Genomic DNA, 144179 nt, shown 5'->3' with positions numbered 1-144179 from the left:
TTAGAGTATATCATGATAAAACAAGTTTACCCAAGAATATAAAGATGTGTACATTAGAAAATCTTTTTATATCATTCAATATGTTAATAACAAAAGGAAAAAAAAGTAAGCATCTCAATTAGTATATAAAAAATTTTATCAAAGTCAATATCCATTCATAAATTAAGGAAATGAGCAGTAAATTAGCAATAGAAAGGTAATTCCTTAACCTGTTAAAGAACATCTATCCTAAACTCATAGAAACTGCCATACTTTATGGTCAGATTTTAGAAGCATTCACATTAAACTGAAGACAAGAAACTTTACTATGTAGCAATTACTGGCAGCTCTAGCCAATTCAAAAATGTAATAAAAATAAATAAGTGATATAATTATTGAAAAGAAAAAGGCACAATTGTTATTTGCAGATGGTATCATTGTTTGCATAGAAAATGCAAAAGAATTCACAGACAAACCATTTAAAAAAAAAAAGTTCAGAAAGATTGCTGGAAATAAAATCATCATACAAAAATGATTAGTGAGATTTTATTTAACAGTAATTGGAAAATAGAAAATGTTATTTTAAAAAGATCCCATTCACAATTCTATTCAAATTTACACAGTGCCTAGGGAAAAAAAGATCTAACAAATGGTATTTAATGCTTTTATGAAAGAAAATTATAAAACTGTACAAGGTCAAAAAGAATCTTGGTTATGAATACGCAAGCTCAACATCATGAACATACAATTTAAATTATGCCTCACGTTGATCTATAAATTCAATGTAATTCCAATAAAAATCCCAATAAAATTGTTTTTCCATGGAATTTGATGAACTTATTTTAAAATTCCTGTCTATGACTAAATGTTCAAGAGTAGGCAGGAGAGTTATGAGAAAGAATTAAAATAACTTACTCTCCTGAATAATAAGAAATATTTTAAAGCTGTCGTAAGTAAAATAGTGTGGTATTATAAAGGGTTAAAAATATATTAATTAGACAGACTTGAGAGCTTAAAAATAGACCTTGGGGGATATAAGAATTTGATTTATGAGGGAGGTGGTCTCACAAATCAGAACTTATTAAAATAATTACTCATCTGCATGGAAAGAAAGAAAATTGAGTTACCTCTAAGTAAAAATAAATTCCAGGTAGATTAAAGGCTTAAATTTTTTATAAATAGTTTTAAAATATAATATGAGAGGACAACTTTATGACTCTGTAAAAAAAATGTTTACATAGAAAAAAGCACAAATCATAAAGAAAATTGATAAATTTGCATTAAAATTTCAAATATCCACATGACAAAAGTTAACAGAGCTAAGGACAAAGACAATTTTTGCAACACAAAAAATAGAGAAAGAATAAACACAGAATATATAAAGAACATTTTTTCACCTATAAGATAATAGTAATAGCTAACATTTATTAAGCACTTACTGTATGTCAGGATCTCTTCTAACCGGTTAATATGTAGGAACTCTCTTAACCACCATAATAATTCTGTGAGATACTATTTTTATCTCCATTTTACAATTGAGGACACTGAGCCACAGAGTGATTAAGTCACACACCCCAAGTACACATAACTATTAAGTGACAAATTTGTAACTACTTATGCTGACCAACTCCAGAGTGTTAGCTCCAAAAAAAAAAAAAAATCATGCAATTGAACAGAAGGCAAAAGATTTGAACAGGTTATTCATGGAAGAGAAAGCCAGAATTGCCAATAAAGATGAAATTTGCCCAATCTCACTAATCAGAGAAACACAGTTTAAAACTTCAATGAGGTTTCTCACTCATCAGATAGGCAGAGTTTTTAAAAGCCTGAGAAATACCAAATGTTGACCATATTTGACAAAAATAGAAGTTCGTGCATTCTGCTGAAGAGATGTAAATTGGCACACACACCTTGGAGAGGTGGGCAATGTCTGGAAAGTCGGCACAGCACACACCTGATGAGTCAGCAGTTTCACTTCCAGGTATGGTCACGTGCAAAGGAAACATGTATAAGGATGTTCAGTGCAATTTCTCATATAAACAAACAATTGGAAAGAGTTTAAAGAGTGAGGAAAATAAATTGCAGTATCTTAATAGGATAGAATTCTCTTTAGCAATTAAAATTAATGAATTAAATTTGTATATATCAACTTGGGTGGGTATCTAAGACTGCACTATTGCATGAAAGAAGTACCAGGTAGTCCGTATAGATATGTGGAGTATGACACCATTTATGTAAGCTTCTAGGGCATAAGAAAACACTATGTGTTGTTTACAGTAAATACAAATACATGTTTACTCAAATGTACATAACTACATGAAGGGGAGGGCACACACTCACGTCACGATAGTGGCTGCTTCTAGAGAGGGAGGGAGGTAAATGGGACTGCAGAGGCATCCACAGAAGATGTAGTCACATCTTTAATGTTTTATTACAAAAAAAAATATGATGCACCTGTGACAATTTACTAATTCTCATGGTGAGTGCATCCGTTGATTACTCTCCATACATTTCAGTATATTTCTAATAATGGAAACAGAAAAAATGAACAAGAAAGATGGTTAGGACATAGTCCTTACTCAAAAAGAACTCGTTCTTCATTCTGACACAGAGCTCTGTAAGTAAACAGTACCCTTTTAAATAATAAAGCCACGAACTAGAATAGCGCTTCCTGCCTACCAAACTTGTATTCCTTCTTTCGGGTTTCTGCTTTTGCCTACAGTTGGGAGCTAAATCAGAGCCAAGGCAGGACCCAGGGATCATCCAAGCTCCTCCTGGAATAGACGAGAAAATAGCTCTTCAATGGGAGGACTGGCCAAAGATCAGAGATTAAATAAAGCTAATGAGTCATAGAACTTAGACCAGAACCCAGACCTCAGGTTTATAAAGCAGAGAGCACAGACTGGATACCAGTAGGACAAATTAGGCCCACAGATAGGTTTTGTTTGACCCATATGTGGTCTCATTATTTTTTAAAGAAATGTGAAAATTCTAATACACTGTGTGTATAGTTAGCCACAATCTCTCTGACTACCTATGTGGGCACTTTGTACATTGATGTTAGCTGCCTGGCCCTTAAATCTATTTGCATTTGTGATCCTCATCAGGGGCTCTTTGACTTGGAAGGAATCTTAGAGAAAGAAGTGTCACCTACATTCTCATGTAGCAATTGCCTTGATGGCATCCCTGACAGGGGTGATACTCCTTTGCTTGAACACTTCTCTATAGGATGCTTAGCAACTTTCACCATAGCTCTGCTAATCTTTGAGCAGCTCTGACTATTAGAAAGTTCTGCCTTTTATGGAGTCCAAATATGTGTGCTTGTGACTTCCCGCTCATTATTCCTAGTCCAGCCCTGTATAGGTGCATGAAATAAGTCTAATTGCTATTCTGCAAATATTTGAAGACAGCCATTGCTATTGAACTAACTCATTTCTTCTCCAGGAAAATCACTGTTGATTCTTCTAACTCTTCTAGAGTTGCTTGGTTTTCAAACTCCTAGCTAACTTATTCGACCTCTGGAGCTGCCACATTGGATACCTTCTAGCTCCTTCCTACCAGAAGGTGAGGGAGAGAGATTGTCCAGGGTCATCCCTGTCAACACTGTTCATCCGCTGCCTAACCGCCCTGCAGTGTAAGTAGCTTATTTATGAGCAGGACAGCATGGCTTCCTTCCTCCTTACTTCTCCAGCCTTTTCCCCACTTATTCCATTTTCCCTTTTCTTTTCTTTCCTTTCCCTTTACCCCTTGCTGTAGTCGCACATTATTTTCACTCTAGCAACAAGGAATAATATTTGAAGTTCCCTAAACAAAGAGTGTTATATGAAATAATGATATTATTTTATTTCATATCCTGTTCTCTCCACATGAACTATTTCATTAATAATTTCCCCCTAGACACTCCTATTTCTTCTTCGAAACCCAGCTTTAACACCACAGTCTGTGTGAGGCTTTCCTGTGCCTTCAACCCTCCCCTTCTCCTCTTTCACACTCCAGTTTAAGTTAATGCCTCTCTCTTGCATGCCACCTCTCGATTTTACGCACACTTTACGTATTATAATTTCTTGGAGGGAAGGGGCTGTGTCTGAATCCTTTTTGTAACTCCAATGCTAAGCACATGACTGGCACATAATAGGTGCTCAATAAATCCTTGGTGAGTTGAATGCAATTTGGAGACCACTGTATATATTGCACAGAGACAGTTTGTCTTAAGGGCAGCTTGAGTTTTCTCCATTCTCCAATTGGAATTGAGTTGCTTGAGCACGGGAATCATGTTTGATTTTTCTTGCTTTGCTAGCACCAAGCCCAACTCCCATTGTCACTCAGATGATTGTTAAATGAATAAAGATGATTCGGTGGTATAAGGTGTGCTGTAAGCATAGGAAATAGTGGTGTGTTTGGGTTTTTTTTTTTTTTGCTTTTCATTGTAGAGAAGGAAAAATGTGTGCACGGCATAAAGATTAAATTTGTATTCCTACATACATGCACACAAATATTTGTATACAGCTCCCACTGTATACATGTATAAATAAAATAGTACTGCCTTTGTACATCCCAGCATATATACATCTTCTGAATTGCAAAGTGCACTCCAGCTTATTTGAAGTCCTGCACAATATGTCTAACCTCCCAGGCAAAGTTTCTTGTTAATTTCCTTTGCCTCTATGAATGTATGATTTATTTAACAAAACTGCCATGCAGCAAATTAAACAACATTTGTTCCACCTAGGGGGATAGTTCCCCAACATCACAGAATTGACAGGCCCAGCTACGGAGTCTACGTAAGAACAGTGATCTAACTCAGAATCCCAAGTACAATGGCATTTTCCAGCCTATTCTCACTAGACACATCCCAGGGTCTAATTAGCCCAGGGTGGAGGGGATGAGGAAAAAATTTAAAACAAAACTCAAACTGAAGTCCTAACAATGCTTATGGTTGTTAAATTTTTCCACATTTTTTTTTCCTCCTTTGTCCTTAGTCCCCATCACTTCATAGGGATATACTCAGAAAAAAACTAGTGTAATTAACTGGGACTCTTTCTTTCTTTTTTTCTTCCTCTCTTCCCTCCATCCCTCAAAAAAAAAAAAAAAAAAAAGTCCCCATATTTTTGTTGTTTAATTAGTGAATACCAAACAGTTTGCTATCTGTTTCAAAATTTTTCTGTGGAAATAGACCTTGAGCCATTTCAGTCTGAACCTCTGGGAACCCCTCCAAGGGAGAGGAGAAATGCATCATACCTGATCTTTGCTCTGCTTCTTTGCAATCCCAGCCCAAATTAAAGAAATCATAAAATAAACTGCAAAGTAAGGAATCTATACATTATTAAATATCAACAATTAACAATCTTTTTGCAAATAATATCACCCCGAAGCAAAGCCTATTTCTAACCAGCAGAAGGCAGATTTGTTTAATAAATTCTGATAATATTTTAGCTTTTATTCCCAGTTTCCCTGGGGCTCAGCACCTTTAGAGATGTTCTGTGTTGGGGGATTTATTCTTAGCACATACAACATCTGGGTTGGACACGTTTATTTTTTTGTTTGTTTAAGTATATGCATTCATTCATAAAATCAACATACATCAAATGTAACTGGCTTTGAGAATACAAGCATGAATGGTATGGTTCCTATCCTTAGTAGTATTCCAGTTAACTAGTGCTTTATAATGAACCACCCCAAAGTTCATGCCTTATAGGTTTTGCTTGCAGATTCTATGGATCAGGAATTCAGAGAGGGTGTGGTTAGAGTAGCTTGACTCTCCTCCATGATCTCTATGGCCTCAGCTGACAAAACTCAAGGGTGGGAGTGACCAGATGGCTAAGGGCTGACATCACCCGAAGGCAGTCAGCAAGTCTGCAAGTAGGTTCTGTTGGTGGGTCGGGAAATCGGCTGGGGCTGTTGATCAGTGTTCACGAAACCTCTTCCTGTGCTTGGGCTTCCTTGCTGCATGGCAGCCGTGTAGTAGTGGAACTTCTTCTACGATTCTGAAGGAGAATGTCCTAGCTATAAGAAAAGTTGTGTCAACTTTCCAGACCTTTTCTGAGAAGCCAGTCAGCATACCTCGAAAGCAAGTCACAACTAGAGTCCAGGGAAGAGGACATAGATGTCATCTCTTAATGGAAGGCCTGTCAAGGTCACATTGTAGAAGAATAGGTATGATAGGAGATATTTGCATGGGCATCTTTGGAAAATGCAACCTGTCATGAGTAGCTTACGGTTTAGTAGGAAGTGAAACATGTAAACAAATCAGTTCAAGAAAGGCTTGTAGTGCTATAAAAGAAGAATTTGCGCAGTGCAGCAAAGTACCTGGTCAGTCATACCTGGAGAAAATGAGTTCAGAAAAAGTTTTAAAAAAGGAGGTGACTCTTAAAGTGGGTAAGTTAGACACAGTGGTACACATCTTGGTGGAAGTTGTTGAATTTGGGGGTTTTGAGGCACAACTTATGTAAAATATTCTTTTATCGGTAACACATACACAGTCCTTAAAGCCTGTCTTATGTTATTTAAAAAACAAACAAAAACCCAAACCAGAAATTCCCTTGTACTCTCCAGTGCCTTTCAAAATCCCTTTGGTAGTTGGGGAATGAGCTTGAGATGAGGTGACAATACCCGCAAAGTCTGGTGGCCCTGGGGCCGCAGTGAGCCAAGGGCAAGATGGGAAACCACAGTGTGCCAGGCCACACCATCGGGACAGCCCGTGGTCCGTGCGGGAGCTCCCGAAGCTGTAAGGGCCAGCAGGAGAGTGCTGGCCAGCCAGGACTTACACTGTCCTCTCCGGGCACATCCTTACTCTCACAGAGCAGATGTTACCCTACGCGTCACCCAACCCACATTGCCATAAGCTTGGTGTCTTGTCTACTTTCCCCAGGTCTTGGGACTTGATAAAATTGCGGATTTGCTGAGGCTTCAGGGATTCCCAAGGGATTCGACCATCTTCTGACTTTAAGCGCAAGGTCAATCCTTGCAGCTTTGAAGTGGCACAAAGGCAATAAGGGAGTGTCCAGTGTCCCTAGGTAGGAGGTAGGCAGAGCATGTGCACACGAATGTCTCCCAAAGTGAACTGGAAAACCTTCTCTATGTTTTATTTATTTTGCGTTATTAAAGGAGCATCACTGTGTCATCCGTGCTGAGGCCGAGCTTCTAAATTCAGTGGAAATGAAATTCCAGCCCCGTATGTGCTTAACTTCCCCAGCACAGTAAATCCATTTCTCTTTTTGTCTCTGTCTCATCTCCCCCTTTGTAGTGAAGAGAGGTACAGTGCAGCGCTGACGTCTGTCAGTGGGAAAACACTCTGGCAATTTCTGAGCGATGTCTGAAGAAACGAATGGAGCGCGCTTGCCTGGGGCGGGGACACAAGACAGACTATGCTTTTATAGGCATTGCTGGGTTTGCGATTTGCTGCTTATCTATGCAGATTCTTTTCTGTTCTGACACATAAAGAAAAACATGCCCAGCCAGACACTCTCCGGCTTATCACTCCATATCAGCCCAGGAGCAACGTAGGTTTTCAATTTCTCCATTTGCAAGTGCAATTGGAAATCGGCAGAGGCCCTGCATGGGGGTGAAATAGGCAGGGGTGCAAACTGGCCCGCACAGACAGAGATGGCATCCGTGAGATGGTGGGGAGGGAGTGGGATATCGGATCTGGGAATCATCTCACCCATATTTGATGGCTGGAAGCCCTGGCTAGCCATATCATGCTTTGTGTTTCTGCACTCGGGCTGGCTCTCTTCTGCTTCCGAGCATTTGCCCGTGTTATTTGCCTCTACTCGGAACATACTCCAGTTCCACCTTGTCCCCCATCTCCCTCCACGCTCCCTCTTCATCTTCCTGACCTCACCTTGCCCTTCGCATTTCAATTTTGACATGACTTGTTCCTGGAAGCCTTCCCTTCCCTTCCTATATTGGGTTTGGCTGCTCTGCTGTTGTGCTTCCTTAGTCCCCGAACTTATTTCCTGTAAAGCCTTCTCATGTGATATTATAATTTCCTTCTTTTTTTCCTTGATTTCCCCACTAGATTATAAGGCACTTGAGAGCAGGAAACCTACTTTTCTCTGCTGTTCTATTTCTACGCACCTAACACAATGCCCACTGCATTGTAGGTGCTCAAACAAAATTGTGGATTAATAGAGAAAGATGCTGTAAGCTAGAAGTTACAGGTAAATGTGTGGTCACACAGTTAAAGTCCAGATGGATCAGTTAAAGCATGGAAAAAGGAATGAGGTTTTATAACAACCAGGTTTGAAAACAGAAAATATAGTGTGTATTATTAGTCAGGTTAGACTGCCATAATAAAATACTGTAGACTGGGTGGCTAAAAAATAACAGATTTTTTCTTTTTTTAATCACAGTGTGGGAGCCCAGGAAGTCTAAGATCATGGTGCTGGTAGATTTTGTTTCTGGTGAGGGCTCTTTCCTGCCTTTCTGGTGGCCGCCTTCTCTCACTGTATTCTCACATGATAGAGATAGGTAAGCTCTTCTGTGTTTCTTTTCATAAGAGCACTAACCCCATCACTAGGCCCCACCCTAATGTCCTCATTTAAACCTGATTATCACCCAAAGACTTCATTTACAAATAGTATCACATTGGAGATTAAAGCTTCAACATATGAATTTTGGGAAGACACAATTCAGTCCACATAGCACAGTGGCAATAATGGTGAGATCTTGGTGAAATTTTTATATACATTCAAATGGCAGTAATGCTACAGTAGTAGGATATTTTTAGGAAGAAATGCATCAATGTGAATCAAAAAATCCAAAATATTTATAGCAGTTGACTCTGTAATCTTACTTCTGGCAATATAACCTAAGGAAATGGTCTCAAAGAATTAAAAAGTTGTATACATGAGGATAACTCATTGTAGCATTGTTTACGATAGTGAGAAATTGAAAACAATTAGGAATGTATAGGAATAGTTAAATAAATGACAATATTATGCAATATAATGCTATATTATGCAGCCATGGAAATGATAAATTTGAAGCTTATTTTGCATTATAGAAAATATTAATTATATAATTTTAGGTTAAACAATAAAATCATATCTATATTATGGTTTAAATTGTACTAAATTATGTTTTTGAACAGGCAAGGAATACATTAAAATAGCTATATTTACTGGAATGGTTAGATTTTTGTGCAACTTTTAGCTTTCTTTTAGCTTTTTTAGTGCTGTAATGTTATATGCACGACTTTAAAACCATTTTTCAAAAGAAAGATCTTGACGCAGCTACTGAGAGCGGAATCATAGGCTGGTAGGCTTTTCCTTTAAAGCATCTACCTGGGATTTGCTTCAGATGATCTTGGCTAAGGGATGCCAAGTGTCCATTTTCTCTTCTCAATGTGGAAACCTCAAGATTAAATCAGAAAGATCCAGTATCTGGGTGTTCGGATGATTTTGCTTCAATTTTCACCTTCTAGTGAGGCCAACCAACTACAGGTTAAGAGTTTATCTTTCATTGTCAAACAACTATTTGTCCAAATTCAAGGAACTGCAGATTTACAAAGGCAATTATCACATGACCAACCATGGATCAGATATGCAGCAGTCCCCAAACTTTTTGGCACCAGGGACCGGTTTCATGGAAAACAATTTTTCCATGGATTAGGGGTGGAATGGGGCATTGAGGGGGGTGTTGTGGTTGGGGGTGGGTGGTACAGAGCTCAGGTGGTGATGCGTGGCCCATTTCCTAACAGGCCACAGACCGGTACCAGGCCATGACCTGGGGGTTGGGGACTGCAGAGCTATAGGATCCCATTTTATCTCTTCCTCCTTGTTCAAAGGTATTTTTGAGCACAGACATGAACCTTCTCTAAACCTTCATTCAAGAAAGAATGCATCAGAGATACTTTTATCTATGTTCATTTGAATGTAGAACAATCTGACAAAGAGTGTGGGAGGCAACTTGGGATAGTGGAAAGACAGTGTCTTTAGAGATATTTAGCTTATTTAGGAATAGGACTATGGGCGATTGATTTCCTCATCTGAAAATTTGAAGATAAATACTTACCTTATATGTTTCTTATGAGATAATGTGTTTAACACAGCCTAATATTTGCCATACAGGAGCTGCTTCTTCAGTGCAACAAACATTTATTGCGCGCCTACCATATTCCAGACTAACTGGGAAATGTATAGTATTGATGCTGGGCCGACTGAACCAACTGAACACTTCATGTTGACTGCTTTGTGTTCATGACAAAGTCAGGATCTCTTTTTATGGCTAAATTGCAGTCAAAAGGCAGGCAAAGATAAGTTCACTATGGATGGGGTTCTCCATGCTGTTCCATGGGTCTGTTTTAATGCCAGTACCATGCTGTTTTGGTTACTACAACTCTGTAGTATAATTTGAAGTCAGATGATGCTACTACTCCAGTTTCATTCTTTTTGCTCAGGATAGCTTTAACTATTCTGGGTCTTTTGTGGTTCCATATAAATTTCAGGATTATTATTTCTATTTCTGTGAAGAATACCATTGGATTTTGATGGGGATTGCACTGAATCTATAGATGGCTTTGGGTAGTATGGACATTTTAACAATATTGATTCTTCTAATCCATGAACATAGACTATTTTTCCATTTTTTTGTGTCCTCTTCAATTTCTTTCATCAATGTTTTGTAGTTTTCATCATACAGATCTTTTACTTCTTTGGTTAAGCTTATTCCTAGATATTTTATTTTGTTTGTAGCTATTGTTAGTGGGGTTACTTTTTTGTTTTCTTTTTCAGATTGTTTACTGTTGGCATATAGAAATGCTACTGATTTTTGTATGTTGGTTTTTTTATCCTGCCACTTTAATGAATTTGTTTTTCAATTCTAGTAGGTTTTTTTTTTTTTTGAGTCTTTAGATTTCTCTAGATGTAAGATCATATTATCTGCAAACAAGGATAATTTAATTTCTTCCTTTCCTATTTGGATGCCCTTTATTTCTTTCTCTTGTCTGATTGCTCTAGCTAAAACTTCCAGTACTATGTTGAATAACAGTGGTCAAAGTGGGCATCCTTGTCTTATTTCAGATCTTAAAGGAAAGGCTTTCAGTTTTTCTCCATTTAGTATGATACTAGCTGTGGGTCTGTCATATATGTCTTTTATCATGTTGAGAAAAAAGGTTCCAAGAACATATACTGGGGAAAAGACAGTCTCTTTAATAAATGGTATTGGGAAAACTGGATATCCATATGCAGAAGAATGAAACTAGAGTCTTACGTTTCACCATATACAAAAATCAAATCAAAATGGAATAAAAACTTTAAGACCTGAAACTATGAAACTACTAAAAGAAAACTTTGGGAAAATGCTTTAGGACATTGGTCTGGGTGAGAACTTCTTGAGTAACGTACCCTAAGTGCAGGCAACCAAAGCAAAATTGGACAAATGGAATTTGTGTCTAACCTTAACACAAACTCATGTCAATTCTCCCCCAGGAATTCAGTAACAGACCTTACACTCTGTGTTTTCTTCTCTTCAAGCCACAGAAGTGCATGCTTCTTTAATACTTGATTTGTCCTGGTTCTCTTTTGACATAGACACTCTGGCCACTTCCTGTTTCCTCTTGTGTCATCTCACTTCCTTTCCCTGGCTTCTTGGGATCCCTGCAGCTCCTCCACTCCAGCCTCTTCCCCATCCAGCCACACTCTTGCTCCCCTGCTCTCCCAGCACCTCCTCTCTCCTCAGAGCGTCCCTCAGAGCCTCTTGGTCTGGCCCATCACAGTGTAGCAGAACCAGCCATCATAGCTGAGCAGCTTTCTTGCCATTGTTTTCCCTTCCTGCTGCTGGTTGTAGGGACTCAGGCATTGTTCCGTTCATCTTTTAGGAACACCACCCTTCTGGTAGGGCACTGAAAGGTTGGGCAGTGGTTTTAGAGGCGTGCTCTCTGATCCATCACTTCTCTCTCGGTGATGATTTCTTTGTTATGATTTCTGAAAGTGATGTGCACAAACCTCCCTCTTTGGTCGTGCAGATGGAGTCATAAAATCAACTCTCATGACAACTTGGAAAAATTAATCTTCTTTATTTTGTCTATAACTCCTGCAGCTTTCCTCTCAAGCCTCCAACTTGCAGAATAGAAAGAAAAAATAATTTTGTTCAGCCTACGGTGGTCTAGAAAACCAAAAGTGCCAGCTTCCTAACCAAGCTTCCCACCCTCTTAGTATGGCTGTGACCAAGATTATGACAGGGCAGGTTAAGGGGAATGGGGAACAGAGCAGAGGGTCCTGCTGCCTGTTCTCACCTTATCCTCGTGGTCTGATGTATCTGCTCACTCCAAGCCTCAGTTCAGAAAGCGGGAATGCTGACACACCCACAGTCATCCTGCTCCCTCCCTCTTCTCCCTCCCTTTGCCATCCCATATTCAGGGGCCTGATGTGGGTCTGATGGGGGAACTTTGCCCCCTTCTTTGAACATTTGTATCGTTTATGGCTGTCCAGCATCTTTGAATGGTATTGTGTTTTTGATTTTGTTTTTGTTTTTCTCTCTCTACATTTCCCACCCTCTGTCCCCAGAGCAGAAGCCAAAACTTGATCTTCCAGCCTCTCTTCCATCTAGGGCAGCAGCCCATGACCTAGGCTCAATGCCCAGGTGCACCACTGGTGTGAAACCTGGGTTTGCAAGGCAGAGGTGTGGTGAGGGAGGTGCTCTCTGCCATGGTTTCCTGATGAGCGTGGGAGACGCAGTGGAGAGCCACTGAGTCACAGGGGCCTGGTGCACCTGCTGGCACCTCTGCTCTGTGACAGTAGGATCACTCTTATGCACACTCTGGTGGTAAGGGTTGTTCCTGGAGAAGCCACTTCCAAGCCTGATTCTCTGGCCTTTCAGAAAATTCCATGAACTCTCTACTATTCTTTAATAATTCTGCTTTAAATGGCCAGAGTATAATCATTCTAATATACTAATATAACACCCCTCCATCCTCACATACGCACTGACCTGGCTACCCAGATCACTCTTATGTACAATTTATGGTTCTGTTTTGATTCTTTATGTATGCTAACCAGTAGCTTATAAATATCTGGTTTTCAAGCTTAGTCTTGCTCAGGGAGTTAGTTTCCTGTCCTCTCCTGCTATGTAAATAGAGTAGTTTTGGAGGTAGAAGGTTGCAAGGCAAAAATATTTTGAGAATAATATTAAAATGCATCATTTGAAAACATATGACCCCATTAAATATGCTCTCTGGGAAATCTATGCTTTCCTTTTTCCCCTTGAAGGTCCCCTTTCTCTGGGAATTGCCTAAAGAATTCAATGGCACAGGTAAGTCACATTCCCAGAGCTGAAAGAAACATTTCGTGTCTGAGGAATGCCAGTCTAGGCAAAAGCCCTTCTTCCTTCAAGGTATCTTTTTGTATTTTCCCCTGCTCTGTGTTCTTCCTCATTCCTGCGCTTTCACTTCTGTTGTCCCTGCCACCCCGCTAGGAAATCCCAGCCATGCCCCAGATGGTGCCTACCAAACCACCTGTCCTTCCCAGTGATGATACAGTGTCGCATCCACTTGCAGCTTCTCTTGGTAACTCTAATTTCCATTGACTTCTGTCTATCCTGGTTTAGCATTTACAATAAGTGTCACACAATTTAGCATGTAATTATTGCAATCTGCATCACACCCTGGCAGAAATAAACCTTAAGAGAAAGTACTCTAAGACATGCAGTTTCTCTGTTGTGCCCAAAGTAGATTCAAAATCTTGATTATTATAGATAAAAAGAGTCCACTCAGCCAAGTGTCATATATTATAATAAAAATAGCATGAGGGGGTTTGGTTCTTCATCTTAGAACTCTAGACTTTGTATATCTCCATTTGGATGTCTTATAGGCATTTGACATAATATGTCCAAAACTGCACTGCTTTTCTCCCCAAAACCTGCTCCTCAAGTAATCTCCCCATCTTAGTAAATGGCAACTTTGTCCTTCTGGTAGCTTTGGCTAAAAGCCTTGATCTTATCCTTTCTTCCCCCCTTTCTCTCCCAACCATACTTAAGCCACTTAATGTCCTATAACTATATCTAGAATATGTCACTTCTCACCAGCTTCACAGCTACCATCATCTCTCTCCCGGGTTATTGCAAAAGCCTCCTCAATGGCCTTCCCAATTCTGCCTTTGCTCTCCCCCAACCACAGCACATTCTCAACACAATCCTCAGAATGGAACTTTTGCAATGTATGACTTGTCGTGGAACTTCCCTCTTCAAAAGCCTCTATTGATTTCGCACATCACTCAGAGTAAAAGCCGAAGTTCTTCCAATGGCTAAAAGCTCTTATAAGATGCAGCTCACGGTGACCTTCCTGACCTTATCTCTCACTCTCCCTGGCTCAATGCTCCAACCATGTCAGCATCTCTGCTGTTCCTCAACTAAAGAAAGCCTGCTGCTACCCCAGAGTTTGTCTTTGCTTGTCCTTTTGTTTATAATGCTTCCCCCCAACCCCACCCCACCCAGATTTCCAAATAACCACTTCCTTCCTTCCTTTGAGTTTACTCTAATGTCACCATGTCAGGGAAACATTCTCAAACCAACCTGTTTTACCAGATAGCTATTTAGCTTTCACTGGTCCTCCCTCTTCTCCTAATTTTCTCCATAGCACTTATCATTATCTGATATACTATAAAAATGCTGGAATATTTATTTTCTGTCTGTCTCTCATTAAAATGTAAGCTTCATGAGAGCAGAGATGGGAATAGTGCCTTGGGAACAACACATACTGAATTAATAGTTCTTATATGAATGAATGAATAAATAAATGAAAGAATAGGGCCAAGTATCATCTGAGAATGGCTGAGCCTGTACTTTGCTATACTCCAGCAAGAAATCATGGAATTTTCTACATAGTTAACTTTGACATAAATTTTTAAAAACCTATAAAAGCTATAGTGTGTAATTTTAATAACAACTTCTAGTCTCTCCTCACTAAGTATATTAACTTGAGAATCCTTCACAACTGTGGCCAAGAGAAGAGTCTCAGATTTAGATAGATTGGATGCTTCCTCCTGTCCTGTCTGGGGTATGCATGTGTATTTTTTTTTTTTTTAATCATTCTCTCTCTCTGCCGCAATGAGAATACTTCTGGTACATCTGGGATTGTGATGACTGATGCCTTCCTTGGAGGACCTGATTACAAAGTCCTGTTCGTATTGGCTTACATAGTTGGTTTATGTAAATTTTTATGAAAGCTTTATATTTCCCCTGTAAGCTCTGTACAGTGCTTGCTGCCTGTTTTGTGCATTCCCCTTGGAATGCGCGCTCTCTCGCCCTCTCTCTCTCTCTCTCTCTCTGTTAACTGTGTACATTTTTATTTGCATACTCTGGCTCCTGCCAGACCTTCAATATTCTCTCCCTGTAGCATTCCCTTGCATTTCCTCTGGTATTCTAGGTGGAAGGCAAAAGTTTTATTTTATTCCCGTTAGTGAAAAGAGTCATTTGCTTGTTAATGTCCAAGCTGAAAAAAGATTCTCTTCCCTATGTAGCCTCATCAAACATCTTTCTGTCTGCTGAAGTTGGAGGCCATTACTGGGGTCTAAACTTGACCCCAGTCCTATGGGCTAAAAGATACTGATATATAGTTTGGTGGCAATCTTGTTACCTAACCTAGCTTATAGATTCCATAAGGACTTGGGAACAAATATCTGTTTTTCCCATATCACATAGTAGAGTTCTGGGTATATCACCTGATTACTTCTGTTATCTTAGTCAGATGGGAAACAAGGCCATTACTTGAAGGTGATAAGTGGGGAGGAGATAATAGAAGTTTGAAGAGAGAGAAAAAAGTGTGAAGTGGTCAACTAGAAAAGTGGGACGATGAGAAGATTAGGGAAATATTGTCTGGCACAACCAAGGGCTTATTTAAAGTCATGAATGTATTGAGGAAAATTGTTTTTCTCTAGACACATTGAAATGCTTAGGTGAGAATTTGCTGGGCGATTATGGTAAAGAGAAAAAAAAGATAAGAGAAAGTCAGGTGTTAAAGTCCTATACAAGCAAATGATTATAATTATTCATCATGGAACGTATGCCCATGTAAAGGAAATGATGTCGTGAAGGGAGTGAAATGGTTGTGGGATTGGTAGATTTTGGGGAGAGAGAATTATTGGAGTTGTGGTATCTAAAGGGAGTTGGAAAGACAAGAGGTGCTGGTAGGATAAAAGGATGCTTAAAATAGATATTAGGGAGGAGATGCTATTGGTAATGGCAAGGTCTAGGGAATGACCATGGGATTGGGTGGCTGAGACAACAGAAGAGAATAAGTCATGGACAGGAGGGGCCAGGGTATTGAAAGGATCATCTTCAGACATATGGAAATCAGGAAGACTCGTGACGGGAGTTATACTAGAGAGAGTGTCAATAAACCAGGAGCCGACCACGAAGGAATGAGGAGGCTTAATCCATCCTGGGATCTATAAATGAAAAGTAGGGGTGTGGCATGATATGATTTCATGGCCTTACCACCAAAGTTGGAGAGGAGAAAGAGGGAGTTAGGTAGGTGTATGGGCTAAAGATCTGGTAGTGGCAGTAAGAGGCATGGAGCTGAGATACTCTGCCTCTAGACGATGTTACTAGTGGTGTGGAGGCCTAAGGTTTTCTAGAATTTTCTAAGTTAAATGATTTGAGAGGGCTACAGGGAAGGCAGTATCTTTGGCAAAGAGCCAGGTGTCAGTCAAAGCAAAACGTTTCGAAGAAGAAATGGTATATATAGATGTTTTTGCTGATGACTCCAGAACATTTCAGAATATAATTAGTGCCTCAGAATTATTTAAATTTTGATGGTCATTGTATTCTAGATATGCTTAAGTGGTAGTTAATAGAGAATTCTAAATAGCCAAGTTTACTGTGTTATCATTTTGCCAGTTCTGGGCCTTTATCCCATAAAGAACATTGCAAACACCAGACCCTTTCTTGTGTACACTGCAATAGGAATTGTCTTTGACCTTTCATTCTAGAAGAATGACCAATCTTTTCCCCAGAGCATCAAGGCTCTGGGAACCATGTGTCATTTCCTTTAGACTGGGACCTCAAGCAAAGACTAAAAACAATCAACTTTCAATTTTCTGTGCTTGTTTGCTTTCTGCCCTGAATACACAGAGAAGGCATTTGAGCAAACTTTTGGGTTAAGTTTTTAGGGCATCTTTCCATTTCCAACTACAAAGGATTTGGAAACCAATTGCTCTAGGGCCCCAGGAGTTTGTTTTTATTATTTAAATGTGGGTGTCTTCACAGCAAAACAACCTCAGAAATTCAACCCAAGCCCCTCAACCCACCATTATTTGCTAAATGAAGCAAAACACCATAATGGCCTTAATGATGTGAATTTATCTCTTAACTGTTGTTTTGAGATCACAACAAATCATTAAAATCATTAACTCTTCTAGCTAAATTAGAGTACAGATCTTCCAGAGCGTGGGCCCCCCTATACCCCCTTTGCTTATGCTTCTCAGATTTACTCCATGCAGAATGAACTGGCTTAATATATTCCAAGTTGCACTCTCAAATAGCTTTGTTACTTCTCCCATGCTCTTTCCTCCCCTGTGCCCAGAGCCACTTCCCTAAGAAATGCGGGCAGCAGATAGCTAAGCTAAGGGGTTTGGATCCATGCTGACTCCAGGAGCTTGAACAACAAACTGTAAACATCCGGTGGAGTTTTGGCTCTCCTTACTCTCCTGTGTAAGCAGTAGCCCTCACCACTAGCTCTGGCAAAGGCAGAGGAAATTTCAGCAGATCCCACTCTTAGAATGAAGACCAAGCAGGGTTTGGATTCACTCTGTTTCTTCTTAGGTTTAGTTACTTACCGTCTCCCCGGCTCATTCAGTCCTACAAAAATAGAAAGCACACCCTCCGTTTCTGGCCCAGACAGTGTGGAGGGCAGAAAGAATATGGATCATGTGGGTATTGAATAAGTGGGTGGGCTTCTCAGATCTACCTATGTTGGAGAAGTTCATACCCATTCTTCTAGAAGATCCTTATGGAAATAGAACAATGTGGTACTCAGGAACTTGGGACGACCATTTATTCATGTCTCCTCTAGGTAGAAAGAAGGGAGGGATATGTACCATGCAGTGAAGAGCTGGTTTAATCCATCAAGTGCTTAATGAAGATAGTGAATTAAAAGGAGTGTGGGTAGATTGGTTAAACACAGCTGGATAAAGCAATTCAAACTTACGTTACACTAACTGATGAACTAAGTTACTGTTAAACAGTAACATAGCTCAGTGTTGCTCAGGCACCGGAAGATATCCAATTAATGTTAGCTGAATTAAAGACTATATGTAACAATCCTCTTTGGGGGCCTACTGTTTTTTTCTCAGTTAAACTCATTTTATAAGGAGGTTGATTTTTTTTTTAATGTGGTCACCAGGGTGCCCTGTAGGCCTGTTACAAAGCTGGCTGATGCAACTTCCTCATAACTCAGTAATTTGAATTCGGGTGCCAAAGTTATGTTTGAAATCTAAGTTTTCTGATTTACTCTCAGTTGTGTATGTTAAAAGGATTGGTTAATTACTTTTCTTAGGAAGGTCCTGCCTTGGACATCTGGCTACCCCAGATGTGCCTAGGAAGCCCAGCCCTAAACTCCTGGGCCCCTTTTAGGTTGGTCAGCCTCCTCAGACTATGCTTGAGAAGGATCGTGATTTAGAAAGGGGATTAAAAAAAAAAAAACTGCTGGAATGTAGAGAAACCCTCAACTGTCTTCCATGGTTGTAAGTTCTACATGCTTCTTCTCTATTGGGTTTCTAGAAGAACCAGAGTGGCCATTAAAGCTCTGTTATATTTTAATTATATTCTGTGAATTCAAGTGTGTGTGTGTGTCTGTGTGTGTGTGTAAAAGTCCACTTATCTCTAAATAGAAGAACGTGCTCTAAGCTCTATCTTTGGTACTAGAAAATTAGTCTTTTATCAGGCTAATTCAAGGGCCAAATGAAGAACTATAGAATATAAAATCAATGACCTTTTGTAGACAGACAAAGTCAGAGGATAAAAGGCTTTAAGCTGGGCAAAAGGAATACATCTCTGCTTCAAGTTGCTGCTTGTAGGAGAGAAAAATGTAGGGTGATGTAAAGGAAAAAGATTTCCTACATCACGGCAGTTCTGTGCTCAGCCTCCGAGGGTGACGTCTGGGTTCAGTACACGCACATGAGGTCATTCTCTGGGCAGCCTGGGAGCTCTTGCTCTGGACGCATTTCCACTGTGGGCAAGTGTTGTACAGCGTGGCCCTGCCACTTCACTCCCAGACCTCAGACTGTCTTGTCTGTGCTTTCTCAGTGCAGTAGCTGTGAGAAAGGGAGTAACGGGAAATAAAAGCAGGACAAGCAATCAGGCCTGGTCCAGATTCTAGAATATGGATTATTGCCACAGCTGGGATCTCTTCTCCCTCCATTCTAACTCCATCTTGCATTGAGATACTGTGTTCATACTGGGCATAGTGTATGGCAGATAGTAACAGCTTATTGAATATTTCCATCCAAAGAATCTTTTCAAAATATCACTTCTATTATATCACTGTTTTGATAAATTTATAACAGCTCCCTGTCTCCTGCCTCAAAGTCATGCACATGACCTCTACTCCACCCCTTCAGAAACCAGGCAAGATGTACTACCTTCCCTGCTACCTCCACATCTTTCTCCACAGGAGCTCTGGCTGGAATCCCTCCTGCTCCTCTTCCCCAACTCCACTGGCAGTCTTTCCTCACCATTCCAGCCCCCTGGGATTTTCCCCTGAGCTAAATTTCTAAGCATTTACTGTCTGAACAACTCTAGGTACTTAACTGCATATTATCTTACTTTGCTACTTAATAGTTTCATGGGTAACTCTTAATTGTGAAACTATCGAGTACCAAGACCATAAAGTAAATGTTTTATGTAATACCTAGAGTGTTAGCCCAGTGTTAGGAATATAATAAAAAATTTAAAATATTTTAATTAAATTAAAATTCTAATCAGAGCTTATACAGTATGTTATTCATCAATCTTGAATGCATGAACACCTTTTAGAGAAAAAAATATTTCTCATAAACACCTAATATTTATTTTTATGTCACTTAAACATATAAACATAAAATTAAGTATAAACTCCTAGTAAAAGCTTAAGGTTTCTAAACCACTATAAATCTCAAATGCATTTATAAAATTAAATATAAAAAATAGTATGAGCACTACAAAATTCAAATTACAAGTGTAAGTTTTCATGATGTATAATAGTTGCCAAAACCACACCACATCACAGATATGGAACTGCTATGATCCAAGCTCTTCCAAGTTTTTGAGCTTGGCATGCTTCATTTCTTAAAGCACTCTCTTCTGTTCATGCACAACACGGCAGAACCTTCATTCCTGTAGGTGGTACCAGGCCAGTGGGACCCTACTTAGCAAAATGGCATCATTATTATTAAGGCAGCTCTTTTCTCACGCTGAGTCAAAGTCATGATGTGCTGCAATCACTGGGCAGTATTTGGATTTATGTGGTCATCCAGAAGGTCCACATATGTCTCTCTTAATTTTTTAGAATTATCATTAAAATTACAAATCCAAATTAAATATTCTAAAAAAAATAAATAAATAAAACCAACAACATTTGGACCATCCAATTCTATTTGTAGATCCCTGGGATTCATGGAGTAATATTGTCAACACAATAATGGGAAAAGAATTATTTAAAGGAGAAAAAAATAGAATTGTTTTCCCCCCTTTCCAGGAGAAACTGTCAGTCTTATTTTTTCTCTTACTGAATCTATTCTTTTCAGATTATTACTAAAATCTATTTCCTTACAAGAAAGCAACACACATATAAAAGTCATTTATAATCTAAGAAAAGAAATTAAGGCCCCAGAATTATACCTTCCAAAGATAACCACTGATGGTCCATATAATATTAATAGTACTTGATTTCCTTCTATTGCTACTAACAAACACATCAGCCACTGTTAGATAATTACTACCATATGCCAGGAAATGTTCAAAGCATTTAATGTATATTAATTCATTTATTCTGTACAACCACCTTGTGGTGTAGTACTTTTGGTATTTTTATTTTACACATAATAAACTGAAGGCCAAAAACTTAAGCCTTGAGTAACTCTGAAACACATAATTAGTAAGTTGTAGAGCAGGATTCTAATTGAGGTAAAAATATAACAATATAAAAATAAAACAAATTAAATAAAATACAGGATCACACAGAACACGGAGTTTGAGGTTCTGCTTATTTCCCTTAAAAATACCAGAAACATCTTTTTGTTTCAGTTAACCAATAATGTTTGTAAGTATCAGATAGGTATATTCCATTATATTAAAAATACATCACAGTACTCAACCAATACTCCATTGCAAGCCTTCTAGGTAGTTTTCAATCTTTAAATATTATAAAGTTGATGAACATTCTTTTTCAATCTGAACCTTTGAGCACATCTTTACTTATGGAAACATTTTTATTTCTTATGTGTTACTAAACAATCTAAGAAGAAAAGTATACAAAAAATCTCAGCATGCTCAATCTAACGTTGCTGTAACTGCTGATTTTATTCACTGGATAAGTACTTAGTTTCACACAATGTTCAATTATATGTATTTGTTTAGCATTCAATCAAATTTTAAGTTTTTCCCAATGCTAATAGGTGCTTTCAGCTTAAGTACACATGGGAATGAGCTAATATAAAACATACAGTAACATTTTAAATTATGTGTCCTAAATTTTAGAAATTAAAAGCCTCTATTCAGTTGTTCTAAACTAGAAATTGTTGTTCCCCATGGGTAGATAGCACTTTATTAGGTATTTTTTAAACCGTGTTTTAGCTGTTTACTTAGGGGGAGGAATTTAGTTTTTAAAATAACTACAGATCTTTGTGCTTTTGTAAGCCTAACTCTAAATCAGTCTTTGGAAATTTTAATTTATTTTATCAAAACAATGCATAGATATAAAGTTAAATACTCCTAAAAGGGTTATTTGGCGGGGGTGGGGGCTGGTGTCTCCTCACCTTCCTGCTCTGCTCTTTAGAGGAAACAACTTCTATCTCCTTTTTGTTATTGTTTTTTGGGGGGTTACTTGTTCTTTTCTTCTCTTTCTTTTCCTCTTTCTCTTCCCGACCTCTCCTCCACCACCTCCTCCTGCTTTTAGGGTTTAGAGAATACAGCATTCTTAAAATACCTCTTGTTCTTCTCCCATCTTACCAGTATAATCCTATCACAATGCTTAATTGCCTCATTTTTTCTTTTACTTTGTTTTTCCTCAAAATTTTGACTATGTCTTTGTATAACCTCCAATAGCCTCTGAATACAATTTTTTGCATAGTTAAATGTATCAGATGATCTATAAGTTCCTTTACTATTACTTGTTTTCTGAAAATATCCCTTCTGGATCTTTTCTGAACTGCTGCTGTAATCTGGACAAATTAGTCTCCAAGCCTGCTGCTATCCAGCCACCATCCCAGGTATTCCGTTCACTGTCTTCCTTGGACCTCCCCTTCACCTCTCCCCTGTGGTAGAGTCTCTGTTTCCTGGCTTCTGCATATCCTTCTTTAATTGTTTTCTTTCCTGCTTTGAAAGAGCCCATCTTCTAGAATGTTCCTGATAGAAAGGATACAGGAGAAGCAACTTTTTTGAAACCTTGCATATTTTCAAATGTCTTTATTTGCAAATGTCTTTATTCCACCTTTATACTTGCTTTGTCCTTTAGCTGCGGTGAGCATTTTGAGTGGAAAATCATTGTCTCTTGGAATTTTTAAGGCACTGCTCAGTTTACTCGGACTTCTGTTGCACTTGAGATGTCCCATGTCATTCAGATCCTGTATCCTTTGGATATGATATTTTTCCCTCCATCTCTACAAGTTTATAGGGTCCTCTTTTTCAGTGTGGTAAAATTTCATCATGCTGTGACTTGGTGAGATCATTGTTCATTCACTGGTCTCGGCATATTTTTTCAATATAAATAAAAACTCCTTTAATTCTGGGATTAATTACATTATTTATTTCCTTATTTCTTCCCTACTGTTTCCTCTGTTCTCTGTTCTAGAATTCCTTACATATTTACTTTGACTTACCTCATTAATCCTCTTTTTTAATTTTATCACTCCTATCATCCATATTTTTGTCTTATTGTCCTATGTTCTTATAGATTATTTGAACTCTATCCTTCTATTTACATTTTTTATTTTTAATTAGCTATTATGTTGTTAATATCTAGGAGCCTTTCTTATTCTAGGATTCTTCTTTTTCCTCCACCTTTTCTTTATCTTCTTCCTCTTAATCTTTTTTAAACCTTCATTTCAGCATCTGTCCTGGTGTCTTAGAAAGCAGTATCTTCCTTTTTTACTCTGTGAATATTAATTAATTTTGAGTTGTTCTTCTATTTCCTGATTTATCTCTCTTTCTATTGAGTTTTTTTTTTCTGCTTATTTGTTCATGAGTTTCATGTTAGATGATACTTAGCTGTCTATTCCTATTTATGATTGAAGCACTAAAAAGCTTATTTAAAAATGATGTATTTTAAAATAATTGTCCAAGAATTTGATGCACATGGGTGAGATGCCCTATTTTAGGGTGTCATATATTAAGGGACATCAAATATTAGTAGCAGGAGGTCTTTATTCTGAGACTTTAGGTTTAATCAAAAGAAGAGTCTTCTTATCTTCTGTCATGGTTGAAGAAGTAGTTGATTGGCTTGGCAGGGTCAGGATGGGGACCTAGCATGGAAACAGAATTTCAATGAATCGCCCTGATGTATACCCCCCACCTTATTCCAGTTCATTTTCTCTGTTATCTACCATTCTGAGCTTTTCTAGGTTTCTGGTAGGTGGGAAGGCTTGCCTCTCATTGGTATACCTGTCTCTGTGTAATTGAGTTTCAAATTTATTATTATTTTCATTCACTTCTCTTTTTCACGTATTTGGTTTGTGAGTTACAGGCGTCTGTCCTGCATTCATGGAATGCAGAATTTATGTATCTGCCTGTTGTTTATTTGTGTAGGTGTTGACATCTGACATTTTTATCCACTTACATCCAAAATGTGCTCTTACTTTTTTAAGGTTTCTGCAAGGGGGAAAAAGAAACCTATTAAGAAGACATTTCTGAGTCAGGACTAGTGGTCCATGATGCTAGACCATAGGAAAAATCTAGGCAGAGAATAGAGTGATTAATCACTTCATGCGGTAAAATTTTTTGCCTCTGTGACTTTGCTCTGTATCCAATCATTACGTGTATGATTTTTACCTATATTTTAAATCTTTGATGAAATAACATCTCCTCCATGAAGCTGGCCCTGATAATTATAACTAATAATAATCTCTCCATTCTCTGCACTACAGGACATTTGATCGTTCATTTTCTTATGGTGGTTATTCATTTTATACCCAGACTTGTCATTATGTGTGCATGTCCCCAGCAGGAGCATTTTCTCATTAATTTCTTACTCCCTCTATCTTTGAGGATTGGATTCATGTCTTATTCATCTTTGAATCCTAGCTCCTAGTGCAGTGCCTGGAAAAAAGCATGTACTTAATAAATGTTCAATAAATGTGTGAATGTATACAGGTTGCAACAGTTCTTGCTCCTAGAAAACACAGAAGGCCCATTTTGAGGTCCCCTATTTTGCTATCATTCAGAAAGTTTACAAAGAATGAGGCAAATATACTTCTTAACTGTAAGTTCTTGTGTAAGACATGAGTTAGTGTAAACTATTACACTGTATTGCAAATTTCCTCTGAAGTTCCTCTCTGAAATTGTTACCTTCTTAGGAATAATTACATCAAGGAGCTGGACAGGAATCAACATTGTTAAAATGTCCGTACTACCCAAAGTGATTTGCAAATTCAATGCAATCCTCATCAAAATACCAACATCTTTTTTCACAGATCTAGAAACAATAATTCTATGCTTTGTTTAGTACCAGAAAAGAGCCCCAAAAGCCAAAGCAACCTTAAGCAAAAGGACCAAATATGGCGGCATCACTTTATCAGACTTTAAGCTATACCATAAGGCTATAATAACCAAAACAGCATGGTACTGGCACAAAAATAGAGACATAGAACAATGGAACAGAAAAGAGAACCCAGATATAAAACCATCCACATGTTGTCGTCTGATCCTTGACAAAGTAGACAGCAATATACACTGGCAAAAATAATCCCTATTCAATAAACAATGCTGGGAAAATTGGACAGTCACATGTAGAAGATTGAAACAGGATCCATATCTTTCACCACTCACAAAAATTAACTCAAGATGGATAACAGACTTAAATCTAAGACCTGAAACCATAAGCACTCTAGCAGAAAATGTTGTAAAAACTCTTCTAGATAGCGGCCTCAGCAAAGAGTTTATGAAGACCACAAGGGCAATCACAGCAACAAAAAATAAATGGGATTTTATTAAATTAAAAAGCTTCCGTACAGCCAAGGAAACAACTGACAGAGCAAATAGACAACCTACAGAAAGGGAGAAAATATTTACATACTATACATCAGAGAAAGGGCTAATAACCAGAATCTATAAACAACTCAGGCAAATCAGCAAGAAAAAAATCAAACAACCCCATTAAAAAGTGGGCAAAATACATGAATGAAAATTTTTCAAAAGAAGACAGACTAATGGCCAAAAAACATATGAAAAACTTCTCAACATCACTAATCATCAGAGAAATGCAAATCAAAACCACAATGAGGCCGGGCGCGGTGGCTCACGCCTGTAATCCTAGCACTCTGGGAGGCCGAGGTGGGCGGATCGTTTGAGCTCAGGAGTTCGAGACCAGCCTGAGCAAGAGCGAGACCCCATCTCTACTAAAAATAGAAAGAAATTATATGGACAGCTAAAAATATACATATAGAAAAAATTAGCTGGGCATGGTGGTGCATGCCTGTAGTCCCAGCTACTCGGGAGGCTGAGACAGGAGGATCGCTTGAGCTCAGGAGTTTGAGGTTGCTGTGAGCTAGGCTAACGCCACGGCACTCACTCTAGCCTGGGCAACAGAGTGAGACTCTGTCTCAAAAAAAAAAAAAAAAAAAAAAAAAACCACAATGAGATACCACTTAATCCCAGTGAGAATGGCTTTTATCAAAAAGTTCCAAAACAATAGATGTTGGTGTGGATGCAGAGAACAAGAAACACTTATACACTGTTGGTGGACTGCAAACTAGTCTAAGCTCTATGGCAAATAATATGAAGAATCTTCAAAGAACTAAAAATAGACCTCCCATTTGATCCAGCAATCCCACTACTAGGTATTTACCCAAAGGAAAAAAAGTCATATCATTAAAAAGACACTTGCACTAGAATGTTTATTGCAGCACAATTCACAATTGCAAAGATGTGGAATCAACCCCAGTGCCCATCAATTCATGAGTGGATTAATAAAATGGGGTACATGTACACCAGGCAGTACTACTCAGCCATAAAAAAATGAATTAATACCTTTCACAACAATCTGGATGGAACTAGAGACCATCCTCCTAAGTATTGCAAGAATAGAGAAACAAACATCACATGTTCTCACTATTAAATTGGAACTAACTGATCAATTCTCATGTGCACAGATGGAGGTAAAACTCAACAGAATTCATACAGGTGGGAGGGAGAAGAAAGGGTGAAATCATACTTAACAGGTACAGTGCACACTGTGTGGGTGATGGGCACACGTATAACTGACTCAAGCAGTACAAAAACAATCCATGTAACCAAAACATTTGTACCCCATAATATTCTTAAATTTAAAATAAATACATAAAGTTTTGTCTACAGAAAGTTACAAGCTGCCCAGCTCCTTTATCAGCTTCCTGCTGGACTCTCTTCCTCACCTTTTCCTAGTCATCAGGTGCCTAGAACTCCTTTGGGAGATCCAGTGTCTTGAGTTGAACAGACCAGGGTTTGAATGCCAACCCTGAGAACAGGTATCTCTTCACCAACCTTTCTCCTCTTTCCTGAAAGCTGAGCTGCCCCCGACTACAGTTCACTAACAGTGTGAGAGGAGCTTCTCCCTTTCTTCTTTCTCTCCTCTACCTTCACATGAGGAAAAAAAAAAACATATATTCTCTTGGAGAGAAGAGATAGCTTTGTCACCATCTAGTCCTATTCCAGAGTCACCAGATTGCAGACATGAAAAGCTCAGGCACCCAAGGATTCCACTTGCTGTCACGTGTGGCTCCTGTCACCACAACCTCAGAGTGCCCGAGAGAGAAAATCCCCACTCAGGATGCATCTAGGCAGCTGGAGGCTGTGACTGACTTGGTTCAGCAACATGCAGACCTTCTCTGTCTGGGGGTCCCACCCCCATGGAGCCACTTCTCTTGTCCTTTTTTGTGAGCTAAACTGCTGAGCTCTGGTCATACAAATGTATGGAAGGCATTCACCGTACTGCCCAGCTGCTGGTGGCACAGTTAGAATTTCTCTCGTGTAACCTTTAGAAAACACCAAACCCTGGTCACATCTGCCAAGCTCGCAGATGTGGTTCTCCCTGGTCCAAGCTGGGCTTCAGTAATGGATGCAGAACATCAGCTGATCTTTTCTGGTTACCTTGAGCCAGGCATTGGCACAAGGCATTATTACCAACAAATGGGCATGTTTGTGCCATTTATGAAAATTAACTTCCCTAATTAACTTACTCATACAAATGCATTCAGGATGAAGACATTAGGATGATTACCTAGAAAATTACTACCTTGGTAGAGTCCCCTGTGCCCCCTTTTGCCTCATAAATGTGCCAAGAACAAAATTGCTCTGATGACATTGTCAGATCTCCGAGAACAAATAACTGATGAATGAAAGAATGATGCCACATGTTGGCGACTTTAACCCTAATTTTAGCTCGTGGATTCTGCTCAACATGGAGTGGCCAAGAAATGATATTCCCCATCCAGAGGGGAGCACTGGTGGCAGCAAAATTACTTCTTGGTGCATATTCAAGCACCTTCTCAAGCACCGGGCTACACAGCAATTATGGTTTAATGAATTTTACATCAATTAGGACAGGGACGAGGGTACGCTGGGGGGACCAGTAGGAGGTCTACATTTCAGAAGCAAGAGGTTCTAAAATTCTATTTGTTTACTCAGCCTGCAAATGCAACTTTATTATATTTTTCTTATAAACCTAGAAATTCTCATGGACAGCCTCAGCAGTATGAAGTGTTTGCAGCTCTAGGAAATTTTACTTCCTCTCTTTGAAATTCTCTGTGCATAAGTGTTTGTCATTCTCATCAGGATCAAAAATTTCTGGAAAATTTTCATTTTTTTATTTCACTTCACTGTACCATGAGTTACTCTCGAAACAAAATGTATATGTTCTCCAAATGTTCTGTGTGGAGCCTAAGAAATATTGATTTATAGAAATGCTCCATATATTTTTAGGGACAGATATGATTTCAGAAGTCAAGCAAGGCTTTGCCCTAAAGGAAAATGTAAACGTGTTAGTTCGCATGTCAAAAGCTGCCTCGCCTCAGGAGGGCATCTCAATGGTCAGGAGCAGCTGCTTTCCAAGACTATGCTGCAATCTGGGCCTATGGCTCTCACCTGTTTTGAAAGACAAAGCCTAGAGCCACGGGATGCCAGAGCTGATCAACCAAGACAGGCCACCGGAGATGAGAGCTGATCATAAGATATGCTGATCATAAGATATGCTGCCCAAGCCAGGCCCAGAGGGAACCATGCGGTTAAAGTAAATAGCATAAGAGACAGCTCATGCTTGACTTCTGAAATCTCTGTTCTAATACACAATAACCAGAGCCATGATGTCTCTGTTTTTGCTGAAGTATTAGCCTTATCATAAAACTTAGAAGTTTGCCCTAAGAAGATTTTATAACTCATTGTTCACCTAGATAGAGTTAGTTGAAGGATCTGTAGTAGCCTTTTAGAAGACTGTGATCCTAAACCAAACTACCTATCATTAGGTAAATCCCATTGCCCTTGGCAACCGAGAAACTGTATCTGCCCTGTAAGTATCTGTGTAAAACTTCAGTCTTGGTTGCATTTCTGCAGGAAGAGATGTAACCTTCCTGGCACCCTGTTTTATCTTTACTTTAAACTTTAAACATAAATCTTTATAAACTATATCTTTGGCTCTGTGTATTATTTTTATTTCTGTTTCCTACTATTTTTTCATCCTTTGCAATGACCCCTGTCTGAGGGACCCAAACTTTTTCAGGGAGCGTAGCTAACTCCCCACATTAATCCTTAAAGTGAGAAAGTATACCCTAAGCCTGAGCCTCATACATTAGCTTATTCCGCTATTGTCACACAGTGCTGCAACTTAGAAAGGATTGAAATACTTTAAAGGAAAAAATTAAGAGCTCCAACTCAACTCTCGAAGCAACCTTCCTTCTGTAATAAGGCCACATTCATATGCCCTCGTCTGGCTTCTAAGTATAGCTTGGGAGAGAAGACTCCTTACCTATCATACTGACCCATCCTGTCATCTTCCAAAATCAATGACTGGGGCACTGCAAAATGTAAATCTCAGAGTGCTCAGACTTTAAGACAGGTGAAGTTGCACCATCTGCACTAAAACAATGGCACGTGCCCTGGTGACTCTTTTCCACACGAACACAGCTACCATGTCCTTACGAGGGACTTCACGCAAAGTCCACCAGCCCCAGCCCTTCTGTATCACTGAAGGACTCTATGACCACACAGAGAGAGCCCATAAGCTTAAAACCAAAATGCAATGTCCTCTTTTTACTTCTATTCCCCTAAGGCTCTTACCTAGTTCCTGTCTTTTACCGCAACAATAGGTCTTTATTGGCAATCAGAAAAAGATTAATAACTTTAACAGGAAAAGCTGATCACTTAAACACTGTTTACCAAGGACTTCTGCTTCTGACCATAATTGAAAACCTTAAATCAGATTTATCCTCCTGCCTTAAACAGAAAAACAGACAAAATATACGGAGAAAAAAAAAAAAAAAAAAAGATTTTTAGTCACTGAACACACATAGCACAGAACTGTGAGTCCTTAGAGGAAAAATATAAATAATTGAGGTGGCCCCTATGATTGCACAAGATTACTGCCTGAAAGCAGTCTCCAGGCAACTTTTCAGGGAAAGGGAACCCAACAAAAGTCTGATGGTCTTGCTGAATGGAAGAAACGGAGATTAGAGTTCAGGGAGACCAAATTAGCTAGAGTTTTCAGGAAGAATATAGTAGATGAGATACTCACAGAGAGAGATTCAGAGATCTGAAGAAAGGTCCCCTCAACTCTTTCTTCAGCTAAGTACTGTTATGAGCATGCATGAAAGAAAACTATCTGAAGCTGGGGAAAGAACCACTAGAAAATAGAAGACAGAGTAACATCTGGAAATCAAATAGAGATGGGAATAATTTATTCTCACACCAGCCAGAATGGAAAGATTTCCAATACACAAGACACTGGATAAAGTCCTACGAATAAAATTGCCTCGATAGTGGAACTAAATTAGCAATATTCCAAAAGCTGCTCTAAACCTGACCTAGAAAGTTTAAGAGCAAACCTTATAAAAATCAAACTCATCTGAAGTAACTTACATGCAAGCCAAAATAAAGTATGATGCTTTTGAAAATAATGTAACAAAATCCAACATCCCAACATAAAAAAAATTTACAATATCTACATTCAATCAAAATGTGCAATGAAGTAGAAAAATATGAACCACCTCCAGAAGAAAATTCTATTAATTACAACAAACCCAAATAGGACACGTGATAGAATTAGACAACAAGGATGTTAGAACAGCTATCATAAATATACTTCATAAGTTCAAAAAGGCAAAGGACAACATGAGCATAATGAGAAGAGAAATTGAGTTCCTATCTGTTGATCTATCTGTCTGACCCCAGAGGGAACTTCTGGAAATGCAAATGTAGAAGTTAGAAAACTTCTCTTTATGCTCAGGGGAGGTTAATTAATAAAAAAAAATAATGGAAATGTTTTCACTTGACTCTAGAGAAAAGAGACAGGCTAGAGTGTTTCTAAGAGCTGAACTGTTCTTACCCTAACTTTAAGAATCCAAGTTAATGAAGTTTGACAAATATTTATAATCATAACTTGCCTCACGGTCATGACATAGATCATTTTTGTATACCCAGAAGTTCGCTCCTGCTTCTGTAGATGCGGCCAATACGTGCATCTATTTCCAGTATCCATCAATGGATCAGCTCTTTGCCACTATTATTTTGCCTTTTCTAGAATTTCATATAAATGGAATGATACAGTATACAATCTTTTATATCTAGTTTTTCACTTTGCATAATGCTTGTGAGATTCATTCATGCTTTGCGTATAATAGAAGTTCATTTTTTAACTTGTTGAGTAGTCCTTAATTGTATAAATATGAAAAACACAATATTTGTAACGAAAAAGACATTGGGTAGAGCAAATAGCAGATTAGACAGAGCAGAAGAAAAGATTAGTAAATTTGAAGATATGTCAATAAAATCTATTCAAATGAAGCAGAAAGAATAAAAAACTTCAGAAGCAAACAGAATATCAATGGTTGTGGAATAATGTCAGTGCGCATAATAGTAGTCCCAGATGATAGGGAGAGGGGTAGAAAATGCTTGAAGAAATAGTAGCCAAAATTTTCCCAAATTTAAAGAACAATGTAAACACATAAATATAAACTCAAAGAAACTCAAACAGAAAACCAGAGAGAAAAGCAGACTAAGGTGCATCATGATAAAATTTCTGAAAAACGGTGATAAAGAGAAAACCTTAAAAGAAGTTGGAGACGAAAAACACATTATGTACAAAGTAACAAAGATAAGAATTACAGTAGATTCATCATTAGAAACTATACAAATAGAAGATAATAGAATGACATGTTTTAGGTATTGGCCAGATTTAAAAGACTGAAAACACAGAGTGCTCGGGAAGATGGGGAGCAACTGACACACTTGTGCATTGCTGATGGAACATGAAATGTTGCAATTACTTTGCGAAACTATTTGGTAGTTTCTTATAAACTTAAGCATACATTTATCAACACAATCAACCCTTTCACTCCTAGATCCATCCAGAAGAAAGGAAAACATATGTACATGCAAAGACTTGTCATGAATGTTTAAAGTAACAATGCTCCAGCCCAAAATCCCCAGAAACATACCTACAGCTGAACCAATGGGTTATTCATTGCACTGGGGGGGAGCACATGCCATGGCAGTCCTGGGCTATCTCAGTAAGAGGGCATTAGTGAGAAACTATTGTAGGATCTGGACATTGGTTTGATGATTTGGGCAGGGGTTGAGGTAGCCTAAGGAAGTAAGAGTTGACTCTAGATTGGGGCTGTCAGAAAGTGAAGGCCATTGTATGATTGGGTATGTAAATAAATCTCATCTATAGAGACCATAGATGAGCACGCAGCTACAATTAGTAAAGAAGTAGTAGTTATTCATTTCAGTTACAAGGGGAGGTTTTAGTGTTTTGTGGATGGCACGGTGACATTGCTTGTGTCTGTGCTCAGACGAAATTAGGAAGTAGACTTGCTTTGTCTCATGTTACCATGTCTCAGAGTAAACCTATATGAAGTTTGCCTTGTGTGAGATTGAGGAAAATAACACGCCCTTTCTGTGAATGCCAGCCCAGCTTTCAGACGTCAGGGGATGGGCCCAGCACAAAATCGTACCTAACGGGTACAATGCACACTATCTGGGTGGTGGGCACACTTATAACTTTGACTCAAGCACTACGAAAGCAATCCGTGTAACCAAAACATTTGTACCCCTATAATATTCTGAAATAAAAATAATATATAAATAATAAAAAACATATGTTAGGGTGGTCATCTTTTTTTTTTTTTTTTTTAAGTTTAGGTCAAAAACTAGAAACAACCCAAATGTCCATCAATTGGCAAATGAATAAACCAACCGTGATATAAGAGGGAACTTTTGGGTGCATGAAAATGGTCTATGTCATGATTTTGATGGTAGCCATGACTATAAACATTTGTCAAACGTCATCAACACAAACGCTTAAAGTGGTGAGTTTTACTTTATATGAATTTTATCTCTATAATTCAGACTTGTTTGGTTAGTGTTTTTTAGCCTCCTCTTGGGGTAAGAACAATTCAGTTCTTAGAAACACTCTGACCTAGCTCCTCTCCAAGAGCCAAGTGCAAACACGTCCATTCCTTCTGATTAGTTAACCGCTCTCCAGAGCAGACAGAGGTTTTCTAAAACAGGGTGGAGAGGGGAGTTGATTTCTTACTAAATCACTTCAATGAGCCTCTGGTCAAGGAACACCTCACTGCTTTTCTTTCCAGAACTGACGCCGTCAGTGGCTCCCATGTTCCTATTTTCACAGCCACAGTGAGCACTACCCTGGCTCTTAAGAAATGAGAGTCAGCAAACAAAACTCTGGCAAATCACCTCTCTTCTCTTGACCTCAGTTCTCGTCCCATCCAGATGGACGGGGTGGATACAGGGAAGTCTCAGGGGACTTCCAGTTTAGAAATATTTACTATGTGAGTTTTACCTCCAGTGGTCAAGTTAGGTAAAAACTTACCTCTCTGTGACGTTCAGTATGTACCTGTGTGTGCGCGTGTGCCTCTGTCAGGGACAGGAGAGCAGGGATGCTTCAGAGTCTGCGGATTATTGCATCTAGCTAAAACAGCCGCAGTCTGAATGATTTATGAGAATTCTTGCGAGTGTATAATGCTTATTAATTCAATAAAAATGGTTATTACTTATGATAATGGTAACTACCTAATAAAAATACGATGGAAATATCCTTAACGTAATAATTTGGTGTCAGCTCTGATTCTTCTCACTTGAACTTCTCTGGTCAAAACTCCAGTGAGTCACTAATGCCAGTGCTACCTGTTGACCCCTCAAGAGGGCTCTCTACCCTGAGCCCTGTCCTTTAGAGGGCCCCTTTCTGTCCCACTCTTCCAACTTCTCTCCACCCCGTGGAATAAGAAGGCCATGGGGCAGAGAGGACGTGCCTACCCAGAGTCTGTGGTCCCTGCCCCCGTCTATCTAGGCCACACTCAGAGTACCTAGACCCCCACAGTCCCCTGCCCCATCAGCCTGGGGTCACTGCCAGCAGCCAGGTAGGCCTCCTCCCAGGTCTTTCTGTTTTCCTATCCCTCGGGTTAAGGGGAAGAAGGAGGTTTGGTGGTGGAGACTGAACAGAGCTTGGATGTGCAGGCGATGGTGCTCACCTGAATTCTCACGGGGTCCTCGAGGTGCAAGTCAGAGCCAGGAGTGGAAAGGAGGAGGACCACAGGCCAGGCCTCCCCAGGCCCCCACACTACCACGGTCGCAGCCAGAACTCTGAGGAGTCCAGGAATTATGAATGCAAATCTGGTCTTCAGATTGCTACTTCGGTATAATTAGCAATGTAGACATTTAGAACATTGATATTTGATTTAGAGTGTTTAGATATATAGACATGAAGTATGTGAATCTCCATTTGGTGCTTTTGCCCTGGGGTTCTGTAACCATCAGGAACAGGCCTGTCCAGAACCCACAGACAGGTTGAGGGAGTTCGTTCCCAACAGAGCAACTTAGCTCAGACTGAGCAGACGTCGAAACGTCTGGAGGCTCCCCGTCTCCGTACCACTGACTCCCGCCTGCTCTTGGGTGGGAGAATTTAGACCACGATCCTCCATGCACACAGTCTCTTCTATTTATCATTCCACTCAATTTAAAATAAAACCAGTAAGTAGAAGGATTCTCATTATAAACTCTGATTAGTGGTATATTTAATATACATTGACCTTAATTTCCTACCAGAGAGATTAGTTTAGGAGAAAGCCAAGCCTAGCATGAATATACTGGGGAAGGGGAGGTGTTTTAAAATGAATTAAGAGAAACTGTTAAAAGTCATTTTGAGCCATACCCCAGTAAAATTTCTAGCTAGGGAAGGAGGCAAATCAAACAGAAAATAAGCAGAAAATGAAGCACTTGGAGAGCTTATGGGATGCAACATAGCCCAGAAACAGAAGAAATATGGGTAAAAATAAAAGAAAGCAAGGACTATTTATTAATAGCTGTGTAAGGCCAGACTTGATTAGTTCTCAGGCTTCCCACTAGAGGGGTGAGCATGAATGTGTGCAGGAGGATGGGGAAGGGCACAGGAGGGAAAGTCCCTATAAACAGCTCCTTATTTTGTGCAGAAAGTGACCTGACCCATCCGGTTATTCCTCATGGTAGACATATTTTCATTTAGCTTTTTTGCATTGGGGGGGAAAAAAACAAAATCTCTCTCAGAAGGTACTCTCAGCCTCCCTCGAACTCCTGGTGTCATCAACTTGCCTTGAAAGTCCTGCAAGGTTAAGAAGGAAGTGTGGCAGTCTTGTAACAGCAGGGAGAGCTTATGATTCACCGTGGGGTTGACAGGTGTCCTGAACACCCAGGAGTCTTGACATTTTGATGTCAAAATAGACTTATCGGAAGCAGGTATGTGGATTTAAGAGATGTGTCCATATGGCATCTGCTTATTTCACAAGAGGAGTCATTTTTATCATCTACAGAGAGTTTCTAGAGTATTTACGCCATGAGTCAGAGACCCACTCAGACTGAGCTGGCCAGTGCAGAAGCCCACAGGCTGGGATAGGTCAGGGACAGCAGGCTTAAAGCCTTTGGAACTGCAAGATCCTGTGTTCTACGGACCTCATGGGGCATTTAAAAACCGTGACACATTTCATTAAAATCAACTTTAATTTGATGGATAGGAGATTTTGTGGATGATATTAATCCGCTCAACCGATGAGTGTAATACAGTGGGAAAGCACCAGGCTGGGATCAGGAGCTTTGGCCCCACCCGGAGGAGCAGGTCACTTTCCTGCCCCATCCCCCGCCACCCACCTGGTGCTAACTTTGGATGACACTCAGGCGTGCCCCCAGGAATTGAAAAATGAGGGAAACAAGAGTAGCTGTTGATAACTATGAATTCCACACAAAGTGTATCAGAGTAGAATTTTTTAAAATGATCTTAGAGAGTCTGATTTCCAGGATAGTGTAAATTTAAAAGATGGGCAAAGGAAACATAGAACATGGAGAAACAGAGCACTTCATCTGAGCATTGTCCAGGGGAGAAAGTGCTCTGAAGGGTTAAACGAGGATTTGCTGCACCTGGCAGGTGTACCCCTACTGTGGACATGCAGCGAGACACCAGACAATATTAGACTTTTACACCACATAGATGCTTCCTCCTTCTGAGGCCAAGCTCCACAAGAACACTTCGAATTACTGGTTGGCTTCCCATGTAGTTTGGAGGAGGAGATTATGCTTGCCAGAAAATGCAAGTATAGTGTCACCTTGGAAGTTCTAGCTGTCATTGTGTACTAATAAAAATTCTACTCTTATGCCTTACTCTTTTATAAATTTATTCTGACCCTACCACTTACTAGCTGGGTGTCCTTGGGCATGTTACTTTCCTCTAAATCTCAGTTTCTTTATAGAATGGAAAACCTTGCCATCCTCCTGGGCTTGTTGTGAGGGATAGGGATTAAAGCATCTAAAAGTACTTAGCGCAGTGCTGAGCACATAGTGCTGTTAGATAAATGTCAGCTAGTACCGTCCCTATGTTGTCTTCCCTGACTCCTTCTCTCTTCTTCCTGCTTCTCATCCTTCCACCCATCTACTCCTCACCCCATCTACTCCTCACCCCATCTACTCACTCATCTACCAAGCCAGCCAGCCAGTTAGCCAACCATTCAGGCATTTAGTACTCATTTACCATCTAGAAAAATGCATTAGGGACCAGGCACTGGGCTGGACACTGAAGCCTCAGCGATAAATAGTACCCGGATCATTTCCCCAAGGGCTCACTCTCCCCAACACTGGACTCTGCCATCCTCTAACATAGAGAAGGACAGACAACAGGTACAGTTGCCATGAACACTCTGGAGTTATTATTCATGGTGAGCATCAGTCTCCCTGATGAACTCTAGGATACTGACAAAATTGAGTAGACCTTGATGCATTCATCCAAGTCTTACTAAGCTTTCTAGAAGCCAGGTCTCCCTTGGTGACATTCCTCTGCATTTCCTTTTATTATATTTTCTCCATTATAACTTTGACACCATGTGGTATGATTCAAGACGTCTGCATGTAATAAAACCTAGCTTTATGATAATAGAATACTTGATGTTGGTACCACACCCCCTTGGGCCAAGCAGTCCAAGTCCTATGAACAACATTTACCCAAGTCTTATAATACACTGTATTTGTTCCCTTGAGTAAGTTTGCCCTTAGCACTACTTTCATGCCTGCCCCCCGCCACTGCCTGTCTAGAGGACTAGAAACCACAAAACTGCATATATTCACTATAAGGTATGATTAGGACTAAGTTAGAGCATTTGCCTTCCTGCAAAGATATTAAGATACTCAAAAGTCCTTGAAGAAAAATATCCCAGTGGTCATCACCTTTACTCTTATTCCTAGACTCTCTGAAAGATGGGGTGGGAAGGATTTTCCATGACTATAAGTGGATTTGAAAACTCAGAGAAGGAAATTATCTGTCTCTACAGACAGCCAGGGTGACATGACAGATAATTAGCGGGACGACCTGTTTCTCTGAGCTGGGAAGCTTAGCCATATCAAGGACGTAAAGCCCCCAGCCCTCCTTATATCCCCTAGTGAATTCCGCTCTGCAAACAGCCAGCCCTGTTAGCTGACAGTGACTTTCACCTTATATCCTTCAAAGTCACCTTTCTTTGAAAATCCCTTCACTGTGACACAGAATAACAATAGCTTTGCCGTCTTGGTTGCAGTTCATAGGGTACGTTGAGGTGGAAGCGAGTTGAACCCCAGAAGACAGGATCATGCCTCGAATATGGATGGGACTCACATAACTGTCTTTGTTGATGTGCAATTTCTCATTTCCCCCTTTAGAGCATGGGGCCTGAGGAACTGGGGTGTTCCCTGGATGTGTATTTGAGGGGGAAAAAGAGTTTAGGTCAAAGTGGGAGGAAGGTTTCTCCCCTGGTATGTTATGCTGATGTGCAACGATGCTTGGTGTAAGAGGGAAAAAGAAAGCAGTGCTGAATAGGGAAATGGTTTAGAAAAGAGGTGAGAAAAGAAAAGAACTTTTATATGAGAAATACAAGTCCTTTTGGACGATCAGGCCCAGAGACACATTAAAATGAGACAGCAATCTCATCCTACTCCCCTCTTTGAAGTATGTATTTGTCTCTTGAAACTGCTTGCTATTGCCGTAAGTAACTATAACCTAATTATGCTGCACCAGACACTATAACACACACCCTACAGCTTAACAATGTACAGCCAATCACTAATCAATGTTATTTCTGTAAACCAATGAGAATTCCTGACAAATAACTTTGTATCAGTCCACTCCCCGCCCCCTTTTCTGTCTTTAAAAACTTGCTTGTAACAAAGGCCAAACAGAGCTCAGATCCAAGGATACTCAGCTCTGAGTCTTCTGGGCTGCTGTCCTCACTTTGGCTCAAGTATACTCTTTAAATCATATTTTGTGCTTCAGCCTCTTCCTTTTAGGGTGACAGAGGCAAGTTACCCAATCTATTTCATGAGACTTGAGCTGATGGTTACTGAATTTCAAGGGTGTTAACAATTCGTAAGCCACAAACTCTCCCTTAAATGGCCTTTGGAGCCCATTGTTAAAAACATGCCTCTTGGAGTCAATTGGCATACACAGGAAATTCTCTTTTCACTTTCCATTCCAGGAAGTGGTAATTTCACTTACCCATAGTTCTCATTTACATATTAATCAGTTATCAGACCCCTCCCAGAAGTGGGTGGGTTACAGGAGGAGGACAAAAAGCTTCCAGAGAATTTCACAGAAGAGCCCCAAGAACCAGGAGACCCACGAGGATGAGGATGGGGAAACGTAGGAGGACTGGCGCCTGCAACTGGAGCAGCCGAAGCAGCCGCCACTGTGTCTGTCCCTAAATTTGAATTTAAAGCTGATTCTCTTGACCAGTTCCCAATCCTTTTTCCTTATTGTTCAGTGTCCTTCCAGAATTGGTGAACAAGAGATTGCCAGCATATCATTTTCTATCTCAGTATGCTTTAGAACATCTCACTCCACCAGAATATCATGAGGCCCATGTAAGCTCAGATGACTGAAAGTGACATGCAGTAAATCAGGCAAAGAATTGGTACTGTTCAGGCATCTGCTCCATGACCAAGCCATGAGCGCAGAGGGCTTAGTCTCTGCCTGGCAGGGTGCTGAGTGCTATAAATAGGTCCGGCCATCTCTTTCCTTCGTCCTTTCCTCCTTAACTCCCCACCTTTTGCTACTCCTACTCTCCTGTCCCAATAACAATAATAGCTAACATTCACTGAACACAGTACGTGCAGAACATCTGCTGAGCACCTCATGTATTGTCTCATTTAATGTCACCAAGCCCTATAAATAATTTTCATCATAATTAATAAACTATTTCCATCATCACCATCGTCATCATGGAGAGGTTTATAAACTTGCACAATTAGGTGAGTTAGGATTTGAACCCGGGCAGTCTGATCCAAAGCTCACACACTTCACCACCCTACCAGTCAACATGCTGAGGCATGGGCCAACCAAACCAGTTTAATTATTCTGGAAGCTATAGGTTGGTTAAAAGCATTGGGTTTTGTAGTGATAAACTAGAGGGAAGTAAATGGAATTGCAGCATGAAAAATGTAGGTTAGCAATAAAGAAGGATTTCTTGAAGGCAAGGCTTATTTAAGATTGCCATCCCATTATCTTTTTGGATCAGAATAAGTCATGAGAAACAGAGCATTTATACCTGTGTTTTCAGAGTTGTTTGGGCAGTCATTCCTAAAGTAGAAAATCAATAACTGGCGCTTTCCAGACACATTAAATTATTGGTGAATGAATTTCTGGTATTAGCCGTTTCCGGCTCTTTCGTTCCACAGTCCATGGAGTGAAGTACTCCCTTGGCCCATGAGTCCACCGCTTTTACTCATTCATCTCCTCGCTTTTTGTTGACTGAGAATTCTCAGAAAATAGAATGGCTTCCCCTAAGTGCCAGCTCGAAGATCAGTTGGTAGCAGCTGCTCTGTTGCTGAACCACGAAGGACTGGCAAGCCAAAGAATGCCAGGACCCCTTCCCTATGCCTGCCACGCCCCGGGGCAATGCATTTGCCAACCGTGCAGAGCATAAGTTGCCCCCCTGCGGAATGTGCAGGGAACAGAAGGTGAGGTAATGAGCACCGAGGCGAGCTGGGGGCCGTGCAGCGGGAGGTGAGCGGAGTGTCGAGGGAAGAGCTTCGGAAGCCAGACCACCAAGGATCCAAACCCCTCCACATCCTGAATTAGCTCTGTGGGACCTTAGATAAATTATGGAAGCTTCCTGAGCCTCAGTTTCCACATCTTAAAAAAGAGAGTTGATGTATCTCTACAAGGGGAGGTATACAATGAAAGTGGTTATTTTTATTGTTTTTAAATAAACTTCCTTGCCCGATTTTTAATCATAATCTGAACTTATTTTATTTTTCTCTGTGTATTACTAAACTACTTCCTGTGTTGTAGGCAAATTGGACTACTCAAGGTAGTACTTTCTTTTTGCCTTATTTACAATGTTTCTCTCACTACACAAAATCCCCTCCTATTATCATTTAAATCCCATATTGTCTAATAAAGTTTCCCCTCCATAGTGAAGCCCGCCTCTCACTCCTTTAAACACCAAAAGCATGCAAGATTCTTTGCAATCCAGCCCCCATTCACTTCCCCAGCTTCGTCTCCTGCCATGCATCTCCCAATTTAGGCTTCAGAAATGCCAAATCACTTATAGCTCCAGACGTCACTGTATTGTTTTATGTGTCTGTTTTTTGGAACATGTTTGTCTATAATGCCTGTCCACCTGGTGAACTCCTACTCATCCTGTAAAACCTTACAGTGGTATTGCTTCCTGTACATGACGTGTGCCCGAAAGTCCCCTCCCTCTGGCTCATCGAAAGTCATCACCCATATTTGTGCATTCATTTGGCTACATGTGCATTTGTTATTTTTGCCTTTATCATGTCATATTATAAACCACTATTCACATATGTCTAGATATGAACTCCTTGAGGGTAGAAACCATGTCGTGTGTATTTCATATGCTTAGGCTCTAGCACAGTGCTCGGCATGTATTTAGAAGGTGTTCAAAAACATTTGAAGACTTGAACTAAATATCACACATATCTGAAATGCTATTTTGTATTTGGTTGTGTATTTTCTCAGTCTGTTGTTATGCCTGTCTGCCTAGACTTCCCAACAGATTGTAAGTACTTTGGAGGCAGAAGTGGCCTTGGTTTACTCTCGCATCTCCTAGAAGGCTGAGCATTTACTAGGTAATTATTTGTCGGGTGCGGAATGGATTTGTAGTAAGAAGTGAGTCCCTTACTGTTATTAGTCTGGTGACAACCCTCCCAAACACACGGGACAAGCACACAGGGCTGACCACATATTGGTCCTTCTAAGAGGGCTTGGAGAACTTACTGGTAAAGTCAAATTCATACTTAGGGGTAGATCGGGAATAGAGAGGAAGTGCAAGTTCTGAAGTTTAATTCAATTGTTATAAAGCTCTCCCTACCTCCCTCATAAACACCATTGTATAACCCTCGGGAAAGGTATTTGGCTTTCAGCAATTATACATATTTTGCAAGTGCTAATAGTTCTGTGGTGGAAAAAAAAAAAAGAAGGCAGAAGGGGAAAAAGAAAAACAAAGAAAAATGAGAGAGAGGGGAGCTGGTTTGAAGGGATTTTATCTAATTTCATTTTAATTAGATCCTTTTTCTAACTGAGTTTCTAATTTTTCAATTAGCAATTAGCAGCTGCAACTCATTCTGAGCATCACGAGGTGCCAAAGACACTAATTACACCACAGGAGTAGGAGGCTGGAAATGAGAAATAAAATTATCCATGAATGTTATTAGAAGAAAGGAATGATTACTCTCCGTAATAATATACTGATATGAACCTAATTAGATTGAAGGATTCAGAGGGAAAAAAATGAGATTTAAAAACGGATCACATTTAGATGCCTCGAGGTCATAATTTTGCTATAAATATTGCTTTAGAGCATCTCACTTGAAAACAGGTTTGCAAGCCTGATGATGTTTATGTCAAGTTGTTCGGCAATGACCCACATCCCTAGCATACAATAACCCAAAACATCAATGACTTCTGAAATACCAATACGCTTCCTGTAAAATGTGTGTCTGAGATTTCAAAAATAAACACTCACACACATGCACAGACATAAACAACGCAATAAAAATAACACCCAGGCCCTGAGAGATACTGAAGCAAAGATGCCATTTTTGGCATTGAGAATCAGGGGTGGAGTTTTTAGCCACGAAATGGAAAGTCGTGCGGCTGCAGTTTCCAATCTGTTGGTGCCATTAGTTTCCTTCCTCCTATGACAGTGTCGAGCCTGTGTCTGTGTTGCAGGGAAGAGAGATGCAGGCTGATGGCTCCTCCCTATCTAGAAGCTGACGGTTTGAAAAACACTCCAGTCAAGAAGAGCGTGGCTTTCTGTTAGTAAAGCAGCCACACAGACCATCCGTATTCTCAAGGAAGAGCTAATTTTCTAGCTCTGGACAAAGGGAATCAAAACTATCGCATTGATCCTCAAGAGTGATTCCTAATTAGCTGCAGAGTAATCTCCTAGATTCCCCCAAGGCCAGAGTGGCTGACCGTGGCTTTAGGGGACTGGACAGAGCCACCAGCCTGGCCTCTCCCCAAGTGCCATGGAGTGACTGGACGAGGTTTCCTAAACACTCTCAGAATCTCTGTGCACAGTAGGTTGTTTCCTCAGAGATGGAGCGAGCACTGCCTTCCCCCTTACTATCCTTGGGAGAAAGGTAAAAAGATTTTCAAGAGAAGCAGAAATTTCAGTGAGCAAGTTAAGTCCAAGCATCCACTTCACCTTCCAATACACTTCCTGAAAATTTTCCCTCAATTATCTTCTCTTTTCTCATTCTATCCAGAGTTCCTCAAGTCTAATAGCTTTTCCTCTTTCCTGTGATTCAAAATGCTTTGACCCATCTCCTGAGCTCTTAACTTGGCCATTTTTACCATATAAGTGGCAGTTTTAGCTGTAGGTCTTATTAGCAGCTTACAATCAGCGTTAGCATATCACATTCCAATCCAAAGTGCCCCAAAGCTGCATTCTAAAGTTCTGTCAATGGCCCGGCTATGCTCCCAGGTTCCCAGATTCCAATCCTTGAAGGAATCTTTGATTCTTCCCTGACCTCATCCCCAGTTCCTGCTAGCTCTGCCCCGCAATTCTCCCCAAATGCTTCTTTTCCCACATCCAATGCCCTACTCTAGGTGTCTCTTGCTTCTTGCCTTAGCTTCCTAATGAGTCCCCGCAACAAATGTCTTCTACCCTGTACCTCCAGCCTTGTCTTTCTGCGAAACTGCCTGGATCATGTTATTCCCAACCAGGCCTAGTCAGTGGTTGCTCCTGCTTTGGCACAAAAGCCAGAACTCCCGAGCCTCCTTGTCCTTGCTTCAGCCTTCATTTTGGGTATAATAGTTTCCTCTTCCTCTTAAATATTCTATGCTACAGCCAAATTAATGTATGAGCCCAATGCCTTGCTTGTGCCCTTTAACTGCTATCCCTTATACCTACATATTTCCAGAAAGTCAAATTGTTCCTGTTCTGAAAGATCAAGCTCAAATGGTGATAATATTCCTAATCTTCCTTTGCATGTATATAGTGCTTTTAAGTTTCAAAGCAAGTCCACATTCACAGGGTTTATTTAAGCCTCACAGAGCTCCAAGGGAAGCAGGAAGGATAGGCATCCTCAGCCCTCTTTTACAGAGGAGGAAGCTGAGACACAGGCAGGACCAGACATAGACCTGCTGATTTTCAGCGGATGAGCTTTCCTTCAAGCACTGGCAATGCCCAGAGCGCGCTTGCTTTTGCTCTGCAATCACTTGGATGGAGTCTTGCAGTCAAGCAACTGCCCTCCTGATGAAACCTGGAAAAATTGATGAGCTCCCATTCCTTGGGTGGCCTGTCTTTATAAATCTCAGCACATTTGCCACTAATTATATTTCTCTTTATAATCTGAGCTCTGCAGTTAAGTAATGTAATTGATCACTCCTGAAAAATATCACTAATTCCAAAATGGCCCAGAAGTATTTTGTCATGCTGTTTTCTTTTTTCATTTCTCCATCCCGGTGTTAGAATTATTACTATGTCATATGCATCAGAAGAAAAAAAGCAATACAAAGGACCTAGAAATGCAGTATCTTCCGAGTTAGAGGAGAGAAGGAGTTAGAGAAGAAATCTGATATTTTGTTTTCTTTTTAAGACAGAAAAGGCAAAAAATAATTTGAAATACAAAGTAACAAAAGGAGACTGAAATCCTTGTTAATCTGAAGCTTCCAATGGATATAGCATCTACAAAGAAGAGAAAGTGGGGTACAGCCCTTGCTCTATAAATTAATCAATGTCTTCTAGATGTTCCGGTCACTGCTGAAAGATTGCAACAACTTTGCCCAAGAGCACAAAGTCAGGATGAGGGGGGAGATCATGCCAGATTGGGAGGAGAAGAGGGTTCATCTTAGAATTCCCCCATCACCCCAACATCCAGTGCTGCTCTACTCTCCTCTATTATTTCATTCAGGAGGGTAAAGCCAATGAACCAGCCCCACCCCCATCCCCGCCCCCATCCCTGCCCCCAAGCTTCCATGGCCAGGCTGAGGTAGGGGGTATGACTGTCACATCTCTGGGGGGCTGGTTAGAATGCAGAGTGGTAGTGGAGGCTTGTGTGTGTGTATGTGTGCTTGTGCACTTGTGTGTATGTGTGCGCGCGTGTGTGTATGTGCGCGCGCGTGTGTGTATGTGCATGTTCTCCCATGTCGTCCCCACTCATTCTGGCAGGAAGCCAGGTAAAGTAGAGAAATGAGAACAAGAATGAAAATCCTCAGGACCTCTCTGCCCTCAGCTTTCCTCTTCTTTCCTTAGAGTCTTAGTTTTTGGCTTCAAAAGTCCTCTTCTAGATCTTACTGTTCTGTTCTTACTTAGACAACTTTTTGATCTATAGGGGCTATTTGGTCTAAGTGAGGACTAGAGAATCACATCCAAATCAGCAGTATGGACAGAATATAGACAGAAAAATACACAGAATACAGACAGAATGCCTGTAGGTGCCAGTTATTGAGTGCCTACTATGTATCAGACAACATGCCACAGATCTGCCTTAGCTCATTTAATCCTCATAACACATGTTAGGATGGGCATGGTTACTACTGTTGTCATAGAAACTGAGGTTCTAAATGACTAAGGACATAGCCCAAGTTCCTAGAGCTGACGAATGATAGATCTAGAGTTCAAATCCAGGTCTGTCTGATGGCAAAGCTCTGGCTTCCCACTGGACGACTTGCCCTACTGCTCTGAAAAGTGTCACCTTGTCCATTCCCGGGAGTAATGAAAGAGCATGGTGGCTACAGAATCATACAGATCTTGGTTCAAATCCTGGCTCTACCACTCACATACTGAAGAAGAATCATTTCCATCCTGAATAACTATTTTATGAATAAGAACTAAGTTAGGTGGAGTAGTCCCCAGTACATTATCTGGTAAAGATGAGACAATCACTTTTATTAGTACCTGCCCTGCCCCCATTCTTCTACCTCGTATCTGAAAGGTGGGACCACATAATGGAAAGAACATGAAATTTTACGCTAAAAAAGAAAACTAGGTTTGAATTTCACTTATACCACTCTGTAGTTTTGTGATCTTATGCAAGACACAATCTCTCTAAACTTTAATTCCCTTTGTAAAATGGGGGCTCTAACATTATATATCTTGCAAGGTTGTCATGTGAGTCCCAACAAATGTGATAATAGATAAGAAAATAACTTTATTTTTAAAATAAAAAGTATTCTACAAATATCTGAAATGTTATATAAATATTTCATTTATACATATAAATGTGCATGTGTGTATATATATATACACACACACACACGCACACACATGCACACTCAACGAATATGTACTTGCCCGTGTATTGCAACATATGCTTAAGAGAAACTAATTTACTCTTCCACAGATTGAGAGTTTCTTTTTCTAAGTCCTGCCTATCTTTATCCAGGTAGAAAAACGCCTTAGAAGCCTTAAGTCAGATCAAGAGATGTTCACCAGTTAATGCAAAGAAATAACTAAATGGCGCTTGATGTTCCTCTTGTTTCCGGGCAGGGGCGGGGGAGGAAGAAGGCTTTAATCTTCTGAGCTGTGGGATAATGGGCAGCAGAGAGATGCTCTCTGACTTGGAGCATGCCGTGTGATCTTCCAGGATGAAAAGTTCTGTCAGAATGCAAGCAGGGATGATTTGCTAATCAAGAATGAGACAGAGCCAGTGGCATGCCTACCAGGACAGGGACAGCCAGGCTGAGGCCATCCCCCTGCTCTTGATTTCTATGTCTGTTCAACATTCTGAAATGTGGGGAGCCCATAACCTTCCAGGATGACCGTTTCCAGCCGCTGGTGGAGAGGCATGTTACAGGGGTGACCTGGTCTCAAAACCTCAGGCCCTTCTCTCCTGCCTCTTCCGGCCCCCCCTCCCTTTCCCCCTCCCCCTCTCCCTCCCCCCGCCCTACCCACTAAGTTGCCCAGCGTGTTCAGGGAAGGCTAAAAGATGAGGGAGGCAGGAGGAAGCCCGAGGCCCTGCTCGGCTCAGTCTTTCTGGGTTCTGAAGCACAGTTTGCTGGGTGTGCGACAACATTCCAGGCCTGCAGCTCGGGTGGCAGCTGTCCAGGGCAGGCCAGACTTTCCAACATCTCACCAGAGCGTTCCTTGTCTCGCAGCCCCCACCCCGAAGCTAACACCCCTTTGTCTCCAGCTAGCTGTTGGCCCCTGCTGTTGTCATGTGTGATTTTTCCTTTCCCCAAATGCGGGAGTTACTCCGAGCTGGGCAGCCGTCCAGCCGGTCCGGCACGACCGTTCTCTTCCCCGGGCTGCCCGCGCCTCTCCGTGAGGATGCTCGCCGGGCCTGCTTCCTCTCTCCATCTGCCGCGCGCCGCCGCGCGGGCCTGCGGGGCTGGCACTGGCCGGGCAGGGCGGCCAGCGAGCCAACAAAGCCTCCAGGGCAGTGAACCCGGAATCCAGCCTGCCTAGGTTTTTCTCTGCCAGTCTGTGTCAAAAAGACAAAACACCTAGAGAGGTTTCAAAACATTCAAGAGGAGAAAAAGCAAACGCACAGCATGCGAGAGCTTTGTCCAGCCAGCACTTTTACTCACAATAAATCTGCTTTAAAAATGTATAAGGAAATAAAGGGGAAAAAAACTGGGTAAATCGCTTTGGTGGAAACCCATTTCTCCCGGGCTCAGCCATTTCCCTGCATCAGCTCTTCGCTTTCCCAGGGAGAGCCGCCAGCCGAGGAAGACAACAGCATAAACAAAACTCACCACTGGCCCAACCCCAGTCTCCCGCAGGGCACAGACTGCCGGGCCGGCAGAGCCCACCGGGTGTCCGGCTTCGTGCTGACCCTTGCAAGAGTGCTTCGGCTGGAAAAATCACAGACCGATCCATCTCCATGTTGCAGCCCCCAGGGTTCAGGCCGTGGCAGACAAGCCCCTAGTGTCTCATCTTCCCTGATCCCGAGGATGGCAGTAGGCTTCCTGGAGGGGTCCAGCGTGACCTCAGCCACTGCCAGGAATGACCGCTTACCACCCAGGAACAGAGCCTGCTTTCTGCAGCAGGATCTATCTACAGAGGTCAAAGGAGTCTGCTGTAAAAATACTATGTTAAGCGAAATAAGCCAGGCGCAGAAAGACAAATACCACATGATCTCACTCCTATGTGGAATCCACAAAAGTTGGTCTTAATTAAAAGAATTCAGGAAATGCCACCCCAAAACATGCCATTTTGGACTTAAATCTGAGGGCACTTAAAGAACAGCAATTGTAGAGAAGGGCTTTCTCTAGACTTCCCTAATCTACCTAAACACAGATCCTCCAAAAGGACTGTAATTGTCATGAATCCCCTCCTGGGAATCTCAGCCACCAGGGAAGATTAAACTCAGATGACAGCACAGGAGACTGGAGGTCGATACCAGGACCAGACAGACGTTGTCACAGGCTGTCACCTGTTCTTCTGGAGGGCCATTCATCTTTCCCCAAAACCACTTACTCTCCCCTAAATTGACTATATCCCTCTCCCCTCTCTTCTATGATGAGGGTACATAAGCTTCTAGATTTCACTGGGATTTGCGGTATTCCCTTTCCTTCATGAGATGCCACTGAGCACATAATAAACTGTGCAGTTGTCCCCCATCATCCATGGGGGATACGTTCCACAGCCTCCAGTGGATGCCTGAAACCTTGGAGAGTACTGAACTGAACCCTTGTATACTGGTTTTTTTTTTTTTCAATATAGTAACAGGCAGGTAATGTCTATATTGGATGAAAGAATAATTCATGCACCTAGTGGGATAGAGCTAGATATGTCAATGGTGATGGTGTGAGATTGTGCTGCTCAGAATGGCACATAATTTAAACCTTATGAATTGTTTATTTCTAGAATTTTCTGTTTGGTATTTTTGACCATGGTTAGCTGAGGGTAAGTGAAACCTCAGAAAGCAAAACTGAGGATAAGGGGAACTACTATATACCTTTTCTCTTGTTAATCTGCCTACTGTGAGTTTATTGCATAAACTCAAGTATTGAACCCTCAGACGGTAAAGGGAAACCTCCCTCCTCTACAATCTCATAAAGGTAGGGAATAGAATGGTGGTTACCAGGAGCCAGGGCGGTGGTGGAGAAGGGAGTCAGAGAGATGGTTAGGCAAAAGTTGCAAAATTATAGTCCAATAGGAGGAATAAGTTCAAGGAATGTATTGTACAACATGGTGACTATAGTTAATAAAACATATCATTGAAAAATGCTAAGAGAGTAGATTTTAAGTGTTCTCACCACAGAAATGACAATTATGTGAGCTAATGCACATGTTAATTTGTTTGATTTAGCCATTCCACAACATATACATATTTCAAAACATCATGTGGTACATGATAAATATATACAATTCCACCTGTCAAAAAATAATAAAATAAAATATGCCTGCATTAGCCTTCAGGTATTCATCATGAGCTATGCAACTGTGGAACTTCATGTTCTTACAAAATAAAGGAGATGTGCAATGGGCAATGCTTGTCACATGTTTCTGAATGCAGAGCCCTGTGCTAATTTCCCAGGACAAGGCTCTCACTCATCTGCTGTGTAGGTAGCCACTGACCCATCTATCTTTGTGGTTGTTTGGGCCACACCTCTGGGCCCACATGCTGTTTTTGCCACTCCAAGAAAACCATGGCAGAATCAGAATCCATGCCCGCCATGCAGCCCCAGTCTCTAGGAAGTTCTTACTAATTGTTTTTGGAGTTAGAGTCTCAGCGATCACATTCTGCCCTGGCCTGATCCCAAGGGCATAAGCACGTAGTAACCCGGAGGCAGATGTGTGACCCCAAAGGGAGTAATTATGTCCTAGCCAATAAATAAATAAATAATCACTGGAACAATTAGTGCTCACCCTTTGGAATTTGCATCTCACCTCAAGACAGTCCTGCTCTTCGATCTTGTCAATACATTGATATGTTACAAATAAGTGGTTTTACTGAGGATGAGATGCAAGCTATCTTGAAGCTAAGTAAGCATGACTGAAGTACACCATCCCTCATCTCCCAAGGAAGACATTTGCATTCTGATGTAAAATGATGCTAGACTCCTAAACCTCACCATGGTCTTCAGCAGCAATAGGGACCATTCATACACAGTGATATTATAAAATATATATTTGGTCCCCCACTTCATATTTTCTGGTCCACACCTCCTAAAACCTTTGGAATCTCTGTAGTAATGAGTGTCTTTTGTATGCTAATAAGATGACTGGTGGCTGGCACAAATGGACTGAGACAGGAGGATATACAGGTAAGACTCAGTAGAGAACTATTCACTGCGTTAGGTGGTCCCTCTCTGTGGCAATTTTTGCCCACTTAATTAATAATTATTTAATGCTAATAGATTTAACTCCAGTTTTAGGCAAAGCCCTCTAGAAATCCTCAATGGTGGGATACAGAAATGAGCCAGGTACATAGTTTCTGTTCTCAAATTGCATACAATTCAGTTGGGGCTAAATTATAGACACAAATACCAAGACCACCAGTTGGATATTACTACATTTACCATAGAGGTATACATTAGAGTTTTAAAGAAGAAGGGGTTCTTAGCTAGAGGTAGGAAATTTCATGGAGGAGTTGGAATTTGAGCATCATCTAAACTAAACAAATATCCTCTTTCCTAGAACTAAGGAATTTTTCCTTTCTGAGGATTCATGGTAAGAAAATACGGTCCTTGATCTCAGAGGACATTGTGGAGTAAAAAGACAGATGAGTTGATAATGAAATGTAAAACTGCTTCCAGGAGGTTCTAGGTGTAAAGTTCAGCCACATGATGCAGCTACAATTGTGCATCTCACTCGTTCCCACGTTGTCTTCTGTGTCCATTTCTGGCCCTCTCCACAACTGCCCTAAGCGTTTAGAGCATCTCCTTCACTGTAAATGCCACAGTTTATGCCCATAGCTCTGTGTTTCATCTCTGCAACAAATCTGATTGCTCCCTGAGAGTAAGGATTAGGTCCCAGAGCCTCACAGTAAGGCACAAAAGTGGATGTACACGAATGTCATGGGACTATTATCCCTTACGATGCACACGCCACATAGTTAAGTGAGGAAACAGAGGAAGGTACAGACCAGGTGACTAAGGATTTAAGAGAACACGAGGATCCAGCATGGATCAAGCAAATCCCATCAGACTTGGCTCTCAGACCAAGTCTCAGTCTGTCACTTGTTCCTTGTGTTGTCTTAGGCAAGTCAATTTACTTCCTAGGAAACCCGCTCCTCATTTATAACAACAAACCAGTTGGATGTCATTAGTTCCCAAATGCCGTGGACTGCCTGCAACAAACTTTCCTGAGAGCCTGTTGAAACACAGATGAAAAGGCCCTTGCTCCAACTAACAGAATCGGAGCCACAGGGGGTGAGCCTGAATGTCTACATCTACAACAAGATCCCCGAATGGCTCTAACAGAGAGCGGTATCTGTAAATCACAGGACCAACACGCAACACTGTAAGATTCTTCCACCTGTTACACGAACACTGAAATTGCCTGGTTATGATGTAGAAATATGGTTATGTCTCCCTTCTGAAAGCCAGTGCATAATGAAGACATGGACTATTTCACTGGTTAATTTTTTTTTCATTTTCCAGATGTTTCAGACCTTCTTGGAGGACAAGTTTGGGGGTGGGGCAGGACCAGCAGTTAAAACTCAGGATTTCTTTGTCCAGCTTGGCTGCGTAGCCACCTATGACCCGAATTAAATCTCAGCGTACCAGGCCACCCAATTAGTCTGCACTGGCCCCATAAACATTGGGCTGCCAAGTATCAGGTGAAAGGTTCTTGAAAATAAGACCGAAAAATACCTTCTTTGCCCTCACCCCCTGCAAGGAATCCTCCATTCCCCGGGATATTATTCCTTCCCAGGAAACACACATTAACTAGCTGCCACTAATGACCTGCAGACTAGCACAAACCCATTTCCCCTTAAAACTAACCTTCTATTCTGAATCTAAACAAGGTTTAATTGGCCCCAAACACTGGCGAGTTAACTGGAAGAGAAGGCTGTAGGAAATTAAAACAAGGGGATAGCTTTACTGATGAAAAAAAAAAAAAAAAAAGGAAGAAGGAAAAATAGCGAAAAGCCGTCCTCCAATTATCCTCCTTCTAACCTCCGCCCCTGGTCCCTTATCCTGAGGCTTCATCTGTCTTCCTTTCTACAAACCTTGTAAAGGAGTCTGCTTTTCAGACAAATATTTTTCCCATCTCATTTGACACCAAGAAGGCAGGAAAAATATTGCCCATCACGATAAATATCAGTATAATATTCCAATTTTCCAGCATTTGACAGCAATCAAGGGAAGAGTAATGTGTTCCCTCTGTGACTAAATCATTTACAGACCAAGGTATTCTGTCTCATTCTCATTAGGAAAAAAAAATATTCCGATAATCTCATTATCCCAGTGTGAATAACAGTAAAAAAGCACCAAGACTAATGACTTCTTCTGCGCTTGCCTCCGCAGATACCAGCCCGGGCTGTGCTTTTATGGGCTATGCTTTGGCAAGGGAGGTCTCCCCGAGCAGCGATCCGCCGGCATCTGCTGCTCTGAAAGCCCTGCCTGACACATCCCGCGTTGTCTGCAGCAAGGTTTACACATAGCCCTGCACGCCAAAGACTCTTTTTATGTACTTTCTTTAAAAAAAAAAAACCTAACTCCAATGGAAAAAGAATGTGTCATGGCATGTTAAACTTTATGGAAATTCTTCTGGAGAATAACATAATTTCACGGTGCATTACTCTGAAATGACCTAGTACTTGAACAATTAATTTTTAAGGTGTAGCATTGACTTCCCCTTGCTGTATTTAACCCGTATCTGAAATTGTCAACAATGCCAAAGGTTGGACAATGAGTTGTGAGAAGAGCAGGAGCCTGAAAATTACTCCCCGTCTACTGTGTTTTCTTTCATCAGACATAATGCTTCGCTCTTTGGTTCAAAATGAAAGGAGAAGGGAGCAGGGACTCTAATTAGGAACACTTCACAGACAGCACAGCCTGGCAAGGAAGCAGCCCGATCCTGGAGACATGAACTCTACTGCTTCCCTTTTTGCCACTAATTTACTGTGTAACCTCAGACAAACTTCTTTTTCTCTCTGGGCCCAAGATGGGAAAAGGAGGGTTTTGCCTATTTGGCACCTAAAAGGAATTCTGTGATGGTAAATAACTAGATTTATAATATGTCCTCTGATTTCCTTAGCATAAAAGCTCAGAATTTCTTCTAATTCTTTTTTTTTTTTTTTTTTTTGGCCATCCTTTCTACAGCTTATTTTTTCTTTCTCCCTGCTCCCTTTCTTCATTTCCCTCTCTACACGCTCCCTCTTCGCCTTGTACACACAGATAAGTGGAGTATTGGTATGCAAGCGCACCTTCTCAGACTAGCATGAGACGCTTGAAATTCATAGGGAAAAGCCATAGAATGGTAGAGTTGGAAAGAATCTTACAAAACATCCCTGTGAATTCTTTCATGTTGGGGAAAATAAGACAGAGAGAGGAAAGATTTCTCCCAAGGTCACTCACACAGTTGTTTATCGGTTTATAGAACCACCAGTTTCCAGTCCAACTCTTTGCCCTCTAGACCGAGCTAGTGACACTATGTTTTCTGTTATACTAAGCCCAGAGTTCATGAAAGCAACACTGGACTTACATATACAAGCATCACAATAAAAGGATTTTAGGGTTGGAAAAAATCCTTGTAAATCACCAAGACTGGTCTGCTGGGTAGGTGATCAGTTTGCCTCGGACTGAGAGGGTGTTCAAAACATGGAACTTAAAATCAAGAGAGCCCCAGGCAATCTGAGATGAGTTGGTTACCCTAACCCACCCCCAAATTATGCTTAAATTTATTCTTCAATGCTTAGCATTCTAACATGAATCTTTTTAGCACTAGAGCATTTATGACATTCTCATTTAGTAAATTGCATTGCTGGAACTGTCACCTATAACTATAGGTCTTTATTCTGCCCTGTGAGGTCCTACTGACCAACACAGAGGATGGGATTGCAGACAATTGGCCACGGCCATGCTAACAGGGGTCATCCTCTCTCCTATGTTAGAATCTGAGAAGACAATGTAATTAAAAGCTACATGGACATAGCAATGTGTTCTAAAAATATTTTTTCTCTCTTAGCCTTTGTTTGATAAGAGCCACCACTTCTCTCTTCCTGCCTACTTACTGGAAGCCTTATTAGGTGACTGTAGAGCAAGGTTTTTGCTTTGTTTTTTTACTTATCTGAGATTTCAATGTCCCAGATCTCATTCTGGGACAGTGTTCCTTTTAAGGGTTGGCCTCAAAGTGATCAGATACCATGTTGGGGACAGATTTCTGAGGCATTAGAACAACACAATGGGAGAAGCAGAGCTTTTTGTAAACTCTTTCTGCAACCCAGATGACATTTGCAGCCACATATATCTGATAGGACAATAACCCCTTCCAAGCCCTTCCAAGATGAGAATGATTTTTTTTTTCTTAGCACTCTGATCGGATGGGTGACTGCTGCAACCTCACCATTTATTCCCTTGGAAACTATCTTGACTGGCCATTAGTTCTGTTCAAGGGATTGGTAATTACCTTCTTCCCATAGGACAATGGCCATTGGGTGATTTTTCAGGACATGAAGGCTGATAGCTGAGTCCACAAAAAACAATTGCAAGAAGGAAAAATTTTTGTTGGGGCTTCTCTCCTTCCAGTCCTCAGCTTTTCCCCACCCTTCTCACTTTTCGGGAAGCAGTGTCTCCTGGCTGCCATTCAGCGACCCAAAGCTTCCCCACTCTCTGATTGGATTTTCTCTCCTAAATACCACGTGCTCCAAGTTACTGCCACCACCCCAAAATTTTTAATTAAAAAGAAAAAAAAAGATTTTTAGTTTGTGATTCTGAGATTAAGTGTTCAAAAGAAAGCAGTTTAATTATCTGATTAAAGAAGTTTACATTAAGGTGAGACTATGAAGTTTATCTTTCATAACGGTTTTTCATCTTAAAGGAGGAGCTCATTAACCATAAAGCAAGTTCCTAATTGATGTTCAAAACGTATGGAGAACATACTAAACCTGGCCTCCCCTGGCTAACACTTCCCCCTTTCATCTTGCCCCATTGAAAACTTTCCATTTATATACTGAACAAGAATGGAAGCTGCCAGCTCATCTGGCTGCTTCTAATAAAAAAAAAAAAAAAGAAAAGAAAAGAAAAGAAAATCATTGTCACATACAGCCAATTACCTTGGAGAATAACCCTCAATTTGGATCTGTTTGATATTTCCTCATAATTACAATCAGCTTATACTTTTTTTTTTTTTTTTGTAGGAACATCACAGAAGTGATGCTGTGTTCTTCTCAGTGAAACATACCAGTAAGCACATAATGGCTATTTGTCCTACTACTGATGATATTAACTTCTATCTCTCAGTTAAAATGGAGTTTACCAGGTAGCTCCAGTGTACAGTTAATTGGTAAGTACTTTGTGCTTATTAATTAATAACCAAATTTGGGGGGAGGTGTTTTGAGAGTACAAAAATATTTTGTTCCTATTTAAACTTTTACCCACAAGTTTTAACATCCATTGGGGATTCCTGCATGAGTCATTTAATGCTATGATGGCTGAGAAATAGTGATTTTTCTAATGCCTGTATTACTTCAACATTGATTAGTTAGCATGCTACTCTAAGGTAGAACTTTCCCTTCTCATCCATTCATTCATTTATTTATATTAGTATGGAATCATGGATTCCTATTTTATTGAAGAGGTCATAACTCATTATTTACTTTTATGTCCAAATTGTCCGAGATTTGGCCAATGGAAACTCAAAGAAACAGGTTCTTCTATCCTTCTGTCATAGCTCCATCACTCTGAGCACTTTCTTACTTTCCCACACATAAAGACGCTGCAGACTCATCTTGCACTTTCCATAACCCAGTTCAAGAATCAACTATTTCTTTAAGAAGTCCTGGTTTCTTTTAGTGGATAATGGTATTTAGAAAGCAAAATGTAGATGAGTGTCACTGATTCTAGGTCCTTTCAATGGGGAAAGCCAGGAAATATATGTCTATACACCCATGCGTCTATATTTATTTCTATTTCTGTATCATCATGTATATTTTTAAATAGGTAGGTGGGTGGGTAAATAAGTAAATAGACAGACAGACAATGAGCTCACACCAATACCTCAAATTCCAGCCCAAGACCAGAGTTTATTGTGGCCTCCCCTCTTTCCATGTTTGTAACTCTCTTCTTTAACAGTAAGAAACTGATATGCCACTATACTTAAAATATTTACTCATTTGCTCAATCTCCCTTCAGCTAACCAGTCTCAAATTCTCTCCGGGCCACAGGAATACTGGTTCTAACCACCCAAAATCACCTCCTGGGCCCAGCCCTGTTAGCAAATGTGAATTCTTCACACAGGTTGATTGTCACACTAACCCTATATATTGTTATAAGTTTTTGTGTTAACTGTCAATAGTCCTTTAGGACAATTTAAATATAAATATATTTTGTATTTGCCCACAGTTTTACTCTTTGCCCTCTTTGTATTTGCCCACACTTTTACTCCTCTTCAAGGAGGTTATTCCTCCTTGAAAAACCAGGTTTCTGTCTGGTATCAGATAAATATCATGTATCATTTTTGTGGTTCAGGCCTGATGAAGAGAAATTATCTCTGCTCTTATCTGATTGAAAAAAGCAAGGATAATTTTACTGAATACACAATCTAGAATTCTAGATTGATAGTTTTTTTTTTTTTTCCCCTTTCAGCACTTTATAAGTATTGGTCCATTGCCTTCTCTGTCCATTATTTCTGATAAGAAGCCAGCCATCATTCCAATACTGTTCCACAGGACGTAATGTGTCATTTTTATTTGGCGACTTTTAAGACTTAATTTTTATATGTAGTATTCATCTGTTTGATTATGATGTATTTGCGTTATTTCTTTGCATCTATTCTACTTAAAGTTTGCTGAACTTTTAGGATCTGTGAGTTGATGTCTTTCATTAATTTAAAAAATTCTACATCATTACCTGTTTAAATATTTCTTCCGCTCTGTGCTCTCTTCCTTCTCACCTTCTGAAGCTCCAATTATATGTATTCTTGACCTTTTGATATTGTCCCACAGGTCTCAGATACTCTATTTGTTTAGGAGTCCCCCCCCAACCCCGCTATTAATTTTTTTTCTTTGACTTTTACTTTGAATAATTGTATTGATCTATTTTCCAATTTACTGATAATTTCTTTTGCTTTTTCCAGACTGCTGTTCAGGTCATTGAATTAATTTTTTAGTTCTGATGTTATAATTCTCATTTCTAATATGGCCATATGGTTCTTTTTTATACTTTTAATTTTTCTGCTAAAATATTTAATATATTTATAATGGCTCATGTAAAGTCCTTATCTGCTAATTTCAATATCTGAACCATCTGTGGATCTCCTATTTGCTTTGTTAATGTAGCTCACATTTTCTACCTTCTTCCTATGTTTTATAATTTTTATTATATATAAGACATCATTTGTAAAAGGACAATAAAGCCTGAATTAAATGATATTTATTCACAGAAAAAAAAAAGCGTACCTCTTCCTACCTTTCCCTATACCAGGCTGATAAGAGTTTGGGAACAGAGTGAATCTATAATCTTCCCTTGAGATGGATTGGAATTTTGGCAGCTTTAGTTATATTTAGCTTACTAATAGTTTCAATTCTTTTGAGGATGAGATCAGATCTTTCCTTCAGCAGGGCTCAGAATCTGCATACTTGTATAATCTGGAGATCTCTCAAGGCTATTTTCCAAATTGTGAACTATCTCTCTTTTTGACAGTCTTTCTGACAGTTTTTTGCATTACTGAGTTTTTGTTGTTGTGGTTATTGTTTTGTTGTTTGTTTTGTTATCAAGCTCTGATGTTGGCTCCCTGTATCTTAGAAGAAATATGTATTCTGCAGGCCTGTCCCCAGCCTTCACTGGGCCACTATACTTAGCAAAGATCCACTGGAATGTCACCTCTTCTTCCCAGTGCCCAGCTGGGCCCTGCCTTTCTCTTATACAAGACCCTTCACAGCAAGGGGGAACTCTCTCCCAATTCTTCTGCCCTTCTCCCGGCTTATAGGACACTGCCCTGGTGTACGCAGGGAAGGTCCATGGGGAAGGGTCAGTGGGTGTGTGCAGACTCTATGACCGGGACTCTTCAAAATTCTCGCCTGTCATGCCAGTCCACATGCAGCCATAAAAAGTGCACTAAGAGTCAGACTGGCTTCTCATTGCTCCTTTCATGGTGGCTCCACTCCTTTTTCCACCATACCCGCAGCAATTAAAGCAGCTGTGAGGTTGTCCTCTCTTAGAAAGGGCTCATCTCTTTCCAGATTTAGTTCAGTTAGGATACATTAAACCCTCAGATAAATGATGGATTTTTAAAAAGAACATTATGCTTTTATAGTTTATCCATCTTGTCTTCACTGTTAGAATGAAAACATGTGTCTCTTGTGTCCAGCCCTATTTTTGATACTTTTCCTTTTCTTGGTTTCTACAACTGTAATCTCATTGACTTTCTCTGGCTTTTTAGTCTCTCCTTTTTTGTCTAAATCCTCTTATATAAAGCCTTGAGAAGGCACAACTTGTGAGATGCAATTGCTTTTTTTTGTATTTCACTATTTATTTATACATTTTTATTGGGAGATATCTTTCCTATTGTTACTAGATAAAAAACTTAGGTAGTCACTCTTGGGAAGTAAATAAAGTCAAAGAATGATTTAAGTCATAGAGTCTTAATTTGGACATTAGAAATGTCTAGTTCAGTACATTAATTGTCATTTCAGTCTTCATTCACGATTATAAAATAGCTCTTCAAAGGCATATGCCCCTATTCTTCTCTTCACACCCCAAATAGGGCATGATTGAAAGCAGATTAACTACCTCCAAGAAAGAAGGTGTGATTGACTTTTGCTCTCTTTTTTTATCTTATCTCCTCCTAATTGCTGTTTTTAAACCTGCCAGGGTTGAATTGCAGAATAGAGGTGGGAAGAAGAATGCAAAAGTTCTCACTTGGCTGGTACTGATTTAAGGTAGTTCTGTTATCTCAGGGCCTGGTAGGAAATGTGAACAAATTAGTGGCTTTTTGGAGGCTCCTCTATGGAGCCTCTAAAAAAGCCTCTGGCAGAAGTTTTCTTGGTCAAGATTAACTTTTTAAATGACACCACACTAATATTCTTACCATGAGTTCCACATCCCTTCTCCAGAATTGTACATCTTGGACACGCTATCAGAAGGAAATGCAATAATCTCCACTATACTGCTACCACTGGCCAGTTCAGGTGGCCTTGCCCTCACTTTGCAATTCCTTAGGCATATGTTAGAGACCAATCGATAGTTCTCCCACTCTAAATACAAGGTGTGCATACCAAGCTCTCCAAGTGATCTCCTTTGAAGCTCCTTCTTCCACAAGACTTAAGTGAAAAATACTAGGATCACAGAACCAATTTTTCCCAAAGAAGTCCTCATTATAAATTCTTCCATCAATCTCTACAGACCCTTTCATATTTTTTTTTATTGATGTGAGAGCTAGGAAAACATTTTCAAACACTACTGTTAAATTTCTGCCTGGTGATCTGATAGCTCATTTGCAATTTTTTATATGTATTGTATCTTGACGTCTCAAAGAAAATTTTTAATTTAATATCCTATTTCTTCTTCCTTTCCCCCTCCATTAAATATTGGTATTCCACGGGTTTCTGTCCTTGGGCCAATTATTGCTTCACTCAACACATTTGCTTTCTCTGAGCAGGTTTTTCGACCTCTCGGCAACACTTAAGTACATGCAAATTACTTCCAAATCCTTGTGTTTGGTCCCATGCCCTCACCTGAGTCTCTGACTTCTAATCCCAACTGCTTACTGAATAACAACACTCTGGGAGTCCCAAGGGAACTTTGACTATAACAAGTACCACACAAGTTTACTGTATTCTTCATTCACTCTTTCTAACTTGCACATCATATGCCTTTACATCCTCTCTTCTATCTTCTTGGAATGCCCTTGCCATCCCCCTCCTGTTTTACTTCTTGCTATGCCTAAAGAAACCTACTAATCTCCTAGCTCAGATGTCAACTCCTCATTTCCTACACCCAGAAAAATCAACTGCTTGTCTTCCAGGTCCTTCAGATTATTCTTTGCTCCATTGGTGGCATTGCCTTCCCTATAGTCACACAGGTCCTGTCTCTGTCTTCATAACTTGGGAGGTCCTCAAAGGGAGGGACATCGTCACTCATCTCTGGATTCCTGGTGCATAGTAGGTTCCTACTAAATGTTAGTCTTGTGTTAATTTCTGTTTATATGTACACTATATAATTTGATTCTTACAATGTATCATTAGGAAAAAACTACTGCTATCCCCAAATTCTAGATAATAAAATTGCAGTTCAGATATGTTAAGTCACTAGAAACAAGGTCTCATAGGTAAGAAACATGATACAAGCATGCCTAAAGATGTTTCATTCCTAAGCTCCTATTGTGTGTTTTTTAGATAAAAGATGTGTGAGGATTCTGCCTCTGTTCTTCTGCTTCCCCCTAATTCCTTCCAAAGAACAGGCCTAAAATACAGTAATCAATTCATTTTACTAATTGATGTATCATAGGCTCTCTACTTTATTTCCTCATGATATCTATAGAAGCTGTTTCCAACACCAGTACGATGCCACTTTTATGCTTCTCTGCCTCTTTTATTTACACAAGCAAGTCACCTACAACTTGGCCTGCTGTTAAAAAGGCATTGCAGAGCCATGTATCTCCCCAAGAGCCAGGTGTTGTGGTAAAACATACTCCAGGCTGTTTTATCCCTAGGCCTGGCCTCTGACTTATAAGTGGGTATAGCAAAGAGAGACTAAGCTTTATTTTATTAAAATGTTTTGATCCTGACTACAATTTTCTTAGCTTTACTAGCTAATACAGCCAGCACATGCCTTAGCAGAACCAAAGATAGGGATTGCATGCAGATAATTTATTCTGGGAAGCGATTCTACGAAACTGAAGTCAAGGAGAAGAGAGAATAAAATTGGGACAGGTGAAAAGCCGGTACAAGGGTATATTATCGAGCTGTTCACTCCTGTGGACAATTGGATATTGATTTCATTGGGCCCCTCTGAGGAGCTGGTATAGAATACGCTTCAGAAATGTCTACCCTCAGGGGACCATTTATCCCAAGTTCCCATTTTGCATTGGTCAAAGATTGTTCCATGGGTTAAAACTCCCGATCACTTCTAAGATGTACATGTAGATGCCAATAAATTGTTGTAACATCCTCACCACTGGATGATCCCGAGACAGAAAGGAAGGAAGATGTCAGGTTGCACCTGTGTGATGTTGGCTGGGCTAAGAGGTGGGCTGAGCAGATGTGAGATGATGCACATGAAGAGTCCGGTATACTACATGTGTCTAGGCCTGACATCCTGGTCTCCAATGACAGGACCACACCAGAGCTCCTTTGGGAGGAAGTGGAATGGAGGGAGGGGAGTCAGCCTGTCCACGGGGGTGTGCGAGAGCTTCTGAGAAGCCAGCAGCCCCGGGGCCTGTGCTATGGACAGGCAGAGTCAGAGGACTGGGAGGGCTATCACAAAATGGCCAGCAAAACAAACAGATGGTTAGAAAGCTGTACATGGAATCAGCAGGTCCCTCGCTCCAGTATTCTCCAAGTCTTGCTTTGCCTTCTGCAGCTAGCCTGTCTGGGGCTGGACCAAGTGCCACACACTCCTCAGGCAAGGTGAGTGCTCCAAAGATCAACCCCACGCTGTGCTCCGTGGGCTTCCCAGGCAGAATCAGCCTGGGCACATGGAAGAAGGCAATGCCATCCTCCAACACCACTGCCTCCAGCTGGGGCTCTCTAGCTTTAAAGCCTCATCTCTCACACACTCAGGGACCAGCGCCCTCCTGCCTCTCTCTTGCCCATGCCCCCACCGTGGCATTCTCCCAGGCATGGCTTGCCCCCACGTCTCTTCCCTCAGCCCCTTTTAGAACTTCCCTCTTGTGTTGTTTGAGCCTATGATAGGCTGAATAATAGTCTTTCTAAAGTTGTCCATGCTTTAAATCCCAGAACCTGTGAATATATTACATGACATGACAGAAGGGACCTTCAGATAGGCAGATTATCTTGGATTATCCAGGCAGGCCCGGTCCAATCCCTTGAGCCGTTAAAAGCTGAGAAATATCTCCAGATGGAGTCAATGAGACAGATGTGACAGAAGAGAGGCAGAAGTAGAGGACAGAGAGATCTGAGGAGTGAGGACTTGACTCACCACTGCTGGTTTTGATGACAAAGGAAGACATGACCTGAGAAACATGGGTGGTCTCTAAAGGCCGAGGACGACCCCCAGACAACAACCAGCAAGAAGCAGGGATTTCAGTCCCCTAGACACGTGGAACTACCAATGGCCCGAAGGAGCCTAGAAGCGGATTCTTCCTCGGAGCTTCCAGAGAAAAACACAGACATCCTGATTTCAGCTCCATGAGAACCATTTCAGATATCTGAACTAAAGAAACCATAAAATAATAAATTTGTGTTATTTTAGGCAACTAAGTTTGTGGTAATTTGTTAAAGCAGCAATAGAAAATTAATACGGAGCCCTAAGTGCTTCAAAAATAACTATTTAATTTGTCTCTGATGAACAGGTGGATTTTAAGATGCTTTAGACTGGCTCTGTCACCCTTCTCAGGAGAAGGTGCATTTTGAAACTTGGGAGCAGTATGGAAAATGGAAGATTTTGAGACATGGGCACCCATCCTGAAGGAGGTCTGCTCTCCACTGTCAAACTTAAAACCATGGGATTGGCATTAGCCACACAAAGGTAAAGAGTAAAAATCATCAAGGAATTCCTAGTTCATAGGATTAACATCACCTTGACCACCCATCTACCCTCTACCCTGTTGCTTGGAATCCTGAAAAATATGCTCTAGGGAAGCCCCAGCCAAATGTACCCCTTCCTCCTAGAATCCTTCACCATTATTCTGTCCCTAAGGTCTGGACTGGCCAGATTTATATTTCTCCCTTCCCTGTCCCCTTATTTCCTCTTGTTCTGCTTCCTTTCTTCTGGTTTCTCTCTAACTCTCTTAAAACATTGCAGGGCACTTCCTCAGCAGATGGCAGGCTCTGCTCAACCCTCATTCTAAGGGAGAAGGGGAAAAAGGAAGCCAGCAAGTAATGAGAAAGGCCATAACAATCTCTATCTCCCAGGAAAGCATTCCCTCTCCAGCGAAGGAGGTGCAGGGGGAAACTATTCTGTGTTGTGTCCTTTGGGTCATTTTGTTCATGACCCTTATCAAAGTCCCACTCTAAGATTAGAAAGAAAAGAGGAGAAGGGAAAATAGATGTGGTCAATACAAGCAAAGCAAGAACAATGACAGTCAAGCTCCAATTATTCATCTCTTAATGGATACACCATCCTCCATAAATAATAATACCTGCTTAAACCAACGGTTTCTCTGCTATTACAAAACATCATGTTGATTGGCTAAAATGTGCCTCTGCCAAAATCCTCACATAATCCTTCTTCTCAAGCATCATTTCCTCTTTAACACACTCTTCATAGCATTTAGGTAGTCCCAGTCACTCTTCTTTCTGACATTTAACCTCCTATCCATATATTCAAACAGAGGAGTTCTTTTTATTATTTCACATGCCTTTAAGTCATATGTCTTGTCCAAGTTTCCTCTATTTCTTTGCCAGTGAGCCATTCTGGTCTTAACTCTGGCTGACAGGTGCATCTAGGTTTCATCTATACATTTGATTCATATTTTCAAATTATACTGTATGCTGGCATGTCACCTTTCTACATCAATTCAAACTCATCTATCAAATCTCTCTTCTGTTTTCAACCTAAACTACCCTATATTGTCACTCTGTTACACCAGGAAGAATGTAAAAATCTGGCCGGGCGTGGTGGCTCACGCCTGTAATCCTAGCACTCTGGGAGGCCGAGGCGGGTGGATCGCTCGAGGTCAGGAGTTCGAGACCAGCCTGAGCAAGAGTGAGACCCCGTCTCTACTAAAAATAGAAAGAAATTATATGGACAACTAAAATATATATATATATATATATACAAAATATTAGCCGGGCATGGTGGCGCATGCCTGTAGTCCCAGCTACTCGGGAGGCTGAGGCAGGAGGATCGCTTAAGCCCAGGAGTTTGAGGTTGCTGTGAGCTAGACTGATGCCATGGCACTCACTCTAGCCCGGGCAACAGAGTGAGACTCTGTCTCAAAAAAAAAAAAAAAAAAAAAAAAAAGAATGTAAAAATCTGACACCATTCTCTCTCTCCAGAGGATGTGTGCTTTATAAAAGGTAAAACAAATGCAAAGCAACCAATGGATGCTAAAATTAGTGGAAAAATACATGGAAAATTACATGGAAAAATACCACAGACATGATATGCTCTCTCAGGAAATCATATCCAAGAGTACATGATGTTGATATGTTTCATGACTGGTGAGGCTGACCTTTATCACTAACATCATCATGTAAATAAAAAGTAAGGATATTCTATAAAATAGCTTAGCCACAAGTCTCCAAAAGTCATGAAAGACCAAAGAAAACTAAGGGACTATCACAGATTGCAGGAGATTAAGAACACATAACAACTAAATGCAATGCGGGATCCCAGATTGGATCCTGAAATAGAAAAAGGAAATCAGTGGGAAAACTGGTGAAATCTGTAGTTTAACAGTATTGTACCAGGGTTAATTTCTTAGTTTTGATTATTGTAATATGGCTATATGAAGTGTTAACATTAGGGGAATCTGAGTTATAGGGACTCTGTGCAGTTTTTGTAACTTTCTGTAAGTCTAAAATGAACTCTTCCACAGGTAACCTATATGATCTTGAAAAAACACCACCAACCTAGAATCCTATATCCAGCAAATTTATCCTTCAAAGGTGAAGGAGAAATAAATATTTTCTAAGAAAATTGAGGGAATATGTTACCAGTAGACTTGCCTGCAAGCAATGGTAAAAGAAATTCTTCAAAAAGAAGGAAAATGATAGGTCAAAAATTTGTATTTACATAAAGAAAGAAAAACTGCTAGACGAGAAATAAATAAGAGTAAAATAAAATCTTTTCTTTTTCTTATTCTTACTTGACTAACAGATAACAGTTTATTCAAAATAATAAAATCCATAATACATTTGGCGATTACAGTTTATGGATAAGTGAAATGAATGACAGCAATGATAGGGAAGGATTGAGAACACCCCATTATAACAGTACTTATACTTGTGATGCAGTATCATGTTATTTGAAAGAGGACTTGGATTAATTGCAAATATATACTGCAAACTCAAAAGAAGCCACTAAAAAAAATTTTTTTTTAAGTCTGAGAATCATCCAGAATTGAGGGAAGACACCAATCCATACAAATAAGATACCCTACAAATTCTATGTAAGATAAGTTTTTTAAAAATCTACATCACACATATCATTGTGAAACTGTAGAAAACTGTAGGCAAAGAAAAAATGCTAAAAGCATTCAAACCAATTTCCAAGACATACATTTTAAATGTGCATGATAAATCACAATAACAGAACCAGCAAAATCCAGAATGTTGGAAACTTTGTAGTACAAGCAACCTATTTCTTCAACAAATAAATTGCAAGAAAAAAAGCAGAGGAACCTGTGGGTATAGTTATGGATGAAACATGATGGGTGTGAGTTGGTAGTTATCAAAGCAGGAGGACTGGTGCATGGTTTATTATACCACTGTTCTACTTTCATATTTACTTAACATTTTTCATGATAAAACTTTTTCCAAGAGAAAATGGCAGCCTTTAAAAAGAAAAAATGGTAGTGTTTAACAACTGCAAAGAAGTTAACAGTAAGACTAAGAGGTAAAATTTTCAACAGCAACAATGAAAGGTAGAAATCTGTGGAACGAGTTCTTCAGTGTGCCAAACTAAATAACTACCAACCTACAATTCTACCCCTTGCAAAAATATCTTCTAAGAATGAAGGCAAAATAAACACATGTTTAGGAAAATATAAATACAAATTCCCTAAAGGAAAATGATCCCAGATGGCAAATAGGGAAGATATAAAAAGGGATACTATTAATATATGGAAATCTGAGATGGAAGAAGGAATGAAAAGAAAGTGGATAAATATATTTGAATATGACAGGTATAAAACAGTAATAATACTGCCAAGTGGAGTGATTTTTTAAAAAGGTAATATTAAAATACTTCACAGTAACAACAAAAGACCCATAAAATCCATGAGGAGCTTAAATGGTATTAAAATGTTCCAAGGTACCTGAATTATCTGGAATGTAAGTAAAGGTATTAATTCATTTTAGACTTAGCTAATATATATGTTGTAAATTCTAAGGTCCCTAATTAAAGAAAATAAGAACTGTGTTTTTAACATCTAAACTTATAGAAGTGAAAAAATACAATGATCAAAATTTATCAATCCAAAATTTAGCAAGAAAGGAAACAATCAACTTAGAACAGGTATAGCAAAAACAAAACGCAAAGCTGAAAATAAGATGCTAGATTTAAACCCAACTGTTCCAGGAACTATATAAGGTATAAATGGACAGAATATTTTATATAAAAGGATGACTTTCAAAAAGTATAGCACCGTATGTTATTTAAAAGAAACACATCTAACATTTAAAAATACAAAAAGGTTTTTTAAAATTTATTAAAAACTTTGAACAAAAGGAAGCTCATGTAGCCATATTAAATGTCAGTGAAAATGGACTTTTAGATTAAAAGAATAGCTACAAATAAAGAGAGATACTTTATAATGATAAAAGCTAAACTTAATCAGGAAAATGTAACAATTTTATATTTGTGTGGACCTAATAACACAGCCTCCAAATATGTAAAGCAAAAATTCACGACAAGAAATTGCTAGAATAAGAAAAAATCAGTAAAGAAATGGAATATTTGAACAAAATTAATAAAATTAAGGTCATAGATATATGTAGAAGATTCTACCCAACAGCTACAGAACATACAGAACATTTTTAAAATAATTGTATACTAGAACATAAAGCAAATATTAATTAGTTCAAAAAAACTTTACAGAGTATGTTCTCTGACAATGCAATTAAGCTAAAACTCAATAACAAAAAAAAACTTTACAAAGCCCTACTTTGGGAAATTAAGAAATACAATTTTAAGCAGGTCAAATGAAACATAAGAGATTTTTAAATATTTGTAATTGAAAAATAACAAAATATATTCTACATTATGACCTGGGATGAAACTAATGACATATATGTGTATATTTATAGCCACAATTATTTATATTAGAAAAGTAGAAAGATTGAAAATCAAGGAACTAAACATTCTTTAGAAGTTGGAATACAGGCTGGGCGAGGTGGTTCACGCCTATAATCCTAGCACTCTGGAAGGCCGAGGCGGGAGGATTGTTTGAGCTCAGGAGTTCAAGACCAGCCTGAGCAAGAGTGAGACCCCGTCCCTACTAAAAATAGAAAGAAATTATATGGACAGCTAAAAATACATATAGAAAAATTAGCCAGGCATGGTGGCGCATGCCTGTAGTCCCAGCTACTCGGGAGACTGAGGCAGGAGGATTGCTTGAGCCTAGAAGTTTGAGGTTGCTGTGAGCTAGGCTGACGCCATGGCACTCTAGCCCAGGCAACAGAGTGAGACTCTGTCTCAAAAAAAAAGAAGTTGGAATACAAAACCAAAGTGAACCCAAATAACATGGAAGGAAAGAATGAATTTGAGAGAGAGCTAAAATTTATTTTAAAAACATAAAAGAATACTGGAGAGGCTCTTTATGTACTCTTTTGAAACGATGTCCAAAACAAACTGTTTAGAAGGACTTAGAAATAGCGTGTGCAGTCTGCTACCATTTGTGTAAAAAGAGGACTAGAGGGTAGGTACATAGATGCCGCACTGGAATACAAGGAAGACGTCATTGCCCACTCGTTTACTGATCTTAGATTAGTGAAATAGTAGTGCTTGTGGAGATGGGGATGGAGGTGATGATGATGATGGAGGTGAAGGCAGTGGTGGTGGTTCAGCAGGGATTGACTGTGATAGCAAAACTCTTGGAGCTCCTCCAATAAGCTGTAGAGATCTATTAGCCAAATTCCCTCGAGGCTTACACTTCCCTTTCGTAGAGCACCTTTTCACCCTCATTGTTTTCTTTGCTGTGCAGAAGCCTTTGTGTTCTATTTAGAGCCACAATATTCGGTACCCTCATTAGGTCTCAGCTGGGATTATATTGATTGTCAAAAGGTGAATAACTGATCACCTAGGAACTGTCCATATAATGTAAAGTGTCTGAGAAATGTGAGCTATAAGACACTACTTGTGATTAGTATTTGCATCATAGAATCCCAGAGCAGTTACCCAAAGGGCAGTTAGTCATTTTATGCCTTGAGAAACATCTGCTGTGTGTTCAAAGAAGTCCCTACACCTTGTGGTTGAAGGAAACCTGAGAATCGGTCTTTGGAGGTGAAGGCAAGTCCCCGCGCGGTTCTACAGTGAGGGTATGATGACCCAACTGCTGTGAAGGGAGATGTTTAGTAACCTCAGGAGAGAAACCAAGAACCTCGCATGGGCCGCGGGAGTTTTACTATTCCTTCTCCCTGCCAGAGGTCCATCGGCGCTGGGTCAGAGGTGGGGAGACTGAGTGAATTCCCATCCTCAGGGACGAGATTGCCTCCTGCGAGGAACCTTTATCCCCCCATCACCAGCCAGCAACTCCAATTTCCCTTTAATCATGCCCCTTAGTTGATTGGAGCAGAGGGGGCTGATTGCTCAAAGGCTTTAAAAATGATGGACGAAAAGCAGAATCCTTCGAATAACATTTATCCACATTCAATCAATCAATCGTTTTTTGCTCTCCACTTGCCACAATCCACATTTAGGCCACAACACAGGGGCTCTCTGATTATCTCACTAGGTTCTACAGTAGGCTCAAAAAGTTCTCAAAATCGATCTGTCTTAATTCACTTATTTAAAGAGGAATGCAGAGATTGCATTCCACATGACGGTGTCAAGGGGAGAAATGCAGCTGTAATCATTGAACAAGCAACTGAAAGGGGAAAAGGAGGGGAGAGGAGGGGAGAGGAGAGAAAAGAAGGAATGGAGGGAAAATAAAGGACACAGAGAGGTAACGCCCCAAAGGTCTGAGACTCACTGCCTTAGGAAGGTCGGGAGAAAATTTCTGCTCCTCACTCATTTGAAGGCAAAATGAGCACCACGTGAAAAAGCAAAACTGAAGAGGTTCTGTCTACACAGGACTAAGCTCTGTCAAGAGTAATGGTAAGTGACATTTACTGCTTTTTCGGGAAGATTTTGTTGTTATTATTAATAACATGATTGTTATTCCAATTTATTCCAGGTCCCTTCTTTAGCATCACAAAAGTCCCTGAAAATGACTTCTGTCTTCTTTGATCCTTTCTGTACCCTTTCCATTTTCTTTGCATTATAATACACAGGCTAACAATACAGTGTACTATAATTTTCCCTCATTGAAATGTACCATCTCCTCTTTCCAAAAAATAGACTAGTGTGATTATTGAGTAGGTCTGGTTACTTTGTGCTTCATCTTTTCCTGCTGTAACCAGACAGCCCTTTTTTATTCTTATGATAACTGAAACATTTGAACAATCATTGTCCTACAGAGGAGCTGATCTTGGAGCAATTGTGCTTTGTACCATTTCATCCCCTTTGGGAGCAAGATCATTTTTACAATAATGACTTCTCCAGCAGTTTATTACCAGCCCGAAGTCATTTTCACACCTCAGAAGTGAAAGCTTAATGAGCAGGGAAATTAAAGAGTAAAACTCTGCTAGTGTCTTCTTAAATGGCAGCATTTTGGAACCTTAGTAGAAGATGCACTTCGAAAGAGGAGCCGCATCACATTCATCTTGTTCTCCAAATGACCTCTAGGTAATGAACCTCAACGTTTCCTCCTCCCTGCCCCACAGTTCATCCCCTTCTTTTCCATCTTGTAGGAGATGTCTAGCTGGATGATCAGGTGGTGAGTAATGGAGTTGTGCATAATGAATTTACCTAGTGCAAGGCTGAAAACACAGTAATTGCTCAATAAAATCTTCCTGATTGAGTAGTGGCCACACACCCCCACGCCCTCACCACCACACAACTCCCTACACAAGTTGCAAATTCCCAGGCATCTTTTCGAAACACGCTCAGATGCCAATTGTTCCTGTAATCCTGTCTCGCTCTCTTTTCAGTGTTTCTAGCCTGCTTGGTTCACATGTCTATTATTTGTACATATTATTGTGATAATTGTGGTTCTAATAGTCTATTTGCATGTCAATCTTTCCCTTTAGGCCTTGAGTTCTACAAAGACAGTTACCAAGCAGTGTCCATTTTTATATCTCTGATGCCCATTACAATGCTTAGCAAATGAGCTTAGTAAATACTTGGTGAGTGAATAAATGAATGAATGATTCCAAAGATTCTTTTTAAATAGATGATAGTATCAGCAATTGCATTCTGTCATTCAAAATAGAGCAATAAAGACCAGTGGGTAGATGTAGGGATTGACTGTGCTCTGCACATAAATGCCATGATTAGGTTAAAGAAAGAGGATTCAGCAGGCCACATCCAAACTCTTCAATAAGACTTTCCACATCGCTGCTATAATACAGATACCCTGGGAAGCATTTATGCAAATCTATTAGCTTTCCCACCTGCCCTGGAAGGGTCAAAGATCTCATGTTTGAATCCTCCTTCCTAACAACTGTCATCTTTGGGGATCTATTTCTGGCTGAGAAATATGCTGTGCAGGTATGATCAAACTGCCTAGAGTAAGCAAGTCAGATTAATGAAGTAGTAGAAATTGGTCTATGCAAGTGGCTGCCGAGCCAGCATCTGTCTACCTAATTGCATATCTTGCGTGGTTGGATTTGAGATTCTTATTGATATTTGAAATGCTTTTCTCTTTCTGTTAATATTGGCAAATAGAGTATTGGATTTTGATTTCCAAAGCTTTCATTCATTTCTTCTTTGTGATAGGAAAAGCCATAGAGGAAACAAGTGAAGATAAAATGATTATTTGGGGGTGAGAGAGAATATTGGGTAAGGAGGGGAAAAGAAAGAATATGAGAGTCTTACCACCAAGAACACTTGGGTAGGTTGAAATCATCTCCAGATGACCAGCACCCAATGCTACTAGGGGATATGGAAAGTCTTTTGAACCAGTACCAGATTACACATGTTATTTGTTGAGTGGGACTTACTGTCATCAGAACTAGGAGATTCACTCCTCCTCTGCAGTAGATATGAGAGATAAAGCAATTTGCTTTAGAAAAGCCAATGGGATTAAGCTGGTGTTTACTGTTTCATAAAGGAATAATGGACAAATTACCTAGCTAGACTGTACTGGGTAGAACTGTTAGTTAAAAGTGACAACCAGTTCTGTAATTTACACTGCACTTTGGAAATTTAAGCTGGGAGGCTCAGAGCTCTCCAACGTGCATTGTAAAGCTTCTTTTGTACTTCTGGCTCATTTTGTGCTGGGAATCATTTAGCCATTGACTTTAACTGCTAATACAGTTCCATCGAATACCAAGTATAAATCAAAATTACTGGATCATTCAAAATCTGTCCTCAGAGTTGTTTATATGTATTTTTTCCACCATTAGTTCAGTATAGTTACAAGAGAAGCTGCTAAATTATGATATATTGTGCATGCCTTGTTGCCATCTTATGAGAGCCTCTTGCAAATAAAATGTAATCCATGACAAATTATTTGTCTAGTTATACAAAACATAAATAATGATAATAAAAAGGGAATCAAATTGATGAAAGATGAAGAAGAGAGAGAGGAGAGAGGTTTCAAATAAATAGCTCTGCTTTTGGTCCTGGCTGTCCAAAACAGGTAAGAAGATAAAGGAGGAATTTTTAAACTAACTTCACCACACAGAGACTTAAATTCCTTTCTGTCTAGCCTAGCCTACTGGAGAATGATAGAAGACGCTCACTGGTCACGTACATAATCTTTTGTTTGAAGCTGGTTCTACTCACTCTCAGCCTTGTATACAGAATCTGCATGCATCATTTGTAAAGTCATTCTACTCAAATACTTGGTGTGTGCAGATCATCATGGATCTTGAAGACAACAGAGTGAGAAGTCCAACATGGTGATTCCAGGTTCCCTAATATCCATACTACGTCAATGGGCCCCAGATGGTGAAAAATCACGACAATATTCAATCTAAGAAAATCTGCCATGCTACCTTTATTTTATGTGTTTTTAAGTTGTAGTTCAGAGGATAGTCAGATAAATAAGTTAGCATTAGATTTATTCACGGTGGCATAAGAAATATTGTAGCAGGAATAAATTGCTAATCTTCTAACATGGTCTCTCTGCCTCTCCCTACTTTTACTTCCAAAACTCCTACCAGGCATGCCTGGAGAACTGTGAAATCCACCTACAAATGTCAACAATGTCTTGTTAATTGAAGGCCCTATCTCTATCCTCTACTGAAATCATTATTGTCTCCCCTTATGCCATAGATATCGTTTGTAGATCTATGTGATATTGGAAGACATAAAGAAAGAAACAAATCAAAAAATTCTATTTCAAATCATTGTGGTCATTAATCTTACATTAACACACTAAAATAAAAGATTTCAGAATGAGCATTTATCAAATCATACCATCTCCCTATTGGTATTACAATACAAATATAACTGTGATGGATGAGGCACTAGCTGGGCTCTCAAACAGAAGCATCAACAAGAGCCACTAGAATTATATCATAATAACAGGACATATTTTCTTCAGACTCCTGAGTTCAGGAACATCTTTTTTTGAAAGAGGTTTTGAAAACTGTTATGAGTCTTGTAAATTTAGATTGTCACTGCTGTATCCTCCCAGGCATCAATAATCAGCCAGTAACACAGGATGCTGGCTCTCTAGGGCCCCAGATCAAATCAGCACAGCAGTTTAGAAATCTAAAGAGAGAGAAGAGCCTTTGCAATTAAGGGTGTTCTGCCCATTTACAGAATCAAATTTTCCAGGAACACAGCTTAGTATAAACCACGTTTCATGAACATTTTAACATAATATAACGAACACAAGCGTTTCAATAAAGCAGATAGCAGAGCAATTTGTACTAGCAGATGGTTCACCCTGGGATCAGAGCAATTATCTTCTTACTCTACATACAGGGGCAGCCAAAGATTCAACAGTTGACTATTCAAAACAGCTTAGCGATACAAGTGAATTTCTGAAGTATTAAAACAAACAGGATTTTCATCCTCCCCTCTTCACAAGCAAGTTCTGGAGAGTGTTCAAAAGAATAAAAGATGATTTCTTAGCAGTGTATGCATGGTCAGCCTGCTAAGTTATGCCAGGGAACTGGATTCAGAAGATGCAAGGGCTCAGCGAACTCCTCGCAGTGCTACACCTGGAAAATGTGGGCCTCTCTTCTTGTCACCGTTACCCAGGAAAATGCCCTCTTTTATCTCCCCATCATGTCATCCTGAATCTGTGGACAGATCAAACTGCTAAGACAAAAAACAATTACTAAAACAAAGCTTGCATTTCAGGTAGTGAAGAAATATGATTTTATACGTCATTTTCTGATATGTAACTACAGAATATGAAGCCAGCATACCCAAACCTTGAATAGTGCTCAATATATGTTTATTAGGAAAAAAATGGTTAACTGTAGAAAAGATAGATACATAATATTTGCCCAGATCAAAAGATTAGTTTGGGTCACCTGAGTTGTGAATACTTCCATTGATTTCCTTATGTTGCAAACACTCCCAAATATGAGATACCTGCCTGATTTTGGCAGAAGTAATTATAATATAAATATAGAATTAAACATATTATGTATGGGCTTAATTACTTTTATATACCTAGGTAAAACAAAAGCTAGAATTAAAATAAAACAAAAAAAAAATTGGTGGTAGAGGATTAGAGAAGAAAATGATAAACCAAGCCATTATACAGATTTGAGACTTACAGGGAGACACCCACCCAGAAAAGATGTGAAACAAAAAGGTGTTCATAACATTTATGTCTTGGGAAAAATAAAACAAATTTAAGAAGATGGTTAGCCATGGAAAACCAAGGGAGCAGGGACACTTAGAATGTTGAAGGCTACCTGGATTACATGTCAGTCTCATAGAGTGGTCAAGAAACTAGATATCCCAGCTTCCTCCATCTTCACACAAAGACAAAGAGATGGCCTCTAGTTTGGAGCAGAGGTAAAAGCCATAGAAAAATTAGGACACAAAAGTGAAAGGAGACTACCCTGAAATCTTGAGCCTTCTCTTTAGCAGAGTGTTTCTGGATTCAATGACTCCCAAGTCTACAAATTACTACCACGTATGACCTGCTGCCCTGAGATGAATAAAGTAGCTTCACATGCCCCATGGTTGACTTGGCAGACCTTAAGTGTATTTTCTGTTTAGGAGGAAGGCACCAGAGAGATGTATAAGGGAAAGTTTACACAGAGACAAAATGGGGGCTGGCACAACCACTCCCTGGGCCTTGAAGACTGAGTTAATTTTATCACCTTAGATGGGAGAAGTTGCTGAAGCACTGCTTTACTCTATGATGTCTACTTCCAGAACATTTTCAGAATCTCCGCAATCCCGTGCCTACTCTGGTCCCACTGATAAAAATAAGAGCAAGAACAAGAGCAAAAATTCAAAATAAGTATTTTTTTAAAAACACTCAGACACCAAGTGCCAAGCATTGTGCTAACTACTGTGAAGATATTTAGTTTAATCCTCCTATATTCTGTGAGATAGGTCTTATTATTGCCATTTCCACATGAGGAAACCGAGGCTGTTGTTTTACTCTTTGGATTCCAGACTAAAAGCCTGACTGTCCTTTTTAATATATTTTTATTATTTGACTCAAAGACACTTTGGTCACTATTAGATCACCCAGAGAGACATGTGTGCCTTTTCACTATTAGCTTTCATTTAAACTATAGTAACTTAACCCAAGATTATCAGGATAAAGAAACCACATGCTGAGATCTATAGTTAAGGTAGTGGGATGGAGATGAAGAGAAGGAAGGAGGGAAAAGGGTTTACCAAGCACCTCTGCTGATTATATTTAACTGACACATTGGTTTCATTGCCTAGGAGATATGCTTTTGACCCCATCTGTTGTAATGACAACAATAAAGAAAACAACATCAGCAACAACAAAACACATTTGTAGAAGGGCTTGCTATGTGCCGGTCATTGTTCTGAGTGTTCAATGCATAATATTTAATAAATTAACTCATTCACAAGAATTAGTGAAGCATTCTCATACAATTATCATTTCTATGTTCTTTTCTTTTATCTGAATAGTCACAGCTGAAAGAATTTACCATACAATCAAAAACTAGTAATTTTTTTAGGACAAACATATTAACGGTTTTAGATATCTGAAATGCAAGTTTTGAACATGTTTCACATAAGAATTCTAGGATTTATTTTCTTGACCGCTCCAGGAAAAAGATAGATTTTTCCCCCTATTTTTCTGTTGAGCTAGAGATATATGAATCACTTTATCGTACAAGACAAAATATCTGAAATCTGGACCTGCCCTGTTTTCTACTTTTAAATTCCATCATTTAGAGAAATTTCTATAACTATTCTAAAAGGCCTCTGGTGGCCCTGATATGAAATGAAGTAATGTCATCTTTTTTAATGATTTCAAAAGCATCAGGCATCGGGTTTTCTTGCCAGCTCACTAAACCTCTTCCTCATAATGATATTGGTTAAAAGTAGAACAGATGCAGAACAGCTGGCTCATGAACTTCCACATCTCAGCCATTTCTTGGCACCACTATCAATGTTTTTCCCTGAATACCAGTCCTAATTGGTTAGCGTTATACAACTCTGGGGTTTGAAGTCTTAAATACACTACTTAGTTATCGATTTTCAAATTATAATTCACACAATGGGTGGTGGATAGTTAGACACTTACAGTTCAGCATTGCTTTATTTTCCATGAGCATAACTTATAGGTTCTAGGATTTTTCCTTAATTAGTTAGCCTGCAAACAGTCATTTCTTTCCTAAGTTTTATCCAACAGTATAATTTTTTATAGTTGAGTTGTAAAATCTTTGCAATAGGATTTTATAATAGGAAGCAACAAATTCTAGCTGCAGTTCAACCATCTGCCTTTAATAAATACATGCTCCTTTACCCCTGAAAACCCTGACATTTTCTTCCCATGACCCAAGGTCAACAGAGGGAGGGAGAGAGAGAAAGAGAGGATAATTAAAAAGAAATAGTTAGTAAATCAACACTGTGAAAAAGTTATAAATGAAGCACATGTATCTCTAAGAAACAGCACTAAGTCAGAACTATACTTTTAAATATGATTTGTAATATTTATTATTGGGCCGGGTGCGGTGGCTCATGCCTGTAATCCTAGCACTCTGGGTGACCGAGGTGGGAGGATCACTCGAGGTCAGGAGTTTGAGACAAGCCTGAGCAAGAGCAAGATCCCATCTCTAGTAAAAATAGAAAGAAATCATATGGACAACTAAAAATATATATAGAAAAAATTAGCCGGGCATGGTGGCGCATGCCTGTAGTCCCAGCTACTCGGGAGGCTGAGGCAGGAGGATCGCTTGAGCCCAGGAGTTTGAGGTTGCTGTGGAGCTAGGCTGATGCCACAGCACTCTAGCCCAAGCAACAGAGTGAAACTCTGTCTCAAAAAAAAAAAAAAAAAAATATTATTATTGTCTTCATTAATGGCTCTTCTTCACCTGAAGCCAAGGCAGACTTTTCAGGACCACAGACTGAAACACATCACTCCCCTCTTGCACAAGTGGCGAACTCCTCACTGCATATGGCAACATCAAATAATGAGAGTTTTGAATGACAGTTATATGCATTTATCTTCATTTGGGGGGGCCATCTGGTTTGCTTGTACTGCTGGGATTTCAAAACTCAATGAAGTCGTTCCCTGGTGGTCTAGTGGTTAGGATTCGGCGCTCTCTCTCAAAACTCAATGAAGATGGATATTGCCCAGGACAATTGAAGCCTTCAGGAAAACCAAGGACAAATGTGCCTGTCCAATAAACAAAATATAGTACTCTTAAAAATCATGGTGTTGCCAGATTTGCTAATAATTATATTGTCTTTAATTCAATCATTTTGTATTTAGGGGCAGAGTAACAGGATCCATCAACATTAGGTTTCTACTTTGTTCCCTCAGGGAGATTGATAGAGCTCAATCGAGTACTATTTTATAATTAGATTCATTTCCTTCGCATAAACTGTTTTGAGTATTGTGAAAAGAATGTTCAAGAGTACCATGCTGTAAACTAGAAATAGAAATAAAGGGGCAGGAGCTGAAATGTGCCAAGTGGACATGTTAAAAGATAAAATGTAGACTCTTAGTTATGAAAGAACTTTGCTTGGATGTACTACCCTTGAGGAAATTTATATCAAGAGATGAAAGGAAGATATAAATATAGATACAGATATATATAAAAAATTATTGTCTTTATGTTAAATAGAAAAACTTAATGGCTATGAGGATGAGTCAAAGAAACAGAGTGAAAAGTACACTTTTTCCTTTAAGATTTTATCACTTGATGTCTGTCTATAAAATTGTGTCTCTAATCTTCCAATTTTGAGGAATGGATCACAATTTTATGCTCGCTGAATAGAGGTAAGCGAGGCATTGTGACTTTAAGATATTTATTTGGAAATCATTCTTACTCATTGTCATGAAGTTTAGATTTTTTTCCTTCTAAAATCAAAGAGCATTTATTCAAATGTTCCTGGTTTCACGAAGTAAAGCAATTCATCTGCTTTTCTCACTGCTGAATCTCTACCACATAAATGAGTATATAGGAAGTACTCAATACATATTTGTTAAATAAATGAACATTTCTGACTTCTGCCTCTCAAATTCATATCCTGTTTTTAAGGAAGCCTCCTCCTTTGCTCTTTCACTAAGCTTTCTCTGGCCGCCTGCATCCCTGCTGAAGGTGGTGTAGAGGTGGAAAGTGGTGGTCTTTTTCCTCCCCATCGTAAGGGTCACAGCTGACACCCCTATGACAAAGACAGGTTAACAAGAGAAAAGTGTAACAAAAGTATTTGATCATAGTTTTACATGACATGGGCACCTTCAGAATGAAGTCTCAAAGATACAGAGGAAGCTAACTGCTTTCATGCTTAGGGTTGATGAAGCAGGGGCAGCCGGTAGAAATGTGATTGGACAAAAAGGATATGATCTAATAGTAACAGACTGACTAGGGGAAACCCAGATAGGCCTGTCTGTTTAGATTCTTCTTGGCTTCTCCGTTACATTTCTTCCTTCTGGATATGGGGTAGGACCCCTCTGGAATGAGGGTCTTAATTTCTTTAGAACCATCTTGCACATAGAAGGGTGGGGGAAGATCAGAGTAATATTTTTAGGCTTGATGGCTGGTTCTGGATAACAATAGCCAATATTTATCATTGAGCACTGGGCTAACTGCTTTCATTTCACTATCAAGTTTCATTTTTGCAGTAAGGGTTATTATTATTCCCACTTTACAACTGAGGAAATTCAGACAAAACGGAGATAAAAAAAAAAACTTGCCCCAAGTCACATAGCTTGTACACAGCAAAGTGGGGCCTGAAACCAGTTCCATCTGATGGAATGTAGGCCAAAAACAAAAATTTTTAAATCTGTGTCTAAATTAAAAGACTAAAACTCTTAAATGAACATGTTAGAACTTGAAATTGTCAAGGTTCTAAAGCAAATGTCTTTAGATTTATCTACTTTCCAAACTCACATGTGCTCAGGACACTTTTAAACACAGAAGAGATTTTTTTCATCCAATTTGACTTATTCTGATAATTTTACCACGCCAAAAGAGGAGAGCTGCCTCGTGAAGATTCTCAATTAAATGGTATTATTTGTTCTTCACATCATTCTTAGTTTTATTTATTCGCACATACACATGCATCTCATGTGACCCAAATAATCATTTTGCCTGCTGTCAGCTGATGTTTAGAGCTATGATTTCCAACAGAGAAAAGGACTAAGTCAAAAAAATCTTTAAAGCCTTCTGAAATGAGATCTTTATTTACAAAGTTATGTCGCTGCATAACCATTGCAGACAGATTTGTATTCAATGTATTCCGAGGCTTACATGCATTTCTTACTCCTTCCTTTGATCCCTCTTCTCTAAAATGTATGCACTTATTCTCTGTTTACTTTAAGATTTCAATTCTGCCTTGGAGATACTGTCCTGATAGTCTGAGTCACTGGTCCTGTTCTCAATAAAGTACAGAAGATGGATAGCTTTAGCACTTTCCTTCAGCTCTTATAAATCTAATAAATGGCTTCATCCATATTGCCTCTCTTAGCATCCTTCACATCGCCTTCGTTGGTTTTTGTTACAGATAAAAAAGGGGGATGTTTGCCAACCTTGATATTGATGAGACTGAAATAGCTATTCTAATAATTCTACATCTACACAACTGTATTCTTACTGTTCAATGAGCAGCGAGTGGCATTCCCCAAGTGAAAAACAATGTGGTCAAAGCAATAAAGAATCAGATATTGTCAGGTCATTTGGTGCCTAAGTTATGCTGGGGGCTGCAGAGGGTTAGAAAAGAGCTCCTGGCAACTGCTGCAGAATGCCAGGGGCAGGTATACCCTCCAGACAGTCAGATGAGAAGATTAGACAAACTTTTTGAACTTGTCCAATTTCTATGTTGAAAAACAGCAAAACTGCTTCATCAGAATGAACTGCCTATGAATAATCGAGTTTCTAAAATTAGGAGACACAATATGCTTCAACAGAAGAAAGAAATCACAAGAACCAGACCCTGAGCAAGAAGTATTTTCTTTGCTTCACCCCAAATCTTGCTTATATTTTGTTTTATTAATAGCATATGCTTTGTAAAATTAATTTCTTCCCCCACTCTTCCCATCCTGCATCATCTTTGCAGATGTAGCGATGATTTTTCAACCCACAAACTGAATTAGGTTATTTTAGATATGAAAGTTTGGGTTTTTTTTTTTAAAGTCAAGTTAGCAAAAACCAAAAATAAAATAAAATAAAACTATATGTTATACGGCCCTCATTGGTCTTTAACTGTAATGAGATAATTTACAAATTGATTCATGCTAGAAAATGCAATCTCGTCGTGACTTTAATAGAACTCTCAGACTATACTGCCACCACCGCCACCACAGCAGCTGCCATGCTCCTGCACCTCCCTCCTGGGGTTGGCTGCCCAGGACTTTCCCAACAACCTGGCCTGAGTGAGAAGGAGCCTGGGAGCATATGCCTGGAAGGCCCCAACAATCTGCTTGACTTGCTGGCCTTGGCCCCAGCTGGCCTCTGCTCCAAAGGTGTACAAGGGGCTGTGGCAGTTGTGGTGGTGGTCCCCTGCATGTACCAGAGCACACAGCAGCTCTGCTCAGCCCTGCTGCAGAGCGATGCACCCAGCCTGTGCCACCTGACCATCCCAGTGCTGTGTTGCCAGTCATCCCCACTGACTGGCTGTCCCCCGGCCAGTGTCCCCTTGGCTCCTGGGAATGGCCTTGGTCATGAGGTCATGTTCCTGAACATGAGTAGTGAGATTGAATCAGTAATAAAAATCTCCCAACCGGCCGGGCGCGGTGGCTCACGCCTGTAATCCTAGCACTCTGGGAGGCCGAGGTGGGCGGATCGTTTGAGCTCAGGAGTTCGAGACCAGCCTGAGCAAGAGCGAGACCCCATCTCTACTAAAAATAGAAAGAAATTATATAGACAGCTAAATATATATATAGAAAAAAATTAGCCGGGCATGGTGGCGCATGCCTGTAGTCCCAGCTACTCGGGAGGCTGAGGCAGGAGGATTGCTTGAGCCCAGGAGTTTGAGGTTGCTGTGAGCTAGGCTGACGCCACGGCACTCACGCCAGCCTGGGCAACAGAGTGAGACTCTGTCTCGGAAAAAAAAATAAAAAATAAAAAAATAAAAAAAAAATAAAAATCTCCCAACCAACAAAAGCTCAGGACCAGATGGATTCACAGCCAAATTTTATCGATCACACAAGGAAGAACTAATACCAATCCTCCTGAAACTTTTCCCAAATATCGAGGAGGAGGGAATTCTCCCTAATTTATGCTACAAGGCCAGTATCACCCCAATACCAAAACCAGGCAAGGACACAACAAAAAAAAACAAAACTACAGACCAATATCCCTGATGAACATAGATGCAAAAGTCCTTAAACAAATGCTAGCAAATCAAATCCAACAGCACATCAAAAAGATAATACACCACAATCAAGTGAGTTTTCTATCAGGGAAACAAGGATGGTTCAACATATGCAGACCAATAAATGTGATATATAAACAGAATTAAGGACCAAAATCATATGATCATCCCAATAGACACACAAAAAGCACTTGATAAAATTCAGCATCCCTTCATGATAAAAATCTTCAACAAACTAGTCAGAGAAAGAACATATGTCAAAATAACAAAATCCACATATGATAAACAGCCAACATCATACTTTACAGGGAAAAATTGAAAGCATCCCCTCTAAGAATAAAACAAGACACAGATGCCCATTTTCACCACTTATTCAACATAGTACTGGAAGTCCTTGCCAGAGCTATCAGGCAAGAGAAAGAAATAAATGGCATAGAAATTGGAAAAGAGAAAGTCAAATTACCACTGTTTGCTGATGATATGATCTTAGATCTAGAAGACCCAAGCACTCTACAAAAAAAAACCTCTTAGATTTGATTAATTAATTCAGTAAAGTTTCAGGATACAAAACCAATTTACAGAAATCAGTAGCATTTCTATACACCAACAATAATTTAGCAGAGAACTGAATCAAGGAGATAATTCCATTTATAATAGCGACTAAAAAAAATACCTAGGAATATATTTAACCAAGGAAGTAAAAGATCTCTGCAAGGAAACCTACAGAACACCGATGAAAGAAATTGTAGATGACATAAACACATGGAAAATCAGCCTATGCTCATGGATCAGAAGAATTAGTACTGCTAAAATTATCATACTGCCCAAAGCAATCCACAGGTTCAATGCAATCCCTATCAAAACACCAATGTCATTTTTCACAGAATTAGAAAAAAAATTCTGAAGTTCATATGGAACCAAAAAAGAGTCCAAATTGCCAATGCAATCTTGAGCAAAAAGAACAAAGCTGGATACATCAAATTATACTACTGACTTCAAATTATACTACAAGGCTGCAGTGACCAAAACAGCATGATACCGGTGTAAATATAGACACATAGATCATGGAATAGAGTAGAGAACCCAGAAATAAAGTCACATATTTACAGCCAACTGATCTTTGACAAAGTTGGTAAGAACATATGCTTCGGAAAGGATTCTCTTTTCAATAAATGGTGCTGGGAACATTGGATTGCATATGCAGAAAAATGAAACTGGACCCCTATCTCTCAAACAGATACAAAAATCAACTCAAGATGGATTAAAAACTTGAATGTAAAAAAAAAAAAAACTTGAATGTAAGACCTGAAACTATAAAAATACTAGAAGAAAGCCTAGGGAACACTCTTCTGGACATTGCTCTAGGCAAAGAATTCATAACTAAGACCTCAAGAGCACAGGCAACAAAAATAGACACATGGGACATAATTAGACTACAAAGTTTCTGCATGGCAAAAGAAATAATAAACAGACAACCTGAAGAATGGTAGAAAATATTTGCAAACTATACATCTGACAGGGGCCAGCATCCAGAATTTACAAGGAATTCAAACAACTCAACAAAAAACACCCCCAATAACCCCATTAAAAAGTGGGCTAAGGACATGAATAAATATTTTTCAAAAGAAGACAAACAAATGGCCAAGAAGTATATGAAAAAATTTTCAACATCACTGATCATCAGAAAAATGTAAATTACAACTACAGTGAGATATCATCTCATACCAAACAGAATAGCTATTACTAAAAAGACAAAAAACAACAGATATTGGTGAGGATGCAGAGAAAAGGGAACTCATACACTTTTGGTGGGAATATAAATTAGTGCAACCTGTATATAAAACAATATGGAGATTTCTCAAAGAACTACAAATACAACTTACCATGCAATTCAGCAATTTTGTTACTGGGTATCCACCCAAAAGAACATAAATCAACATATAAAAAAGACACCTGCATTTTATGTTTATTGCAGCACTAATCGCAATAGCAAAGATATGGAATCAACCTAAGCATTCATCCATTGAGGATTGGATAAGGAAAATGTGGTGTATATATACACAATGGAATACTATTCAGCCATAAAAAGAATGAAACCATGGTTTTTGCAGCAACATGGATGAACTGGAGGCCATTATCTTAAGTGAAACAGCTCAGACACAAAAAGACAAATACCGCATGTTCTAACTTATAAGTGGGAGCTAAACAATGTGCACACACGGAAGCAGAGTGTGCAATGGTGGATAACAGAGACTCGGATGGGTCGGGGATGGGAGGGGTGTGATGATGAGAGGTTATTTGATGGGTGTAATGTGTTTCGCTCCAGTCATGGATGCACTGAAGGTCCTGACTTGACCACAATGAAATATATCAACGTAGCAAAATAACACTGTAACACTGTAAATATTTAAAAGTCAAAAATGTTTTAAAGTCTCATTAAATAAATAAAAAAATCAAATTAAATTGAGATGTTAAACTGACCTAAAAAAAAAAAAAAAAAATCAAGCTCATACCACTTATACAGTTGCTTTCCTGATACCCTTCTAGATTATTTCCTCTGAGATATCCAAATCCCTCAAAGAATGTTTTGTGTCCCTTAATGTTTAAAAAAAAAAAAAAATTAAAATAAGCCTTCCCTACCTGGCACACTACCAGCAAGGCCAACATCTTTTTGTGTACTGAAATATCAAAGTGCACAAACCTCTTAAGGGAGCCCAATACACTCACGTTTGCCACTTGGTTTCTCATTGACAACAGTAGGGTGGGCCCAGCTGTTCCTCGTAGAACTGCCTGAGCCGAAATGCCTTCCAGCTGCTGGTGGGCCCCAGGAGTGCCACGAGACAATCACCATGTCTGGGAATGGAGGCCAGTTCCAAAGGGAGTTAAAGCCAAAGGCGAGGGAAGTAAGGGAACCACTCCCATCCTGCCGCTGCCTCTTGTAGAGGAAAAAATAAAACTCTGTAAACCTGTTCATTCCGAGCCTGCCCTCTCTAGGGCTTCACCTTTATAATGAGCTAGACTAGAAGATTCCATTTAGCACCAAATGAATTATCATTATAATAGGCATCTAGGCTGCCCATCAAAGGTCCCAGAACTGGGGTAGCCAAGGTGGAGGGGGTAAGAGAGAGGAAAAGGGGAGAAATTTACATACAGAGATAAGCATGGACACTCATTAAGAGAACAAGCCTTCGCTTCAAAAAGACAGGAACGCGGCACAGGTCTCCTGCCTGTTAAGTATGTACAGTGTGTGCTTATTTGATGATGAAAATCAGAGGATGGCTATTTGAATGGAAATGAATTTTAATAAGCATTTGAGGCAGAAGAAGCAGCAAGCCTCCGTTCTCTCCTCTATCACCGGGCACCTTCTTGACCATCATTACCACAGAGGAAAGAATGCCGGCATGCTAATCATCCCGTGAAGAATGCTCCCTCTCTTCCCCAGTCTTTGTGGGTGTTCATTAACCTTGTGGGCTCCTTAGCCAGCAGAGCACAGCTGTCCCAGGCACATTTCCATATCCCTTAAGAAAAGCAGGATGTCAGTTAGCACTCAGGGAGCCTGCCTATAGAAAAAAGTGGGAGAAGTCTCCCTTAGGAATGAAAGCAAAAGACTATTAGCGTTTAGCACTTGCATTGCACTATTTAAAAACTTGCAAAATTTTGCACTTACTTTGCACTTTTGTAAAAATTAAGTATAATATGGTTATATATTACTCATTTTTTATCCTGACAGAGAGACAAAAGAATCTTCCCAGTATTGGAAATCCTAATTTCCACCTCCAGACTGAAATAAAAACTAAAATAAATACCGTCAGGTTATTTATCTCTTATGGGTTCTTAAACACACCTGAGAGCACAGAAACATTCTGGTGATCTTAAGAGGTCATGAAATCTATCCCCTTACTCCAAATAAAAAAACACTTAAAACTGTCCTGGTAATGACGACACAATAATTTGCAAATACTTTCAAAGAACTTTGACTTGAAAATGCCAGAGTTCACTTGGGAAACCACAGATTCTCTAGTAACTGTCTTTTCCCAGCCGGCACACTAATTCCTGTGGTTACTATTTTGTGATTTTTTTTCTCCGTGTACAAGTCCTAAGTTTGTAAGGTCATTGAACCCTAAGTTAGTCCAAGCTCATTAAGCCTGACCTTAAAGGCACTGCCGTCAGAATTGAACCTTTTGGCAAAAACCTTGTAACAGATTTTTTTCCCCCCCATGGCCATCTCTAATGGGTCATTAAGTCAGTAAATCATGTAGTTTATTTCATACTAAATTGTGCATTTTTAGGATGGAAAGAAAATATTTCCATTGGCTAATAGTGGAATATCTAATGTCTTTAACATCAAGAAGTAAATATTGGGCCGGGCGCTGTGGCTCACGCCTATAATCCTAGCACTCTGGGAGGCCGAGACGGAAGGATTGCTTGAGCTCAGGAGTTCAAGACCCCCCGTCTCTACTAAAAATAGAAATAAATTAGCCAAACAATTAAAAATAGAAAAAATTAGCTGGGCATGTTGGCACATGCCTGTAGTCCCAGCTACTCCGGAGGCTGAGGCAGAAGGATTGCTCAAGCCCAGGAATTTGAGGTTGCTGTGAGCTAGGCTGACGCCACAGCACTCCAGCCCAGACAAGAGAGTGAGGCTCTGTCTCAAAAAAAAATAAAATAAAATAAAATAAAAGAAGTAAATATTTTCATCAGTGAGACCTGTGAGCTTTCTATAATCTACGTGTCATGGTGGTAGAGACAATGTCAGTAACCAGGCTTTCAACCAAAGCATTAGGAAGAAAATATCAAGGATATTGTAGGGAGACTTCCCCTCTCTGAATCCTACAGCAAGTAAATACTGCATTCTTAAAAGCATTTGCAAATGAATGTCTACAGATACGCGTGTTAACCATAGATTTTATATTTGAGGATTTGCTTTATGATGATTAAGACTTAATGGCTGAGATTTTACCATCTTGTACTTTTTTCACTAAATTTCAAATTAATATAGAATAACGCAGGAGACAGCAAGCACATAGGAATTGCCCTCCCCACCAAAAAAAAACAATTCAATTGCCTCCCAACCCTGGAAAACATAAATTACCCTCTATATTCCCCTATATTTTAGTTAGAAAGGTGCTTTTTTTAAAAAAAAAGAAATCAACAAGTTTGATTAAGTTGTCCTCTCCTACCTTCCTTGTCTCTAGAGTAACTGCTTTACCGGCCCTGCCTCTGGGGTCTCCGCAGCGAGTGGAGCAGAATACCAAGAAGCTGGGGCTGGGCTCTAAAAGGTCTCGGCCATTTCCTCCCTATTATCTCCCTGTTCAGCTGCTCCGGCTCTGACAGGCTAACAAGGTGCTAATGGGCCACACGTTCTAGCCCAGCTCACAGCAGGTTGTTTCAAATGGGTTAAGGAGGTTGATTTGCATTCGAAATCTTCTCTCTCTCACTTGCTTTTTTTGTGTTTGGCCCCTTGATTTCTACTCCCCAGACACCCTTGGAGGTTGACTTAGAATGGAACAAAATCACATCATGTGAATTGCCCGAGTTTGGATTTTAAATGTGCCCCATTATTTCATCCAGTTGCGGTGGGGGCGGGGAGCGTGGAGGGAAAGAAAAGGGAGCGAAGCGATTTTGAAATGAAAGGGAGAGATGATGACAGATGGATGCAAATGTTCCTTTTAAGTGGAGAGGAGCAGCTGATGTCGGGGCATGAAATTAAATTAGTACATCTGCGGCTGGATGCGTGTCACTCAGCTTCGAGTTTTCTACTCCAGAGGAGTTTGGTTACCTCGGAAAGAGCAGGCTCACTTTCACGGGGCCGTGAGTAGATGGGGGCTGTCTTCACAAAGCAGGGCTGCTTGTAGAAAAATCTATCACGCCCCGGACAGCCCTTTAACCTCTCTGTATCTACCACCCCTGGAAAAAGGAGTTGATGTCAGGTGAAACTCCAGTTCCTGAATTCAAACGGAGGTGGGAGGGATGTGAAATAGAAGTCAGCGTGTCTTGCAAGGAGACGGCGTTTACAAGTGGCCTGCGGTGTGCAGGCAACTGAACAATCTGCTTCTGAAAACCCTGCCCCGTGAGCACAAAGCGCTCGGGTCCGTAAATGTTTACAGTTTCCACAGAGTAATAGGACGGGGCTGTTTCTTCAGGACGAGGCTCCTCCGGGGGTGCTCCCCATAAATAACCAAGCGCAAACTTCCACGTCCCCTTTGAAAGCCCAGCAGTCCTCCAGCTTCAGGGCCGCTGCCAGGAAGGTTTACGGCTGTCACCCTGCAGAGAGCTCTGTATTTCTCTCCCCTTCAAAATATTTCACCCCAAAATGTAATGTGCTTCTTGGACATATTTCGAGATGGCTATTTAGAAGGGTTAGAAATACAAGAAGACTGAAAAGCTGTCTTCTGCAGGAGAGGAGGTTTGCATCAGTGGGAAGAACCTGCCCTGCGGCAGCCGGGCTTTCTCTGAGGCCCTCCCTTGTCCAGAGCTACGGAAGAATAACTAAGAAACTAACACCTTTAAAGGTCTGAAAGAAATATTCGCCATCTACTCGGAGAGCTGCTGTCGGTGAGGTTTCCTCTACATAACAAGACCACCTTTGCTAGCCAGGCCTCCTCTTCTCCCTCCCACAACCCGTCCAGCCAGCATCACCTGACTTACCAACCATAACCTGCTTCTGTGATTTTCCCCGTATACATGTTAATAAAGTTGCATGTCTTTTCTGCAATGAATCTGCCTCTTGTGAGTTGATTTTTCAGCAGAGCTTCAGAGAGTGAAAGAGAACTTTTCCCTTGGCCCCTGCATGTTTGTTCCCCCAAATTGCATATGTTAAGATCTAATCCAGTGTGATAGAATTTAGAGATAGGGCGTTTGGATGGTAATTAGGTCACGGGGGTGGCACCCTTGTGAATGGAATTAGTGCCCTTATAAGAAGAGGCCAGAGAGCTAGTTTGCTGTTTTTCAGCCATGTTAGAAAACAACAAAAAGGCAGCCATGTGCAACCAGCAAGAGGGTCCTCACTGGAAAACCCAACCATGCTGGCACCCTGGTATTGGACTTCCAGCCCCCAGAACTGTAAGAAATAAATTTCTGTTGCTTATACGCCACCCAATCAACAGTGTTTTGTTATAGCAACCTGAACTAAGTCAATTACAAATAAAATTTGTGGGTTTTTTTTTTTTTAAAGACATTATCCATTGCCATCTCAAATTCATTTAAAAAATAAGAAAAACAATTAATTTAAAAATATCATCATGATAACAATTCCTTGTCTAGATAAAAGAACCACTGAAATCTCTTGTAACACACCAAACTATTCCATGGACTTAAAAATAAAGCTGAAAACTCCCACTATTTCACTGTTCTTCTCTCAGCAGGAGCAAAAGCAAGATGTCCCTTCTCTATAGACCTCAGCTTTTCATGAAAAAGACTTTCTCCAAATGGCATCTGCCTATCCAGGTGCATAAACTTGGGAGGAAGCCTAGGTGTTGGTATTGACAGCATCTGCTTAAGGTAGTGCACAGCATGTGGTCTTTCTTCAGGCAATTTTCAAGTTGTCTTTGCAGATTTCTTACACTAGAAATGCACACACAACACAGATGAACAATACATAACGTCTGGGGAAGGGAAAAAGAGAGAAGGGGTCAGTTCCCTGCAAATCCATTGATGTGAGGTGCAGGGATGTGATCTTCCTAGATGGTCCTTCACCTTATATTTGCTTCCTGTTATCCCTTACAGCCTCTGCAAATTCCCCATAGCATTTTGTCCACAAGATCATCACCACGCTGCTTGGATCCCCCTTCCATGATGACTAGTCAGCCAGTCCATATTTAGCTCCTGTTGCTATTCCTTTTCCAGCCAACTCCTTCATTCCCTGAAGCATTTCTGATGTGGTTCTTGGAACTATCTCCAATGTGCTAAGACTGAGCTGCCCCAAGCTAAATGCATTGTCCATCTGTACCAGAAAGATGTTTGTATTGTTTTCCATCAGTCTCTCTCTCTCTCTCTCTCTCTCTCTCTCCAAAGGAATTGGATAAGAGATAATGCCCTACTCCATTGTTGCCACTGTCTCATAACAAGAATCCTTTGGGTGGTTCTCAATAAGGGAAAATCAAGGCTGAGTTAGAAAAGTAAAATTGCATTGCTTTAGTAGGCAAGTCTAGACAGTTAAAATACTGTGATAGATATGGGATATATCTTGGGTTCTTTCTTACCTCTCCCCCCACAGAAAATCCTTTTTGCTCTAGCAAGCCCAGTGTGATGGTCAATTTTAAGCATCAACTTGCCTGGGTTAAGGGATACCCACATACCTGGTAAAATATTATTTCTAGGTACATCTTTTTTTTTTTTGAGACAGAGTTTTGCTATGTTGCCCTGGGTAGAGTGTGGTGGTATCATCATAGCTCACAAGTGATCCTCTTCCCTCAGCCTCCCGAGTAGCTGGGACTACAGGTGTCCACCACGATGCACGACGCATGGCTAATTTTTTTATTTTTGGTGAAGACAGGGTCTTGCTCTTGCTCAATGTGGTCTTGGAACTCCTGAGCTCAAACAATCCTCCTGCCTCGGCCTCCCAGAGTGCTAGGATTACAGGCATGAGCCAACATGCCCAGCCCGTCTAGGTATATCTTTGAAGGGGTTTTTGTAAGATAGGTATTTGAATCAGTGTACTGAGTAAGGAAGATTCCCCCTTAACCAATGTGGGTGAGTACCATCCAATTGGTTAAAACAAAAATGCCAAAAAAGGGTAAATTTTGCTCTCTCTTCTGGAACGGGGACACCCATCTTCTCTTGCCCTTGGACATTAGAACCCTAGGTTCTCCAGCCTTTGGACTCCGGGACTCACACCAGTGGCCAGAGCCCTACGTTCTCAGGCCTTCAGCCTCAGACTGAGAGTCACACCATCAGCTCTTCTGGTTCTCAGGCCTCTGAACTTGAACTGAGCTATGCTACCAGCTTCCCTGGTTCTCCACCTTGCAGACAGCATAGTGTGAGCCTTCTCAGCCTCCACATTTGTGTAAGCCATGCCAATCTAAAATAATCAAAAGGATCAGAATCCAGCTTAAAAAGAGTTTTTTTAGGTGCAAAGATTTGGGATGAGCCATCTAGGAAGCACAGCTTTCAAAGGATGAGAATACTGAGGCCACAAAGTTTATGGAACTAGCTTAAACTTCACTTAACTGGTCAATGGCAGTGATTGACTCTGAACCATAGTTTTGTAATGATTATGTCCACATTCTGCCTACCAAAGCAGTGGCTCCTAGATCTGGTGATAATCAAAATTGCCTCAAGTGTTGTGAGGATCAACAGATAGAGTACCCACTGCTACATCTTACTAGCCACCTTTTCCATCCTCGAAGGACTTTTAAAAATTTCATTTTTAACACAGTGCTGTGCCTTCCCTGTTTTCCCTGGATATTCCTTTCTTATAGAATGTTCTAGCTCATATTTGGGAGGCAGTATAGTGTCACGGGCAAGCACATGACCTTGGAGCCAGTATCTGAGCTGAAAGCTTTGTTGGCTGTATGATCTTAAGCAAATTATTTAACTTTGCTATGCCTTTGTGTACTCAACTAGGCAATGAGAATAATGTCTCCTTCAGAGAGTAAATAAAAAGATTACAAAGATTAAACAAGCTAATGATATAAAATAGCTAAAGAAGTGCTAGGCACATGGTAAGCGTGCAATAACTTGTATCTTACATTATTCTATCCCATCTTTCTTTAGAGAAAAGGAAAAGAAGTGAAAGAAGACAAAATCCAAATCCATGTAAACAGTCTGTACCTGCTAAGGAACAGTCTGTAATCCATGTAATTCATGTAAACAGTCTGTACCTGCTAATGAAGCTTGTCACTTTAAGTTGAAGTCCATGCTCATTTGCCATTCTGAAAATTCTAGGGCCCCTAAGAAATATGTTACATCTACCCTTCCTGTGCTCTATGAATGGAACAACAAAGCCTGGATAATAGCATGTCTGTTTACAGGATGGTTTACAGAATATTTTAAGTCCACTGTTGAGATCTACTGCCCCCCCCCCCAAAAAAAATTCCTTTCAAAATATTACTGTCCATTGACAATGCACCTGTTCATTCAAGAGCTCTGATGCAGATATACATGAGAACTGCTGTTTTCATGCCTGCTAATACAACATCCATTCTGCAACCTATGGATCAAAAGTCGACTTTCAAGTGTTATTATTTAAGAAATACATGTGGTAAGACTATAGCTGCCATAGATAGTGGTTCTTCTGATGCATCTAGGCAAAGCAAATTGAAAAACTTTTAGAAAGGATTCACTATTCTAGATGCCATTAAGAACATTCATGATTCATGAGAGGAGGTCAAAATATCAAATTAACAGGAGTTTGGAAGAAGTTGATTCCAACCTCCATGGATGACTTTGGTTCAAAACTTCAGTTTTGGAGAGGAAGTAACCACAGACGTGGTGGAGACAGCAAGAGAACTAGAATTGCAAGTGGAGCCTGACAATGTGACTGAATTGCTGCAATCTGATGATAAAACTTGAACAGATGAGGAGTTGCTTATTATGGATAAGCAAAGAAAGTAGTTTCTTGAGATTGAATCTACTTTTGGTGAAGACTCTGTGAGCATTGTTGGAATGACAAAAAATTATTTAGAATATAACCTACACTTGGTTGATAAAGCAGCCACAGAGTTTGAGAGGATTGACTCCAATTTTGAAAGAAGTTCTACTGTGGGTAAAATGCTATCAAACAGCATTGCATGCTACAAAGAAATCTTTCATGAAAGGAAGAGTCAACCTATGCAGCAAACTTCATTGTCTTATATTAAGAAATTGCCATGGCCACCCTAACCTCCAGCAGCCACCAACATCGAGGCAAGACCCTCCACCAGCAAAAAGATTATGAATCCCTGAAGGCTCAAATGATCTTAGGCATTTTTTTACCAACAAAGTATCATTTAATGAAAAACATACTTTATTTTAGACATAATGCTATTGCACATTTAATAGACTACAGTATACTGTAGTATACTGTAAACATAACTTTTATATGCACTGAGAAACCAAAAAATTTGTGTAACTTGCTTTATTGCAATATTCACTTTATTGTAATGGTTCAGAATCGAACCCACGGTATCTCCAAGGTATGCCTGTACAATATAAGGTGCAGTAAGAGAAGCTGCATAAGAAAGAAGAAAAATACTCTGAGAGTTCGAGCGGGGAGAAAGGTACTTCCATTTTGATAAAGCCTTCACGAAGGAGAATTCACATGACTTGGAAAGATGTGTAGGAATTCAACGTGCGTGGGGAGCAGAGCAGGAGGAGATGTCTAGAGAACATTTCAAGTGGAAGAAATAGCATCAACCAAGGCACAGAGATGGAGAAGTGAGGTCTTGACTGGAAAACATCATGGAGTCAACTTCAATTACACTAAATTATACATGTATTTAAGTGGTGGGAGAAAAAGGAGAGGTGGGTTGTGGTCATATTGCGAAAGCTTTAAATGCTGGGGATGGAAGATAACTCAGTGTAAAAGAGCTGATGAAGTGTTCTGAGCAGGGTGAGTGAGACATGATTAGAGTTTTGATCCAAGTCTATTAATCGTGTGGTAAATATTAATACTCACATCTTGGGAGGTGATGAGGATTAAATGAGTCCAAATCAGTAAAGCATGTCACTAAATTTAGTAGGTGCAAAATTAATTCGAACTCCCTTCTCACTTCTATAGCACTCATTGTTTCTGAATCTGGGTGTCTGTCACCTGCAAAAATGGGCCCAGAGTCTTAAGACTCTGCTGGGCTGTGAATTTCTTTTTTCTTCCCAGAATCCAGCTCAAAAAGAGGTCACCCTGTGACCTGGGTCTGGGAAATCCCCAGGTGGAGGCCAGCTCTTATGACCTCTGGCTATTTACTGGAGTCTGAGAAACTTAGAATTCCACGGCTTAAAGCCAGCGAGCCTGGCACTCCCTGCTACAAGCCACCTGAGGAGAGCCGGCCCCCTCTCTCATCTTTTTTAATACGTCTCTTTAGAGGCTCATTTTGAGTGACCGGCCAGCGTCACTTGGCATTCAGGAAGCGTGCCTCCCTCGCCACCCCCTCCACCGCACTGAGCCTAGAGGATGATTTGGGGTTTTGTAGCCTATTATTTTTTCCCCTCTCCCTTTCTCCTGCTGCTGGGAGGCTTTTCTTTCTGATAAGAACCTTCTAGCAGTTTCATCAGAGCCATTGTTAAGAGAAGGCAGTCTTCTCACAATGGATACCTGACGACTTCCCCCTTTCTGCAGACAAATCAGTCCTTAGAGAGAGGTCTCGTTACTGCTCTCGCACCATTATTCTGAATGTATCAGCTCAGGGCCCCTCACGCAGCCCCCATGGGGGTGGGAAAGAAAAACCCTGTTTCTTGCCGTTTACTTTTTAAAAAATATGGCTGTGAAAATGTTCTCATTCTTCACTAATAGAATCTGAAGGAGACACAACTTCGGCTCTTCTTACCCTCACGCAGCCTGGCAAAGTCCTTTACGGAGTCCGAGGTTAACTGTGTGTACCTGGAGTCCCTCCTCTCTTGTCCAATTTAGGGTGTTTCATCTTCCCAGAAATCAAAAATGCGCTGAACGGTATCCCTCTCAAGCATTTCACAGTGTCTTAAAATGGGAAAACTGTCCTTTCTGACTTCCCCTCCTATGTAATTTCCCTTTTCTTTTCTTTTCGTATCTCTGCTCACTCAAAATTTCCCGAAGTCCATTGTGGCTCAGGCACTGTGATAGGCACAGTGGGGGATGAATCACGTCTCAGCCTTCTTTGTCTCACATTCCTTTATGTCTGAGATCAAAGACAGGCACTGGCTTTGTAAAAGGCCAAATCCTTCCCAAAGCTGAGCAGAGTTTCTCCCTGTAGCAATCCCATCCGATTTGCTTGTGATGTCCTCCAAGTAACACACCTTCAGTCAGAGTAATTATTCCATTTAAAGGCACTCACTGGGGAATATTTAAATCTCGATTTCCTAACCCAAGTCCCTGCAAATTTCAAGGCTAAACTCCAATGAATGAGTTTCTTACTCAATCTTTGGCTGCCTCTTGAAAAAGAGGAAAAAGGTAAACTGTTTCAAGTCAAAATGAGAAGTGGACATACAGACAGACACTCTCCTATAAGGAGGAAAACATGGATTGGCCAGACAGAAAGGAAAGGTGGAGGTCTCCATTCATGGGCAAGGAAAAAAAGAGAAGAAAGAGATTTAATGTTGTATCTGAATCATTTGTTGGCGGAAAAGCAAATGTTACAGGTTTCTGTAATACTGACCTCTAAAGCAGAGGAGCTGAAGGACAATTAGACAATTTTAAACACGGTGTTAAAGGCATTAGTTTTGGTAAATGAACATGCAAAGCCAACGTGGTTTTAATAGAATAGCCATAGCCCTCTTTTGGCCTCCCTTCATCCTTGTCATCCTAGAGAAGTAGGCAGGGCCAACTCTTAACTGCTTGTGCCAAGGAAAGGGCATATGCTTAAGACTTCAAGGCCTTCTCTGAAGGAATTGGTGGTTTGCCTGGTGAATTTCTTCTTTCTAACTATTGAATTCAGTTAGTGGCATCTCTATTCATACTGAGAGTCTCCTCTTCTTGCTTCTTTATTCTTGGCTACATTTCAATGATTTGGGCCCATCAAATAAGTGATACTTTGCTTTGGTCCTGTTCAGGGCTAACACCTTAACATTAAGGGAAGAACTAAGTGCTGGGATTTTTCTTTAACCAAACAAGCCATTTCATAGGAGCCTCACATAGATTTACACAGAAGCTCACATAGATTCACAAGATACAAATAAAACAAAAGCAAGCCTCAGTGCCACCTCTACTCTCCTATTCCCCATAGGGAGGGAAGAGCAGCATCCCTGGTCCAAGGTTATGGCTCTCACAGCACCAAACAGTGCAAGGACCATGCTAAGAGTAGAGATGAACAGACATTGTCCTGGTAGCCTGTGAATTCTGAAAAAGTACTGAACCCTTTTTTGGTCAGGGAGCATCAACAGCTCTGTTAGCTGGTTCCAGCATGGACAGGTATATCAGGATGCCCCAGAGAGAAGTGGCTGCCTGGAAGTGATCGTGGCCCTTAGGAGGTGTGGGTAGATACTCAAGTGCTGAGAATCCATGGCAAGTATGCGCTGTGCTTTCCCTAAAGCCAGCCACATCTTTCCAAATCAAACATAGCATTTGCACATAAATTCAAATAACAACACTAGTACAGTTGAATCACTTTGTGCCTCAATTCTTTCATTTAAAATATTGATCAGAATAGTACCTTCTTCTTAAGGTGACTATGATGATTAAATGAGATTATCTAGCTAAGCACTTAGAACACTGTTTAAGTAAGAACTCATTAAATGGTGTCTACTATTATTGTTGTTCCTACTGTTATAAGTTAAAATCTACACGCTTTAAATTATTTAAGGTAGAAGCTGGTGTCTAATTGGAAAAAGGGTAATTTCAAGGCCCCGGTCTCACCAAAAAGGGAAAGTTCCCTGGAGGACCCTTATCAATACACATCCATATAAGCGAGACAATGCAATATTCTATCTTATTTTAGCAAGTCTGTTTCACTTTGGCTTAAACATATACTAATTGACAGTCCCAATGAGAGAATAGTGAGTGGGTTGCAGAGAAAGTGGGATAAAGTTTCCATAGCCCAGAAAAATATTCTTGACAATAACTAGAAGTTACCAAAAAAATTAGAATATGACTATCCACAAGTTACATATCAATAGTCAAAAGTGAATGCATTGTTCTCACTCAGATTAATAGTGGTCAAAATTACACAGCAAGGTAATGGAATAGCAGAGACCAGATGCTGAGATTCTCTGGTCCCAGGAGAGCAGGCTTTCCATGGACAGGGTGCAGAGAGCCAGCCTCCATAGCGCAGGTAATGGTGATATTTACCACACCTGGCAACTGGTGCACAGTCCTGTAATGGGCATGGAAATGACTTCACTGTAACTAACTCAGCGCCATGTTTTAAGAATTACAATGCAAGAATCGCCCACCTGTAAAGATAGTAGTGATGGTTACACAGCATTTTTAAGGTATGTGATGCCCGTGCATTGTACCCTTACAAATGGTTGAAATGACAGATATGTTATGTCTATTCTATCACAATCAAAAATAAAGTTAAAAATAAAAAATGAATAGATAAAAGTAAGAATCACCCATTTTTAGCCCAGAAGATATGACATCATGACCCACCAAATGGTAGGCTAAAACAGATAGTAAATCCACTGGTAGGAAAGTTGACTTGAAGAGAAGGAAGTTGGCCTATGAGTCATGTCTAATTTCAAAGAATATCAATTGCTATTCAGATTATGTATAGCCCCTTACGTATGTGGAGAATGGAAAATTAACAATCAGAAAAGAAGATGTTTCCATAGTTTTGCAAAGTGGCCAAGAGTCTAAAATAGACTTTGATTGCAAAATGCTAGAAATCTACCCAATTAAAATAACCCCTCACTTTGAGGACCAATTTTTTGGACCACATTCTCCAATATACGGTTGAGGTTGGGTGGGGCCTCCAGCCCAGGTTTATGAGGCTTCAAGACTTCTTTTAAGAAAGCCTTTAATCCCTCTTTTCAGTAAGGCTGGTCTTGCCAGGAATGGCAAGTTGACGTGACCCCCGCCTTTGGTGCTGCTCACAGCATGAGCTGCTGCTATGTCGCTGCGCTTGTAGGGGGCGATTTCCTGCGCGATGCCTGATGCGCCCTCTAGTGGCATCTTTGGGGGAAAGGGAAGGGGGCCTAGCGCTACCGAAAATCCAACCTCCGGTGCTTTTCTTTTTTGGACTCCTTGGTCCAGAGAGCGCTCCCTAGTCCTTGGTACCCTCTGTATCAGTGTATATGCCCAAGAATTCAGGGCACTTAACAAGAGCTTCGTATTTCTCCTCATTTATTTTTCAGTGAAGTTCAACAGCACACATTCAATAGAAATTCTAGAAACTATTCTGGACATATAGGTCTCCAGGGTATAGAGGCAAACTAGATGCTAACAGTAACAGTGGCAGAAATTGGTCATGGGTCACCGCCATGTTTCTTCTCCCTAAGCCTACGACCAGACGCTATGTCCCTGCCAGCCTTGCAGTTAGCTCTGACCAGTAACTGAGTTCTAACCCAAGCACTGGGAGAAGAAACAACAGATGCCACTATGAGGCTCATAAAAACTCTCACAATTGAGCCTCCTTTCTTTTCTTTCTTTCTTTTTTTTTTTTTTTTTTTTTTTGGTCTCATAGGCTAGCTGAATGAAGAAGATCTCAAGTCCCTGGAGGACAATGGAATCATAATTTGGATCACCACCCAGGGAGAAATGTGTACTTTGGTTTGTGACATGAGTGAGAAATCAACTTTTATGGTATTAAGCCACTGAGATTTTGAACTTGTTTATTACAGCAGCAAGCATGACTTGGTCTAACTAGTACAGTGACTCTCGTTCTACTTTCAACATAGCACACTAATAAAAGAAGCAGTGATGCATATGACAATAAAAAAAAGAAGATACTAAGGAGGAAAAGTCATATAGGTTTTCATTAAAAAAACTATCCCTTGCTTAATGATACAGAAAGCTTCTAGTAAGCTGACCGTACTAGGAATGATTGTTAAGTGAATCTATTTCAGTAATGATAACCATTGTAAAACCAGTTATATTTTTTTGAAAAATGAATCCTCATATATGATGAAATTACAGGTTTAAGGATATAACAAATCTTTTTTGAGTCAAATTTATAAAAGGAAAGCTGAATAATCTACGGCAATGATATGGTATCCTAAACCATATAGAAATTATGGGCCGGGAGCGGTGGCTCACGCCTGTAATCCTAGCACTCTGGGAGGCTGAGGTGGGCGGATCGTTTGAGCTCAGGAGTTCGAGACCAGCCTGAGCAAGAGCGAGACCCCATCTCTACTAAAAAAAATAGAAAGAAATTATATGGACAGCTAAAATATATATATAGAAAAAATTAGCCGGGCATGGTGGCGCATGCCTGTAGTCCCAGCTACTCGGGAGGCTGAGACAGGAGGATCGCTTGAGCTCAGGAGTTTGAGGTTGCTGTGAGCTAGGCTGACGCCACGGCACTCACTCTAGCCTGGGCAACAGAGTGAGACTCTGTCTCAAAAAAAAAAAAAAAAAAAGAAATTATGAATAACATTGTATAACATTCTAGATTACAAAAGAAGTATCTGCATTATATATATCAATTGGTAAACATTATTCAGCTGCCAGAATTTCACTCTAACAACCTCACCAGGGAGATTCTGTTCTATTGTCCAATGGAGGCAATGAGGAAACCTCACTGACCATCTGGCAGGGATGCTCTAGTGGGCTTGCCTGCCCTGGATGGGTATAGGCTAGAGGACTTCTGAGACCTCTTTAAACTCTGAAAATTTTGCATCCTAGGAAAGGCGACAAATGATCTCCAAATTCCTTAAGCTTTATGAGTGCCATATTTGGGATTCTTGGAGGGATTTTGTGACTCAGTTTGTGAAAATTCCTAATTCTAAGTTCTAAATAAGAAAAGCTAAGGAAAAAAAAAAAAAGCCATATTGCATTTGGTGAAGTTTTCCTAGAGATTTCCCTGATGCTCTTTTGGAATATAAAATTATACTGATTTTGAATTACCTGAGTTCTTACTAACTCAGGGATAAAGGGATGATGGGAAGAATGTGGATTCTTTAATCCTAAAGAGCTACCAGCATTTCAAAAGCAGAAAAGTCATCCTGCAACTTCCTTGTATATTTGGGAGGGGAAAAATGAGTTTGAAATAAAGTAAATGGTTAAGAACTAGTGTTAATTGAAGATCAATCAGAAGTTAACCTACGTTATATCTGAAATTATAGTGCTAATTGATGGAATGCTAGGATTCAATTTAAAAGCAGATGGTTCACATACAGATTTTTCACAACTCAAGTAACAGAAAAGATTAGATATCCTGCCATATTTGTTTACTCCTTCAGTATCGAGGAATGGGCGCCTTCAAAACCACGCATGAAAGAAGGAAACTTCCTCTTTAGTTTTATTGGTTTAATTTCACGGGAAGCCTATGCTTGGGATGGAGGTAGGCTAGGGGCAGGATGTGAGCAGTGACTAGATATATACATATTACCAAACATAAATTGCCAGGAAGCGTTCTGTTTAACTGCTGTTGCACATGAAATCTCTGTTCCCAGCAAGGAGAAATTTGCAGGCTGGTCGCATTCATCACCAGAAAAAGCCCTGGATTTTCTGCTGCTGTTGTGTTTGGTGGCTTGTTTTAATTAGGGACCAGGAAATTGATCAGTTTTAGCCTACCAAGCACGAATTCCGGCTTAGGTTCTTATTCCTTTCACCACCATTTTCGGAATTAATTTCTACAATTCTTCAGCTGCATCAGCATTTTGACCGTTGGTTCACATGAATCCAAAATAGTTGGTTGCACTGGTCAATACAAGTGAGAAAATTCATGAAATAAAGTCAAGAAAATCACTGTTTCAGTGAAAACATTGATCTAAATGTAATAAGAAGAGCCTCAAGTCCACCCTTTTAATGAGAAGCAAAGGGCTGTAAGAGATTTTACTCTAGGGAAAAATATAAGAGAAGACAAATGGTTTAAAAATGTCACTATCTGAACAATCCAAAGAGCCTATGGCACAATTTCCATGTGTGTCCTTTTAACAGTGAACGAATTTAGCATTCCGTAAACACTTGCCTGCATTTCTGCTCTCCACCCCAATACACACACACAAAACAAGACAAAGCACTAGTTTTAGATGCAAAGATTGTACTCCTCCTCAACAGATACATTCATTGTTTAACGGAGCCTATTTTGGGGGAAGCAAATCCTTTAGCTCTTAAGATGGTATCAAGTGTAACATTAACTTGCATTTCAGAAAACACCAGTACACACGTGGCCTAGAATTGAAAACAAGACAAAGGAGAGGAGAAGGAAAAGAAGCTTTAAAAGGAAAAGATGTTGCCAGATGATGAAAGGAATATTTTGCAATGATTGAACGATAAAAAGTAAAACCTATATTACCTGCAAAGCACAACCAAACATGACCTGGTTCTTTATGAAGTCTCTCTGACTGCAGACATATGTGAATGAATATGGAATAAGTTAGCGATGCTTCCGGTACTACCGGCATGTTAGAGAGAACAGTGCAAGGGGACTGAGGGAGGGACCTGGGATCTGGTCTCGGCACCTTCCAGTTGTATGTGACATTGACCAAGCCCCTCTCCTTCTCTGGGCCTCAGCTTCCTCATCGTTAGAATAAGGGGATTCATTCAGATCACAGTTACCCAATGCATTTGCCAGAACTCTAGTTCCATGGGATAGTGAGAGCATAAGGTTAAAATATTAAAAAAAAAATACTAAATTAAATTCAATTAAAAGATTCTATAATCAATAAATTAGGAAGACACTGGATTAAACAAAATCAAGTAAGTATCTTTACTGCAGAACCTCCTGGTACTCTGTATCACACAGTGCAGATATTTTCTTCCTGGCACATACTGATGTCCCATTTATTTATTTATTGCGTATCACAGACCCACCCTCTTTGACTGCTTAGAGGCTCAGCTCCACAGGAGCTGGGGCCTTGTTTGCCTCGAAGGACAGTGGAGTGTTGACTAGGCCAGCTTTGAGGGTGTGTGATCTCTGCAGTCGCCCAGGTCTCTATGCTCAAAAGGGCCCTACCGTTGGTTTAAAGTCCTTCTGTTGCCATCTTGAAATTCTGAATTAATTTTGAACAAGGGACACCAAATTTTCATTTGTCACTGGGCTCTCGTAACTCATACAGGCCATCTTGGTGTTAACCAGAGACAGATCACCTGGCTTCAAAGCCAAGTTCTGCCACTTATGACTTTTTGGCTTTGGGCAAGTTACTTTTACCTCTGTGACCCTCTGTTTCCTCATCTGTTAAGTGGGGCTGATAATGGCAGTATCTGCTCTTAGGGTTGTTGCAAAGTTTAAATGAGTTAGTATAAGCAGAACACTTTGAACAGGGGCTGGTACATTGAAAGTGCCATGTACACATCAGATATCACAGCCAATCACCCAATACCAGAATAATGACTGGCCTGGAGTAGCACTCCATAAATATTTATCAAATTAATGACTGCATATGCCACAGCACTCATAAAAAATCTTTCCCAAAGGAAAATACCATATGTATGTGACCGCTGAGTTATTTGACTTCAGAAACTACTCTCACAAAATCCAAAGTTATACAATGAAGGTTTCTTTTCTGATCCTTTCTGCTAATTCTGATGTCAGCTTTCATCCATGGTTCCTTTGGAGCTTCATAGCTGCCACAGTCCTTGTTTCAATGTCGAGGCACTTTAGGCCTCAGGAGCAGATCTCAGGAGATAGAATCTCTCTCTCTGACCATCTCCTGTCCTCCTTTCACCTGCCCTAGACAGGACTCTAATCTGATTGTGGGTCAAAAGACCCTCATTCCAGAGGGGGTCCTGCCCCATACCCTAGAGGAAGGAATGCTACCCAGGGAGACCAGGAAGAATCTGAACAATCAGTCCTTGCTTGGTTTAGATCATGTACTTTTTGTCCAATCGCATTTCTACATGGTGTCAATCATGCCTATGTAATGAAACCTCCATAAAAACCCAAGAGGACTGGGTTCAGGAAGCTTCTGGATAGCTGCACACGAGGAGGATCCTGAAAGGTGGCATGTACAGGCAGGGCGTGGAAGCTCTGTGCCCCTTCCCCCATACCTGCCCTAGCATTTCTTCATCTGTATCCTTTGTGATATCCATCATAATAAATTGGTAAATGTAAGAGCTTCCCTGAGTTCTGCGAGCCACTCTAGCAAACTGACTGAACCCAAAGAGGGATGGGGTCATGGGGCTGAGTTGTCTCGGTTCTTGGTGTGCTCTTGGCCGAAGAATGACCATACACACCAAAAGCAAGGTAAGCACAAAAACGAGGTTTATTGAGCAAGAGCAAGATATGTTCACCACAGACAATGAACAGGCCCCTGTCATAACAAGAGGCTCTGGTTATGGTCTGGGGTCCTGTTTTATACTGTCCAGATTGGGTCCTCCTTATGGTTCGGATCACAGTGGAACCACTTTGATGCACAGTCAATGAAATGATAATTAGCCTTGGGTTTCTCTAGGTCACTTTCCAGATCCTACTATGCCTGGGCTGCCTGGCCCCAGGGTGAGAAATCCCCTGCATTCTTTCCCAGACTGGTGGGGTATTCCTCCTGCCCCCTGGAGTGTGGCAATTGCTCTGGGCAGGATTAAGGTGGGGCAGCACCAAGACGGGGCACCTGCCCTTGTCCTTCTTCCCAGGTGGGGCAATTGCTTGAGGCAGCACCAAGGTGAGGTGCCCGCCTTTGTCCTTAGGATAGCGAGAGGTCCCTCTATATCTACTAACAGTGGGGACACCAACTGGAAGCTGGTGCGACAGAAGCTCTGGAGGCCTGGACTTGTGACTGATGTCTGGGGGGAGAGGGCGTCTTGGGGACAGAGTCCTCACCTTGTAGAATCTGACACTGTTTCCAGGTAGATAGTGTCGGAGTTGAATTAGACACCCAGCTGGTGTCTGCTGCTTGGTATGTGGGTGAAAACTCCACCTTTGGTCACAGAAATCCTATTCTGTGTTGATTGTTGTGGAGTTTAAAGGAAAGCACAATCTGAGGAGTGTTTTTCCCAAGGGACTAACCAACCCACAACTCTCCTTGGAGATAACCTGTGCTACCAGTTTCTTGAATACATTTCACATATTTTATGCAAAAACAAGCAAATACATTTTTTTTTTTTTTGCATTTTTACACAAAAGGTAGCATATATAGCAAAACATATATACATGGTATACATATGTGTGTATAGTACTGTTGGGGCTCAGAAAATTATACCCCAAAATATGGCACTTTGACATGCTGAACTACAGAAGTGGCCTCAAGTTCTCTGACTTCCCCACCCCCACCCAGTCTCATCTCAATGATCCACCTTTTTTCCTCAGAAGCACCAGGAAGGAATTCTCTGGAATATCCTCATCTGACAAAGAAAACTTCTTTCGAAAAGAAATACAATTATCTTAAGACCGTTCCCCTAGGAATCTCATCTAATGACCAGGAAAGGTTAGAAGAGACAGGGAGTTGTCACCATGCCCAGACAGACCTTTCCATCTATTCTTCTGAGGGCAGCTCGGAGAGTTATCTGGGAGACTGCATCTGCACAGTAATATAATCTTTGTTTGCAATGCAGTTCTACCTCTCACCTGTCCAGAACTAACTTGCCCAAAAGCTGTTCTTTCTCTTTCAATCACTTACAAACTGTTTTCTGTTCTTCAGGACCATATACTTACAACTCCTGCCCCTCCTTCATTCCAGTGAAGAGGGTATTTAAACATGAACCTTCTGGCCCTCCTTTGAGTTTTCACTCTCTTTCTTTCCCTAAGGTAGATGTGTATGTCACTAAAAGTCACGTAGCACTACGTACTGACCATTTGCATCCCTATTGTTCCTATAGACAGGATTTCTGATTTTGGGATCATAAGGCTTCTGTTTAAGAATTAATTTTCATCCTCACTGTTCTTATACATAGGATCTCTGACTTCAGAATGGCTTTTGATTAAGAACTGTTTAAGATGTTTTTTAGACCCTGAATTCCAGCAGAACAGCTGGAAGACCCCACAGAGAAGCAGAAGCAGCAGGAACACGGAATTTCTCCATCTCCCTGTCCCATGACTCCACCCTGCACTCTTTGACCAGTCAATGATCTCCATACTTCAGCCCACTCTAAAACCCTTAAAATCCCCAGCCCCAAACTCCTCCAGGAGACAGATTTCAGCTTTCCTCTTGTCTACCCATTTGGCAGCCCTAATTTAACCCTCTTTCTCAGCTGCAGCCTTGCGTCTCAATGTATTGACTTGCTGCGTGCGTCAGCCAATGAACCTATTATGGTTGCACTTCTTAGGGGACGGGGAAATGGGGAAGTCTGGATGATTTTAGGGGGAGAGTGAATGACTTTTAGAGGAGTTCAATGGTCTTGAAGAAGATACAATGGTCTGGGGCAGTCTGTTGGGCCTGCGGAGCAGGAACAGTTTGTGACAAAAGTCTGTCCAGGTTTGTTGTCACTTAGTCTTCCTTCCAACAGTATGAGTTCAGTTAATGAAAACTCAGGGAAGGGACCAGAGGTAATTGTTTTCTTCCTTAGTAGGTTCAGACTTTAGGCAGATAAGGGAGAGGTAGAGGATTGAGAGATTCTGGGAATCAGGGTGGGATGGGGTGGATAGTAATTGTTCTCCTTGGCCAGTCTGTCCAATCTTAATGTAGATAGGAGAAAAGCCTCTTCCAACGCCTAATGTTCTCTAAAGGCCTTTAATTCGAAAGTACTCATTCTATCAGGGAGCCGTGTTTTGGAGTGAAATTCCCTGTGCTCCTTCATTACCAATCTCTTGATATGGACAGTGTTACCACATAGATGTATCATTTATGTGAACACAGCTCTAGAATTCTTAGAAGTAGAATTACAGAATCAAAAATATATATATTTGTAATTTTGATATGTTTTTGGCAAATTGCTTAGCAACACTGTATGATGGAACTACCACATTCCTACCCATACAGTGTGTCCTCAAACTCTTGAACAAATATTTGAAACAAACACCAAGTTAGTTTTAACTTGAATTTATCTTATTATAAATAAAACCCTGGGTATCTTTTCCTGTGTCCAAGGGAGTGATTTGTATTTCTTTTGCTTCTCTCTTCATATCCTCTATACAGTTTTATATGAAGTTAAACTGTGTAAAAGTAAATTGTGGCTTTTATTATTAAAAGAATTTTGTATGTATTTAAGAAACAAACCTTTGTGATTTAAATTGAGAATAGCCTAGCAGCTTATTGTTATTTTTCACTTTTTTTGTCATGGTTTATTACATGCACAAATTTTCATGAAGTCAAATTAGGAGTCCTCACTTATAACTATTTTGCTTACTTGAGCTTGTTGTGTTGGAGGTACTCACAAGTCTCATGTAAAGTCACCTTACTCTTATGAATTAGATATCTTTCTTATCCCCAGTTTGCAAATGAGAAAAACCAAGTTCAGAGGGTGTAAGTGACTAGTTATGCAGTAAGTAAATGGCAGAGCTAAGAGTTAAACCCAGGTCCTTCTGACTACAGTCCATGCTTTTAGCCTCTGTTGTATTGCTTCTCAAATACCTGTGGGGTTTATGAGAGTTGAGCTTGCCTTTATTTCTGTATTCTCATAGTACCTAACACAAGGCTAGGCACATAGATTTTCACTAATTGATGGACTATTTTCCTTTTACTTCTCCTCTCTCTCTCCCCTTCTTTTCTCTTTTTCTTTCTCTTTTTAATGTAGCTCTTATGGGTAGCTCGTGCTAACTTCCTTTCAGCCTCTTATATTGATTTTTAGGAAATCCACAAAGTCCCCAGATAAGAGAGAATACACAGGAAGACAAACATCAGACACAAAATAGCTAAAGGACATTTTCTTTTAGAATCGTCTAGAGTGGCTTCATTTGGCCAGATAAATGTTTTCACTTTAATGGGAAGCAAAGATGCTAGCTACATACAGACACCCAGGTCCTCAGATAATCACAAGTTCACCTCTAGAAAGCCAGAAGCCAAGCGGGGTCACTTCTCAACCACAAAGAGGTATGATCTGGGGACCACATTTCATGGGAGTTAGTGCTGGGGCACAGAAAATGACACCTCAGAATATCATGCTTTGGGACACCGAGTGCTTTGAATTTAAAAATATTGAAAGGCCACAGAACCAAGGTCTCTCTCTGACACTTCCCTCTCCCATCTTCTTTCTTTCTCAAAGCACCAGGAAGGACTTTCTCTGGAATTTCTTTTATCTGAGAAAGCTTCTTTCCAAAAACAGCAACAACACAAAAAGCAATTGTCTTAAGACCCCCTTCCTAGGAATCTCATAAAATATCCTAGGAAGTTTAGCCACCAGAGAAGAGAGAACACTGGAAGTTGTTACCATGCCCAGACTTTTCATCTATTCTACTGAGGAAGATGACCTAGTTGGCTCTATCTGCATACTAAGACAACCTTTGTTCACAGTGAAGTTCCACCCCTTACCCTCCGGCCACCTCCCCGAGAACTCAGAGGAACTTTGTCCCAGGCCATTGTTCTTTAGGCTTATTCTTTGCCCCTGGAAATCATTTACTGCATCAACCCCACCTCTTCTTCCCCTATGAAGAAGGGTATACAAGCATTTGGACCTCATTGAGTTATAGGGTAATCATTCTGCAATTCCCCCTTGCTTGTGCATGTTAAATAAAGTAAATAAATTGATTAATAAAGTAAAGAGGAAACTTTCTCTCTTTGACCCTCCATTAGTGACCCCTCAGCTATAAGGCATCCCATCCCTGGTAGCCCATTTCCAGGACAGCAAGCATGTGATTTCCTATCTGTACCTCAGAAAGCACTCCCCCACCATGCGCATTTCCTACAGCTGCCTATATTTCTCTAACTCCATCCAGCCTCCTCCGAGAAGCGGCAGCGGTTCACTGTGCCCATGAGATCAGCAAGTGAGTAAAGGGCACTCCAATGAGCCACCGCCGCTGTGCTGCTCCCCACCGTCAATTAAAAAACGGAAGTACAAAAGTCAGATAAGTTAAGGTTTTACTTAGATTTGGCCTGAACAACAAGTCTATTTGCTTAGACAGCATGCCATAGAGAAGCAAGGCACTAAAAAAACTAGCTCCTGCTGCATCTCTGCTTGATGTTTCATTTAAAAAAAGAAAAAGAAAAGAGATATGAATGTTCTACACTCCCTTTAAAAAAATGGACCTGACAGTTTCTGAAAGCTAGTCTCTTGTACAACCTTTTACTCTCTTATCTTTCCTCCTCCGTGCCTCTAGACAACTCAGGTCCAGCTCCCTCTTCTCCTTGCCCCAAGCCCTTTGTCACTCCTTCCTCCTTCAGATGCCACAGAGATGCTGTAGAGCAGCAGTCCCCAAACTGATTGGTTTCCTGGAAGACAATTTTTCATGGATCAGGGAAGGGGAGATGGTTTCAGGATGATTCAAATGCATTACATTTATTGTGCACTTTATTTCTATTAATATTACATTGTAATATAGAATGAAATAATTATACAACTTACCCTAATGCAGTGGGAGCTCTGAGCTTGCAACTAGACAGTCCCATCTGGGGGTGGTGGGAGACGGTGACAACTGAAGTGTGTTGCTTATGTCCAGTCTACTCCATAGTCTTGTTTTGGTTGCTGTCACTGCAGAAAACCCTGCTTCACAAAGATAGGATGTTGGAAATGGAAGCAGCCTTTTCAGTGCTTTTGTGGTAATCTCAGTATATTCTGCCTTGACTTTAATCCAGAACGTATGGAGATTTGAAATTGTCTCAAACATACTTTTAAGGCCACAGCCATTTTCGATCTCAGGCAGCTGATCTTCTTCTAGCATAGACAAAGTTGATTCACCTGGCTTATTCACTAATCAGTCACAGATCCATTCCTTCCCAGTTTGGGGCTCTTCTGTGGTTGGGAAGTGATGCTGAAACCCTTTTGAAAGCTGAGATAGGTGATTGTGCACCAGCTGGGAGAAAGAAGGCCCTGGCTCAGTCTCTGTCACAATCTCTGCTAATGTTCGAAACATGTCAAAAATCCCAATGTTCACTTGTTGCCCCCATAATTCCACTTTGGCTTTGAATGCAGCCACTTTACCTGCTGACTTGAACACAGTTGTTGTTCTCTTCTGAAATACAGATTGAGTTCATTGAAAAGGTTGAATATATCACACAAGTAAGCAAGTTTTGCGACCCATTCTGTGCCACTGAAATGTGCTACCAGTGGTGACTGTTTTTCTAAAAGAAATCTCTGGAGCAGCTCTTGTAACTCAAAAACTCTGCCCAGTGCTCTACCCTTAGAAAGCCATCTCACATCTGTAAGAGAAGATGTGTGTGCTCTGAGTCCATCTCCTCACAGAGCTGCACAAACAGACGTGAGTTAAGGGCATGTACTTTAATGTGATTGATAATTTTAATCACATCCTGCAAAAGGCTGCCTAGTTCAGGTGACATTTTTTGGCTAGCCAGCATTTCTCTAAGGGTGACACAGTGTGTAGACTCACGTTTAGAAGCGACCTCCTTGACCCAAGTAGTGAAACCAGAAAGCCGTCAGTCATGGCAGCCGCTCCGTCTGTGCATATACCGACACAAAATGACCAATTCAGTTTTTCTGATACGTAATCATTCAAAGACTTGAATAGTTCTGCAGCTGGGGTGTTGGGGGGCAACAAAAGTGCACATAACATATCCTCATGCACATCCTCCTGAAAACAAAAACAAGCATTGTTGCCTGGTTGCCAACATCAGTAGGTTCGTCAACCTGGATTTTTTACTACAGTGACTCATCAATCCTCTCTAACAATTGCACCTCAATATCCTCTAATATTTCATCAATTTATCTAGTTATGGTGCTAGCATAAAAAGGAACACATACCACTTGTTGAACTGCAGCCTCTCCTAAAAGTTCACAGCAAATGTCCTTAGCAGCAGGCAGGATCAACTCTTCACCAATAGTAAAGGTTTCTTAGCTTTAGCAATGCAGTCAGCCACTAAGATTGATGCGCTCAGGGCAGACACATTTGATGAAGTGGTGGCCTTCAATAATTGTTTCTGTTCTTCACGTTCACGTTTTCTTCTTTTGAAAAACTCTAGAGACTTGTCCTTTAATGCAGGGTGCTTGGTCTTCATGTGGCGAAGCAGTTTTGAAGGTTTCATGGCTTCATTGGATAGCCAGTTGCCACACATTACACAAATTAGGCTTGGAGAATGTGAATCACCTGTTGCAATGAACCCGTAACTTAAGTGGGACTCTTGGTATTTTCTTTTAAATGCAGCTTTCATTTTGTTGGCAGTCTTAGAGTCTCCTGCCATCTCATCAATGAATCTTTCCCCCTTTTCAAAGAAGCTCTCCAGCAACATTTGTTTTTTATTCATTTTTGCTAGGGTTAGCTTGTGGGCTTATTAAAACTGTGACTGAGACAAGTGCACAGTGCAGCAAAGAGGCACAGAAAAAAGTGGTAAATAAAATAATGCGTGGGCCATAGGCAGACTAAAATAAGTATCAGATTCTGACTTAGAGCCTGGCACCAGATACAGCTGTGTAATTGAAGTACATCAACTCACATGCCACTATAAAGCCTGCCACCAGATGCAGTTTAATTGCCACCCGCCACTCACTGATAGGGTTTTGAGATGAGTCTGCAAGCAACTGATTTATTTGGTCTCTGTGCAGTCAGACCTCTCTGCTAATGATAATCTGTATTTGCAGCCGCTCCCCAGCGCTAGCATCACTGTCTCAGCTCCACCTCAGATCATCAGGCATTAGATTCTCATAAGCAGACCTCAGCCTAGATCTCTCGCATGGGCAGTTTACAGTAGGGATTGCACTGCTATGAGAATCTAATGCTCCACCACTGATCTGACAGGAGGCGGAACTTATGCGTTGATGCCAGCATGGGGAGTGGCTGGAAATCCAGATGAATCTTCTCTGCTGGCCCACTGCTCACCTCCTGCTGTGTGGCCTGGTTCCCAACCAGGGGATCACAGCTGTAGAGCACAGGTTCCCCACCTGTGGGCTTGAGAAACACTTAGGAAGTGAATCTCCACACCTCAGTGGAGCCACTGGATCAGAATGTTAGGGCAGGGAATGGGGCTGGGGGGGGGGTCACAAACTTGTTTTTGTGTTTTCTTGTTTGTTTGTTTGTTTGGCTTGCTTTGGTTTGGCTCGGTTTTGTTTCAAAAATCAATCAAAAAGGGCCATTCTGGAAACCACTGCCATAGAAAAACTTCTGTCTTGAGATGAGCAATTGAATTAGGCTATTTTTAAGGTTCTTTATGACACTAAGATTCTGGGTTTTGGTGGTTGATACAAGAAAGACAAAGTCCATAAGGTGCAAAGAGTGAGGTATGTGCAATCCATGTTTGGATCTTGTGTCCAACACTTACTGTGCGACTTTCACCAAACTTCCAAACCCCTTGAATCTATCTCTCCATCAGCAAAATGGGAGTAGTAACTGTCCTCACCTCATAAGATCATTATAAAATTCACCTGAGATAGTGCATGTAGCGGGCCTAGTACATAGTAAATACTCAGTAAATGTTAGCTCTTATCAGTGAGTTTACATGAATTAATAAATTACAGTTGTACCTTGACACTCATGGGGGATTAGTTCCCCTGGATACCAAAATCCACAGATGCTCAGGTCACTTATATAAAATGGCATAGTATTTGCAAGTAACCTACACACCTTCTCCCTCTAAATCACCTCTAGGTTATTTATAATACCTAAGGTAATATAAATGTTGTGTAAATAGTTATTATATTGTTTTTATTTGTATCATTTTTATTGCTGTATTATTTTTATAGTTTTTTTTTTTCCTTTTGAATATTGTTTATCTGCAGTTGGTTGAACCTGTGGATGCAAAATCTGCAGATATGGAGGGCTGACTGCACATAAATTATTAACTTAAAAGGATTTTTTAAAATTTAAGCAAGTGCTGTATCTGTATTTGTTTTTGTTTGTTTGTTCATTTGTTTTTGTCTTTCAATGGTGAACTGCTGTTACTCACAACACTTCTGACACCAAATATGTGTTTTGTTTTGTTTTTCTCACATCAACCAATTCTCTAACTCTCTGGATACCAACTGGGTGTCCTCCAATCCAATTCAATTCTGACACTAACTACCCATAGTGGGGTAATTTGCTAGAATGACTCACAAAACTCAGGGAAACGATTACTTATACTGCCTGGTTTATTATAAAAGATACAAATGAACAGCCAAATAAAGAGGTACATAGGGTGACGTCCTGCAAGGGTCCCAAGCACAGGAGCTTCTGCCCCCATGGAGTTGGGGCGCACCACCCTCCCAGGATGTTGACGGATGTGTTCATCAACTCAAAAGCTCCCAGAATGTCATTGCTTAGGGCTTTTATGGAGGTCCCATTAGGTAGGCATGAAGGCCTCCAGGCCTTCCCTGGAGGTTGAGGGGCAGGGTTGACAGTCCTAATTCTCTAATCTCATGGTTGGTTCCTCTGGCGACCAGCCCCATCCTGAAGCTATCTAGGGGCTCACCAATAGTCACCTCATTAGCATAAACTCCTGTAAGGTTGAAAGCAGCTTGTTATGAATAACAGCAGATGCTCCTATCACCTTATCACTCAGGAAATTACAAGAGTTTTAGGAGCACTATGCCAGGAACTAGGAACAAAGACCAACTATTTATTTCTTATTATATCACAAATGGTTCCCAGACTCTTCCTGGGAAGCTCACAGGCTGCATTTGCTGAGTCCACCACGCAAGAGAGAAGGCGGCGCCTGACCGGGACTACGGGGCAGCCTAAAGCGACACATTCGTCTGGAGGGACTGAGACCACTGAAAGTGGGACCCCAGTCGTCAAGGGCTACAGGTGCTCCAAAGGCAGAGCTATAATTTAGCGCACTCTCCCAGAGTGAGGAGGTAAGGGAGGGGAGGATTTGATATTCTGTTTGCCACCTCCTGGGCATCCTCCTTCTCCCTCTTCAGTCCTTTGTATGTTTACTAATCAGAGCCCAAAAAGGAACAGGGGAAGCAATCTGGTATTATGATTATAACTGTTTATGCTTCTTAATATTATCATCATCATCCAGATCATTTCTGTTGTTATTCTTACTTAATGTCTAAACGGCCCACAGGGCTCTCGAGAGTTACACAGTGGAGATGCGAGTTAAAACTCTGGCGGGGCCTGCGGTCAGGCCCCTGGGCTGGCAGGGGCAGCAATGACAGTCCCTCTCACCCACTCACTGCACTGGGGGCTCCCACCCCCAGCCCCTTGTACTGGCCATTCTCAGAGACCATCTGTAGGTCATTTCCAGGGACTTCAGGGAATTGCAAATTTATTCTCCTGCCACTAGATGGCAGGCAACACGATGTGCATTTTCCAAGTAGGATATTAACGACATTCACAAACGATCCCCCTCTGTCTCTCAGCATTTATTCCCTATAATAAAGTCAGTAAATCTCAAGCTCATTTCTGACTGCGAGCCCAACTTGCTCAGTCTGAGAGCACCCGGGTCTGCCTGCTGCATTGTCTGCCCTTCAGGGATTCTGCATCACAACCCTTTTAACAGCAAACCCGTGTGTCTGCTGCATTTTATAGTTTACAAAGCACTGTAAGGTTGGTAAAGCTCTTTTGCATCCAGGATCTTATGTGACAAGTGAATGTACACACACACCAAGCCCAGCCATAATGCAACTTCATTATAGTGATGAACAATGCGTACACGATGTCCTGCGGATCCATTTGCATCCACTTTATATGAAAACAGTTGCTCCAGAAAGTCTTGGAACTAATGGCAGTATTTTAAGGTACTCAACAAGTGATGTGCATCACTTCAGTTTTGTCTCTCTGGGACCTCCATGGGGAGGTCGCCAGCTGAAAGGCCAAAGCTACCAGCCGGGCACCGTGGCCACGGCATTGCCACTTGTGGCTTGGTATCGCCACACCATGGAGATCTGGCCTGTTCCCTCCTCACAACAAGGAACCAGCTACATCTTGCCATTTGCATACAGCCAGCATGAGTTAAGTCACTCTTGCACTTCAGGAATAAATTAGTTCATTCAAGGAGGGAATGAATCCTTTATATATGTGAGCGTGTGTGAAGCGTGGTGGGTGTTATTTTGGGAGATTGAGGGTGGGTAAGAGAACTGAAAATCCACTTGTTTATTGTTTTCGTCTGTCTTGCAGTTTTATAATGCAGTCTGAGAAGGTCTGATTTCTTTTATGAACATGGGAAGGTTTTTCTCCCGGTCTGAAGCTCAGAGTCTGACTCCGCATAGGCAGGTATTGATATACTGCAGAACTCATTGTTTTCTGTTGTGAACTACAAATGACACACATTTATATTTCATAAAATCAGCATAAAAGCCAAAAACGATTGGCTTGTGGAGCGAGTTTGTCCATCAATGTAATATTCCTATTAGTGTAGCTATTCAGCTGTAGAAAAAAACACATTGTATTCCAATAATTAAATAGAGCAGGTGAGTGTTATGACTTCCACATTAGAAACTCTGCTATTTACACATCGCATTTATTTTATTATAGGGCTGGAGGGAAATGAATTTTGCATAATTTCCAAAAAAATCCTAATTGCGTGTGGAGGTTATAGAAGCTTCCGTAGACTAATCCTTAACCAAGTCTCTTCCTGTCCAAACAGCCACTGAGATGACCCTGTTCAGCGTCCCTGGGTCACTCACTGTCCTGGGCCTTCCAGTGCTGGCCTCAGGTACCTTTCTTTGGCAACTTGACTTGCTACTTCAGGATGCAAGTTGCATAGCAGGTGCAAATTCTATGATGGAATTTGCAGAATGGACAGAGCAAAACCTCACCGATTTTTTCATTTCATCTATGCCCCGAGCAGACTTTATAAAGCAATAAAGACTGAATGTCTAAGGACTTAAAAGAAATGTGCTGTGTTATCATCATCAATTTATGAAACTCCCACAAGGAAGCAGACATGATACAAAACATACAAATTGTACAGTTGCTGCCTCCAGAAGTTTAAATGGCAAAGAACAAAATGTTGAAATTGGATATTACTTTTTCTCCCACCTCCACTCTCCTTTTCTCCCTCCTTTTTTCTTTTTCTTTTCTCTTCTGCCTTTGTGTTGAAGGGTTCCCTATGGCCATTGGAGCTTGCAGGAGCCTCTGAATGTAATAGCTTAGGAGACACTGAGGTGTGGGCTAATTCTAAACCCCGAGTGGGGGCTAGGGCCGAAAGAGGGAAGTGGCAAGGAGTGTGTGTGTGTGTGTGTGTGCGTGTGTGTGTTTCCGTGTGTGTTGACAAAGGGGTACATGTTAAATGGGGCTAAGAAAGAAGGAGAAGGGACAGAGACATTCTCTAGGCTGTATTCATTCTGTTGGTGTGGTATTTCCTTCCTCCCTACCTCCGTGTCACTGTCCCACCCTTGGGAACTGTTGGCCACCAAGACCCTTTCAGGATCTACTTCCCTGCTTTGGGTCAGGACTATAAGCCTTATACTCTCTGCACAAACACTGCTTTTGTGTTTAGAGTGTGTCAGACATTATGGAAACAAGGATGACTAGAGTATGGCCCGCGCCCTTGAGAAGGTCATAGTCTTGGGCAGAAGACAATTCTGTAATTCCAGCATAGAAGAACATGTTCTAAGAGGACTGAGCAAAGTGTTATGGGAAAAAATACATCTGCCCTGACTCTCTGGGACAATTTTAAAGGAGAGAGGACATCTTATAAGAGGCTGAAGAAGATAAAGGAATTCTGCAGCATTTGGGGCAGAGACTAGGACATGCACATAGTACAAAAACAGAAAATTGCACAGCCTGTTTCTGTAGATGATAAATTCTGATGAAAACTATTGGAAGTCGAAGTTATAAAGTCGGTTGGGGTCTTACTGCTAATTGCTTCATAGGCTACAATTCGCCAAGTCCTTTTGATTGCAGGTAACAATAACCTGACGGGAGCTCATGTTTGGGGTGGAGAGAGTTGACTTTGTTTTTGTTTTAAGAGAAATTATTATAGAAGTACTAAGGTATCGCATGGGACTCAAGAAGAAAGATGTAGTTAGGCTTCAGAAAAAAACTGGAAGCAGGGACTTGAATACTGTCAGTAATCCAGTAATCTATACATCACGAATTTCTGCTTCTGTCTGCCTTTCTCTCTCTTTCTCTCCTCCCTGCCCCCATTCTCTGCTTGGTATGCATGTGTGTTGCTTAAAGGTCTTAGCTGCTTTTCTTGTTCATAAAACAAGAAACATGGCGGCCACGAACACCTGGCTTTCAATCTTATGATTTACAAACCCAGAGAGAGACTAATTTCTTACCAATCTCAGTGCCAGAATTCCCAGGGAGGAATTCGAGTTGACCCAAGTTGCGTCAGGTGTCCACTGTGGAACAGTCTGCTATGGCCACGGGGCATTGTAATGTTCAAACCAGCTCGCGTCAGATGCCAGTTCCTCAACCAATATAACAGGGCATGGGGGTAGGGGTGTCTTAAATGTGGCTCCTGTACTGCAGCCTGTGGATAGACAGAGGGTCAAATCCTCAAATTAAAAACAAAATGGTGCTGTGCAGACAGTTCGTATGTGCCTACTCTACCATGGACCCCATTCAAAGTAACAGAAATACTGTCAGCTTCAAGGAGGCAGTGACATGGTCTGACCCAATCTGTTCCCAGGAGATAGACCACAGTTCTATTTGGAATTCATTACAGCATCTAATAATTTTATTGTCAGGATGTGTTTCTTTGTATCTCACCTGCTGTAGTCTACACTCCCTTTAGAGAACATGAAAATATTCACCTCATGACCAGAAACTCAAAGACAGCTACTAAGTATTTCTAAAAATTTGTCCCCTATAATCAAGCACTGACAAAAAGACCGCCACATGGTTAGTATTCTGCTAGGTTCTAAGGTTTAGCAGCAAATAAGATGGAGTCTATGCTGACAAGGAGTTTGAAGTCTGGTATCTAAGAAGACAGCAAAGAAAAATCAAACCACCACCAATTAGCATCAGAGCATTTGGTTATGTCTCTCTGCCCCCATCTATGAGAAGAATTCTGGTAGGATGCAAAGACCACACCTGCCCACTCCCACCCCCAAGCCCACCGCCGGCAGCTTATGTGCACCAGGTTTGAACCAAATGTGATTGACCCTGGACTTGAGAGCCCCTCCCCCACTCACCGGTGTGCAGTTCTGTCATTAGGGACAGAACTTCGCGCCCTCTGAAGTGCAGACTGCTGAGCCCTGGAGAGGCGGAAGCAGTGGGCTGGGGACGGAGCGGAGTCCACCCGACTGCGTGGATCTGCTCCATGGATGTCCCTTTGCCCAGAGAAAGATGGGACCCTGAGACCACATTGCCTTCCCCGGTGACGCCCCCTCAGCGCTTCCTGAAAGGGAGGGCAGCCCGAAAATCAGGATACCTTGGGTCCCAGCAACAGGGAGGAAAAGAGCAGATAAATACTCCTGGGAATTAGAGACTCAGACTTGGAATCTCTCCATCGTAGGCCAAATTACCTGAGCTCCGGAGAAGCCACAATTTCAGGGCCAAGAAAGAAAAGCCCTGCGCGTCTGGGTGGGGGCGGGGTGCACGTGGGTGGTACCTGCATGAGCATCTGGTGCTCCTGCTGTGACTGGTGACTCTGCCACCACTGGGGGGTGACTGCAGGGGTAAGAGACAAAGATCACAGCACCTCAACGCCCACTGTAACCCTAAACTCCCAGCCGAGTTCAACCCGAAATCTTTACTCTTTGGAGGGGTGGGGGAACGGAGGCAGGGGCTGGCATTATTTCCCCACGCTCATTGGAGTGTGAAAGCGTTGTTTTAGCGGAGGCGGAAGCCTGGACGCCGGGGCGTGGGGCGGGCTCCGGGGAGGCCGCCCGCCCTTGGCCTTGCTCAGAGCGGGCTCAGCGCGCCCTCTCGTGGCCGGCGCGTCCGCCGCACGTCTCGCCGGCCACCACATACAAATGGACTCCGCGTAGTTAAGCTGTCAGGTCTAATGTATTTATTTGACTCTCCGCTGTTAAAATGATTTCTCTACAGCACTGCGGTTATTTACGACTATTGTCAGTACAAGGCGATGAGAAGGCAGCAGCAGAACAAAACAACAACAGCTGAAGGAAAGGTTCTGACTGGGAGGGCTAGGTGGCTTGGTCACAGCCTTTCCTGTTGCCGCGGTGGCTGTTTATCAGTCTGCAGCGGGGGCTTCAGAGCTCTCTCATGCATGATGCAGGACCCACGGCCCCCCGCCCGCAGCCGGCGAGCACCTGTGCCCAGGAGCTCCGGCCCAGGGAGGACACCCCATCTCCTTCGGGTTCCCAAACACTTTCACAGAGTACCATCCAATGGACCTTCAGTTCTAGGGTCCAGACCAATGTCTTCCTTATTCAGACGAGGGGGAGTCATAGACAGCTTGACCCGGGACCCGGATGTCCTGTGGTTTATCATTTTGGGTCGTGTTTCCCAAAAGGTGGTCCCTGGACAGCAGCATCCATATAACCTAAGAATTTGTTAGCAATGCAAACTCTCGGGTCCCACCCCAGGCCTAAAGAATGGGAATTCTGGGCAAATTCCAGCCACCTGTGTTGTAACAAGCCCTGCAAAGGATTCTGACGTGGGTTCAAGTCTGAGAATCTCCACTCTAGAGATTTAAGCCACAGGACAGACCTCGAAGCGGGTTTTCACAGGGAAATAGCTTAATATTCCTACACCCCAGTCTGGTCTTCCCTTCCTTTAAAGGCTGCTGGAGGCCAGTTGGGTCCCATCCTCCCTTGGAGCTGTGATGGAGAAAGGTCTGCTCTGGCCTGCAGTTGCCCTGGAACAGGTAGGATCTGAGACAGGTAGGACAGGGATGTGGTTACCGACATCAGTCCTGTAGTCAGTCTGTGTGCAGATTCAGGTAACTCCACTTACCAGCTCTGTGACCCTGGGGAAATGACGTAATCTCCATAAAATGAACACGATAATGACAGCCTTATAGGGTTCTTGTAAGGATTAGGTGGGTTCATACAGTAAAATTCTTGGAAGAGCAGCTGACATATAGCAAGCGTTAATAAATGCTGTTATTATATTTACAATATTGGCTTTTGTGTCCATCTGTCCAAGTCGTGTCGTCACTCAAAGCTGTGAGCTGTAGACAGATCTCTTACTGTCAGAAGACCTGTGTTTATATGTGGCCTCTGCTGTTTTTAACCTATAGCACTTGGAGCAACCACTTAGCTTCTCTGTGCCTCAAATTTCTCATCTAAAAATCAATACCTATCTCAAGTTTTCATATAAATTATCCTATTTACTCTTCGCACAAGCCTTTGTGCTAGGAAGAACAGAGCTGTCACAATGCTTGTTGCATGAACGAAACCAGAACTCAGAGAGGCCAAGTCGTGTGCCCAAGGTCACACAGGGAGTCAGTGGTGAAATCAAGACAGAAATCTGTTTCATCTGAGTCCAGGTCTAATGAATTTTTATGAGATAATGCATGTGGGAACACTAGACAAATTATGGTCATTATTGTTTTATTTGGCTAGAGCAATCAGAAGAAAAGCATTCCATTTTCTGAATACGAATTCGGGAAATTAAAATAACAGATCATAAAGTCCTTCTGAAAAGAAATAAATAAATAATACCAAAAAGAAATAAAACAACAACCAAAAAAAAAAAAACTTGGAGCACAACATTCCGCTATCAAGATTGAGTGAAACTCACAAAAATAAATGGAGAAGCGACACCAATACTTTCCCCTTCCTGGGAGATGCGTCTGTGTTCATGAAAGGCACAGAATTGACAGCAGGAGCTGATGCTCTATTTATTCCTGGGACGGCCCGTCTGTTTAGCATTTATATAGTGCTTGTCTCCTTTGCAGCAGCGCAGGGTGTAAGTGGGAATGGGTCGTCACTGGGAAGGCTGAGGAGCAGCCAGTCTCCAGCATGACAAGGGACCTCAGCCCCACCCTGCCCCACCCTAGTGAGGAGGAGACTGGTCCCCCACTGCTTGCCCAGGCTGCTCCTTAGCAGGTGATTCACGAGATGGAACCCAGGAGGAGACAGCTCTCAAATGCTCCTACTGAAAAGTTCTCCAACAGGCAGCTTCCCCCAGTGGTAACCGAAAGAAACCTCCTGCAGCCACTCTCTAGTGAGTTACCCTTAAATATTGCCTCTATCCTGACCCTCCCTTTCCCTAAGAACCTTCCATAGCCTCCCAATCCCCGCTTATCCATTCCCAGTTTCTCTGCCTAGTTTCCAGCTCTGCTCTTTCTATCTGTTCTTGTTCCCCTGAGCTCCCAGTTCTGGTCTTGTCTTTAGACATGCTGTGATGTCAGGGATCGGGCAGGACACCCCGAAGTGCAGACCTGGGCTTCTGAGCTGTGTGACCATGAGCAAATCTCTTCTTCGCTGTTCCACGTCTTGGTTTCATCTTCTGCACAATAGCGTAGGGCTCTGTGAAAGATCACAACTCGTGAAACACCTGGCATATGTTTCAATGTGCTGTTCTTTTTTTCTTTTTCTTTTTTTCCTTTTTAAAATTTTTCCATGAGCCCATTTGCCCTGGGGGATGATGAATTTTTTTTTTTTTTTTTTTTTTTTTACAGAAGAAATGCAAAGAAAGAAAGAGTTAAGAGTCAGCTAGTATCGTTAGAAACAAGAATTGAATTTGTGTCCAGACAGGTAATGTTATCTTTAGATGTTATTTTCTGAATTCCTTGATGTTCCATCTAAGTCTAGCAAGAATTAAGCCTAAAATTACCAGTTCAGAGAATTTTTCTATAGTCTGGAGAAAGGAACCCACTGGCCCATGACAACTAAGTTGTGACACTCACTGCTCTACGGAGGAGGAAAGTTACCTTGCAGAGGATCCAGGTGGTGAGATGAGGAGGAAAAGGGAGGCACAGAAAGAGGAACAGAGTTAGGAGAGGGAAGCTGGGTTTGGCTTTAGGGGGCATGTGCATTAGCGCTTGTGCTTCACTCACCCATGGGGAGCTCTGGTCCTGGGAGATGCTCACAGGCTGCCCCCTGGCTACAACCCCTCAGTGCAGAGGTGGTGATGCAGCGTGGTGAAGCACAAACACACCCTGAAGCTTAGCTTTGCTGGTTCTCCTTAAGCTTCAGTGACACAGATGGGACCCAGGAAGTTCCCCTGGCACCACCACCTCCCATCAGCCTCAACAGTGAGACAGGGAAGGCCACAGAGCTGGCTGGCAAAAAGCCTGCTAGGGGGTTCAGTAAGACAAGGGGAAGGGCACCCAGAACAGGAGTTAGAGGGGAAGATGGAGGGAGTGACAGAGACAGCCACTGGCTTCATCACTGGATTCCAACAGGGGACCCAAGAACAACATTAATGCATCGTCACTGTGCTGACCTAGGGCCAAGGGAGTCTCCTACTCCCATCCTGCCACACACCCAGGCACCATCTCAGAAAGGAGGAGGAGAGAATAGGGGGACTGAGTATGAGCCCCAGATTCTGGGCGTGACTTTCAGGGAATATTGAAATTAACAGAATGCACCAAGTGCTAAGCCACGGTAGATAAAACTTCAATCTCTTTGCCACCACTCAGGGGATGTATGCAAGCTTGCGAGGAAGACCAGATGAGACACAGACCACATTTGCTGAACATATGAATCATAGAGAAGGAATCATGACTCACCAGGCAACTCTGCCTGTCCCCTACAGAGGCTAAATTAATCCCCACCTCTCTGCTTTCCGTGGCTCTACTGTACCTGGAGAACTAAGAGCTGCGCCATTTCTCCTTTGAGGGAAAAAATAGCTCTTCGTTTTTCTTCTTCCTTTTTACCACTGTGGTCACCAGGTAGGTCCAATCTTCCCCCTCGGAAGCCTCCCTCGAGGCTCCCCAGCCTGCTGTTTAGATAAGACTCCCTCACCCCGACCACACTCTCCCTCCTAGCTCACTGACATTCCTAATCACCTTATCCCAATGGACAGAAGAGTCCTGGCACTGAGTAAGCACATAATAAATACTTATTGAATAATCAGGCACATTTTCCCCTTTATCTAACATGTCAGGTCTAAATTACCCCACCTGGAATGGAAGCAACTTCACACTCGGCCCCTCCAGTTTCCTCTCTCAGTGCCTTGGAGCCCACACCACTAAACCAGGGCTCCGGATCCCTCACCGCTGTCTGTCAGGGGCCAGGGTGACTCTGACCTTGGGCAGGGGACCTCCCCATGCTGGCATCCTCCACATTTGCCCCACACCCTTTCTTCACCCATCTCATCTATCTGCTTTCATGGGAGAGGCACTGCATGGACGTCCGTGCCGTGCAGTCCTGTCTCACTTCTCACGAGAAGCCTCTGATGGTGCCGGTGCCAGGGCTGGGTCCCGCCTGCCTGCAACACTCTGCCCTCCGTTGGTTTGCTTGCATTGATCCCTCATGTGGCTACTCAAATCATGGCACCCCCGCTACTGGGAAAGCCAGGAGCTATTTCAGTCTCTCCTGAAATCCTCACTCCCATCTCCCCATCATCAGGAAATGCAAGGCAGCCGTATCTCACCACACCTGATAACCAGCACAGCTCCAGGCACTTGGCAAGTGCTCACCAAACCCTGGTGAACTGGTGGCTTCTCTCTCTTGCTAACTCCTGCGGCCCCTTCCTAGAGAACTTTCCAAGCGCATATACCTCGCTCCTCTATGTGCTGGACTCAGGGCACTTAGGGATTGTGGACAGGCAGAAGGCTAAGTTTAAAAGACCATTTAGAAAGACTATTCTTCATTTACTCTGACCTAATCGAATTAGCCTCCAATTTCCCCTTTCGGTGGGGAAGGAAAAAGAGAGTGTTCGGGGGAGCTCTGATTTGATGCTGAAGCAGACAGGCAAGTGTCCTTTGCTTCTTGCAATGTTCATTTTCTGGCATTTGTAGCACCACCTTGTATGGGAGGGCGGGAGTGTGTAGCAGAAAAGGCTGTCACTCCAGCCATGCTCCATGCCACACATGCCAGGACAGCCAGTGGTATGAACAAGGGAGCTGGAAATGAGAAAAATGGACTCTGCCCTGGAACCCCATTATTAAACTGTGGGATCAAAACTTTCCCATGTTAAAATGGCCTAAGAACATGCCTAACATAAGGCTTAAAACTCCATTTCACCGTGCACAGTATCAACTCCATTTATACTGTTGGCATTTGGATTTCTTTTCACAATTCCAGGGTGCTAAAGTTGATCTAAAAATCCCGTTCCAAAACTGGGAGAGCGAATGTGGACATAGATGGCCTAGAGGCACATTTCTAAAATTCAGAGAAGTTCATCTTCAGGACTCCTGGCTTGCTGCTTCCTGTGTCTCTTTCCCCTCTGGGCAGCGCCTTTGCAGCAGCTGTGACAGCCTCTTGGCTTCAGAGTCCTCCTTGTCAAAAGAAACACACAGGATGATCTTCTAGAAAGTTCCTCCCAGGTCTGACTATTGCTCCGTGACTCCTGGCCCTTCAAACAACCACAGTTTTTTGGTTTTTTGTTTTGTTTTTTTTTTCCCCAGCATCCTTCCCAGTCACGAGGAGGAGCAAATGTCTGATAATGTGTCACCCCTCTTGGGAAATTTTTTCCTTAACAGAGATCATGTTTTCTATATCAAAGCAAAGAATCTGTTGTGGTGGGAATTCAGGCATCTGCCAGCCAGACTGAGGAGGAATCTCTGGAGACATGAAGTCCTTCTGAGGGTCCCAAACCTCAGGTCTCCTTCTTCCCTGCTCTGTGCCAGGACTGTGCCCAGCCTGTGGGGCAGAACAGCTCCTAGGGCTCAACTCTGCCCCTCATTGGATGTCTTTAATCCTCACGTGCTAAGTCCATAGATGTCACACAGTGCTGGGCAAATCATATGGAATCTGTAACCAGGAGGGAGATGCAGATATGGAGAGACATGGTAATAACTTAGACATGGTGATAACAGCTATCACATCCACGGATCGACCACGTGCTCACTGTGTTAGGCTTTCAGTGTATGTTGCTACCTTAATTCTCATAAATCCAGGAGAGAGGTATCATTAGTCTCAATTTATAGATGAGAAAACTGAGACTCAGAAAGGCTAAGTAACTTGCCTGAGGTCACACCAACCAGTGAGTGGAGACAACAAAATCGCTACCCGTCTATAGCCTAGAGATCCGGGGCTCCTCCGTGCAGTCTGTGGCCACAGGAGTCCTCAGACAGGAGAAGTTCTGCCAGAGGGAGCCATCCTACCCTTAGGAAGCCATTCTTCCCAGTGGAGCCATTCAACCTGGAGGGAGCCATTCTGTCCAATAGCAGCCACTCTACCTAATGGAGATATTCTACTTGGAGGGAGCCATTCTGGCCAGTAGGAACCATTCTACCCAGTGGGAACCATTCTTCTCCAGGGGAGCCATTCTTCTTACTGGGAGCAATTCTACCTGGAGGGAGCCATTCTGGCCAGTAGGAGCCACTCTACCTGATGGAGATATTCTACCTGGAGGGAGCCATTCTGGCCAGTAGGAGCCACTCTACCTGATGGAGATATTCTACCTGGAGGGAACCATTCTGTCCAATAGCAGCCACTCTACCTGATGGAGATATTCTACCTGGAGGGAGCCATTCTGGCCAGTAGGAGCCACTCTACCTGATGGAGATATTCTACCTGGAGGGAGCCATTCTGGCCAGTAGGAGCCACTCTACCTGATGGAGATAGTCTACCTGGAGGGAGCCATTCTGGCCAGTAGGAGCCACTCTACCTGATGGAGATAGTCTACCTGGAGGGAGCCATTCTGGCCAGTAGGAGCCACTCTACCTGATGGAGATATTCTACCTGGAGGGAGCCATTCTGTCCAGTAGGAGCCGTTCCACCCGGTGGGAGCCACTCTACCTGGAGGAGTGTGTGAGGACTAAAAGCCCCAGGCTGCTACCCGCCCCTGTGACCTGCAGCTTCGTTCCCCTCCCACATTTTCCTGGAAGCAGGAGGACTCAGAGCACATACAGAGCCTCTTCCTGCCATGGGAACGCTGTCATAGATGACTTTTTGTTAAAGTGGGTGTATATTTTTGGAAATGTTCTGGAGTGTAAGTGCATAAAAGGCTGGGTCAGACAGTGCCCGGGGCTGTGCATGGGGAGGAGACCCGGCACTCCAAAGAAAGCTGGAGCAGCAGCTTCAAATAGTGGTTTGATATTTTTTTTCACCCTGATTTTGATCTTAAAAATGTCTGGAGCCTCAGACAGCCACCGGCAGCTCTGGCCAACAGAGGCTCTAACCGCCGCGACCTCACGGCCGCACTGCAAAAGCTTCTAGTTAACAGGACGCTTTTGTGTGATGGAAATCGAGGGAGTGAGCATGAGAGACGGAAACGCTGGGGTTGGCAGAGACAGCTGGTTGCCGTGGCAGGGCTTCAGAATTGTCAACGGGAAAACACGGCGGAGACAGCGAGAAATGCCGAGGCGCTGTGTGTGATCCGGGAAGCACGCTCCTTCGGCTGTCCCTGACAACGCCAGTTTTCTTCCTCCTGGACTCAGAAAGCACACGACGCAGCCACTCAGCTCCTGATCTCTCAATCGCTCCGTCTTTGACCAAGTGACAAGATGGCATTGATGAGTTCCCAAAGGAGCCCCACTCCTCTTGGATGATTTTTTTTCCCCTGTTTCTTGCTTCCTCTTTTCTGAGCAGTTTTTCATGAGTGGAGACGACAGAAGTAGACATCATGGTTATGCAGCTACCATTTGATCACATGGTCCCCATCTGAGTGACACCCAAAAGGCACAATTTAAGCGTTCAGCTCTAGGTCTCAGAGAGCTATGGCAGCTGCCCAAGCCATGGGATTTCAAAGGTGCTGGGTTGAGTATGCCACCACCCCCCAAACTTCACCTCCCTTGCCTCTCCCTCCCCTACACACACACACACACACACACACACACCCCAAATACACACACTATATATTCACTTATAGAGCTAAACACCTGTCCAACATGCCTGAAATTCAGTTCCAAACTCTCCTATTCAAATAGCTTTATAACACAACATGAACACAAGGATGCATTTTAAAAAAGGAGAGACTAAGCGGAAACTCTTACTAAAAATATATTAAGGATGGTTGTGTCTGAATGAAAGAACATAAAATGATTTTTTTCCTTGCATTAATATTTTTGTTCTAAAATTTTATGAGACTATATTAGTTTTCAAATGGAGGATACTTAGATTTTTTTAATACAGAAAATCTAATAGAGATAATATGTTAAGACCATACCAAGTATCTTGGATTTGAGAGCTATCCAAGAGAAAAGGCCCTGTAAGAAACAATAAGAGACATGTGCTCTTCGGGAAGTGGAAATGTCCGGAGAACTGAAAAAGTGCTGAAAGAATTCTAGAAAGATCACAAAGATAAACTTGTTAAAAATAAATGATCCAGAGTGAGTCCCTGGGCTTTAGTTTCTTCATCTGTAAAAAGAAAGCTTTGCGTCACATGATGGTGAAGACAGTTTGTGAGGTGCTGTACCCACCGTTGGGCCAGCCGTTCCTGTCCTGGGTGTTCCCACCTTCCCTTTATCCCCTCTCTTCATTGCTCCTCTGTTTGGAATCTGTAGGGTCGTGCTGAGTCCTCTCGATCAAAATCACAGCTCTTCTGGACCAAGGGGCATCACAGGGCACTTGGGGCCTACTCATTAGGATACCATGGGTGTCCAGAGCTCATCTGGGCTGTTTGCTGCCCCTCTCTAACGATGAGTCCCTCTTGTGACAACATTCATATTTTTACAACTCAAATATCTATGCAGGAGGATATCTCACAAAAGCTTTACAACCTCTTTTCAGATCTCAGAATCTAGGAAGACAAGAGGGGGTCACGATGAAATCATGGGCTTTGTAATCAGTCAAACCTGGGACTGAATCCCCAATCCTGCCTCTTCTGAGCTGTGTGATATTAAGGATGTTATTCAACCTCTCTGATCCTCCATTTTCTCTTACTCAAAATACAGCTGCTGCTATCTCACTTATATCTTTGTTTGGGGGTGTATTTAAAAAGATAAAGTGTTTGGCACATGGCAGATGTTAGATATCTTTCCTCTTGCTGATAAATTAATTCCCTCTGGGTTCCACAAAATCCCATTTCCTCTTGCCCTAACTTTAGGAGATACTGAGAAACAACACACAATCTCCTGGGAAAAATATTTTTGTTCTTCCCAAGTTCAAGTCCCTTATGTGAATATCAATAATCAGAATTGACATCCAATTCCCCCAACCCCAAGAAACATCTGTCCCAGAGATCCTGATTCTTCCACTTAGTTTCTTCCATCTCTAAGCTGTCTACACACACACACACACACACACACACTCACTCAATCATATCCACTCTTCTCTAGCATAAGATTGACTAAATATCTAATGATATGCCCTGACCTTTCACCACCGGCTAAGTGTCTTTAGATGTTACCACTTTGATTATAATCCCTGCCTTCTCTTCTTATTATCTTAGATGCCAACCCCATGAGACACATTAAATACATAATGCATTTTGACTTGCATCTGGGCTATGCTGGCTGGTGTGGGGAGGTTACAGCTGAAGCATATGCCTGCTTCTTAAAATTCAATTATTCAAATTCAATTTCTTCTCTTGCTCCCAGTCCTCACCAGCATGTGGTCTGGGACTTTTCATCAGATCACTCAAACTGCCAGCACTGGAGCCAGAAGTTATTGGCTTCTGTGTAATTTGATTTGGTGGATGCTGGCTGTTGCTGCTGCTGTTTTTGTTGTTGAAATTGTTACCGTGCACTGTTCTGGGCACTGGTGGTCCAAATATGTAAAAGACAGAGCAGCAAAACCCTTAAGAAGCTTATGTCCTGGTAGATAGAGAGGCTCACATGTATTTAACCCCAATAGTGTGTGACGACGGCAATTTTAACATAAAAGATAAAGCAATATAAGAGTGCAGAGGAGAATGCAATTAATTATTTCTGCTATGGGAGTAGGGGAGCAGCCAGATAACATCACTTATATACAATATGGGTGGCAAAACACCATACGCTCACAGGAAATGAAGATTAGGGTCAATCAAAGTAGAATTAAGGTGCCAAGTATTGTTCTAAACTCAGGCAGGGGTGACCGGGTTTAGTTAGAATAGAAAACCCCAAATTTCTTCTGTGTCAGAAGAACTGCCCACAAATAGCTGATACCCCTTCTCAGCCCCCCTCCTCAGCTCACACTGTTCCCTCTGCCTCTGTGTGCATTGGCCCCACCCCTCTTTGCCATCTGAAACCCCACTAATCCTCTTTCCAATACCACCTCCCTTGTGGGTTCCTCCCCCGTGACGGGATTAATTACGCTTCCCATATCATTTTGGTTTTATTTGTGCTATTTGCTCCCACCACATCTTCATTCATTAGTGACTGCTTTACATTGCAGTGTGTGTCGTGTGGACAGCAGAAAGCCTGTCTTACATAGTGTCTGTATCCCTTGCAGTAACTCACCAGTGCTTAGCACCTCATAGACACTAAATAAGTGTTCTTTGCTTTGAAAAGTCAGCGTAAATGTAAACCTAGTAGCAAATACATAACAAGATACTAAATATGTTTCTGGCCAGATTACAATGGGGAGTGTTTACCACTTTTCTGAGCTATAGAAGCCTTGATCCAACTGCCTGTTCAAAATCTTCTTGGCTACCTCAAAGGAACCTCACACTGAACTCATTAACACTAACACCTCCCAGGGCACTCCCAGCTGGTCCTTCTCCAGTCTTCTGTATTTCTGTGAAGAGCACCACAGTCCATGCAAGACAGAAGCCTGGGGTAGAATTTTTTCTACCTCTCTCCCTCACCTATTATGTTACATCCTCTTGGTTTTACTCCCCAAATGTCTTTCCATCTCCATCACTAAAGCCACTACCCTGTTCCAAAGGGCCACTGGCTCCTCCTCTAATTTCATGCCAGTCCTCGCTGGTCTCTCCCCATCTCCCTATGCTCCTCCAATCCATGCCAAAGTACAAATCTCCTCGTGCTACCCACTCCTTTCAACCTGTCAATCACTTCCCACTGCTCTGGGGAAAGGACTGAAACCTTCCCACAGGCTTCAAAGCCTTGTGTGGTCTTGTCCAGCAATAGCAAACTTTTTCTGTAAAGGACATAACAGTAAATATTCCAGGCTTTGTGGGTCAGGCAGTCTGTGTTGGAACTACTCAACTCTGCCATTGTAACTCAAAGCAACCATAGACAATACAAAAACAAATGAGCATGCCTGCATGCCAATAAAACTTTATTTATAAAAACAGACAGCAGGCTGGATCGGGCCAGGGGCTACAGTTTGCTGACCGCTGGCCTAGTCTGTGATGATCACTCCAGCTTCATCTCTCTCCACTCTCCTCTCTGCTGTCTACACTCCAGCCACACTGGTCTTCCAGTTCCCAGACTTTGCCATGACACCTCCTGCCACTGGCCTTGTCCAGGCTGGTTCTCCTCTGTCCACGATGCTTTGAGTCTCTTTCTCCTCCTTTCCCAGCTTTATTCCTACTCTTCCTTCAAATCTCACCTGATATGACCTTTTCAAGGGAACCCTTCTCGACGCTCCAGCTAAGTCAAGCCCCCATCTCAATGCAGTAAAAACATTCCATCCTTTTCCTTCACAGAACTTGCTGCGGTTTGTGAATACTATGCATTTGTGGGATTAAGTCTGACCCCCCCCACCCCCACTTGACTGTAAGTTCCACAAAGGCAAGTCCCATTTGGCTCCTCATTTTGCCCAGTACCTTCCTGATACAGTGCCTGGCACAGAATAGGAATCATGAGTGAATAAACTGAAGCAAAAATTGCCAAAGACTAAATGCATGGATATGAATGGTAATTTGCAGGGATAGTTAAAGGACCGAATGTGGTTGCTGTATTCAAGGGAAAACTATAAATTGTTGCAAACTTTCCTGGGAGGAATGTGTCACTCTATCTCAAAACCCTTAAAAATATACATATCATTTGACTTAGTAATCCTACTTCTTAGAATTTCCTTGAGGAAATACCATAGATGTATTTAAAGATTTATTTACAGAGATGTTCATCATACCATAATAGCTAATTGAAACACATTGTAAACCATCTTAATGTCTAAAAAGTTATAGGAGATAAGTTAAATAAATTCATCCGTTGAATCCATTTACTATGCAGATGTTAAAGTCATGTTTATGGAGCACAGAGGATTTTTAGGCCAGAGAAACTATCTGTAAGATATTATAATGGTGGATATGTGTCATTATAAATTCGTCCAAGCCCATAGAATGTACAACACCAAGAGTGAACCCTAATGCAAAGTATGGACTTGGGTGACCATGATGCATCAGTGTAGGTTCATCAGTTGTAACAAATGCACCACTCTGGTGAGAGATGCTGGTAACAGGGGAGGCTATGGGTGTGTGGGGCAGGACATACATGGGAACTCTCTGTACATGCCATTCAATTTTGCTGTAAAACTGAAACTACTCTAAAAATAAAATCTATTAAAATATATAAATTTAAAAAATCATATTTAATGACTTGGCAAAAATGATCACAATATATCATTCAATCAAGGTTGGCTACGTAATTTGCAGGGCCCAATGGAAAACGAAAATGTGAGGCCCCTAAGCAAGAAAAAAGTACCTTCCCTTTCTTCCACAATCTCTCATTGACTTGATATGGCATTTTTTATTTGCTATTTAATGTTGTTCTAAGGAAATAAAAGTTGAAAATTTAAATTATTAGCATCAATTATACCATTCGTCTTTCTACTGTGAGACACAAGTTTAAAGTGCAAACAAAACCATTTAACTTGTTTGTAGAATCATCAAAATTACACAACTCCTATTTTGAATTTCTCATACACATATGCCTTTCTTTCTTGCCAGAACTGTTGAAATGCTGCACGAAATGAACTCAACTGCTTCTATTTTACTTCTCGATACACACACAGCCTCTCCGCCTTTGGCCTACGAATGAGTAAGGAAGGACTAAGTGGAAAAGGAACTGCAGGTGGCCCTACTTTTCTCTTTCCTTCTATGTCATGATTTCAAGTGGTTGGCTAAATACAGGGAGGTAAAATGAGTGAGAAAGGATATGATAAAGTTTCTTGGTCCTTGTGTCTTAGGGCACCGCAGTCTTCTGTCTGCAGTAGAAGCAAGTTCTGGTTCAAGCGGAAAGTGTGGCCTCTCGGGGCAGTGAGCACTCAGTTGTAAATGTAACACGCTTACCTCATACTTGCTTTTGGTCTCGCGAAAGTCACTTGCGTTGCGGACCCATCGGAATTCTGTGCCCATGGAGGACTGTGAACTATATGCAAATGAGCCAGAACAGGAGTCACCCACATTGCACGCAACTCCCGTCAGACTCCACTTACAAAACACAGGTTCAAGGATAGAATTAAGAATTTCAGGAGGGCAACAGCAGAGCATTAAACCAAGCACAGGCCACATGCTCGTGAAGCCAGTCCTGCATTAAGTGGAAAATAATTACAGTTTGATCTCAATTTTGCTTTGAACACACACACACACACACACACACACACATGAATACATCCAGGAATTTTAAAAATACTGAAAGTCTATACACTGAAATATCAATATTAGATATTTCTGGGTTTTATAAATGACTTCAATTTTTTTTCTTTGTGTCCTGCTGTGTTTGCTACAGTAAACCTATTTGTAATAATAAAAAGTAGTACATTTATAAGACTGTTGCTTAGGAAGTCATCCCTTTATGCAGCCACAGTAAGAAGAAGGTCAGATGGCCCCACAGGCCCCCCTCAACGTGCATCCTCAAGGCAGAAGCCAATTTCATTCCCCATTTGGACGTGCTCTTTCTCCCCATCCCCCCTAGGGTGGGTACCGAGGGTGCCAGATGGCAGAATGGCTTTGTAGTCCCTTTAAGATAGCTTCATCTATTGTTGGGACAGTTGAAGCACTCAAAATTGTGTCACCTTCTAGTCTTTGCCAATAATGTCATCATTTGATATGGAAACGATGCATACGATTAAAATGGTAATTTGATTTTTAAATATGTTTCCGCAGCCAGCTTGCCCTGACTGAAGTATTTATCTTGCTTTTGCAAACCCTTTCTTCTTGAGCCACAGTAAGAGAGCTGCATGGATTGAGTTCAAGTGTGTGTTATATCTTCTCTACCCTTCTGCTTTTTTTTTTTTTTTTTCTTTTTTGATGGATGGGATGGATTTGGCAAACACTCCTGGCCTGAAGAAAGTCAGGAAGCGAACCCTGGTTGTTCCGATTTCACTCCCTGCCATGCTGCCTTATTCGTCATCCGTATCCAAGGCACCTCGCACAGACCGCAATATAGTAGGTGCTCAGTAAGTCTCTATTCAATGAACAAATGGTTGTGGGACTGCATAAGTAAAGGAAGTCAGTAATTCACTCAGGTGGCATGCCTGTTTAAAGTTTCTCCCTCATAGTCCCAGAGGCAGAACTGACTTTAATTAGGGACAAAATAGAAAATGGCATACATGGTGGCATCTGAAAAATGGGGCCGGACATTCGGCTCGAAAATTTTCTACCAAGGTGCCTAGAATTCCACCAAAAGATTCCTTTGGGTTAAATCCCTTTGGAAATCTCCTTTTAAAATTCAAAATTCCACATGAAAAAAATAACATATTAACCTTTTATCTGCCAGTGCAGTTTAGCTTATCAGTTCACTAGCATTTACCCAGGACACTGGAGGGGGGGCTGTGACCATGTCTGGATGAGAAGCAGGGGTCAGGTGTCCACTGTGGGGCTACACAAGGCAGATATATGTACACAGTCCAAGGTAGCAGGAAAGTAGCAGGAGTGCTCAGGAGGGCTAGAAAGGAGAAAGAGAAAGTTAAAAAGGAGACAGATGAAGAAAGGAAAAGGTTGAGAAAAGGAGAGATTAAATAAATTTCACCTATTTCAAATTTCCCCTTGGGCTAGTTCTCCTTTCTATTAATTGCTTCGGGTGATGCCCAGATACTGGCCACTCACCCAGGTCCTGGCCTTTTAAGTGAACGCATCTCACTTATTCTCTGTTTAGTGTCTGGATGGGATGGGGAGGGGTTGATAGTGGGATGGGTGAAGAAGTTAAACCTTGCAGGGATTGAATGCAGACCACCAAATTGGGGTCTTGGCAACTGATCGAGTCATTCAAGGCAGGTATTAAGTTCTAGATCTGACTCCAGTGATTTCTAGACTAAAGCAAGAGGGAAAATGGGACAGAATTAAAGAGAACCAAATGAAATGGATTGGAATTGAAAGGAACGTTGTTGAATTCTTACAAGGAGAATATATCATCCTAGCTATTTCACTGGCTCACAATCTCATCGGTTAGTTGGAAGAATTAAGTATCTTTGAAAATAAATCTTAGAGAAGAATCAAACATAAAAAAAAAAGAAAACGAATAAGCTGTCCATAAGATTTAGGTTCAGGAAAATCCAGGTTATTAATGGACATTGGCCATGCGGAGATTAAATAATGTTGCACTCTTTCAATTTGTGTTTGTTTAATGCAGAAATTGGCCGGGCAGCATTACTAAGGCTTCATGATAAAAAGAAGTTTGGATTCCAAGAAACATGCCACCCATCTCCTCCCATCCCTGTCCCTGCCAAGCCTAGTTCAGCATTCGAAGTTGTGAGAGACGTGAAAAATAAATGAGAAGAATAAGAACATGATGTAATTTCCTTCCTTGTTTAATCATGAAAAGGTTGCCTTACCATCCTTCCATTCCACAGCGCGAGCCTTCAGGGAGGAGTAAGAAATGTTCAACCTGCTTACCCAAGTCATTACCAGAGTAGATTAGAGAGAGGCACCTTGCATGCAAATGGACCCACTTGACAAAAAAATAAATTGGAATTTAGATAGCAACAAATAAACCGGATTGAAGGCTAATTTCGGTGCCTTGCCCTTGCACCAATGGAGCCAAAACTAGGACAGAGTTATTGAATTGTTCAGCTCCATCCTCTCTCCTCCAGGACCTATTACACACGACTCTTCTCTCGCTCCTCCTCTCCCCTCCACACACAAGCACACCTGCCCCAGCACACATGCTCTGTCGACTTAAAGCTAATAGTTACCAGCACCCCACACATGTCATAGGATTAAATTCCTCTGCTTATGTCTTCAGGGCACAGCCAGGCACCACAGGGTACTTGCTGGAACGAGCCATCTCTCAGTCACATACTTTTCACCCTCGTGTCTTTCTGAAAATACCCCCAGGCATTAATATTCAGGATGCATTACTTCAGTCTCGACTCTCGCCAACCCCTTGTCTGTATCTCTGAAGACAACTTGTAGCAAAAACTTAAAGTCAGTAAAGTTGATCTTTGCGTTGTCCTGCCTGTCCCTCCACCGTGTGCTTACTCTTGGTGTCCCTCTAAGTCACTCAATGCCCTCAAGCTTCCCCTCCCTCTCCCATCAAAACCTGCTCTGGAAAGGATTCGTGCTTGTTGCTTATACGTTAGTGCGATTGTGTTTGTGTCTCAGACATTTGGGCTTCGAGCTTAATGAGAAGTCTTCCCTTTGGGCCCCACGAGGTCCTTTCCAGCTAGTGGTGAGATGGGGAGGAGAGGTTCTCTGTGACTCTGAATTGTACCTCCCCAGGTACTATTTGTCACAGGGTGGGGTGAGGACTCTGAGCATCAGAACCACTTAGCACTGAGTAAACATGCAGACAGCCGGATTGCTTTTCCTCCCAAAAGCTACGGAAGACGTGTCGGGGTAAGCCCAGACGCCTACCGTTTAGTAAAGCACCGCCCCCACCACCCAAAGGATTCCACAGCCCAACAAAGTATATGAACTTCTGATCCCAGGACAATCAACTCACAACGCTGTTCTTGCCTGGCTCTTCAACTTCCTCCAAATGTGAGATTGGCCCAGAGCCACTGCATAACTTACCAAAGATCACACTACTGGTTAGCACAAGGGAGAGCATTTAAATGCAAGCTTTCTGACTCCCAAATCAGGACTTGACCCCTTGCCTCTCAAAATGAGTTTAGGGAAAGAGCAACAGAAACCAAGAGCCTACTTATAAGGAAGAACCTGTTGACACTGCCTAAGAACAAAGCAACGTCTGTCAGACTTTCTTCACGTGTCCAAGTAATCAGGAAAAGATTTCTTTGACTTGACGTGGAGGCTTCAAGCAGCAATTCTAACTTTCCACCCAGTGTTGAGAAACTCTACGAAACCCGTCTGTCCCCTGGTCCTATTCCTATGATTGAGCCTATTGCATCAGGGCTAAATCTCTGAGCCTCCTGATTTTAGAAATTCCTTTCCCTTTATGGGCGTAAGAGTCTTTGATCAAGACAGTGGAAGGTAGCTGTCAGAATGTAATCAAGACCGGGGAAAAAAAGCAACATGAGCTGCCTAGGAAAAGAAGACAAGATTGTGGACCTCAAAGTTCCTGAAAAGGGTTGTTACGAGCCAGAAGAGGCCAGGACGAACAAGAGGAAGAGAAAAAGGTTTTGGAAGCAAAGATGGCAGCGATGTCTCAGGTCATGTCTAGGATGATCTGTGATGGGGATGAGCTATTTATAAGTACCAGGATGCTAACCTCTTAGAGTAAGAAGAGTCCAAGCATCTTTCTGAGTCTGACTGCTTGGCCTAACCCACCTGAGAGACTGCATAGAAACTTCCAGTGACTGACTCGAGGCCATATCATTTACCTTTGGCTCTGCCAACGTATAGAAAGTCTGTCCTTTTATGGTGCTGACAGCAGAGCTGATCCACCTGAGCAAAACGGAAAACAAGGACAGGAGAGCAGAAAACAAATCCATGTGAGACTCACAGGACTGAGATGAGAAGAGGAAAAGACCATTTTATGTAGGAATGAGAACCTGTATCAGGGAGCACGTTTGGAAGTTTTGTTCTTGTTTTCTGTAACACGCAGAAAGTATTTTCCACCCTGAAAGAGTTCACTTCTTGCTAATTCTAACCGTTCCCCAAAGGGCAATTTCCTTCGACTAAATAAGGTTTGTTAGTTGTAATGAACTGTAAAAGAAACTTATAGGCTCTTCCCTGCTTATAAAACCATCACAGATGAAAAGCAACTGGAAGCACTTGCTTTCTTTGGCCTGAAGAAAGTGGAGAAAGGATCTCTAATATGGGGCAGGCTTTAAAGTCCAACTCAGCAGTATTGGGCTTCAAGGCTGCAGGAAGGATGGAGGCCAGAGGTGTGAATGCCTCTCCGATGTTCCTCGCATATGCGAGAGATTCTAACCTTGCCCACGAACCCTTGAAAAAGACCTCTGCATCATTAAAGCAACTCTCATTTCAAGAATAACCGTTCTGTGAGATAATATTAACTTGCCCAATCTGTCTTTTCAGAGAAAGAAACGTGACCCATTTATAAATGCTGAGTTAGAAACTCCACGTGAGATTAAGTGACCTCTGGAAGTTGTCTGCCAGAGTGTGGGTTCCACAGATATCTCTTCAAAGACTGCAAAGGCTTATTTCTCTTCAAAAATCTCAGCTGATCTCCCACAGCTGGCCTCAGAGGCACGCAGGAGGCGCCGGGTCTTTCATCTGGGCAAGGCTGGCAGAGGAAGGAGGAATGTTCATCTTTTGTAGGCAGATTATGGGAATAAATTATCTCCCACGGTCCTAAGATAACTACGTGGAATAGGTGCACAGACACCTGATTTGGGAAGGATTAGAGTATTTGTAACAAGTCTTCTGGAGCCTGGGAAACAGAACATAATCTCTGAACAAATGGAAACCATAAGAAAACACTATTAAGCTAAGATTGTGTTCGTATTCAGGGACAGACTCACCTCTCCATGTTTAAATGATTTTGTAAAATAAGGACAATTTCCAGCCCACCCCCACCACTTCACATGGATTCTACTAGACACCTGTCTGTGTCTCCACAATGCCAGGCATTTAGAAAAAGGATGAACAACTCAAACAGCTGGATACATCCAGTTGTGAAAATTGATTACACAAATTGGGTCACTCTTGTCATACCCAACTAAACCAGAGTCAAGAGGCCAGGGGAATAAAAGTGCTAGGGCCACACAGCGCTGCTGGATGAATTTGATTCTCTGAAAGCCCAGCTGCTGAAACTGCCTCCCATAACCTTCACACCAGTTTTACCCAATAGCTGCTGGAGCAACCTGCCTCCTCGTTAAGACTAGTTTCCACCTGCCACCTGCGCTCACCAGTCAGAGCTTGCTAGCTCCCAAAACTTTACTAGTACCGATAAACTTTCTTTCAAAACAATACATAACATTTCCTGTTCTAATAAACTCCCCAACCTTCTCTTTTTCCTTCTGACATAGCGAAGACCACTTGATCTGTGTGTGCCCCAAATTGCAATTCTATGATTCCCAAAATAAAACGTTACATTGAGAGATGTGTCTTTATATTTGACTTTGACGTCAACACAGTCTACAATATGTTCCCAAACATCTGGATATTTGGAATGATCTGGATAACAAGCTGTATATTTTTTTCTTTTTCCAAACTCCCTAAAATGAAACTTAGGGAAAGTACATTAAAAACTAACTGCAAAGCACCCTACAAATATAAAGTGTAGTCATTGTTGAGATCTCATTGCTCTTAAAAATTGATATGAATCCTTTTAGATACCTTTTGAGTAAGAAAAACCTTCTTGATAAATCACTAATGCTGTATATCTCCACCCCCTCCCACTCCGAATGCTATAGAAGCAGCTTAGGAAAACAAGGGAGAATAACAGTAAATGATAAATGATATTACAATGTTGCTTTGAAATGAGAAGTGGTAGTATGGGGCAGGGGAGAAACAGATGGGAAAGAAATGTACCTGGAGAGGATTATTTTTGTTTAAATAAGTTCATAATATGTGAAATGCACGATGGAAACTGACAGGGGAAGTGGAAGATCATTGTTTGAATAGCATCAATATAAACACAGATGCAAAAGAAATTGGCTTGGGAGATGGAAGAGCCTGGCTTGAATAATGTTGCTATACCAATAAAAACCATAAAAGGGGGAAAATATATAGAGTGGGTGATTATTTCTGTGATCCTTGAAGATGCACATTTCCACTGTTATCAAGGGGAAAGGAAAATATGCCTTAGTTGACTATTTTTGCTACAGTTCATAATTCTTCCAGGTTTCACCAAATCACGACTTGTCTCTCTACTTGACTGTATGCTAAGCAGACCTCTCTCTTAGAATAAAAGAGGCTGCAGAGGGGTCAGTCCTGGGAAACATAAAACATGGAGATGTGAAACATACACAGGTTCCACCTGACTCACAGCCCCTGCTGACAGTCACACTACTTAATGGGAACCACAAAATGTTTATGGCAGCAGAGGATGGGGGAGCTGTCCTCACACTCACTGGGCACCCCCCACTCCTATGGTGCTCGGGGGAGCCTCTCACTTCCCTGTGCCCCCCTGGCTCCACTACCTGCCTGCCTATGTTATCTTGGGGAGAGACCAAGGTATTTTTTAACCATATAGTAATATTTATCAAAGACATTAGCAGAAAGAGCAATTGCTCCCACTGATACTTTTTAGTATTCTCCTGGCCTGTTTGAAAATCTTCTGATTGTATCGATAAAAAGTAACCATGGATAATCACTATCATCATCATCATCATCATCATCGCCAGTTTGCACAATATACCTGGCGAGCATTAAGGAAAATGCATTACCTACATCATCTCATTTAATCTTCACAACAGCCTGTGAAGTGGGCTGATTACCCCCATTTTGCAGATAGGAAAAATGAGGCTCAGAGAGGTTTGCCAAATTGACCAAAATGGCACAGCTATTAAAGAGAGCCAGATGCCGTTCTCCCAAAGCTCGTGCTGGCTGCTTTGCCTCAATAGTCACAGCTGATCTGACATGCGTGATAGTATTTGAGGGATGTGGACAATGTTCACCCTAACCCCAATCTTCCTTTCACAGAGGTTCCTGAAATGTCATCATTAATAATTCAACATTTTGTATTAAGCATTGCTCTCGTCTTGCAGGGCTCATCTTGCAAGGGACCAATGTCTAAAAAAAAAAGTGTATCCATCTACTTTCCTTTATGACAACTAGGACTCAGAAAGCCTTGGAAAATGGAAAGAGCAGGGGATGCATTAAAGGGCAGGGGGGAGAAGAGAAGGCACTATAAACAGCCTTTACCGACTTCATAATTTATGGGCAAACTTTGCGAGGAGGAAGAAAAGCAAAAGGCAGCAGGAAAGGTTTCAATTAGATACAACGCATTCCAAATACAAGACATTGTCACGGTCCCATAGCAGGAGGCTAAGGAGGGTCCCTTTCCAGAGACTTTCGAGGTGAGGCAGGGACCTCTCTTGGTGGAATTGAAGAGCATCTCGCCAGAAGACAGGAGATGGACGAGATCTTCGGGGGGACTTCCCAAGCTGGTATGGGACGTGCTGGCGCTGAGCTGACTGACAGTCCGTTCGGAGCTTTGTGAAATACACTCATCCTGTTTCATCTTCTTTCTGCTCTCCGGGACAAAAGACGCCGCTCTTCTCTGTGAGAAGGGTCGCTCTGAAAAGCAATTCCTCCGTGATAAGAGGCAGGAGGAAGAGCAGGCAGGAAAGAAGGGGTAAGGCTCCTTGTTGCTGATAACTGAAAGGGGCAGACGCTTCATAAAAGATGACAAGCAATCGTCTTTCCAGCGGGTGATAATGCGGCTGGTTGATCTGATGTGCGGCCGCCCTGGCGGCGTTGTCTGAACAGAGGCAACTGCATTAAGCAGCTCAGGACATGCTCGGCAGTTTTCTTCTTTCAAATCAAAATATTATTTTCTTTCACCAATTGCAATTTGTAGTTCAATGAACAATGATGGGATTCTGTTTTAAATCCATTTCGTTTTTTTCACTTCTTCAAAAACTCTTAGAATATGGAGCTGTCAGCCCCAAGCATATAGACTTATTTTTTAAGTAAAACCAGAGAGTTGGAATAAAAAAAAAAAAAAAATTAGGAAAGCACTTTTTCTCTGCTTTACAAGAAACTTGCTGGAAACTGACAGTTCCTTTGAAGAGTCCACTCATCCATCCTCTTGACTTTAGGCAAGTTGAACTGACTGCACAGCTGGCTGAATCCCACTTCATGGAACCCTCCGGAACTTGGCTTGCCTCCCTGCCTCTGCATCATGGCTCTGGGATGGTCCTCTTTGGAGTGAACACTGATGACTCCACACATTTCAGCATCCCCAGCCTTGGTCCTGACTCAATAGTGGTGTGGTAGAGTTAACACTTTGAGATGCTACCTGGCCTACTATTTTCTCTACCCCCTTGTGACCATCCCCATTCCAACTATTGACAATGGGCCACCTTTAGCCCCAGAGCTAGAGAACAAAGATGTCACACTGTCAATTTCTCAGGTAAAGTGTTGAGATTTCTAGTGTAAGACAGAAAATATAAGAAAAGGAATGCACCTAAGTAGAACCATCTCTGCCCTAACCATTTCCTCTACATTTAAGAAAGAGAAAAGAGTTAGAGGGAATTGTAGGAAGCAGAAATGTGGGTCCATCTCTGTGTCATGCCCCCTCCACCCCCAGATAATTTGAAAGAAGGGAGCAGAACAAGAGTCACTGATATTCTGGGTCAGGGAAAGAAGATCTATGTCTTTCTGTGCTCACCTGGAGATGCAGTCTTCAGCATTCCTTTCAGCGACCTTTGTGCCTTTGGGCACGTGAACAAAGCAGAGAGGCTGTAAGCCTATGCTGGGGCAGAGTGAGGACCCCTGAATGCCCTTTAGTCTTTCCAGGGTCACAGAAAGACTCGGAACCAAGTGATCTTCAAGTTCAGGAAAAGGCAGAGGAAGGGGCTGATGGATGCTCAGATGGTGGGAGTCCGAACAAGGAAAAGAAAGAGTGAGCTTGTGAACCTGGATGGTGGAGGATACAGAAAACCCAGACATCAGAGAATGAGGCTGAAGTAGGGTGGGGATGACTGAACACTTTGTGGGGGAAGCTTTGTGAAAGGGGGTCCCTCAAAGACCAGATGTTCACGTTGCATCTCAAAGGATGACAGCTCAGGACCAAGACAGGTGGAACCTAAGAAAGGGGCAGCCTTCGTCCAGATGCCATCGTGGTGGGAGACCACTGTAAAGCCACCTCCTTCCCAGCTGCGAATCAGGAGGGGGAGGGAAAAGAGCTGAAAGGGAGGATTTTTCCCCAAATCTAGAATGTTACTGAATTCTAACCCCATTTACCTGAGAACTTACTACATAGGACTAACTTTACTTGAAAGTGACCAAATTAAGTTTCTGCATCAGGTGGAATGAGGGCTCAGATTCAGAAAATTAAATGTCCTTTTAGGAAAATGAAGAAACTTATTTTTGTTCACCTAACCCTGTGTCTGTGAAAACGTGTATCTCACAAATAGGTTGCCTTCTATGGAGAGGCTTATATTACACATTGTTAAGAAACAATGTAAATAAGGATTTCCCAGCAGAATCATTTGCGTTCCCATCATTAGTGATAAGCCCAGCACTTCTCTGTGCCCTAAAGGAATCTGAGTTTCTCAAATAAACTCTTCTGCTCCAAGCTAGGATTGCTACAGGAGATAAGAGTTTTAGCCTCAGCTTGGCTGGCTGCAAGGCACCATCCCATTAGGATTCATTCCTCAATTAATTATGCAAATAGGTTATTGATTATTAATTAGAACATTTAGTGATGTTATTAAGAACTTGGAAGATAAATCTTTTTGACTTGTATTTAACTGGTAGATTGTATAAGCAATAAAGAGTACATGAGCAATCGCTGCATAATTACATTTTATGAAGAGCAGAAACCTGTAAGAGATGTGGAGAGATTTAATTGACATTTAACAAGATAACTACAGCGAATTAATTAGGAATTATCTGCTAAAATATGAATTAACTTCTAATAATATTTTAACCAGCTACTTGGTGATGCTAGCATCTTCTTATTGTTGCTAAAATACCTAAATAAAATATCCTGCTAGTTAATACGGTAGTGCTAATTTGCCTCCCAAATAATCGATCAAGTTTTCTTGAGATTTATTGTGTAACCAGGACATGTTAGAGGATAAAAAGAAGTATGGCGTGTCGTTTCTGCTGTCATGAGATTCACAGCACAGGGCTGGGGGGAGAACCCAGCCCAAGAGGCTGGTAGGAGCAAGAATTTGAATGTGACTCACTTTCCCTGACTCACTTTACCTCTTTATGCCTCAGTTTTCTCATCTATAAAATGGGAAATGATACTATCTAACTGAAGGCTGGTTGTAAAAATGCCTATTTCCATGCTTGGTACTTAGGAATCATTCGATAAATGTCAGCTTGGCTGTAATTTTACTGTGTGATTCTAAGAAAACACAATCAGTGAATGCAATTCCCACATGGGCAAAAGGAATTGCTCTCAGGTTTTGTGAAGCAGGGCTTATAAAGCTAAACACTGGCATAACCTAATGCCCCCCAAAGAGGCAACAGTCAAATAAACGGTTATTCATACCAGAGAGTAGTACGCATGAGTTAACCAAAGTGAGGCTCATCCAGGCAGGCTCGAGTGGATAGATCCAGCAAGTTTACAAAATACAAATGCATGATGCCATTTATATATTTTTAATGGGCATATACAATATAAATACTACATATGCTTTATGGGCATGCACATACGTATGAAAATGGCAAAATGATCTGGAAGCCTACCCCTCAAACACTTAACCACGCTACCTAGGCAAGGGGGAAAGACGAGGATTGAAGTAAGTGATCAAAGGGGACCTTAGCCTTGTCTGCAAAGTTCATTTTTAAAGAACATGTAGATTATATCGCTCGTGTAATTAAACTTTAGATTATAAAAAAAGAAATGGGATCAGAATGCAGATAAGGCACTAGAGTCACGTGGAGGGCGGCAGAGGAAGGGTAGATGCCAGCAGGGAGAAAGGGGAGGGGCAGAGAGCACGCTCTGAGCCCTGAGCCTGGACACACCCGGCACCCATTATGCCCCTGCTGAATGCACAAGCAAAGGCAGGGGGGCTGGAAGGAATAGAGCAGAGTTGGAGGACAGAGAGAGGCCTGACAGCTGAAGCCAAAAGACTCAGGAAACGATTGAAGAGACCAGAAAGCAGGCAGAGGAGTCGTACCCGGGGAGGAGACAGTGGAAAGTGTCTGGGGGTTCTGCAGCAAGGGAGGGGTAAGACCCAAGGAGCATCTTAAAAGATCCATTTGACAAAATACAGGTTAGAAACAGGGAGACTCCCAGAAGGCTGTCGAAGGCTTCGGGGTACGCAGTATTAAACACCCGGACTGTGGAGACGGAGAGGGGATGGGAAACCAGAGGGACATTTGGAAGCAAACCACGGCCGGAACTGACGAAGGAGAGTGGAGGAAGTTAAAGATGAGTTGCACCCAGGTCTCCTGACACAGGAGTTTCTCGTGCTTAACCAATGTGCCACGTACAGTAAAGATGCAGGTTTTATTGCTTTTTAACTGAGATTCTTCTTATTAGTCAGCCCTTTGTATTAGGGTTCTCCAAAGAAACAGACCAATAGGCTGTGTGTGTGCCCATGTATGTGCACGTGTGTGCATGTGTGTGTACATATGTATAAGGAACTAGCTCATGTGACTATGGAAACTGACAAGACCAAAAACATCAGTGCTGGAAACTCACAGTAACCAGGAGACCCAGGAGAGCCAATGGGTAGGTTCCAGTCCGAATGCCAGCAGGCTTGAGACCCAGAAAGAGCTGGTTTGAGTCCAAAGACAAGGGATAAGAATGATGTCCCAGCTCAAAGGTAGTTAGGCGGGAGGAATTCTCTCTTACTCCAGGCAGGGTCCACCTTTTTGTTCTATTCAGGCCTTTGAGGGGTTGGATGAGTTCCATGCACATTAGAGAGAACAATCTGCCTTATTTGGTCTCCAGATTCAAATGTTAATCTCTTTCAGAAACACCTTCACAGAAATACCCAGAATAATATTTGACCAGATATCCAGGCACCCCAGGGTCCAGTCATGTCGACACATAAAATTTACTATCATACCCTGTTGTTCTCTAGAATGGCTTTGTTGGATGGGAGCTGTGAATATGTTTTCTGTCTTCCCCCTCTGAATTGCTCTTGTTGGAAAGGAAAGTGACCACAAGAAGACAGAGAAGGAACTCACACCACCTTCATTTGGCAAACTGGTCCCAGAAGTGGTCTGCTGAGACCACGTGATCCTCTTTCCAGGCCATGCCAGGGAGACTCCTGTATTGAATGGGAGGCTTGACCAGACAGTCAAAACTTTCCCAGCTCTAATGTTCTACGCACCTTGAGAATTTTGCTTTTGGGGGCCCTTTTCCCTCATCTTATGGTGGTAAAGGAAGCTTCAGAGCTTAGTGAGGGCAAGGCATTAGTTTTGGTCATTCAACTTCTTCCTCAGACTAGAAGCGTATTTTCTTAGGGCTATAGGGGAGTGCAGTGTCTAAGAACACAGTCTTTTCAGAGCCGGGGCTAAATTTCAGCTCTGCCAGCTGCCAGATATGTGACCTTAGGCAAATTAGTTCCTTAACTTCTGTAAGACTCACAGGATTGCTACAGATAAATATGTGAATGTCTCAGCAGAACTTGTGATCATGCCTGCGAAGTGGTTAGCAGTCAATGAGTTGTTATTGATAACGTCGTAACAGGAGGTAGGCCCGGTTCACCTGTATCAGTCACTGCTACAGCCAATAATCAGGCCAGGAGGTCCTTTGTTGCCACCTAGTGGCCATTGATTGCACTACACCGCACGGGTCCACCTGCCCAAATACAATTGAATGCAAGAGCTGGCAAGCAGGTACCCAAATGACAGCAAAAAGGCAGAGAAAAGATTATGTATCAGTTAATCTACCACCCTCATCCTGTGAATCTTGATTTTTAGCCTCCTGCTGCTTGGTAACAGGAGCTGCCTCATCAAGCGAGCTTGGCTACATGCACAACGAGATGAAGAACAGTTTCTGTTATGAATTGGGAAGCGTATTTTATTATTTTTTAAGAATCTATTTACAAGGTTAGTAAAATGTATGGAAAAGTGAATAGAGAGATAAACGTGTATCCTGATTAAATGGAGCACAGGCCAACGCAGCGTGGAAGAAAAAACTTCAGTGACTCTGATTGTCTAAAGCCCACACAGGGTCTTCAATAAAATCCAGGCCACAGTGCCTTAGGCACACTGTGTTGAAGGTGTTAGCAAACCGGAGCAGAGAGCACCTCACCTCCTTTCCTCCCTGGCTCTAAAACTCCACAGAGACATCGTTTAGGAAAAAAAATAGGCAGTCTCCTTCCATTTCTCCAAATGTCAAAGTGAAGTCCAACAGAAAGCAATTAACAGATGTCTGCCCAGCAGAGAGTGTGGGAGTACCAGGCGGCAATGAACGCAGGCGAATCTTCGCATATCACAGGGTGGCCCCATTTACTCTCCATTACCCGGCTAAAAATAGCCTCTCTGCCTCCTTAGCTTTCTGTCTTTATTAGCATCAGTCCCCATAGTTTAGCTCTTTCCCCTTGAAAGCTTCCTTAAACAAGTGGCAAGTGAGAAAACTAAATTCGGACTCTGCTTAGGTACAAAGTTCCCAGGGGAACTGCTAGCTTCACTCTGCGGGTGAGCTACCGCCAACTATTCCTAAAAATTCACCCCCAGACCCCAGCCAGCCAGCCCAGCATCCCAGCGGCAGGAAAATAACAAATGTGTCCCTGACGAGGGTGCGGGGGAGGTTGCAGGGAACAGATTACATGTGGTTAGATAGCAAGATCTTATTTGAGACATTAAATGAGCAAATCATAAAGCATCTAAAATGATTAATTTCTCACTGGGGCTGTCAGTGAGCTGTCACCAACTGACAGTTCTGTCATAAGTGTCATTTATAATGTCACAAGTCTATCCCCCATCAATGTCATTAAACAATTATACTTCGTTTAGAACAAGAAAGGGGGAGGGGGAGGGGATGCCAGGAAAGCCATATGTAACGCTTAAGCAATTATATACTTTGCTGTTCTTGGATGGCAGTCCCTGCCAACAATTAAATCTTCCTTGATTTGTTCATTTAGGCAAATTATCAATTATTTGGAGGCGTCAGCCTGGCTGACTTTTTCCTCTCCACTGGCAACAGCCACTGTGCCCTGCCAGGATTGATATCAACAGGATGGAGACAGAGCGCTGGTAATTAGCCCTCT

The sequence above is a fragment of the Eulemur rufifrons genome, chromosome 27 (assembly GCF_041146395.1).
Source record: "Eulemur rufifrons isolate Redbay chromosome 27, OSU_ERuf_1, whole genome shotgun sequence".
NCBI classification, from domain to species: Eukaryota; Metazoa; Chordata; class Mammalia; order Primates; family Lemuridae; genus Eulemur; species Eulemur rufifrons.
Note: the sequence above shows the minus strand (reverse complement) of the source record.